This window comes from Melanostigma gelatinosum (genome assembly GCF_949748355.1).
Source record: "Melanostigma gelatinosum genome assembly, chromosome: 1".
Taxonomy (NCBI): domain Eukaryota; kingdom Metazoa; phylum Chordata; class Actinopteri; order Perciformes; family Zoarcidae; genus Melanostigma; species Melanostigma gelatinosum.
In genome coordinates, this window is record NC_136634.1 from 5292651 (window position 1) to 5436829 (window position 144179).

At 42.1% G+C, this 144179-nt stretch overlaps 1 protein-coding gene across 1 annotated transcript; it reads right to left on the reverse strand.

The window, feature by feature from the left end:
• Nucleotides 1–1871: 1871 nt before the first annotated feature.
• cspg4 (chondroitin sulfate proteoglycan 4) lies at nucleotides 1872–63044 on the reverse strand. The gene is made up of 11 exons (XM_079270584.1): nucleotides 62926–63044; nucleotides 29095–29258; nucleotides 24713–28264; nucleotides 23363–23551; nucleotides 22914–23189; nucleotides 18670–18846; nucleotides 11494–11692; nucleotides 11181–11312; nucleotides 10162–10322; nucleotides 8075–8258; nucleotides 1872–6862 (listed from the first exon to the last, which is right to left on the reverse strand). Exons 1-11 carry the CDS (start codon nucleotides 62999–63001, stop codon nucleotides 4995–4997), a joined length of 6978 nt encoding a protein of 2325 aa, XP_079126710.1. The 5' UTR covers nucleotides 63002–63044; the 3' UTR covers nucleotides 1872–4994.
• Between the last annotated feature and the right edge of the window lie 81135 nt (nucleotides 63045–144179).

Below are 144179 nucleotides of genomic sequence, written 5' to 3' on the forward strand. Positions count from 1 at the left end.
AGAACACAGTCCTTACAGTGAGAGGGGAGCGAGGACACTCTTCACTAAGACAGCTGCTGCAGATATTGGTGTCCCACCAGTTAGCTTGAGCGAGCGAGAGCACTCTGCTACTGTGGAACAGGTCAGGAAAACAGTTCTCCTAGTGAGAGGGGAGCGAGGACACTCTCTTCACTCGGATAGTTGCTGCAGATATTGGTGCCCCACCAGTTAGCTTGAGCGAGAGCACTCTGCTACTGTGAAAACGGACAAAAAAACCCACAGTCCTTACAGTGCGAGGACACTCTCCACTTGGACAGGTGCTGTAACTCTTGGTGTGCTACCAGTTAGCCTGAGCGAGGGCACTCTGCTAACTGATATCCGCTACCGATATGTCCATAATGTTTACAACAATCAATGGACACACAGAGTATTAGCTTAGTCTAGTTAGCCGGAGCGAACTCGACAGCCGTAATGCGTCAAAACCATCAATGGGCACAACCTCAATGTTGATTTAGTATAACTAGCATTCACCGAGTTAGCCTGAGCGAGCACATTCCGCTAACTGTGATCGTTGTAATGCTACAAAGTTGATGGCCACAGCCCCAGTACCAGCTTTGTTTATCTAGTTTCCCACTGAGTTAACCTGAGCGAGGACGCTCTGTTAACTGTGACAGCCGTAAGGATACAAAGTTGCTGGACGCAGTCCCAGTCTCAGCTTTTGTTTAGCTAGTTTCCCACTGAGTTAACCTGAGCGAGGACGCTCTGTTAACTGTGACAGCTGTAAGGATACAAAGTTGATGGCTACAGCCCCAGTATCAGCTTTGTTTAGCTAGTTTTCCACTGAGTTAACCTGAGCGAGGACGCTCTGTTAACTGTGACAGCCGTAAGGATACAAAGTTGATGGACGCAGTCCCAGTATCAGCTCTGTTTAGCTAGTTTCCCACTGAGTTAACCTGAGCGAGGACGCTCTGTTAACTGTGACAGCTGTAAGGATACAAAGTTGATGGCTACAGCCCCAGTATCAGCTTTGTTTAGCTAGCCAGCTAGCATCCAAGTTAGCCTGAGTGAAGACACTGCTAACTGCGAATTACGTCAGATGTAAAGATTAAATCTCCATGTACACAACGCCAATGCGGACTAGTGTCTCACAAAGTTTGCCTGAGCAGGAACACTCTGCTAACTGTGATAGCCGTAACACTGTGAAGGGCGGGCCGACAGCGTAATTCTACGCTCTCGTTAGCGCGCCACTCGATTACTAGAGCGGAAGCGCTCTGCCAACCGTGGAACAAACAACTGTTATAGAAAACAATGTTAATCGATCTTACCGATTGCTGTCATCACGACTTAGCTGACCCTTATCAGACTGGTGACGACCGATGATAGGGGCGGCCACCAGTCCGGGGCTCGATGTCCGAACGGCGAACACACCGTTCCCTCCGAAGAGGGACAGCTCGTCGCAGCCTTTGGAGGGCGAGAGAACCGCAACTCCGACCGGTAGTCACAAGGCTACAGCGACGAGCTCTAATATGTCTTGATCGTAGACACATCCTTGTTTAAGCTACCATGGTAGCTAACCTGCGACGCGAGAAGAAAAAAAGGACTGAGCTCAGGATGACACCGGAACTTATAGATGACGGTGGTCATCCGAGGTCACACGTGACTTTGTTGATATAAATATTCGACCTGCGCATGCGCGAGACGGGATACATCCAGTGTTAAGCACTGCCTCTGGCGGTCAGTAAGGATGAAATAGAACACGTTTGATCTTTGCAACTTTTCTTAATTGGACAAACATGCAAATTAAGAAATGTTTAAAGAACCAGAAGAGCGCTGAACAGTCGAACAACAAAGTCACCGACTGAAAACAATGAACGAAGGTTTTGTTGCAAGAACGTTTTTATTTCCATTAGTGCCGAGATCAAGCTCAGAGGCATTCTGCAGCAAAAGACATTCCTCTTGTTCCAGAATCTAAACATTGCTTTGTGTTATCATTACTTTTAAAGGCACCTGCAGTTTACATATTACAGTTTAATCTCTGACAAAGCACATAACTTGAGTGTGACTTTGATGTATGGGGAGTGACAGAAATAATAAATAAGGAAAAATGAGGGGTGGTGATGAAACTCTGCCACGAACACAGCCTTCGATAAGCAGACAGGAGAAGAGCGATGGGCACCTGCACAAACACTCACAAAGAGAGACGCACAAACACAGACACAGGCATACTTTGCAGTTGCTCAATCTAATTAAATGTGGTTACATGTACAAAACATGATATATATTTCGAGATGTTAATCAAGCCCAAAAGTCTTACTCAAAAAAACAAATATTTACACATAAAACTGGTAAGATGTGGATGTGATATCCTGAAGGAGAAACCAACAGCTTTATTTGATCTGTAAGAGGTGTCACTGGAAATACACAGTCTCCTGAAACACATCATTTCCTGAGCTCTGTGCTGTCCGTTAAAATCATTACCCACATTTCCTGCTCTCGAAACGCTACAAAAATACAAGTTCAATAGACGATGAACACTGCAAAGAAACTATTGTATATTCAGCATACGACTAACAGAGAATGAGGTGTCATGGGGTCTACAGTTTGAGAAAAGAAATGTACAGCAAATAGTCAAACACCTTTTAGAACACAAAATAGTCGAGTCCTTCTTTACTTTAGTGGGTCAAAAAACCACATCTGATTTTCTCATTGTACACTCTCTATGTCCTTCAGTACTTCATTCAACATTCATCCATTCGTCCTCACGGGTCAGCGCGACGATAAAGACGTCCAGAGAGGAACAAAAGGAGACTGATTTACAGGAAAACGCTTCTTAGTGCCAACATACAAAACAAGAAGTAAAAAAATCTCACAACTTCAATATATGACAGTTTGTATATTTAGCTTACATATGGAATGCTTCAAATCTAAAATAGCTGTGAAGATTTAGAAAGAATATCTGAATTTTCTTCATCAATGTAACCTAAACATTGTATTCATTATCGCCATCCCAGCACCAGCCAGCTTTTATGAATTCTTAATTGCAGACTTGGAAACTGGAAAGATCCCAGTTTGAGATGACCTCACTCCCGTGTTTCAGTGTCAGCCAATACGATGTGTTAAAGACCAGCACTACCAAAATGACCTCCTGCCTGTGTTATACGGTCAGTGCTGTGCCAGTCCAGTGAATATTTACAAGCACTCTGGAAGCATGCAGAAACAATAACACACGACAGATGATGAAATAACTCTGAGCTAAACTCAATCAAACCTGAGCAAGTTGTCGCAACAAGTTTTTCATTTGAAACAGTTTTTACTGTTAAGTTCTCCTCTTTCCACACAAAAGCAAAACGACTGAAATGTTATTGGGTGACGATGTCATTGCTCTATCACGGTGAGCTAGATGAGAAGAAAGATCCCACTGTTATATCAGTCTGTTACATATGAAGCCACAGCCAAGAGACAGTTGGCTTTGGAGAGCAGAAAGACAGACAGCCAGCTTGTTTCAGCTGGCCAGCTTCAGGAAGTCACCGCGTCCAGCCAAGAAATACTCTGGTACAAAACCACAACTTCTTGTTTTTGTGCGGATTATGCAAAATAGACATAACATGTTGTTGAGAAAGCTTCAGCAACACGTTCTCACTTCCAACTCAGCTCGTGGGACCCTTCTAGCGCAGGTTTTCAACGTGTCAATTTCCTTTCCTTACACGCATACACTGTCCTTTCAACACAAACTTCCATTTTCATAGGAAACAACTTTGTTAGGTTTAGGCAACAAAAGTACAATGGAAGCGGCTTACACTACAGTGATCAAACCCTTATATATAATAATAATAATACAATTATATATATAGTTCGGAACAAAATCATTCCGATATGAATGCTGTTTCAATAATTCATTCTTAGCCAGCTAACAGTTCATTTTGGGTATTTTCATGAACGACAACATTTAGAAAAAAATGTATTCTATAGTATTCCATTAAAAAATAACTTTACTGCCATAATACTTTGCCTTGTGGTATCACGTTAAAGTCAACACCAGTCTCCTGGGTGAAAGCCCTGTGTTTGTTTGACCCATCCATTTTTTCCCCCCAAGCAGAGTTTGTAGCTCTATATATTGCGTAACCTAACTGCCTCAGTTCCTCCCGCCATATCTAAGAGTCATACTTTGATGCACAGGGCGACTGACCAAGCCGCAGTGTCTGACGAGTTGGGAGAGAGAACGGGCTTTCGAGGCTCTTGAAAGTGGATATTCTTTACCTTTGGATGGAACCAGCCTCGATGTTTTCCCCCTTAGATTCAGCTAAGTTAATGTCTCCTTGCTGTAGCTTCGAGTGCAACAGACAAATATTGGAGTGGAATCATTCTTTTAATCTGCAGTAACTCTCTGAAAAGAAAGTGAATTCACGTATTTTCCAAAATGTTGTAGTATTCCTTTAAACTGAATTCAGCCCTGAGAAACATAATACAACAGTACCTTAAAAATATTGAGAAAATACAAAGAGGCATGTTTTTCAACTTCTCGATAATACAGCATATATTTACCTCATCTATGTACAAGGCTTATCAACTTTCCCGATGAATCAAAGACTAAATTACGGTAAAAACATCACAAAGACTTTATATCACCTATCCAATGAAATGAATAATATTGGCCGATGATATCACATGGAATACAATGACAGAGCACCCCCACGATACATTTTGCAAACACATGGCATGTTTATGTCTTTGTTTGTGCCCTTTGACAAGAGGAATGATAAAACTAAAATAAATAGACATGGCCTGACCCACCTCAGATAACCAAGTGCCTCTTTCTTTGCCAATGAGTATTCAGTGTTTCATTGCCTGAGAATTTGTCCACAGCTATGTTGAGATAAGTTAATAATAAATGGTGTCATACCATAATTTTCATTTGAACTGGTGTGGCAAGAGGTCTTTAATACTGAGAGGAATGATTTGAGGAGACTTCCAAACACTTGAGGATCACCTCCCTCTGTGTCTTATCTCAAAGTGTCTCAGACCCAGTACTGGTTCTTTTTCAAGGCCGGGTTCGTTGTCCGACAGTGCTGCAACAACTCCGGGTCTGCGTCTTTGGAGTCCATGTTGGACATGGGGATGTTATTGGCTGGGTCAGTTTTGCGGAAGGTTTCTGCGCTGGCCACCTCTCCGTTTTTAGGCTTGGATGCTGCGGTCTGGACGTCGTGCTTGCCCGTCTTGTTTTTACGGATCAGGTAGTAGGCCAAGATGGCTGCCAGCAGCAAGAGGAGAAGGATTACTAGGATTGGAATGAGAATAGACCAGAAGTTGCTGCGCCTGGAAACATATGGTTTCCCGTTGGAGCTCGAGCCAGAAGATGTTGTTGTGGGTACATCCCCGTGGGGCCAGTCCATGTTGCCCCTCCAGCGGGGGCTAGCGGAAGTGGAACGAGGGGACCCAGCGCCAGGGAGGTCATTACTGTCCTTCGGTGAGGCTTCTGAGGGAATCCTCAACAGAGTGGCAGGGTAGACCCCAGAAGCATTGTAGGGGCCGGTCTGGAAGGAAAGCACACATTCTGCTGGAGGAACCCCATGGGCTTTGAGCAGGAAGCGGGCCTCGTCCTGACTGACACTGCCTCGTGAGCCAGAAGCGCTATTCAGGATTTCCATAGCTACTCGCCCCTCATCCAGCTCCTTCTGGCTGAATGTGTCCACTGGTTGACCTGCATCAGGACCTCCAGACCTCACAAAGCGAGCCCCGCGGGGCTGTTGGATGACAGTGAACGTCGGGGAGGTTCTGGTCTTGTTTGCCAGGGGAGTTGCATCCAGAAGCTTCCTGTCCAATTGGACAAGAGCACCTTGGGGTAAGAGGGGATCCTGAGCGATGTTGGCCAGAGGCTGGACTGTGATGTTGAGGACAGAGGAGACATTAGCAGCCCTGCTACGGGCTACAAATGCAACACTGTCTCGAGGTGAAGTGGACTTAACGAAGCGGACACTGACTCTGCCTTCTTTGATCTGTGTCTGGGTGAAGGCGGATGTAGGCTGCCGATCTACCATGACAGCTGCATACTTAGGTACACTTGTGATCTTGTAGAGGATGTCCTCCTCAACAGGGCCCCCGGTAGTGGCTCTCAACATCTCCTCAGTCACCAGGGTCTCATCATCGCCTTGCTTCACCTTGATCTCAGGAGCTTTGTCAAGAAACAAGGTGTGAGCAAGGACGCCGATGTGGAGCGTGTGTGGCTCTGTTTGGTGTTCTCCATCAGACACAATGAATTCCACAAAGCCACCGGCAAGGCTGCCATCGCTGAAGAAGCCCACCTGCCCACGATTGACCATCTCCTGTGTGAACCCAGAGATGGGGTCCATTGTGAGGGAGTCGACCAGTCGGCCGTTGCTGGGGGCTTTGGTCACTTTGAAGTGCACCTCATCTGGCGGACTGTCCTCGTCTTGCGTGTTAAGATGCTTCTGAGACAAAAGGGTCATGGAGCCTTGAAGAACCTCCAAGAGCATGTCTATAGTGACTAGTTCAGGGGAGTCAGAGCCACGCCGTTTGATTGAGATGTTAAATATCTCCTCCAGGACCACGGCGTCGACAGGTGGGGCCAAACCCTGACCCTCAGACTTCAGACGGGCTCTGAAAGAGAAGCTGTCAAAGGGAGCCCCTGAGTCATCGTGGAGATACTCCAGCATTCCTCGTGTAACATCTTCTTGCGTGAAGGATGGGGCATTACGGGGCAGGTCCTGACCACCCAGGGTGATACGACCGTGGTCAGGGAAACGCTTGATCTCAAAAACCACATCCACATCGTCCCGCTCAACTTCAGGTAAGCTAGCCAGAAGGTTGGAGGCATCGATAATTGAATCATCAATGGCTTTCCTCTGGCCTTGCACAATTTCCAAACCTGAGCAGAAACAATACAAAAATAAATCATTCAGTTTTCAAATATACGTTTTGGCTGTATCCTGTCGATATTTAACAATGCAGCAGAGTACATTCATGCTGTTGGCACCATATGAAACACAGACAGAGCAGGGGCGTATTGTTCAGGCAGCAAAAGGAAGCAGAGGTAATAAGTCCCTGTATGACTGTCGACTATTCAGGCAATAAGAAATTATTGTACCAACAATAATCTTTACAGCCTTGTTGTGCTCTTGCAAACTACAACTTTCCAACTTGTAGATTTGGATTTTGAGACTGGCAATTGACACAGCCATGACCACAAGCTAGATCAGGTCACACTAAGAGAAAAGGCTTTTGTCGAAAAGGTAAACCTGTGGAATCCAAATACAAGTTGAAAGCTGCAGTTTGTTCATAGCCTAACGTTAGCTTTGTACTTGTGATGATTGCATTTACGCTTCCCAGAAAGTGGTGTTTTTTGTGACAATGATCTTGCTGAACTAAATGTGTAGCATAAGTATGAGAACCCTTTGTTTGCACAGAGGCTATTTTCTGCAATAATCCAAAATCCAATGGAAAAATCCTATTGGCTTTCTGTCGAGGGGACCAGGGCAATGCTAACGTCCAGGTTGGCCTCCAAAACAACAAAATCCCTGCACCACTCTATCAAGGTACCACTTACAGCCTGGCAAATGTACGTATCCTCAAAAACAACTTTTTGGGGTAAAAATAAACAAAACTATAGAAATTGAAAGTGATACTTCACCCAAACTGTACTGTAGCAGAGTAACAAAGCCTATCAACGCTGTATGAATAAATAAATAATCAAACACAGATCTGACGTGTTTAAAACATGGCCACAGCTGGTGAACACACCATTGTAACTCTACTGCAGAGCCCTCTAACGGGGCTTGGCTGAGCCACTCATCTCTGCCTCTCAACATCTGTGGAAGTCTTCATACAATAACAACAATTGTGTTCAAGCCATGCTGTGTTTCAAGTCATGTAACTGCTTTATTTGAGCCGTATTCAGTCTCCTCCTTGTGTGTTTCGTGATTTTTTTCCCCTTTCTGGTGTGTTTTATTTCTATTTAAACTGTGTGCTGTCTTGGCCAGGTCCCCTTTGTTAAGGAGATTTCTATCTCAAGGGATGTCCCGGTTAAATAAAGGTGAGAAACAGTTCATTTAGAAATGTATTTTTCGATATTAGTGTGTACCTTTGTTCTTCCACAGCTGCGAGGAGATGTTTCTGTGAGCAGCATAGTAAGAGATGGTGATGGGCAGGATGTGACGGACATCAGGGGCCGGTTGGGATGACAGGGTTAGGTCTACGGAGTCCCTCACCACCCAAAAAGGCTCCTCGGGTATCTGGTGCTCATAGTAGACCACTCCTGCCTCCAGCTGTGTGTCAGGGGAAACAAAATCAGAAGATGAGCCGTTCAAAACTCTTAATTTTCTACTATATCATCAACTAGGATTTTATCTTTCAATATCTGGTCAATATCAACTTGATTGTCGATGACTTTTTATTTGTTTTGACTTGAGTGATTTGGAAGACAAAGACATCTTAGTTCGCTTCAATACTTTCTTTCTCTTTTTTCCTCTGAAATTTGTAAGAAGCTCAGTAAGATGGGAACTCAAATGACTGCAGCGGTGGTTTGGCTGAGCTGTATACTGGGATCCGGGTTTGAGAACCGGAATGTGACGGCCTGTGTTTGCTCTCTGAGGTCACTCTGTGTCCTAAACTCAACTCTTCTCTTACACACACACACACACACACACACACACACACACACACAAACACACAAGCGTTCATGCTTGCACACACAAGCGCAGCGCTGAACAACTCAAATCATCGAATCATGTTTTTAGCTCGACTAAGTGTTCGATTTTCTGTCACAATGGAAACAGAGCAGTTTGCAGGGAAAGAATTTATGCTCATGCTCATCCAAGCACAGTCAGACATCAGCGATGGAAATCAGACAGAAACCAGAGTGAGAACACACTGCTGCCATGGCAGACACACACTTACACCATGAAGCAATGCGTAGTGCTGCTACAAGATCATGTTGTGTCGTTCTAAACCAAATCCAGTAAATGCTAAAAATACCATCAGTTCATCTTTTTTTTAAACATAATCTGGATATTTGGTTATGTAATCTGAGTAAACTGAAATAGAAGTATCTCTTTGTTTCACAGACAATAAGTAAAAAAAAATCCACTAAATAAACAAAAGTCTTTGTAAATAAAGGGGGCAAAACTATGATGGAGGATTTTGAAAAATAATTGGCGTAAACCATTAAAAACCTAAAGCCTTTAATTATATTTCAGGACTCTGAGTGCCTGGAATATTTTTATTTTATATTTTATTATATATATTTTTTTCTTGCATGTAATCTGACTATTTCTACTTACTTTAAGGCTACTTTGCCAAACGTGCTGTACAAATAAGAATGCATTTTCAATAAAGTGCCTGCGCCCCCTGTGTCTATCATCATCTCCAACCCTGTCCACCACCTTCAGCAGTTTAGACAGAGGTTTATTTGTTTAACATTAATAAAATAAAATGCATTAAAAGTCATCAAGGGTAAAAACTCAAAACATGTATCAGCATGACTGCTCATGCTAATGCTGACCCTAAACATCACAATGCCACAAAGGCAATGAGGCCCCCTGCTGGTGAAGAAGAGGAACATGTTGATGCCTCATATAAATGAACATTGAGACATTGAGACAAGTCAAGAGCTGTAAGCTCAGGAATTTAAATGACTTCATTTGCACCCCTGTGAGAGCGGTGAGATCTTCAGCACCAGTTTGTGTTGAAAGGAGGATTAGCTTCACTTTTATGCATAAAAGTGGAATTATGTCTTCTCATATGTCTGTTTGACGGTCTCTGCAGAGGACAACTGGAGGGCCTTGAACAGCTACGTCTGCTTAGTAAAAGAAACCTGCCATTAATAGGAATGCTAAACGTGAAAGAGGAGAGGATTCATTCAAAAAGAAGAAAATGAGTAATCGTTGCGTTTACAGTGCTCCCTCATGTAACTATTTAAAAACAAATCCATCAAAATATGCTTTTTCATTTGCTCTTCCTGGAATTTCTTTGTTCTTTTACATTATTTTTCTTCCTTTAATCTGTTCTACTGTTTGACTTTTACCGTACAACTAATTATTTATAATAATCATTAAAAGCGAATGTAGAACGTTCATTTTATGAAGGGTGGAGGGGGAAATTAGATAAACGTCTCCTCAAGGAAATGTATCCTGGAAATACACACATTTAGCGTCGCACAAAAGTAATTACCTGTGTTTGTGAGAAGCGGGTAATTTCCTCATACTGGTTCCTGTCATTGGCCAGGATCAGTCTTCCCAAACGAGGTGGGCGGATAAGAGAGTAGCTTATCTCATTGCCATCCTCATTGGTCACAGCGCCCAGATTGGCACTCGTGATAGACTGCCTTGTTCCTGTGAAAACACACACACACACACACACACACACACACACACACACACACACACACACACACACACACACACACACACACACACACACACACACACACACACACACACACACACACACACACACACACGCTGTCCTCTGAGTGCTGTGGAAAATGGCCTCTTGGAAGTGTTGTTGAGCTTGTAATATTGAACAGAGTCTAGAATTGCCAAAAGCTTTAGCGGTTACAGTAATTCATGCACATTACTGTGCAGAAGAGCTTCCTGATGGGGAGAGTTTCATTCCAAAATGATATTCGTGCTTTCAAAAATGGGACTCATCTTCTTTATCATGCGTGAAAGTAAAGTTTGTTGAGCATAGAGGTGAGGTTATTGTCTGCGCTGACACTCGTGAAGTAGTTTCACTTGTCAAATGTTTCATCTGGAGAAGTTACCCTCTAAAAGTACAGTATTTACTAACAACAAAACAACTTCTCTTTGGTGCATTGGAAGATTTTCCTAAAGACAAGGTGTTGACTGACTGGAAGTGTGTGGAGGTGTCTTTAGTGTCTTATTCGAGCAAAGATATTGTGTAGCTGACATTAATCAGAGTGTTTGCTGGCTTTATGACTTTCCTCTACTTGTGCTACTTCACCATTGTTTCAGATAAACATGATAAATGTCTTTAAAACAACTGACTAGAAAATCTTGAGAGAGCAAATTCGTTGATGTTTTTGTTATCTGCACAAAGCATTGGACAAAAATCATTTTTAGTTTCTTTTTTTTCTCTTTGACCATATTTTCTATCTGACAAAGACACAAAAAAAAGGAGCTGTAGCAGTGACTGGGTTGACATCTCAAAGGATTTTTTTGACATTTTACCTGGAAATACCATGAGCTCCTCCTGCGTTACCATGGTGATGGTGAGAGGCCTGGCTGTGACGACGAATCGGTAGAGAGGAGACGTGTGCTCGCCGTCTGTCACCGTGAAGCTGAAACCACCTGACTCCTCACCTGGAAGAGCAGAGGAGTTTGGATGTGACACAACATGCCTCTGGGGGGTTTCAGAGCCGTAGTTGATCACTGGCAGCGACTTCTTCTTGATGATGTTGTAATATCAACAGTCCAACACAGAGGCCGACTTACATTCAATATACTAATAAGAAAAAAACCAAAAACATTTCAGTGGCCTCACCCTCGTGAATGAAGATGACCTCCCCTTTGTTTATGTGAGCTTGTGTGAAATTTAGGATGCCCTCTTCGGACGCCTCTTTCAACGCCACAATACCACTGGTTGGCACCTCAACGTGGTAAACCAGTTCCTCTGCAACAGTATCGGCGTCCTCAGTCTTCAGCATGCTGGAGGTGATATCAGCTTCCTCGCCAGCAAGAACCTGTGGCGAGAGAGAGAGAGAGAGAGAGAGAGAGAGAGAGAGAGAGAGAGAAACCGAGATGAAAAGACACCACATATTACCCAGTCTGAGTTATGTTTGGAGGAAGGTAATTCAAGGTAATTCAAGGTTATACAAGGGGTCAGGAGTTTATTTGAAACCCATTAGAGACTGCATTGTGCATAAAAGACATTATGATGCTGTATATTAATGTTGGTCTGAAGCCATTGCAGAAGAAACGGAAACAGACAATAAGAAACCGACCAAAAGGAAGAAAACAAATGATTGAAATCAAAAGAAGATAAGTACAAAAGCCGCCGTACAAGCAGTCCCCCCCAAAGAAACAATTTAAAAGGTTAATTATTTCTCCGTGGCAGTCTACGGCGCTCCTGTTATCAGAAGATGGAGCACAGCGGCGCATGCTGAATGACTCTCCCTGGGTGGATGGGCTATAATGGACTTCTAATGGTCGGCTGGCTGAAAGGAGCATTCATTGAAAGAAATGGGCCAGATCCCCAGAAAGACATTCTTAAATAGCTGGAATCAGTTGGGAGACTGAGCCGAGGGTGCCCTACAGTAAGAGGCACATATCGAACCGGAAAGCCGTTCGACCTCTGATACCTCTCTCTTTCTCAAGACTCAGGGTGAAGAGCAAGAAGCCTTCTGGCAGGAGGAGGAGGAGCGGAAGATTCAGTTGTGGATATTAAACCTTCAGGTGTCAATCACTGAGAGTCAGTTCAATTTAGAAGTTCATTTATACCATGTATGCTACACATGAGCACACATCATCCATGTATCATTGACTTGTTTGGTGAGTCCAGTTTCTCTCACAGTTTCTCTGCTCCTCCGATTTAGTTTGACACTCCATCAAATATCTATCACGGTGACACAGCAGAGGTAATTTAAAGTGGCCTCGGAAAGTCTTGACGAAGAATTTCATGTGTGTGGACGCTGAGTTTGTATACAAAAGACACATAAGTAACATAGATATGCGAACCACTTACACTCTGTGGCCATCCTGGTTGGATGTAGCAGTACATCGGCTGCATGGCGTTCCAGCAAACAACAGGATGAAGATAATCAAATGTGACTATTGTGTACAAGCTTGTTCACAGGTTAAAGTATGTCGAGAGGTCTAAGTTAACCAGACTAAGTCTGTAATTAAGTGTGTATTTAGCCCTGTTTTACACTGACGATAGTCATTTACTGTAAATGCTTACTGGGCCTTGTGTGCCAGGGTGTGGAGAGCAGAGGCGCTGATGTTTTGGAGGTAAAGCAGCTACATTTGGGGTTATCCCTGGACCATCAGCTTGGAGGGGATTGAGGCCTGCTGTTCGTATTTCCAGACAGCTGGGACCCCAGCTGACCTCCGAGAGTGCATCACCTGTATCGAAAGGGTTTCGCTGGAATCTGTGAAAGATTGCTACCAGATGTCAGCAGCTCACGCCGTGATTCCACTGGAGCTGCTGCACACGAGATACCCGCAGAGACTTGTAACCTCTGGGAACAATAACCTTTGTGTCAGACGCTTCCATGACAGAATGGGGGTAACCTGCGTCGATGAGCTCGCTGTCGGTGGCGTTTTATCTTCAGAGGAAGAGAATCACATCATCCCACTGCATCACTTAAAGCCACTGATAGTTCACAAAGTTATTTTGTAGAACTGACAACAGCAACACACCAGCCTACATTAACAAACAGGGTAGCATTTTCTCCACTCTGTTGTGGAAGCCTGCGGAGAACCTGTGATATCAGGCCTTGGAGAATCCCTACTTCCTCGAGGCAGTTTACATCTCAGGGAGCAGAAACTGATCGTTTGTCTGGGAGCACACCCGGGAGACTGAACGCAAACAATTCAGCTCGTTCTCACTTCCAGCGAGTCAGATGTCGACCCTTTGTCACGCCGCTCGACATCTGAAACCAACACACAAGGCACCCTTCAGTGTCCGTGAGGGACGCGCCGGGCTTTCAAGCAACTACAATTTGAACCCGTCCACCTCATTATTAGACCATCAGAGAAAGTGCTCTGGGAGTGTGATGACGGAATATAAAGAATGAAAAAGCTCACACAGGGTTGATTGGAAAGAAGAGGATGTTTCAAAAAAAATGCAGGACTTTCTGTTTTTGTGTCCCACAGTTATGTAAGTGATCTTTGTGATGCGTTTTCTGTACTTATGTTACATTGTTTAGGTTTTAGTTTGCATACTTATTTTAAGCCCAACCATGATGTTTTTCTTGAACCTACCCAAGTGTCTTTTTTTAGCAAAACTTAATAAGCAAGTGTTTTTGTTGACTGTAACCACACACTGGGCTACCCAGTGCAATAGAATGTGATGCCAAGGGGTCTGACAAAGCGTCAATAAGTGACGAGTTGCAATGAGAATGTGTTGAACAATTGGAGCCAAATCTGGACTCATGAGACGGAAGTAGTTTTTTTTGTTTTTAAGACAGGACACCCACTATTGCACCATAAATAAGACCGATGCTTTCCCTTCCCTCTGTTTTATCCTTCCTCCTTATTGAGAGAGATGCGAGAAGGCGATATGATATGCAGAGATGACTTCGCCGATAACTGTGCCACCCACCTGGCCAATTTCTCAGCATTAAGAAGCATTATTCTCCCACCACTATACTAACACAGCAGAAGCTGGAGAAGACTGAGGGCGGGAACAATCCCCTTTCAAGAGGCAACAGAACATATGGTCTTCATTTCAAGAAACTTATAACACCACAGCGTCAAGACAAAAGCTTCTAATCACCTCTACCATGGTTACATTTGTTTGGAGTAAAAATATAATCACAAACTTAATCAGGTTCTCTGTCAGATTCCTGGAAGAGAGCAACTTAAATCAAGTCTGAAAAGCAGTTTGCCGCTGTCACCGCCAGTTGACTCCCGCTGGGAGTGGGTCGGTGTGGTCACAGGTGTGCTCTGGAGCACCTGCAACCACTTCCAGCCGTGATGTCAAGTGACCCTGAAGAGCACCTGTACATCACTGCAGGAGGCTGAAGAGTCAAACCACTGGGGGTTTGCTAGAACAAGACGTTGAGGTGTTACAGTAAGTTTCTCTTTTTGTAATAATCAGGGAATTCTGCAATTTGTTCCGGGTGTAAGGAATCAAAAAGCAGCATTTTCCAGGTCAGCACTTATAAGCCCCGATAAATTCTGGGTTTGTACTTACAGCACAGCACATGAGGAACTCAAACTCCATTCGGTGAGAAGTATGAGTTAGAAATAGCAGCTCGGGAGAAGCTCTCAATCTAATTGCAATGAACAAAATCCAACACTATTCTCTTCTTCTATCTAAATATCAAGGAACGGTCTGTCTACCACAGGCACTTGCAACTGCAGTTAATGACTTCATTTTCTGAAGAATGCACAACAGCCTAAACAAGAGAGACATCCGTTTAGAATGTTCTGTTTAGAGCATGTGGCAAATGACATCTATTTCTATCGAAGGAAGCCTAATGTTTTGATACAACTGATATTTTATCTCTGTAACCTGCGCAGCACTCCACCCAGGGGATACAGATGAAAACGAGCTTTCAGCCATATCTGGTTCAACACATGTTTTGCACATTGTTCACCAACATACAAACAAATAAACTAAATAGTTCCCAAACAGAAAAACCAAACACAGCCTTCTTAAATAATACAAATCTTTCAATATTTTACAGTACCCTTGTTTCAAGCATCTGTCTACAAGTTCTGATTATAATAGTTTTTTTAAAGTGCAAAACCCAATCCCCGGCACTAGATGGCCCCATCAGCCTACTCCACACTCCAGTAAGGCACCAAGCAATCTAGGCCAGCTAATCTGAAAATGGCCTTGCAAATTGATGGTTTATATAACAATCAATACATTTAGCACCAAGGAGGATGGGCTGCAAATTCAATTTCATTGGACACAATGGCTGATATTTCATTTTGGAGGCAGTAATGAAGGAGCTGCCATGGGCAAATGACTTAGTTGGCTGGTGACTCAACAGGATACCACCATGTTTTAAATGTTGGAGACTCTGAAGGGGCGCCAGATGTCTGACGCTGGATGCCTGGGCATCCGAAATATTGGCTGATTTTGGAAGTACAGGGGACACCAGAGTGTTTTCTAACTCTATACTGGGGAGTGGGGAAGTAAAGGCAACAACAAGACAGATGATAGTTTATCAATGGACATACAGTATATATATATAAAGACAGACAGATCCATAGACAGATCGACTGAGCCAGCTATTTTGCACAACTAGCGCAACTTTTTTGAGATACAGTAAAGTCAAGTAGAACCAGACATACAGACAGAGACGAGTGTAAACCCTAATCGAGACCAGATGCATCCTCCAGACCGGGCCAACTGGGATCAGCGGCGAGCTTCAACAGAGCCCGATCATGGCCATGTTCGTCATCGTGTCTGATCATCTGCTGCAGAGGTCACTGCAGACACACTCACACACAGACACACTTCCTGCTTTAAATCAAGCCAAGTGCCGCTTGCTGGGCCAGCCCCGGCTCTGTGCGGGGAGACGTCCACATATCATTATGTTACATTCTGCAGCCGCAGCCGGGGAGGCGCAGGGATTGGATGCCGCCCTCGCTCTGCCAGAAGGCCGTGGTCTCGTCGACCATCTTGGTTTTCCAAAAATATGGGTTGCCAGGGAGACGCGGAGCCGCAGGCAGAGCAGGGAGGGCTGAATGACACAGTCGGTTTCCAGTTCTGTGAGCTGATTACTGCTGGCTCTTTCCAACTGCCTGCCTACTCTTACAGCACAATCTACTTAACTGATCCTTCAAAACATTTCCATCTCTCACGGCTGAGTCAGTAAGAAAGCGTGTCCCAAACACACTCTCAAACTACTGTATGTGAGAATTACATGAAGGTGATTGAATGAACATCTGTCTATTTGCATCAAAGGTCAATAGTTGTGGGGAAATTATCTATGGATGGAGTGTTTATTAGTTCGAGAGGAAAAGTGAGATCTATCCACAATGAAGGAAATTATTTTCGATACATTTGAATTCTCTTTGGATCAACTTGATGTGTTGATGTATTATTGTCTCTGTAACTCCACTTTGGGGGATTGTTAGAGTGAGCATTTTGATAGAGCTTTCATTGTGGACTTGTTCTGAGACGTTCATCACCCCGCGTGTGTTGGATGGTTAACCACTCCTGTCACCAGCCGTCAACCCATTGATATAAAGTGTGGTTTCCACTTTTAAACTGACAGATCCACAAGGGATGAAACCTTGTCTATTTCAGTAAATATGCAGTTTGGAGTCAATCTATTAATTCCAACATACTTCTAAATCAAAGGTGCACCATCTTTTTCTCGCAAGCCAATCAGAGGAGACTGGGTTTTTTTGGGAGGTGGGCTTAAAGAGACAGGCGCTAAAACAAAGCGTTTCAGACCGGTGGTGAATACAGGTATATTAGGTGTATAGGTGTTTTTTGAATATTAAAGCATTTAAACATGCTCAATAAGAAACCAGAAACACCTGACAATGAGAATGAAATGTCCCTTTCAAAGCTGAGTTAACATAAACAGGTGTGTTTTACATGACTATGGTAATTAGGGATGGGCAATAATGCAAGTCAGATTGGGAAGTCCCGTTGTGATAAATAAAACTCCTCAGTTAGAGTGCTACAAAGTTATATTGTGTGAAAAGACAACAATAAATCAGAAGATATTAATTAAAGCCAAATACAGACTGATGTAGGTTTCCAAATGAGACATATTTCATTTTAAAACATCGTTATTTTTATGAAAGTTGAAAGAGTTTTGAATATTTGAGGTGCATGGATACTTTAGTTTGATAACAATACTAAGTTCCCTCCGTTCCAGTGCAAACTGGATATCAGCAGAGACTGCATTAAAATGCATACAGATGCTGTACAAGACAGCACTGAGTGCTTTCAGTGAATCACGGTCTTCTTGTACTTATGTGGCGTACATGATTCATTTGCAATATTTTGGAGCAGTCAAGCTAAGAATATGCTAATTCACTTCTACTTCATGGCTGTTTATAAAAAACACAAGACGCTGCGGAGGCCACTGCTGCAGCGTGCGTCATCGTCGGTGAGGTCAGTAGCCTTCAGCGTCTCAGTAAAATTCACTGCATTTAGTGAAGTGAATTTAACTCATACAGGATTCATGACAGCGGGCTGTAACCGCAGTTCAAGCTATAGATGTGAGAAAGTTCAGTCAGAGTTCAGAGTTCATTCAGATTTTAGATCAGTTTGACCCTTAAATGGAAAGAGCTCCTTCAAACAAAAGGCTTTTTGATTGTTTGCATATCTTGGGATTTCTAAATTGGCAGAAGAACAGTAAATTCATACATTTTGTCAGAGAATCAATGTAAATAACGATGAAGCGCAAAGCGTTAAAAAGCTTAAAGCACTATGAGGCAGTATTTTTTAAATAATCATCCTCTTTTCAACAAGACAGATTCTCATTACCATGATGAAGCTATTTATCTGCCATTTTCTCAAGCTTTGTGTGGGTTGGGCATCGGACCAATCATGCAAAATCTGGAACAGGTGGTAACACCTGCAGCCTGTCAATCACATGCACAAGTTGGACTAGTTCTTCTTTCCGGAATATTTCAGGAGAAAAAGAAAAAGATAAATTAAAAAGGCAAAATATAAGCTAATAAAAGCAAAAGGTAACGTGAAATAAACTTGAACTGACATAAACCTCTAAGGGAGCAAGATATTTTCCACAGTTTCTTCTTCTTAGTATAAAGTAGTCCCTTGTTTTGAAAGGTCGCAGTAAAAAGTTTGGTCTTTGCTTCCCCTACACAAAGTGACGCTTGTGGCCAGCTTGAATTCTCATCAGTTAAAATGTACTGAAGGAAAATAAAGAGCATCCAACAAACTGAAAGTTTACTTTTCATAAGATTTTCCGACAGCAGCAACGTTTACCGTGGAGTATGTTGGAGGACAGCCCAAAGTAACAGCAAAATGCACTTTCAAAAAGCAAAACATTACCTCCAGTCCTGTGTTACGTGTCAGTTTTGGCGGCTCATCGTTGACTGGTGTGACAGTCACCGAGATGGTGACGGGGAGGCTCCGGCGCTCAATCTCATAAGCCGACGCAGAGAGTGTAAAACTGTCCACCTTGCTCTCGGTGCTGTCATGCATGTAGTAGACGTGTCCAAGTTTCAGCTGGGGAAGATACAAAAAAAAGATCCAGTTGTCACTCCATTCTGAATCAGACCTGAATGGTAGGAAATAGGCAGAGGCTGGGTGGGCCTAACAGTTGGTATAACATTTTACAGTTTCTCCAAATCAACACTGCTTTAGAGAAACCATAAAGCCATCATATCCTGGTTTACCTGAAGAAACCCAAATTCCATCTGAAATTCTTAGAATTCTCAATTTGATTCAAATATTTTGGTGCATAATATCTTCTCAGATAGCTGTCCGTCCCCTGACACAGGGAACTCAAATCATTTTAATCATACTAGTAATTTTACGAATTGTCTGGTGTGCTACTCAGCCTGTGAAAACATAATGTTTAATGTATTTTGTGGCTCTGGGGGATCTTATTATTTCAGCTGAGGTTTGGAGACTACAAATTTGATTAACATTTTAAACAGAAAAACTGCGTTACAAAGTGGAGTTTGAGACATTGGCGTTTACTAGACAGGGAGAATCGAACAATAATATGCCGTTGGGACTAAAACCCTGAATATTTTATAAACCTGTCTCTTGTTAGTCCACTAACTTTACAGAAAGCAGAAGATTCACTTTCTATCCCTTATTATCTCCATATACAATACATATGGATTATTCTTTAAAGCAAAAGTTGATTTACTCAAATTGTTAACTGGCTTGATCTTTATCTTTTAGGTTATTCCAACTGTGAGAAACATCCATTTCATTTACAATAACAAAAACAGGAATACCCAATTCGCGGATAATGTGAGACGGTACGTAAATACGGTTTGTCATTTTCTTGCCGAGAGTTAGCCAAGAGACAATTAGCCTAGCTTAGCATGAAGGTTAGTCTTTTCTTGCCCAGTTTTTCATAGGGATTAAACAAACAGGATATGATGTGTCTTTGAACTTCAGGGGTGCTGGTAGGTGGATTTCTTTTCGGACCGGCCCGCTCTCACCAAATGGTCTATGAATGACACGACAATCTGTCAGTTAGCATGCAATGACAACGCCATTCTTGTCATTTTACGTCATGTAGTCTGCAACCTCTGCAATATAAATGCATGCGCTAAGAGCAAGTGACGTAGTATGGAAAGTGAGAAAGACTAATTATGATGGTGGGAGGAAATGACTATAATGCAATGCTATTTATACGCCTTCCCTTTGGACAGAGACAGGCGAGCTGTTTCAGCCTGCTTATAGTCTTTGTGCTAAGCTAAGCTAACTGTCTCCTGACTATCGCCAAGTATTTAACAGGCAGATCCCAAATTGTCAAACAATTCCTCTCTTTGTTTTTCGGAGATGAGAAAACATAGTACCGTTTATGTTCTAACATACCTGTATTTCTGTACAGTAAACACAATGTCCTTTGTTGCCCTAAACAGATAATATATGTTTTCAAAGTTTTGAGATAAAGGCTATAATCAGGTCTTAAAGTCTGGCAGCAGCACATGAACAAGGATAATCTCCCATGTGGGACAAAACCTTGAGGGGAACCAGATGCACAAAAGAATTAGTCATCCTGTGTCAAGTGAGCTAGACGGAAAACAGCACCTGCGGCCGAGCCGAGTCAACGCTGTTCACTTTCTGCACACAGAAGAGAAATCCCAGCACCCAGAGTTGTTGTTTCTCAATCCTGTAGTCCTATCCGGATCAAATAATCTGCATAACATGTAACATTTTAATCTGACAAATGTACAGAGATGCCGGATACATCTCTGCAAAGAGGACAGTTGGAACTTTGTCTTGACAAAAGCCAGTAAGCTGCTGTGAATTTGAGGGACCCGCTTCAGAGAGCAGGAAGTGCCAAATGGATCCCATATGACGGGCATCCTTCTAACAACCCCCATCATCATTACTGATCGGGGAAAGTCAGCGAGACAATCAGTCTGCTTGCTGGGACAATAAACAGTGGGTGGCTGTTAGACATGTGGCCTTCAGATTTACTTAGAGGCTGATGCACGGTGTCAATATATATTTTTTCCAGTTTTGATTGATGTAAAAGGTTCTGTGTGTCGACTGTATTTAAAAAAAAATAGTAATATAAACTGTAGAGGACCGAAAACATTTTGTACTTTGCGAAAATGAAAGTTGCCTGTGAGGACTTTAATAGGTTTCCACAGATGGAAGACCTAATTGAGACCCGATGGAGAGCTGAACCTGACTAAAGCGAAGGTGTATCGGAGCAAAGTGTTTCAGATTTTGCCATATTTCCACAAGTTGGATCCCACTCAACATTGCATATGTTACTGAATGTGTTCGTGACTTGGTTGTTCAAAGCTGGAGTAAATGACAGTGAGCGCTGTGGGATAGAAAAAAACATTTTCTGACACAGATTCTATGGTAATGTGACACATCTGGAACACATGGCACATACAATGAGTAGAGTGACGAACATCCATGTGGTTTGAGTTCATGTAGACACTCTCGAACACTCTCAGTTTTTCTCACTGAACAGCCACGATGTTACTGTACACTTACATTACCTCAGTGAACGACCCAAGCTACTGACTTTATCGCAAAATTACAACACACACTAGTTAGTCATTAAACATCATTAAACCTCGGGGAAAAAAACCCGTCAACACAAAAAAGTGCACACACACAACTTTAATTTAGAAACAATTAGGGTCTGGTTTAAATGCTCCACTGACTGAGGATTGGACGTTTATTCTTCAATGTGGTACTCATTTGTGAGAACGGACTGTGTTCTCTGAGTCTAACATTAAAAGAAAACAGAAAAACACAGCAAACAGTCTCTGTGACAGTTCCGTAGTGGCTTTTGATATCTATGTTCATTCTTGCCCCTCCGCTGCCAATGTAACCGTTGCTACGCAGTAGACCCATTTGAGTTGCACATTGGGTTCTTTGAGAGACACTGTGAGTGAGTCTGGCAGTAGCAAAGCGCGGGACGCTAGTGTGCACTCATATATTATTATAGGACTATACCGGGCCAGTTTATTTTGGCTCCAGGCGGTCCAAAGGCATCGTCAGTTTTTCCACCATGCTTCACAAAGTAGAGAGGAGTAGAGAGGAGGAGAGGGAGACCGGGGATAGATGCAGGAGCTATACGACATGTGTCCAACTAGCGCCATGTGGTCCATTCAGAATGCTTGAGGTTTTTTTCAATGGTCACTACACTAATGCATTTTTTATATTTTCCTAAAGCTGGGGCCTCCAAACCACACGGAGAGCGACCAGATAGCTGTGCTGCAGCAGCTTCACATGTCTCTCTCCCCTTTCTGTCTGTTACAGCACAACAAATCCAAAACGGCACTGAGAAGTAACCGGGGGGAGGTTTAATGGTGAAGCCTTGCTGTGGTAATCCTGCTGAACAGCCACCGCGATCTAGTTGAGAGAGGGAGATGCTGTACTCCCTGGAGTTATTAAGACAGGATGAAATGTGGATTATTATGTTTTTTGGGGGTGTTCTGGAAAGATTTTGGTCCCAGACTGACTAAAATACAAGAATCTCCACATTTCAAATCACTTAATCTCTAAAAATTGGAGCTAGAGGCATTGCTTGTTGTACACATATATTAACAATTTGGTGAAACCAACCATTTGGTAAATAAAAAGCTCTGTGTTATATTTTACAAGGTTCTGCCCACAAGCTGGGCAAACCACACTTCTAAAGGATTTAAGGTTATCATATTTCTGAAGATGCTGGTACGTCAAAAATATCCCGACAAATGTAATAGATTTATGTAAAATAATACATGCATGCACAAAAAATAGTGTGCTTCGAAAATATACATAAAAATGAGAAGAGCTGGATCAACGACCTTCCTCATTATAGCGATGAATCAAGCCAATAACATAGCATAGCATAGCATGCTACCATATTGGCGAGCAATGAAACTTAATTTGATTGTTGATTTATAAACTTTGAGAGTTAGTGAGGGAAATGATCATACAAAAGTTTGAACCAAAGGTGCAAGAGAAAAATACAGCGTTGTTTGAATGAGGAGCCAGGGAGATGCAATTGTTTAGAGACCGTTGGTGACATTTTTTGTTGGAATATGTATCTGAAGTCCTAATTTCCCGGCTTCTCTCATCATATCATTACGTACCTCTTCCCATGTAAAGTAAGTCACTTCGTCTCCATCAAGGTAACGGATCTCCCCGTGCTGTGGTGCCTCTTCCACAAGAAAGTCGATGTTTGCTGAGGTGTAAAAGGGGTGCGAGATGTTAACAATCTCGGCGTTAATTGCCCTGCTGAGGCCTTCCTTCACTGTAAAGTTGAAGGTCTGGATGGGGATGAGCTGGGGCACGATGTTCACAGAGATGTACAGGTCCTCCACTGAAGTAAAACCATTGCTGACGTCAACTGTGAAGGCGTCATTGCCCTGAAGGAGATGGATGTTCAAATAAGTTATTGATCTACTACAAATAGACTGTGCCTTAGATTTATCAGAGGCAGTTTTTTGTCCCATTTTACTATCAGCGTGAATATGAAAAAGAACGAGCTGCCACATCTGATTTACTATGCAACAGCAGAATAAATGATATGACAATAAACCTGGATGGATGCAGACACATAGAGAATGCGTCCCTGATCAATGTCCTCTTGAGTGAAGGAGTGAATGTAGTCGAGGACAGGCGAGGCTGTGCTGTCCGAGCTGTTTGTGAGTTTGACCACGTGGCCGAGACGAGGAAGCTTTTTAATGGTAAACACCATTTCTGTCGGAAGAATATCAGCTTGATCCACCTAAAAAGCAAAAGTTTGTACTGTTAATTTATGATCTAATCTCTAAATATTGCATGTCTTTTTTTTGTATAATGACCATCTAAAAGTGATTTGTGTGAAGTGCAGAGATTAAGCTGTACCCCAACACAATGCATCATGGAAATAGAGGAACTACTCACAGCTGACAAAAATGCCAGAAGGACGACTACACCAAGTATCACACATCAACTATGATAAAAGAAAAGTTTTCATTTGGACGTAGACATTCAAATAGACATCTGGAGTTGGATAGCTTTTATTACTTCCTTTTGGTACAGGAACAGTATTTTAAGTTAATATTAGTGCACTTCATTAATTTGTTGTATATTATTTATCAATATACTCTCAGCTTTAGTGCAGTTAATACCTGATGGTGAAAGTAGAGCATATAGTATCGAACTAGAACACTGTGACTGTATGGAACTTTAAAATAATACATTTTTTGACATTTGGTAACATTTAAAGTCATGCTGGAGATTTACACGCAGGCAGATTTATCGTCATCCCACTGAGTAGACTCTCTGGAGCCTGAAGCAGGGGAGTGTTTAGCAGGCTTTGTTCAATATATATTTCAGGAGTAGGTGTCTAGATTCTTCCCCAGATTGTGTGTACTTTGGTGAAATCAAAGTTTAAAAGAAAGAATTCAAGATATATATGGAGAATGTCTTATGAATGGGCCGCCAATTTAAACCTCATTAATTGCATTCAAGATGAAGTGCGGGCAGGCTCATCTTATAAATTACATTGGGCTTCAGGAAGCTCCTCAGGGGATACTTAGTGTTCTGTTTTCTACACTTAATAGACTGTAATTTAGTACATAAACTAGATGAAAAGCAGCAACTGCACAGTCATATTTAGCCCTGCTTTCATGTGGTTATGATGTAGATTAGAGACAGGGTTACAAAACAGGGCAGTGTGCTTGAATGACTCATGTGAAAGATCTATTTCACAAACAGAAAATAAACTTAAAAAAGACAAAGACAGATCTGTCACATAATCTGTGTGCTTTGTAGATGAAATGTCAGCCAAGCAAATTAATAGTATATTTGTGATCTGTAGCTCTCATGCACGTATGTAAATCTTCCAGTTAGTGTAAACAAATCACTATTGCTCAACATGCTGTAATGAGTCAGTTAACATTACCTTGAGATTATCCTGGTTGATTACGGTGTGCTCTCCCTCATAGGAGATGATGACCTCATTGGTTATCACCTCAGGCTCAGAGAGGTAACCTTGCTTGAATATTTTAATCCTGAATGTGCCTTCTTCAGAATGTCCTCTTGCTTGGACGGTGAAGCTGAAGGAGTCCTTGGATCTAAGGCTTTCATAACTATGCTCATAAGAGACAACGCCTTTTTTCAGGTCCTCCTGGGTGAACTCTGCAGCCTCAATCCCACTCACAATAATCCTGCCGTTGTTGGGTGGCGATGTGACCTGGAACTTGATCTCACTGTCGTCTCTGATGTCCATGTTAGAGTCAGCGCTCAACAGGATAGAGTTAAGGGTCTTGGTGCTTCCATGGTCGATGACAATGATTGTGTTGTTTACTACTCGGAGGTAGGGCTCACCTGCCTGGATCTCAAGCAGCGCGGTGGTCTTGTGGAAGCCATCTGACACCTGCAGGGAGAATCGCTCCCGGTCTGCTCCGTGGTGAATGAAGAGGATGTTCTTATCTCGCAGGTCGGCTTGTGTGAAACGGAACAGGGGCTGTGAGGGATTAGATGTTGAGACAATGTTGCCTGAGAGTATTCCCTCACGAGCGTAGACAATTTGGGTGTCATTGAAACCTGAGTCGTCATCTTTAAACTGAATGACATCAGTTGTTAGCAAACGCTGACCGTGGCGGACTATGTTGAAAACTTTGTCCACAACCCTCTCAGGAGCATGCTCATTCTTGAATTGGATGGATATTCTGAAAACTCCAGATGCTGCTTCCTCATTGTCATTTTCCGCTCCTTGATCAAATGCTGAAAAACGGAACTCATCACTGCTTGTCTTAGAGCCATCATGCTTGTAAATAAGCCTTTCAAACTGGAGGTCTTCGTTGCTGAATACTCTTATCGCCCCCTCAAATCTAGTTTGCCCGGATGGGGAGTCCCTAATCAGTCGCCCATACTTTGGCCCCTGTGTGACGCGGTACATAAAATCTGTAGAACCCGGAGAATGTATCCAAAGATAGTTTTTGTTCAGAGTATTCTCACCACCCTGCATGACAACCAGCTTCTCATTAGTCAAAACAGGAGCATCTGCATTGGCGAGGATGGTAATTGGAAAGGTGTATAGAGGGGAGTACTGATCATCAGCAAGGACTCTGAACTGGAACTGGTCTGTACTATCCACAGTTCTTTGCACACGCACACTGTAGCTAATAGTACTGTCCAAAATGTCCTTCTGTGTGAAGATGTCCCCCTCATTCAACTCTCTGTCTGACAACCGGAGACTACCGAGTGTTGGAGGCTTGACAAGGATGTATTTTACAGTTTGTGGATCTGGGTTTTTCCCTCTTACTTCTGCTTGAAGCTCTGTGAGTCCGATTGTTTGCTCTTCACCTGACTCCATCTCGAGTGGAACCAAGGTAGAAACTTTCACTTGTGCAGGGACAATCTTGACCAAGAATGTGTGGTTCCAGATGGAGAACTGCCCCAGGTGGACGTTGAATTGAATCCGCTCAGTTACAATATCTTCCTGGTCAGTCGAGTCTGTGCTGACATATCTAAGGCGGTCTTGATCCAGATCAAATTGATGGAAAGTTGTAACCTGCCTGTACATTCCATCACTTGTCCTGATCTGTAGTTCTCCAAATATTAAAGGTTGTGTAATGTTATACATAATATCTCCATTACGAGGATGAGCGATGACAGCCAGATTTTGAACGCCAATGGAGGCGTTGCTTCCTTGAGACAAGAGAAGGCCAGTGTTGGTGACAATAGTCATATGTGGCTGTGTCACAGATAACGTAAAAGTAGTTGAATGGCTTACTGACTGTCCATCAGACACCTCCAAGGTAATTCCAGTAGCTCTACCGCCTCTGTGTATGAAATAGATATTTCCATCTTTTAATTCCCTGCAAGTGAACTCTGAAATGCTCCTTCCTGGCTGCTGACCGTTTTCCAAGTAACCAACTTCCATGGAAGGCTCTGGGGTCACAGTTACTAATAATTCATCACAGCGGGTGTCAGAATCTGTGATTTTAATAAGGCCGGGACTGAAACGAGTTCTGCCGTTTTCTGTGATGGCGATTTCTCCTCCACCAAGTTGTGGTATATCATTGACGGGGAGAATTTCAATTTGGAGGACATACTTCTGAGGAGTCTTTAAACATTCTGGAAGGTAGCTGTTACTTTCAGCAACCACCTGCAGCTGGACTTGATCTGCATGCCTTTCATTTCCATCATGCAGATATTTAATTTTCTTATTGATGACATCGAGAAGAGTGAACTTTTGTGTGCGTCTTGTATTCGTGTTAATGTCAACCAAGCCATACCAGGGATCATTCTGGATAGTAAAGATTATCTGAGATTGACGCATTCCTGCACCACTGAGGTCAAATGTAGGACTTAGGTTGTTGATAAAAAGTAAAGCTTCCCCACCTTCGGGCACAAGCAATGGGGTGACATCAAGAAGTTTTGTGACATTTTTGAATATCTCTGGCGTGTCATCTGTTGGGTAGCAATGCTGGTCGTTGATGTCCATATCAACATATCGGATGCGAACAGGTGGAGAAGTTGTAGTTGCGTCTGTGTCATAGTAACTTGAGTAGTCATATTCCTCCCCTTCACATTTAACATGAACATCTTTGGTCACCAAAGCATCCTGCAGGCTTCGATCTTTCTGATTTACTTTGATTTCTCCCAAACAACCAATGAAGGATTCTGCTGTCATTTCCTCTTCTGCACGACTTAAGGACCCGCTCTCACGAAAGACGTCCTTCATTTTCCCCTGTATGCCTCCTAGATACAAGTTTCCAACCAATTCCAATTTTTGTGATGAGTCAAGAGGAAGGGAGGAAGACTGGCTATCTACATTCAGGACAAAAGAGTCCTGACTGACTTGAACCTTAATTCTATGCCACTGATCATCATCCAGCTGCACCTGCGTATTCTCCAGTACCTCCAAGCCACTGCCAAGGTCCAGCATGCCTTTGAGATAGCCTTTCACAACACCAACAGCAATAAAGTCTGACTCTCGGCCAGGGTGGAAAACGAGTAACGCATCCTCAATGGTGGTTTTCATTAGGATTTCTAAGACCCTTGGAGTACCACTAGCCCCACTCCAGGTAGGAAAGGACACAAAGGAATCAGGGGTACTGAAACTAGTTGCCTCCCCATCACCAGCCTCAAACTCACTGCTGCAAGATTCCTTTGTGTCATGGCATTGTTTAAACGCCGTGCTGAGAATATCGAACTGGTGGGACTCAAATTTGACTTGAGTCATGCAACCGCGGAAAGGAGGAATGGCATTGCTGAGGTAGGGAGCATCCAGGTCTCCGGTTCCTCCAAGCCAAATGCCCATGTCGATATTGAGCTGTTCACCGTCGTCATCTACAGGAATATATGTTGGGAAGAGCTCATCAATTGTCATGGTGAGTTTACCATCGAGCAGTGTGAGGGAGATTTTGTGGTCCAGAAGGTTGTTCAGCTGCACTCCTTGGGATGAGGACAGTGTCACCTCACCAGCCCCCATGTTCATCCGTGCCTGAGGAAAAACAACAACATTGAATGTATTATATTAAACTTACCGTACAATAGATTTCAGGTTTTGTGCATGCAAATTGCGGTACGTAATTGGCAGCACATGTATGCCTTCCCTAAAATGGAGGTACACTACAAGTTTGTTCAGTCCTGTCATTTATTCTTTGAGAAACTCCCTTTGAATGCACAAATAGCAACCCAAATGTCCTCATCAAAACACTTGAATTTAAGCTTTATTTTATTGCTATGTCAACATTTATGATGAAGGCAGTGTATCTACAATGCCCCCCAATTCCTCAGATATGCTCACAGTGTTGACTAAGCTACATTTAAAAAATGTACTATCTGTAAGAAGATTCACTGATAACATCAGAGATCTGCGTCTTGCTTAAATAAAGTTAAATGACATAATTCTTACACATGCAAGACAGATAAGGCTATTCAATTCTTATAAGACTATCTGCTCAGTGCATCTCATATCACTCTGAGTAACACAATGAAGAAAACTACGAAACATAATATTTCCTTTTATTACACATACCCTGAGATTTCACCTCATGAAATTGCAGAGCTACTGTGCTTTCTGGGGAAAATCAATATAAATCTCTGTGATAGCACACCTGATGCTAATTCTGCTGCTTTTCACTGCTGCCAAACAAGTAATTATAGATGTAAAATATCACGTTTGTTTTCAGAATGGCACCTTGTTGGCAATTTGGCAATGAATGTCAATTTGTTGTAATGTGTGTTATATTTTAGCTTCTATTTCATTGAAGTCCTTTACAAAGTGATGCAACCATGCTCATACAATCTCAAGTTTTGATAAGTATTCACCTGTACTTTCCCGTTTTGGAGCTCAAGAAACAGGTAATCCTCCATTCCTGCAGCCAGAAACAGCAGCCCACTTCGCCGACTCGTCTTGATCTGTAGTGACAGGTGGAAGGTGGAGACATCTTGGAAGGCTTGTAAACTGCAGTGGCTGTCCCCAAAGTAGGATTCTGCAAAGAGTGAAAATAGAATATAAAGACAAGAAAGAGGCATCTTGTCGGGTTAGAAGTCAAAAGTGCTACATATCTGCAACAATGTCGTGATTTTATCTGTTTGTCACCCCACACACATATTCTCTTTGACTGTGCACTTTTTAATAGAGACAATAATGACACTTTTGTCCATTTGCCATTTCAAAATAAAATAGTCTATTTCACAATTTGTATTCTCGACACTGTGGCAACATGTATCACTACATTGGGATAACATAAAGATAACATGCATAAGACGATAAATACCCATCATGTTGCCATCCGTCATGGATGGCAACTCTGTGAATTCTAATGTGGAAGTTTGGAGAAACTAATTGCTGTATATGAGTATTTTCCTGAGTGTCATGTTACAGTGCAACTTGCTCAGGACTGATTTCTATTTTATCAGGTGTCCTCCAGCTGCTCCTGGATGAAGAGGAGCTCCTCTGGCCTCAAAGGGATTCACTCACTGAGACATCAGTCATTACCCCTGCAGAGGTTTTCCGGGCATATAGAGACTTGGGGTGCAGGATTTCCCAGGCTTGAGCTGTCTCGTTTCCAATGATATGCTAATTAAGCCACCTGCCTCGGACTGTGCTCTCCGAGGCCCTTGACAAAATGTAAACCACGAAGGAAGTCAATTATTTCCCAGTGCACATGCTCTGTAATTAAACTGGACCACCTCCAAGACCCCATTTCATCAGCATTGGTTTTCCATGGCCCTAGCCAAGAGATATAGAAAAGGAGCTTTCCATTAGCCACCCACTCGCCCTCACAAGGGACAAGACACAGAAACTCATTGGAACACAGCGAAGAAGGCAGTCTTCGGATCACAAAATGCTAACGCTATGGAATAGTAAAGCACAGACATTGCTGTGTCAAAGTTACAACATTCTTATGAGATCATGTGGACCAAAATACTCCCTCAAAATCAACAGCAGCATCCAGTAGCCTAGGAGGGCGGTGGGCTTAATGCCATGCAGCAAAAAATCTCCCAGAATAACTTCTCAGACATGACTGAGTCAGAGAAAATAAGGCACCAAACATTCACATTCATAGCTATAAATGGAAAAGGTATTTCCTCAAGACTCTGTTCATGTGTGTGCCTTCAAAGGGCAGCTCGTGTCTGTGTTGCATCTACATTAATGCCACGCTGCCGACCTCAAAACACCGAAGGGTACATTTGTTCTTTGGGTTCTCTTCTTGTAAATTAACCCCTACAGATCTGCAACAAACACTGGAAACGTGAACAAAGACAATCATTTTGATGTCAGCGAGGACGAAAGCGAAGCTTTTATCATGGGGCCCATGCTTTCGCGATTTCACTAAGAGGCATTTGCTTTTGCTTCCAAGGCTGCTCTGTCATGAACAAAGACAGTGATGAATGGTCTCAGCGCCCGGCCAGATACACGGAGACATTTGATTACACTGCTGCACAGCACCGGTCTCCTGTGCCAAAGATACACCACGGTAGTGGCTCTTAGAAATAAATATCACGGGAAATTGTTTTTGACATTATCACATTTTGCATTTTGCAAACCATATAGCGTCCAACAAATGAACTTAAAAACTTTGGAAAACACTGTTAAAACTACAGCCATGAGATGTTTCCTGGTAATTCAAAACGAGAATTGAGACGAACATGCAAATATCATTTGTATTACTGAATCAAATGGAATTATCACAGTCGCACATCATTCATTTTCAAAATGTCACCTTTCGGAGGCTATTGTCGTCAGCTGCGACTGACTGTGCTCCAGGCTATTATGGTACTGTTCAGAGAGATTTTCGAGTAAGGCTAAAGTATTCCAAATGAAAGACTAGTGCTAATTGCACAGGAGCCTTCAGGCTGAAACTGAAAAATGGGGGAACAGAATCTTTTCTTACAGGCAATTGCATTAACAAAGAAAATCGCAATGAGCTCCATGGTTCTTAAACCCGAGCTTTTGTTGGATTGTTCACTGAGCATGGGGATAAAAAGCTGAAGGAGAGAGCGATGCCTAGCGATTTTCTGCTTCAAATTCAGCTCGCTGCTGTTGTTGGAAAGAGGAGCACGTTTTCTAATGATACACACAACAGCTTTACTCTCTGCAGTGTACCTGGACCTGGAATTCATTAGTTCCCCAGCTAAGCTGTATAGAGCTCTATATAGAACAGGCTTCTTCATGTGGGGAAAGCACATTTAAAATATCTGTACAAATGCACTTCCTTTGTCTCTGCGTTCTTGCTTAAACATTTTTCTGCCTTCACCCCTATGCAAAGAAGTTACTCATACCTACAGGATGAAGGGAAAACATTATCATGACGGGCTTTTGAGAATGTGCATCACACTGTTGTCTCTCCTGCAACATAACACTCAGCGATATTGTCCATCTTTCAGGGGCTGGGTGTAGATGGGATCTAGCCGAGGTGATTCCGCTGACAAGGCATCATTATCTGTAAAGGATCATCCCTGCTCCCGAAGAGTGTAAGCTGGAGCTGTGAAGCTGCTGCGACACTTTGGTGTCAGTCTCTGTGTGGAGGTTTAACCACCAAAGAGGACATTCTCTGATGCCCTTTAGCTACCACACCCCTCCTCACAACTACTTTATTGTGCGTCAAGCAGAATCCTGGTCTCAGGCCAATGCAGATGGCTGTAATTTGATGACTGACTGTGCTTGTATTTATAATGCTCGAGGAAACCGAGTCTTCCTCTCTTTCACGAGCTCCTGAATGAATTACTTGTCTGTCTTTTCCCTTTCCTCCTCCTCGTCTCCATCCTCTTTTGGTCTCAATCTAGCAACACATGTCCGGAAAAACGCTACAGGGAAGAGAGACACGCTGACCACAAGTGCAGGAAGATTGGAGCCTTTGGGTCGACTTTGGGACACAAATCCCAAGCACAATATCGTGTGTAATTGACTAACGTCAGTGTGAACTGAAACAGAGTAACACACAATTCTACTTCATTATCAACACGATGCTCCACATTTGTTTCAAATAATATGATTTCCTTGTTTAAAATGCAGAAGTAAAGGATACCCAGTGTGTTTTCTCCTACTTCAATATTGCCATGGTAGCACTGCCTAGAATCCAAACAACCCACCTCCTTGTGTAACCCAGGGTTAAACCATGGTTAGCTTTACTATAAATAGTGGTTATGTTGGTCATTTGTTTCCTTTGCTGGGCTGTGTCTGTTACAACAGGACATGCTGGCTTCTGGAGACAATTATGTGAAGGATAGGGTGTTGTTAACTGGAGACATAATTGAAGTGCTTTTAAGAGTGTAATGGCATTTACATCAACACGGTCACTACCAGCAATTACATCACTCACAAGGGTCAATAGCATTTGTGCTCGTGATAAACCTTAGATTTCAAGTTAAGTCCCCAGATATCAGAACATGGATCATAATACATACAGTTGTATATCAGAAATCTACTAATGCCCACCAGCGCTGATGGGTTGACCGAGCAGAGCAGTGCGCATCAAGGGGGCGACACGGAGATGCACAACTTTCAGCATTTAGTCTATTTTTTACAAAATTGGCGACTAGCTGTCGTATCAGAATGTTAAGTGCAGTTAGCATCTGTAATTTGTTTGCAGTTAGTTAGCTTGTTAGCTTCTAATTGGCAGTGGCTGGCAGCGTCAGTGGTTGTGAAACATGCAATAATATCTAGTGAGATTTTTTGGGAGTGGGAGGACGCTCCAGGCCATGGTTTACATCCCAAAACTGCACATCCTACCGTGTTTGCTGTCAAAACGTTCACTATGCTAACGCGAACTTTCGTTCTGACAGGTCCACGCTGTGCTAAAGGTTTTTTTTGCAGGTGTTGTATCAAAGACTGTTTCCTTTTCAAGATGTGTCGACATGTGGGTATTAGACAGCTATTGGCTTACACACTTGTGAGTTGTAGAATCTAGCATGCCCCGAGTAGGCTATGTTTAAATCTCAGATTTTAGGCAAGTGCACAGACATCTATCTCCCCCATTCAACAGAGGAAATTGAAAACATCTCAACTACCTCCCTCTGTGGAGGAAAAATCCAACAACCTGGAAAAAAAACCTACCACTGAACATACTCCCTACAGCAATTATGTAATTAGCAAAGCAAATGCGTGGTGTATATCGAGGTAACAGAGTTGCCAGAGCATTCCTGCAGACGTGAGCTTCCATAGGTCAGTGTGTCAAAATGTTCAGTTATAATTGGAAAAAACACTTAATGATCAACAATTGCCACTTTTTTGTTTGGTAATCAGCTGTGTTAATTCAGATGAATGCAACATCAAATGATATTCCCACACTGATCACAGCACACTAGCTGCTCTAACGGAAGTGACCGTGTTGGTGCAACATGTTTACAGACCTGACTCTGAATACAGCAGTCTGTATAAAAAAATACTGCTAACTCCAGCACTGTTAAACAGCAGAGAGCAGAGCCACAACTCTACATACCGTGACAGCGCTGCTTTATAAGGACCCCCTCCCCCCTCTGCCCCTTCCCCGCTGACTTTTTAGAAATCACTAGGGACACACTTTTACTAGCTTTTATAGAGCCATTTCTCAGGCCAGACTATGTCAGTGTGAAAGCAAACACAGCATCAAGTTAGTCCTCTTTCAAATCCCCACCTTCATCTGCATCCCTCTGAGACACTCCAACGCTAGCCAGAGCGAGGAGGTACAATACGTATAAAACACAGGCTTGTGGAGCCTCAGCGGGTGGCCTCCCTGGCAATGATTTTTCAGGCTCCTTCTTTGTAAAACTTACACTTACACAACAGACAAGTGGGTGGCGGCAGCAACGAAAAATTATGACCTTTCCCCGTGAAAGGAGAATGGCAGTGTAATGTAATTTCAGTTTCGGAAAATGGACCTGAGAGAAAAAAAGGGAGGGAAAGTGTGGAAAGGATGTGAAAGACTCAGTGTTGTCTGAGTTTGTGCTGTTAATTTGAGGGGGGGGGGGGTGGTCTGAAAGGCCGGGTTTCTATACACAATGAATAGGAAAAAGTCCACTTTCTTTGGAGAGAGACAGAAAAAGGGAAAGGGACATTTTTATCTCTGTAGCAAACTTGTTTTGTCAAGGATGACGGACTTTCACTGGATTGAGATGAGATTGAGAACAGGAAATCAGAGAAGTGGAAGGTTATATAGAGGAGTAGTAGCAGTAGAACACGCGGCATCCAAACAAATCCCTGCAAATCATTCTTTAAAACTTCAGAAACTCGCCATGAACTCTTCTCTTTGGCCTGCACACTCTCTTGCAATGCTGCCAATGAAAACATTTCAATCAAATGTTGGCTGCATTTCAGTTTCATGTTAACATTGCCATACCGTATTTCAAGGCAGCAGCGGACAAAGAAATAGTGTGCTGCTTCAAAACTACACAATGGGACATTCTCAAATTTTCGAGCCAGGCTTCAGCTACAAGGTAAACATCTTTCCTGAAACCCAATGTTCCAGCCGAATAAGGCGTGCGACCAATTCACAGTTTGTTGGCTCATCGCACTCAACTAAAGGACTCGGTCATAATGACTTCGGGCTCATGATCTCACTCACCTCACAACATTGTAACACAAACACAGCAGTGAACAGAAGCATTGTGGTGACTCAGGGCTCTGCTGTAGTTTATGGCTTTCTAATACAAAGCGCGCCTCTGTCGGCCCAGCCGAGCTACGGAAGCCATCAACTGCCAAGGTCCCAGTGGGTGGGTCCTGTTAAAATAACCCCCCTGTGACATCAGAGGATTGACCCCACCCCCCACCCTCTTCATACTATTTCAACCTATATTCCTCCTTACACCAACTGACCCCCTCCACAGCCCTTAAGACACACACACTTTCTTTTGCCAGGTTCTCATTTACTGCAAAGGGAACGTTCTAACAAGTGATTGTTTATACATTAACTGTGACTTTCTCTGTTTCCCCTCAGCTCGAACAAGGCTGTTTATATTTTGAGCTGAGGGACATTTTAACACACCGGTAATGAATTCCAGTGTGAAATCTCACCATGATAAAAGTGTGTCGAGGGAGAGGACAGGAAGGACGAAAGCAGTGCCAAATAGTGATGGAAATCACGTATCGACTATTAAACTTAAGACTTTTACAATGATACATTTCTCATCTTGCGGAATACAAAGGGTCCTGCACAGACGTTCTGTGTCCCGTTGCTACATCTACTGATTAGGACTGATAATTAAACAAAATTATGTTAATGTTGGTTGTTTTAGGCCTCGGGTCTGGAGCACTCATCTTTCTATATGCTGTATCTCGGTTTAGGTGCTTATACCGCAGGCATGGTTAAAAGGAATTGTATGACTTTTTGTAATGTTTTGACACTTTTTGCATGGCTTGGGGTTCCAATTGGAATCCATTCTAACTAAGTACAATAAGTTAACTATCCAAGCTGCAATATGTCAAAGATGAGTCCAATATGTCTTTGACTTGATCTATGTGTCTCCAGGGGGCACATAGAGCAAGTGCAGAAACCTTTCCTTTAGTCCCGCCTCCCAACTGCTCGGCCCTCTCACATGAACGGCAGTTCATTATGCCGAAGGAAATAACTCTGGATTTGGAGATTTTACAACTTTTATGATCTAAAGTGCTGTTTATGTGTTTGTACTGGGAAATTGATGTTCCTAAAAAAAAAATGTAAATATCCGTTGAGTTGCAGATGTCTCTTTTACCAATGTAAGTCTACGATAAAAAGTCATGTGCCGAAACATTGAGGTTGTAATTCCACGGTTTGGCCACTATAAAGAAATTGGGTTGAGTCCGGCGCTCTTCCTGGAGGCTTGGGCTGCACTTAGAGTGCGTCATATGTCTTATATTGAATTACTCTTTTGTTTCAAGTTTTATTGTTTATTTTCAGCCATTACAAAAAACAGGCCATCAAAAAAAGACACTTTTATACTAACTCGTGGCAAAAATCCCCCAAAAAGTGTATTTCATAAAAATACCATTTTCTTCCCATTAAGAGCATTGAAGATAGCGTAAATATTTGATAGTAAACAGACTTTCAGTGGAGTATTCCTTTACTCTTAAATGTGGGGTCTTCCAGCCTCAACATGAACAGTAACACATTCTTTATCTTGCCTGTGTCGTGACTCAAAGGCCCGTCTATATTTTCTGGTATGTCAGCATAATGCACTTTTGAGGTTTTGTGTGGGTTTAATAAATGTTTCCATCATACATACGACCGGTTCACTGTTGCATACTGTTGAGACGTCTGAGGCGTGATTTAAACTGTCAAAAGTATGAACGAGCAGAGCGCACTTGACAGCACTGTGGTTTGGTCTCGTAATTTTCCACCATCACTCTTTTTCAGGGATATTGAAAAGGTACGTCTGCATGTTTGCTCTCATCATGATTTTCTCGAGGTCTGCCTCGTTCACGGTTGGCAGTCATTTTGAGCATATCAATAGCTCCATTCAGCTGTTGAGTACAAGTGCAGGCTTCAGTCACTCCACCACTAATTATCAGCATGACATTGGCTTTTCAGTGGGCTGGAAAACACTTTGCCAAGTAGCATCTCAGTGTCATCAATCTTTCCCCTTAAACATCAACACTGGGGAAAAAATGTAGGAGCTGGACCCCGGGGAAACTTTGCTCAGCTGGGATCCGGTGCCGGGGAAGACTTGATAGTAATGGGGTTTACAGTGGGATCGGCTGCTGATGGAGGTCCCAAATACTTCCCAGACAGATTTCATAAATCAACTCTCTTTCATTTCAGAAGATTTGTAGATTTTATGTAGACCTTGATACTTGTGTTGGGTTGTAGTACAGCTACGACAACAACACTTTTGAGGTACTTTCTATTGAGAAATATAATTTTTTTTCTAGAAAGCTTCATTGGGCAGCTATGGCTCAGGGGAGGATTGTTGGTTTGATTTCTGGATTCCTTGATCCAAATGTCAAACTGTCCTTGACCCGAAACAAAAATTTCTCTCAATGGCCTAGTAGTGGCACCTTTGCTCGGACCACAGCCATCTTCAAACTTCTGTGGTAGTTCTCACTACAGTAAGTGTCTCCTGGACCACATTTTGCCATGATGACACACAAACATACTTACAAGGTGAAGACAATACCAGTGTTGCTGTCAAGGCTGGCGATTAGCGTGTTTGATCCATGTTTGGTCTAATAATAAGTAAAGTGTCTGAATAGAACAAAGCATTCAATTCAAAGTTGTAGGACTTGGCTGCTCTCCATACTCGTCGCTCTAGACCTAATTTTATGTTAAATTCATTTTTAAATTCTGCACAAAAAAAACAACAAAAACATGATAAAACATCATGAACGCTTCATATTTCTAACCTGATTTAAACCAAACGTCTAGAAACCATTTGTCACATCAGTTCCAAGCGTCACAGTTGCACACTTTTCCGTGACCAAATTTGAGGCCTTTCTGTAAATGAGGCCCTCAGTCCTCCCCGTGCATCAAGAAGGGAAACTGTGACACAGAAGCTGCAGTGAAGGGGCCTCCCAAAACCCATATCCGGCTTTAACCTGGGTCTGCAAAGTCAGTGTGTGTCTGAGATCAGAGTGTCACATTAGCCCCATAATGAGAACCAGCTGAAGGCACACACCCCGCCAGACTGACCCTCTCCGGCTCAGACTGACCCCCCCTACCTTCTCCCCAACCACCTCACGCCTTCCCCCCTGAACCCTGGAGACACCTCTCTCTCGCTTAACTCTGAACTGAATTCAGGCCCAGATTAATGCTTTATCCAGATGTCTGGTCTCAAAACCTTCCATCAGCCGGCGTTACTCTAAACTATTCCAAGGTACACACCCAAAGACAGAAGTACATCGTGCAAACATAAACACTCAGCCATGCACATATTAGTGGCCATGAACACACACTCTCTCCACTATGAGTTAGACGTCTCACAACCTGGCAGTCGCTTCTTCACAGGCCTGCTGGCTGAGTCAGCCCACCGTCTCCCGCCGTTCGCATAACTGTTTTCCACCGGGCTACCGTTGGAGAGGCCCACCCTGCTCCACCCAGGCACTTTTCTCTCAACAGCACCACGACTTTTTTTCGGCAGAAGTTAGGAGCGCTCTCCAACCCCGCCCCACCCCCCCCCCCCCTCCTCCTCCTCCTCCTTCCCTCTGTCCTGCTCTCCATCTTCCTCTACCCGAGGAAACTGAACAGCCTACAATGTGGAAAAGACTGGGAACACTGCGAAACAATTTAAACAGCACTCTAATGTTCTGGCTGCAACTTGTACATCCATTTAATTTTTCCACAATTTGCACAGTTTGGTTTCATTATCGAAGTGCTGACTTGAAGATGGATAGCTCTGATTTCAGTGGAAAATGGTGGTGGTCGGTACATGGAGGAACCCCTTTGGGGATTTGAATTTGAAACAGGCTCCTTTCTGTCTCCTCTGTACGATAAACAAATGTATATCTGAGCTGATAAAAGCAGCTGTGATTTGTAAAAATTCAAGAGACAAATCACAAGTGCGTTATTAACAATCTATGTGATTTTGAGCCTCATATGAGTTGTTTTGAGAGTGACATTATGATATACGAGTCTAAAGACCTCAAACCAAAGAAGTGGAAACAGTAATGGCTATTTGAAAAGGCTTTAAGTGGCACAAGTGGGGATTTGGTCCAGTGTGAAAGGTCTACTTTGATTGTTTAACCTTTCTGTAAACAGAGTAAATTCACTGACCGTGGATTACTTTTTCCAGGAATGCCCTGCTCCCCGCAGTTACATACACACACACCTGGAAGCCAACAATGCAACGGGAGGTAAGTCCCTTGCTCAAGAGGTCCTAAGCAGTGGTAATTCGACAAAGGAATAAGCACTGCTCTTTGCCGTCTCTCTGCCACATTTGTGCAGTTCGGGGATCAAACAACAAACTTCAAGTCAATTTTCTCAGTCCAAAAAAGAATTGTGCCATCTGAGGTCATCCCTGCCTACACATGGAATATGAGGCCTCAACATAGAATCCACATTTAATGTAAACACCGGTCTTGTTGGGCCTAAACACTCACGCCACATCTGTGGTGATGGTTTTAAAACATGTGGTGACAAAATTGCCCAAAAGGGGAAAGCAACTCAGCGTTCCTGCCAAATCATTCACCGACTGCAGCCACTCTGCACACCGCAGTGGGCCGGGAGGGACGTCGTGGCAACATGCATCCTCAAACACAGCCCACTGTTTACGGTATAGCTCACGCCCTTTGGCAGCTGTGCTGTGCACAGATGCAGCAACAGCGGAAGTCCAACGGTGTAATCTCTGAATGCTGCACCGACCTTCACCTTGCTGGTAAAAACTGTTTCTCTACAGCCATCTGTCATAGTTTTCAAAATGAAGGCTTTGCAGTTGCTGATGGCTGTTTTCACAATGTCGACTGAATTCTGGTGAGCTGGACAAGGCGGCCACTTTTACTCATGGTCTAAATACCTCCAATATGGCTCCCAGCTATTACTTCACCTGGAAGTACTTTATTCACTTATACTTTGCAAAATTTGAGACAGAATCATCCATCTTGGCCACTACAGTCCAGGATGAAAGCAGGGTGCGGACGTGCTACTTTGGCTGCAGCTGCTGCATCCTCCCTACAATCCAAAGGGATTGTAGGGATGAGGGCAGATACGAGGCTTTGTGGTTGTATACAAAGTGATTCTATGTCCACCTTTGCTACTGACAGGAGCACAACCGGCAAAATGTCACTCATCAGGAAAATATGAAAGGAGATCGTCAAATGCATTGGAACGAACAACCGATGCTGTCTTTATTTTTCCCGTGAAGACTCATTGGTGGATGTGTGTGAAAGTCCTCAGAGAAAGGATAACTTTTGACAAGGGTCATGAGTCAGAATTGAAGACACAGTGCCACGAGTTAATGCACATCATGGCTCGCCAAACCTCAGGGATGCCTCACAGACAGAAAGCACAAAAAAACCATTGGAAAGACAAAATGTTCAGAGAGGGAGAGAGATATGATTAAAAAGACCTTTGGAAGGATGCTTCTGGGGCTATAAACAAAGTACAAAGAGTGAGAGCTACATCAGACAGCCTTTTTTTCTTTTTTACTGTTCCTGTACGTTGGCAGAAAACTTCTGTAGATAGACAGACAACGTCCTTATTACATCCAATTTGCATTTAGATGATAACAAGAGCAGGGAGTTTGAATGGGCTGTTGTTCCAACAACTTCCCTGTGTCTCCAACAGATGTAATTACGAGTAATGCACCTCATTGCCTCTGACTGATTACAGTGTTATTCCTTCATTTTATCTGAAGAGAAGTTGTTCATCGTTTTTTGTAACCCCCAAATTTGCATGACTGATTCAATTAAATGCGCATCACTGCGTTTGAAGCGACCATATGTGTTGCAGAAGACTGTGCTGAAGTAAAACTCCCTCCCATGCTGCGCCACCCACCTCGAGGATGACAGCAGATCAGTGCAGCCATTGTTGGAGGTTGACTGCTTCTCGCCGACGGAACTGATCTATGGAGGTGTGAGCCTTGAAAGTGAAACTATTGTACCGCAGTCGAAGATCCGTCGAGATTGCCAGAAGACTGAATACAAGGATGAACCTGTGACAGCTGAATGTAGCCTTCAGGTATGATCAGACAGCCCAGTCGTCAGGAGAAAATGTTGCCATTGTGCGTTTCTGTGAACCACAACTGTGTTTAATGTGGTGGTTTTTGCATTCTGTCAGAGCAAGTGATGAGCGACAGCTACTGAAAGTTACGTGGTTGTAATGAAGAATATATGACCAAAAGTAAGCATTGACTTCACGCTTTTTACATAACGTTACGTAAGAAAGTCCGCTAAGGGCGTTGTTGTTTATTTACGGTAGTTACATCGCTCTGTTCCGTTTGGTACGTTATTTACTGAGCACAAACCATAATGTTTTATCTCTGTGAAGTGAATTATGTGACGACTTTGAGTCCATTGCCTGTATAATGTTACAGCGCCACTGGTTTTTAAATTTGAATGAAGTCAGTTTGACGACGCTTTACAGCACCTGCTGTAATCATTCAATCACACAATACAGCAGTGGTTGTCCCAGACGCACCTGGTAGAGATGCACCTTTTACTGACCAATTCAGTCTTAGATATCGATTTAGTTTGGAAACATGGCCAGAAAAACAGGAACATGTGGAGAGTCCCTGCACTTAGGGGATGGGATGGGATGGGAGTGGATGCCGACCATTAACAACTAGGTTAAAAAAGAAAAGGGGAAAAAAGACAGAAAACTCCGCCCAATCCATTTCTCAACTGTCTCAAAGCGTTTGTGTCTCAAGGCTGCTTCATCAATAAACTATCATGGCCTCCATTACCTGGTTTATGTTGTCGTGCACATGTTCTTTAAACGTGTGTTGGAATGTACCTGCCAATTCAAACTGCGTGCATCTTGCAAGCCTTTCATCCATCATCCGTTAAACTAATCTTTTATCTTGTCAAGGTGCAATTACGTGTACTGATGAAAGTGCCACACATGGGTGACTAATTTGATGGTATAAGACATGCCATAGGCACAGATGGCTTGCACAGATTTTGTGCATAATACCCGGATCGCTACACGTAGTTTTACATACAATGCTGACAGCTCCTCTGCTAGATTTGGATTTATGAACACATTTGTTCATCTCATTGAGACGCTAGATGGCTTTTGGGTTTTTGCTAGAAGGCTGTCAGACTCTGATGAATCCAGGGTTTGGAGGAGCGAGATGTTGAAACACAGTGTCAATGTGAGGGAGAGAGGGCGAGAGAGAGAGAGAGAGATCATCAACAGGGGTGAGTGAAATGAGTGGAAATGTGTTTTTTATTCAATGCTCGAGGCGAAAGCTCCACTGAGACAGTCACTGTCTTGACTGAAGACGAAAACAAAGCCCATGACTGAAATCAATGCTTGCCTTCACCAGACCCTGTAGCCCAGAACAGAACAGAGCCAGAGAGAGGAAACTTTGACGTGGTGGAGAAAGAAATAACCACAAACCCTGGGGGGTTGAAGAGTCTATTCGTAAATCCAGGTATTGATTGCATGAAAGGTTTTACTTGCTAAGTGTGAGTCAGGAATTCAAATCTGTCCACAACATTGCTTCTTAACTCTTATATATCTTACTTTTGAATAAAGCCTCGACGGCACTAACACTATCCAATACACCAAGAGTACTCTGCCAAACTCAGTAGTTTTTATGTTGCAGAGATATCTACTGAAATTAGCATCCTAACCAGTTAGCCCCGCCCCTTTGTGTATTGTGGTTGAGGCAATAGTGAGTCACTGTAGCATCCAGTCTGTCCTTAGTCCAACACGTAGAGCTTACGAAGGTAAGCTAACGTCTGTGTGTTTGTTCATTGGATTACATCCAAAGTGGTAGAAACGAGAAAACGACTCGTATTTTCGCTTTGTCCTCGCCACCATCTGGAGACTGGAGGATGACGGGCTTTTGGCATGTAGCTGTATTAACTAGCATTCAGTCAGCGGAAGCCCCAAAGCTGGGAGGCTGTGGCCACCGATGTGCTGCATCTAAGCCATGTAATGGCTGCCACAGAAAGTTTGCTGATCCAGCTGTGCAGTCCCCAGTGAAAATCAATGGTAAATGTTTAAGAAGAAGAAGAAACCATTTTTATTGTCATATACATTTTTACACATACACAAAATTAGACTCCTGCATTTGACCCATCCCTGTATATAGGTACACTTCGACACATGACACATCCCAGTCGGGGATCGAACCGTTGACCTTCCGGTTCCCAGACGACCCTCTTAACCCAGTGAGCCACGGTCGCCCAAAAGTAAACAAAGTGTCGTCCATTTCGGACAGAAATAGACAAAAGCAGACTCCTCATTTCTACCTGGCGACCATGTGTTGGTAGCAGATTTGAATCGCCGTCTCTCATTTGTTGGCTACATACATGACTTATGCGAAATGTCCGAGGAAACAAAGTCTTAACGGTTGATGTAGAAGCAAATACTGACTTGTTATTGTGTTGGAGAATTAGCCCCAGGATTATTGTACATTATGATAAGGAACATGAAATATGATACATAGCAGCATACTAAGAACAAATTGTGTAGCTTATGTTTAAAATATGCAAATGAATTCCATCAAAGAATCTACTTCTCTGCTCATTGTCAATGAGCATGTCATGAGTATGTCACGATGGGTGCCATTACAGATAATGGTCCCTTCTGGAGCAAATGTTCTGTCCTTCACCTTCTTTCTTCTCCATTTTGTGAAATAAAGTCTTCGATTTTTGCACAACCGGCAGCACAACAAATAGCTCTTTAATTAAAGTTTAAGGTCTAACTTGTATTTAGAAATGGGCCAGCTGCACCAAATACTGTGTGAGCGCTTCATATCAAAGGATGCCAAGGGCGACCAAAGATCTGTCTCTCTTTCTAGACAGACTCCTCACTGCTTTAGGAAGACTGTGTTGTGCTTTTAAGTTTCAATCACCATGGCTGAATCCTACGTGGTCTCGAGATGCAGGAAATGAAAGAGGGCTCTTGTTTTGAGAGTCGATTTATGTTTTTCACAAGATGTGATGGCCTCGCTATGTTAACGCCTTCTATTGTCCATCAATATGTCAATTTTGACAGCTGATGTTTCATTAAGATATCAGGATGTGCAGAGGGTGTGTTTTGAGGGTTGTGTTGACTTGATTGACAGGCCCTCCAGAATTCAACAAAGAACAATTATGACTTGTTGTGACAAAAGCTTAAACTCATGACTCTAAGAAACACACAAGAATGTTGTGAGTGGTAAAAAAGCGTGTGGTATCACATGAGAAAGACAATAGTCACATCACCATCACTCCATTTTACTTCTGCAATTACTGCTATTCCTCCCTGTTGCAGTCCCACTTTAGTCACATCGGTTCAATAAGAAATTGATATTTTAATGTGTACTAACTTGCCTAATGTAGCCTTAAACATTACAGAGATTTCACAGTGATTCACTTTAATCAATGTCTATTGATGGATGACATTTTCAACTTCTTCAGCTCATTCATAATCACTGTGTGTGTGTTAAAGACTATTACAGCATAAATGGTTGTTAAAAGGAACTTGAGTACAACAGACACAGAGGAGCACTTCAATCTGTGTAAAAAACAATCTTGAGCTCGATCATGGAGCCAAACATCCAAAAGTCAGGAAAATGGTGATAATCTCTTTTCAAAGTTCGATTTTTTTGAGGGGCTTAAAGTTTCAGGCAGGCTTTCTCTGCTGTGCTCGCTCTTCTTTTGACCCGCTGCAGAAATCCCCCTTGCACACCTGTATGTGGGACGTTCATTGTGATTCATTCGTTGTTACTTGAATGTTGGCTGTGTAAAACTCCTCGAACTTTTTCCAAAAAAAAGGAATTATCATGCTTTATGTTCCATCTGGCTGATTTGGGAAGAGGACGAGTTTGTGGAGATTCAACTTTTCCGTTCTCTATTTTCGCCCCATTAAAGTAAAGATGATATACTTCCACATGTAAAACACAGGGGGGGGGGGGAGGGGGGCTCCTACAGTACTAAGCATACATAAACCATCTGCAGATGTGTTCATCGGTGCTTACCCGCTCAGAAAGCAAATGTCGCAGAGTGTCAGTATGTGTGAGAGCCGATGCACCACATGGTCTGAGCATGCAAATATTACGTCTCATACCTCAGAGGGAGATCAAATTCCACTGCTACGGATATGATAATCACAAATCTGAGGATTAGCTTCTTGAGTATTTCACAGATCTGGATGATCTGTCAAGCTGGCAACACACTGCATCTAAAAAAAGTCTCTTTCAGCCTCACACATCAGACAAACCAATGAGAAAAAACGCAGTTCCTTCATCATATAAAAATGCATCCGCCACAACATTTCCAACCTTTGATGAATGGAGAAATGTGATGTTTTCTTAGTGAGTAGAATTCTCTCATTTTGAAAAGAGGCTTGAAAAACAGAAACATAGTGTTTAAATCATTCAACCAATCAGTCAATCAGCTGATCACCAGCAGTGGCAGACATTCAGCAACTGAACAATATAATATGATAAATATGTTTGAATGGTTTTTTTATGCTAAAAAGAAGTTCCGGACGTCACCTGTGATGAGGATGTGTGCTTGTTTACTACGCTTGGAGTTTGCGGATGCAATGAAAACCATTACAAAACCATTAATTAACCATTCAAACAACACTAGCTAACCCAGGTAAAAGCTATCCGAGTGTAATTAAAATTCCTCTGGATTTAAATACATTCTCGAGTGGATGCTAGCAGCCCTTTTGGGAGCTTCTTGGGCTAATCGGAGAGACTGAGAAGTGCGTTTCCTTTTGCTAATGGGGGAACACATGATTTCACAGCTCCCAATGCGATTATACTCTTATTAGGGTCAGACTTCAATAAAGACGCATTATCACGCAGTTTTTCCCGTCACGTGTGTGGGTGATGCCATTTCCATCTCTTTCAGTGTGTACGGATTTGCTGTGATTGCAGTAACTCAGTCCCTGTGAACCAATTTGCAAAGCCACCGAGCGCTTGCACCCAAACGTGACCCAGACTTAATAACAAGTCCAACCAAAGAGACAAAGAGGCCGAGAGCCTCTCATGGCTGGTTTGATGTTGCAAATTTTCAGATGGTTCAAGTTTAACAGACTTTGATGGATTTTTGAGATGGGTAGTTTTCTGACAAATTTAAAAACAAAACACAAATTTTGGCCACACAGCTTGTACACACTTCTGATTTCTGCTTAAGGAACATACAAGTTGATGTCAGGAGGGAGGAAAAGGTTGGAAAAGCCAGATCACTATCCTGGCTTTCCATATAGCACCCACTTTCAGAGGAGCTGCAGGTAATTCACTGCCGCTTTACGCTTTCCTTTAAGTGAAATAAAGAGCCACACTTGGCAGAATATTGGCAGCCCACCTGCAGAGGTGGTTAATATTCGAGTTAATTGAATAACGTTTAACAAGCCATCACTCTAAACAGTTGGCAGCGTATGTAGCTGTCTTTGTCAGACATATGAGACCAGGTACTTAGGGATCTACTGGACATGTTTTCCTTTTTTAGAGTCATATGATGGATGTGGTCCTGGTTCCACCCCTGTCAACAACGAAACTGCATTGTACATTACGTTTCGAGGGGAATTCATTTTGTTGTGGATTAAGTTTGCTTCGTATCACTAAGACGTTTGAAATCAGTCCACAGAAGTCGTGTTAGGGAGGAGGTTGTGGCGGTGGATGCATAAACAAATACAGGGTTCAATTCAATCCACTCAGGCATAAACACACAGCCGCCGATGCTGATAAAAGGACCTCCTGATTAAGCGAAAGCATATGCATGTGCTGGTGGCATGAAGGTTGTAGAGGAGGGTTTATGACTGCAGGGATGTCACATTGAACCCCCAAATGATCCGAGGGTTGAGTAATGCCGTTTCCTCCCACTGAAAAGGTCCAATGAGGTGCCTTTCAGCGAGACACGTAGGCCACAGTCAACGCTGGTGGCTCCCCAGTGTGAATTTGCCCACAACTTAATGTTATGAATATGAAGCCGGGTGTTGCCAAGTGTTGAAAATCCATATCTCTAAAGTGCTCATTGCCCTCCACACCTGCCATATGGAGAGTATATCAACAGTAATGGTCCTGCCACATGATACACAAACATACTGGTCAACATAAAGTGCCGGACTTGCAGTTAGTCGACACATCTTTTGGGAAGCTGAATTGCTCACAAACACACAGCCTTGCAAGCACAACGGACACAGTTTTGTGTAGCTGATGACATGGAATGTGTTCGCTTGGTTTTTTAACTGCGTTCGTCCTCTAACTCTGCCAAGCGTTGCGGTGGTTTAGGATGGACAAGACGAAGGCTCCTTTTTTAAACATTTATAAGCTGCGGGGTGACTCTGTTGCAAAGGGGAGGGCCCGTGGAGGAAACCGCCTCTCCCCCCACAAAAAAAAAGCAAACCAAACAAATGGCAACGAAAGTTATTTTTCAGATGGCTACTGTAAAAGGAGTCTTTGTGTCCTCAAGAATCTGCTCCAACCGACACTTGACTAAGTGCAGCAGAGGAACGTACAAATGGAAAGAAAGAGTCAAAGAGAAAGTACGCGGTGTACCCAGTGGGAGGAGGGGATTTTCTGGTGAGCAGCAAAAGATGTATTTTGGGCAAAAGAGCTTCTTCTGCAGGCTTCTGATCTGCTGTTTCACCAGAAGGCCTTGGCATACTGTCAGGGCGTTGGTCTTGTTTCCAATAGCGTCACTCTCTGTGCGACAGCAGCTTCACGAGACCTTAATAATGTGTTTTATTTTTAACTGCCTCAGTTATCTGATGTGGCAGCGCTAACTGCAACCGTCACGTTCAATGAGAAGCTGTACTTAAACTAAGGCACACACAAAACTACAAGGTGCATTTTGACGGACAGCTCGCTGGTGAATTGTGCTGTACTGTTTTGTCCATGAGGAATAAACCTCCCTGTTAGCTGCGGGGCTGAACAACTGTTTATGGACATTTTATGCTCTCTGTTGTTGCCATGCGACGACAGAACGTTTGAAGCGATTTAGCCATGTCAGGGACATGCAATAAGCCATCCTTCCAAGTGAAAATACCGAGTAAATCTGGAAAGCATACACAGACACAACCCTGTCTCCGATAATATGACGTTCCCATACAACTCAACTGCATTCTCAATCACCTTTCAAAGGGGTTGCTCTCGGATTCTGGTCGCAGTTTTAACGTTGTACATTGAAACAAAACAAGAACGCAATCAAAATTGTTGGTTATGTTTCGGCAAAAAAGAGACTTGGTTTGTTTTCGTAACAACAACATGGTTCTGCTTAAGATACATGTTTGTTTTAGGACATGAGGCTGACAGACCTGCTGAATCCCACAATACAAACATCCTTTTGAAAATGAATACTCATACTCACTCAAAGGTCTCACATATATTTTTTGCATGCTTAAGCCGTTAACTTCCTCTGTTGAATATCGTATCAGGATCTCAGACATTTTAATGGGTTTGAAACATACATGTAACACAGCATATGTGGAGGCTGTTCAAAGTTCATAGCACTGTCCCTGTGAATCCGATGTAAATGAGTTGTGGCCTTTAGTGATGAATATATTCACAGTTGTTTATTGTAATTTAAATGAGGTTGAGGAATTTAATTCCACAGGCTAAATGAAGCGGCCCGTATATATTCTGACTACGAAAGAATGCCATTCCGAATTGGACTGATTCTGGATAATCCTGCCAAAGGCCTCCAATGCCATCCAGCTGGCATACAGATGTTCTACAGATGCGTTTGATTCACAGAGAATGAGGCCCGTGGAATTAAAAGCATATACAGCGCTGCACTGCACGGTATGGATGCACTGCACGGTATGGAATGCATGAATGATGCATTTTCAAAATGTTCTTTGCTGTGTGGCTTCCAAGCCAACAGTTTGGGTACGAGTAACACCGGAGAGAGACAATAGTCCATTCGTTGAGTGTCTTAGTCCGGCAGGATGCTGTGGTTCATGCTCGGCTCCCATTAAGTCAAATGAGGCGACCAGAGTTTTGATCAGGCAGTTCTCATACAGCTTTCGTAGATAAATTGAATGCAATATAATTCATAGATCTCCGACGAAATCGAAATGTATGTAATTTAAGTAACCAGAAGTATAAAGACTGCAAAAAGTCAGGCAGGCCATTTTCTTCATTTCTCCCAAACCACGATCTAACCTAACTGTGTAGTGTTGTTGTGTTAACCTAACTAAGTTGTTTCCTGTGAAGACAGAAGTTTGTTTTGAAAATGGTAAATGGACTTGGACTTGTATAGCGCCTTTCTATTCTTCTGACCACTCAAAATTCACCCATTCACACAATGATGGCAGGGGCTACCATGCAAGGTACCACCTGCCCATCAGAAGCCCAAGGACACATCGACATGGACTGGAGGAGGCGGGGATCGAAACGCCGATCTTCTTATTGAGGGACGACCCGCTCTACCTTCTGAGCGGCAGTCGCCCAAAAAAACTTTTACTTTTGATAAATGTTCGTTATGCAGACACTTCAGTGACTTGGTTGACTGGAATATCATTGGATGAGGCCTCAAAATAAGATAATTTGAAGTATGTTGGAATAAAGTGTAGTGAAAAAGCAAAGGGAAAAATAAGGAGGTATAGCTGAATTGAAAAACTTTGTCAAAGCTGTCTTTGTTGTCTGGTTTAATATTTCATCATGTACGTCGTAGTTATTAATCGGACTATATATGGAATTAAGCCACTGCATTCATACTTTCACATATATTTAGACTTTCTTGGCGTGTGAGGAGGAGACGAGTGGAGCTGACGCAGAAGGGCGAGGCAGGGTGGAGCCAGGCAGCGCAGGGCTGCTCCTGTTGGATTTGGCAATAAAAGGTCCACCACAGCATCCTCCTCACACAATGTGTCCTCCAAACTTTCACAGTGATTCACTAAAATCCTCCCATTTGAGACTTTGGTACGTCTCAGTTTAGGTGGTTTAACATTATTTATCTACATTTCACTCAACAAAGCGATGGGGACCTTTTCTTTTTTTGAATATATTTTTGCAGCGCTCGACTCACAGGGAGGAGAGTATTATATCTGTAACACAACACACCTGCTCTCAGTACAACAGCCTGTTCCAGGATATATTATCCAACCACCCTAATTCTCTACACAGACTGTCTGATTTCGGGGCCAGTAAGTTCCAAATGACATCACCGTGAAGCGATTCAAGAGCGGTGAGTTCACATGGAGACCACCATCAATAGTTTACAACTAGGATTTAAAAGAGGTCAAGGAGGTTTGCTCTGGAATTCATCATACATTCGAGAGTTAAGGCTTTTATGCACCAGGGGCGGGACAAATAAACGGAAAATGCGCTGCCTTTGTCAAGATCGGAAGGACATCATACAGTCGTCTTGATTCGAACTACGGAGCCTCCATGTTGCTTTATAATCCTCGTATGTGTTGCAGCAACTCATAACCCTTGGCTACACTACCGTGTACGCTTTCAACGTACGTTTTGGGGATTTGTTCGTGCCTTTATCCGCTGTCCAAAATGTAAGGAAATTGCTGTGCAAATTCTTTTTTTCTTCAGTAATTAAATCATTTACAGCTTCATATTAGCTGATTCTGAAACCCCTAATTATGTTTTGTCCCGGAACAAAGGCTGTTGATTTCGTCCCACATCTCTTACAATGGGATCATCATTTTTTTTCCAGTATGACCAGGGGAAAAAAAAAAGAAATATATTTGCCTTTTCAGAAATAGCCGCTAAGTGTCTCTTCAGCCAGACCAAACATTAACTTCACTGACACTTCTATGCAGCTGTTTGCATTCAATTTCCACTGTGAGTAGTGGAGAGCTAATTCCCTGCATCAGCTCCCAAACTGTATCCAGTCAGCTCAACAGGCCTGCAGTCCCCAGGACAGATGTCAGGTAACGGCTGAACATTCTCTGGCAGTAATGTACTGTTTTCAGATTTCCAGAGACCAGCACATCATGTTTTTCTATTAGAATGAGCCCTGGATTTGACCTCACGGCACAGCACTATTGGTTCAATGCAGTGCTATCTGGAGGCGAGCGTTCCCGCTAAAATATTGTGACGACAGTTTTTGGCGAGGCGGAGTTGGCTGCTCAGCAGAAGTATGTTAAAAAACATCAGAGCTTGAGACAGAGACTGAAGGTTTCCAACTGTAATCTGTTTTAGGCTGCAAGCAGAAGTGGACGCCTGAAGTGGGCCTGTTTGTGTTTAGATTATGCAGCTCCTAATAAGGACGTCCATGATTAAACCGAATCAAAGATCTGTTATTCGGGCGTGTTCTTGATTGTGTGCAATTTCAATCATTGTTATCAAGCTGATTCATTTTACTGGCTTCAGATGTTGACTTTCAATTCCCAGGATAATTGCAACCCCTGTTTTTTTTTTACTTGTCATGGAAATGCTCCAGGGAAGCAGAAATACAGCACATACAACCTTTAAGATAACATGGCAGTCTTCTCTACCTTTCACAACCATGTTCTACTTACGCCTGGAAATGAAATCCACAGTTTGGCAAGGCAGTGAACCCAGTTTATTCCACTTTCAGTTGCCAGGAAAATATTTGCGCTCACAAGTAGCTGCCTGTTGGATGACAGTAGAATTTATCTGCAACAACAGCTGCTGTGAGGGTTTCTGTTCAGACTTCCACCAAGTGAAGTATTTACTTGTGCAGAGATAGGGAAACCTAATGGTGCTTTTATCACTATTTAAACTTTTCATATTTCTCTTCTGATTGTGTAAAACCCTATTTAACCCACACACCCCTCAACACACTGTTGTGCTATCTGGTTTGATGTCTGCTTGCATGTCTGTTGAGCGAAAGTTTGTTGAGGCTGTAAAACTATTTTAGATGACAATGAAATCTAATTTATGTGAAAGTTTGGACCACACTTATCAGATGAGTCTATTTCAAACTGCTGACCTCTCTTCCACTGTCCGCTACAGTAGAGCAGAAGCTGGTGTGTGTAAAGCTTCAGACCCACCGCCCTTAAAATGACTTCCCCATCCATAATGTCTCAAGTGAGTCATAATATAAACCTGATTTAAAAGTGTCTCCTCTTAACTTACATCTCCCATTTGAGACTGAACTCAGGCTTATTAGTCGATAAATTCAATAAAGGATTATAGCCTCTGGATTTACTGGCTGACTCCCGAGAACACAGAAGTTTATTCTGTAAAGAAACTGCATGTAATGAGGGGGAACTGACCCACTGTCCCAGACACGTCCCAAACTTGCACCAGAGGGGTACCCAGGCCACTGACCAAGCGGAGATATTTAACAAGTTGGGAGAGAGAATGTGTTGTTAGTTCAACACCAGAGGGATCGGAACCATTTTAAAGTATTTAGACTGAATGCCACGCACCAGACTTTCCCTGAAATAGACTTTAACTAAATGGCCTTCCGGATATATAACGCATTTTGTTTTTACTTTACCAGTTTTTCCTTCCCACACATCTATAAGAGTAATGTGAATAATGGAAAGAGGGCAAGGAAACACCAGGAGCATGCTAATTCTTCTAATAAATTAATGTGCATTTGAGAATCAGGCAGCCAGAAAAAAGCAAGTCCAATTATTTTTCCCTTAGGCTGGACCTATGCTAATTGCCACCCAAAGGTTATTGGTATTCTAATGTGTTGCAAAATGCTCTCTCACACTGCAAATTAGCTACACAGCCTCTGGTGGCTACTGTACTAAGCAAGGGTCGGACAACATTTCTGTTAGATTGGACCTGAACAGGCCACGTGTGTGTCACTGGTTTGCTTTAAAAGAAGAAACGGACGTTTTATTTTTGTGTCTCCGAGGTGTACCTCCCACCATCCACTTCAGAGGACCACAGAAAACGAGAGAAGGAGCATCTTGGGAATGCATTGATGGCTATGGAGTGACAGGATGCTCCGGGGTCACGCGTGGTCAGCTTCCCTACTTTGCATATCCCATGACCCAGTCTGGCACAATACGATTCATCAGATTGCATCGTTGGCCACAGAAATACTGGTTGTTCTCGGTGTGAACTCATCTCGCCTGTCATCTGCATTTCTTTTGGTTTGGCCGATCATTTGTTGACTTCAGCTGCTGTTGTGAGTTGCTTAAAGATCCCGGATCTTTTGTTCTCATTTCTCACAATATTTATTTTTCTCTTCTACGAGATAGCGTACGCCCTCCGTTTGTTCAATTGTGCACGTCATCATTTTTGAGCGGGGTCTCTACAAATTGCATGAAATATGAATTTTGTCTGGAAATGCTCATTTGTGCAAGGGGGTGGGGAAAGACAAACTTTACTTTTTTTCATCAGGGAAGAATTATTTTCTCCCTTTTTCTCTACAACAGTGGTTTTGGGAAACAGGTGCGGGTCGGATAATTGTGTTTCCTTTCGGGCAGTTCCCAGTGTTTGTGCTAAGCTAAGCTAACTGCCTGCTACATTAGCTTTAGCGTCATATTTATCATACAGACATGAGAGTGGTTATCAGTCTGCCAATCTAGATCAAGAAAGCTGATGCGCCCATTTCCCAAAATGTCTAATTATTCTTTTAATGTCTACTCGTACACCTCAATATAACTTTTTTTTAACTTTATGATTATAACTAACTATTCTACTTGCCTGAACATATTCACAACCTACATTTTTAATGTGAAGGAAGAACTTAATTATCATATAACTGACGCCCACAACACATAATCTGAATCTTTGCTCACTTCACAATAGTCCATAAAACTACGCAGAACTTTTTCGCATCTGTTTTGCCACAAGTGTGCGAAAGATTGAACACACGATTGCACAAGGAGCTTGGTTGTCTGGCCGGGCAGACCAGTGACGTGTGCTTCAGCTCCACTGTGCAGCTGTCCTCCGCCTCATGCTACAGTCAAACCAAACTTCATGTGACACATCATTTCCCCCAGTTATTTTAAGCCCGCATAACCAGCGGAGTGACGGCATTTGGTTCGGGCTCCCTAACACTAGGACTTGTGTGAACCACAGCACATACAGAATACACACCCTCGCACACAGACACACGCACACACACACACACACACACACACACACACACACACACACACACACACACACACACACACACACACACACACACACACACACACACACACACACACACACACACACACACACCCTGGATCCCCTTTCCTCCCCCTTTCCTCTTTCGTCAATCCCATGTGAAGCAACATGCTCTTTTGTTGGTTCTCCCGTCCAGATATATTTATCTGGTGCAAGCTACTCCAGACTGTCATCCCAGGCCTGGTGCTACCCCACAGCGCCCTTGATTCTGTCTGAACCCTGCCTGCAATGAGGCCGTCTGGCATCAAATTACTTCGAAAACTTCATGGTCCCTTGGCAGTGCCGATGAAGATCTTCAACCGGACGCAAGTTGGCACTGATCTGCCTTCACGTCGGCATGCTGTGAAAAGTGGCACTGCTACTGTAAATGCAGCCTCCCGCTGCCATGTTGTGGGAACGATAGAGCAGGAGACTAGCTGTTTGGGTAAAAACAAAATAACTTTTACGGAGCTGAAAATCATCTTATCCTCATACAATGCTTCGTATGATGTCTTACCAAAAGTTATCAATCATTTTTCCTGTGTTTTCCCACGAATGTCCAGCAACACAAGTCAACTTCTGCTTGTTACATGCATAAAGTAAAAAAAAAAATAAACTTCGGTCTCCAGAGGAAACATCTTTGTTCGGTTTCGGCAACAAAACTAAAATAACTAAGGAGCGACATTACGTAAGTATGGAAGTTACGGGACAAATACATCAACGTTGTGACTTCTGGTTACACACAGGACTGCAACAGTCTGGAAATCTGGTTTTACCCACCAATCCACCCCGACATCCTCCCAACACAGCGTCTGCTGCTCTTTATACTTCTTTGTTCACGACTACGTGGAATAAATACAAATTAGTTTTGTGGGATATATAGGCTACGAATGAGTTTTTGTCCGTATATGAATGTTTATGATAACAGCCTGAATAAAGACAATTAAGTCACATGCTTGATGAAGTTCACTATCAGGTTTCAGGTGCTAGAATATGTGAACTTTGTTCGTGTCAGAACTTTGTCCAAACGCACGATGTGAAAAAGATTTCATTTCTCTCAGGAGATCGCAGCCCTTGAGGACAAAGCTCAATCATCTGGTCTTGGAGCAAAGGCTAATAAACGTCTCAGAGTCGAGAACGAATTAGACGCACAAAAAAACTATTAGTTTGGAGTCAGATGTCTTATAATTAAGCACAGCGGCCTTGTGCTTATGAGTCATGCACCCTCAGGGCTGGGGGGAGTCCTTGCACTCTCAGTGGACTTCTCTCTATTTAAAATAGTGACTCATATTCATGTGAGAGCTCCTGTCCCTGCTGGACTTTTCTGAGCGATAGTGCTATGTAGAATGTAACTCAACACATGTGAAATGCAATATACATTGCATGAATATTAGAGACGCTTTGCAATTTAAAATCATTCAGTTCCATTTTTTATTTGATGTATTTGAGACACTACTGTGTGTGTTGCTTACTGTTTATAGAACTCACGAAAAAAGAAGTTCCCAGAGATTTTAGAGTTGCTGTGAGCAACACATCTGATAACAAACCGGTCTCTCTGTGCCTGTTTCAAGAGCTACTTCAGATCTAACACTCGGCATTCTGCAGAACTTGGTTCATTGCGGTGCACTCGCATTCTTTCACCGCAGTTGTTTTGTCTATATTAGGAAAAGAGAAGCGGAGGGACACTTTGATTAAAGCCTCCAGATTTGGCTCGTCACAAACTGACCAAGCCGACTCCAGATGTTGGAGTGGAAAGCTCGGGCTTGTCCTAACGCGTCTCAGATGAGCCCAACACTGGAAACATTTCCCATGATTCACGCTGCTTTTCCAGTGCCTGAGCAGCCTTCCTTTACCGCATTGACCACATCGGTCTGATTCCACTGATCAGGCCATGTGAGTTACATGCGATGCAGAGTGTTCAACAAAGCAAGCATTGTTATAATCGGATTTAGGCATTCATGTATATCATGTGATGATGTACGATAACAAAATCTGTTGATATTGTGAGTTGATAACATTCACAATAGACAGGAAGGGAAGATCCTGAGGGTTGATTTTGAGGAGTAAACTGAGTAATTCCATAGCAGCCCATTGGGGTAAGAAGGATTCCTTCATATTTTAAATTTATTTTCCAATGGATAAGAGAAACAATGGCAGCCAGAATAGAAGTGATTCCCTTCTATTCAACCAAACATGATAAAACTGACTGTTCACAAAAAAAAAAGAAAAAAGGCCACTCGTATCAAGACATCTGGTCATGCATAATTCCTTCTTATTGAAAAGTTGGCAGCTCTGCAGTGATGATAATTTTCTGTGGAGTTTTCATTTTGGGCACAAAACTCCCCAACAGCTCAAAAATAAACACTCAGAGTTCAGTTGCGGCAGTGGGGGAAGAATATAAAACCGTCTTTCTTAGCATCACAACACACTTTGATTTAAATTGTTCCACTTCAGGTCGTGGCCCTATTGTTGTCCTACAGATATCCTAATCTGCATGATGGTGCATCTGGTTTGTTTGTTTCTTTCATCTTTTGCAGTACTGTTATTACCCTGTTTACTGTTTGTTATGTTCAGTAATTTACATTAATCTCATTCCTCCATTCATCCATATCTTTTTGTCTGCGGCTGCAAAGACCCAATGTTGTCAAAGACATCATGAACCAAATCGAATCTACTTTCCAGATCTCCGAGTATGTCAAGCTTTTGGCCACGGACACACATTTAATAGGACTTTGTCCCAAGCACGTTTGCTGTGTCCACTGTGTCCAACCGTACTTTGTATGTGGTGCCAATTCATAATAACGTTAGCATGCTAGCCCACTAAACTAAGGTGGAAAAGATAACAAACGTCACACCTGCTAAGCATATGCATGTTAGTAACCTCTTGCCACTGCAAGCATGTGAGCATATTAAAGTTAACCTTTAGCTAAAAAGCACTGCTGTGCTTAAGTACAGCCTAACACAGCAGCTAGTATGCCTGTAGACTCTTAATCATATTAATGTTGTAGATGGTGTGCGATTGCAAAGTTATTTGGGTATTTTAGTTAGGAGTATGATGAGCATAGATCTTTATGTAACATCTCCACACTCTGGTAAAGAAAAATACAGCTGTTAAATGTATCACTATTATCCTGTGAAGTGGGCCAACACTATATATATATATATACATACGGCATATGAAAAATCCTGGCTGGCCCCAAGAGCTATAACTGTAAAACTCCAAGTATTAAGATATGTGAAACTTGGGTTACTGTCACTATTTCCCTCCTTCGCTCCAGGCCCAGTCTGCTGCTGCTGCAGTTCAGAGAATTCCCTTGAAATTGCATGACGACAAGGCGATCACAGTTTAACAGCAATTTTGAACCCCAAATTGCCACTTACAGGCCTGAAATCTGGGGGTAGAACAACATCAGTAAATTGCAGCAAAACCCCCTTCCACCGACTGATGTGATTGACGTGGTCGGGGTTAAAACAACACGGGAGCACCCCACGAGACGGCTTTTGACCTTCCACCCAAGGAGAGAATCTGGGCCTGTGTTTGTGTACAGAAACTCTTTTGTGTACACACCCAGGGCTAAATGAGGTCTGTGTGTGGGCTGTCTGTCCGCTCTAAGCAGATCATGGCCCTAAAATACAATCCGAGCAGCTTGCCTTGGACAGCCAGCAACCTCAAAGAGAGCAATGTGGGAAAGATCGTCTGCCAGGGGACTGTAGAGTCTTCAAGTCAAGGGACATGTCCTTCACTGTTCTTGCCTCACAATGAGAATAAACTGACTTATGATATGTGCATTTGAAGTGACGGCGGTCTCTGCCTTAAATGTGACAACAGTGGCAGTGATACATCTGGAAAGGAAGGTAGATCTTTCGCTCCTATTTTGGAAGGGTTGTGCATCAGGCACATCTGCAGCCTTGTGAAGTACATCTTGGCAGCTTCATCACATGTTTTTGCTGCTATAAAGGTTTGTTCTGATTTACAACTTAATTTAGTAGTTTTGGCCATTATTCCTGTCAGTAATTATACCATAAGAGGCTTAAAAAGGGTGAAAACATGAGTAAACTGGCTTTAAAAAAAACCTAAGATGGGCCACATCAATCAACTATGGGGCCGTGGGGTAAAAATGTCCTAGTGGGCTCCTATTGACCCAACCCCCCCCCCCCCCCCCTTTCTCTACATCTAGTATTTTAATCCTCTAATCTATGTGATAAAACATTTGCTATAGTGTGTTTTAGAGCCAAAGATATTGAGAAGCACCGGAAATACCGGATCAGGATTAAAGTTATCATCCAAACAGTTGTAAACATCCATCGCACTTACAACTTATACTCATGTGCATTTTGGGTTAGTTCACTTTCAGTTTTACCTCAAAATAAAGTGATCTGATAATGTGGCTAAAACATTGTCCCTGTCTGATTGTTGGACTATTGACTCTTTGCGCCCTGCTTTGGATGTAACTGTGTTTTAAGATATGAACAGTTACTTTGGTGAGTCATAACTAGTACAAGTGACGGCAAGAACTATAAAAATAAGAAGTTGTAATGAACTGAAATGATCCTGTAGTTCCGCTATTTAATGAAATAAAAGATGAAATTGTCATCAACTCTGGCTTTTCTGAGACAATCTTATGCATTTCCCATTACTGGCTTTCAGCTGCAATGCTTATCTGACCGCAGCAGCCCACTGTGAAAGAGCAGCAATGGTTCAGTGTCTTGACAGGAGTTATTGATGTTACAGGAGTCAACCCTGTCTCATATCTATTATGGGGCCGACACTGTAATCCCCGCGCAGACATGCTGCCCACCCTGTTCTTGCAGGTCATATATAAAATCCTACCTGTAGTTACAAGAGGAAGTTATTGAGGGGAAAGGAGCGGGGTGAAGCAGGTCGCCCATCCATCTAACTTTGGATTCTCGCAATGACGTTCGCCTTGGGCCAGAATACCCCCGACTTGGTATGGCACTCACGTGTCACTGGTACTCGCTTCGGTTTCACTTCTCAGCAGTGGAGATCGCAGCTTGTGGTCGACCGAGAGTGTCAGAAAGTGACGCCAAGGGGTCTGACCAAGTGTCAGTATGTGACAAGTTTGGATGAGAACGTGTTGGCAGAGAATAAAGTCGTTCTCCCTCCGTGTGTGTTGTAATCCGAGCTTTTCTGTGCTTTTTTTACGTCGCCAGTTCTGCAGTGTGTGCATGTTTGTGTGCCCCACTGGCTAGCTGATGGCCGCTGCTCTGCACTGCACTCATACGGTGGTTACAGCTGATAACACCGTTCAGACGACAGCAATGTTATGGCAGCAAACATGTTCACAAAAAAACTTGAATTGATGAAGGCTCTTGCAAATGACAAGGTAAAACAAAATACAAAATGTAAACCACACTTAAATGTTTTATTTTACTTTTTTCTTTTTACAAAATGAACCACTACTCAGACAATGAGGAAGTGAAAATCTCTCATGAGACATTTTTCAGAAAGCTGCTTCTTTTTCGGACATTCAGTCACATTTTGATGGATTCCCGAAGACAGAAAACAGGCAAGAGACTGCACGTTCTGCTCTGCATTTATAAACACAGGTTTTCTTGTTTGGATTGACTGCAAACGCCCCATTTTCATTCTGTCCTAACATTGCGTTGTGTTTAAACTAAGAGGTGAGGGGAGGGTCACAAAGTGTGTCTGTGGGACCAGCACCACCAGCAAAACACTAATCTCATCAATTTCCCAATGCAAATATTGGACTTATTAATCCTCTGTGCAGACACTTGTGGTCACACCATTTCCCTGCCAGCTCTTGAGGAACACATGGAGGCCTTGTACACAGACATTTCACAAAGCCCAGGGAAATTTTCACATTTATTTTTTCTTGTTACCATAGTGACATTATACCCCAGGGGAGATAGCAGGCTCATGTGCAGTCTTGGGATGCAAATCCCCTCGTTAAGCTTAGCAATTGAAAATGCAAACACATTCGGGACAAGACGTCCCAAAAGCACTCACAAACATGCATACACCATTACACAGTGTTTGTAGTAGATTTTGTTGTTGTTATATTATTATTATATGTTATTTGAGCAATTTAAGACAAGCATCCGCAATTAGGTCCGTGAAGATTCAATCGATGCTCTTACAGTGTTATCTAGAAGCATTTTCACATCGGTACGTCTGCCAACAGAGTTGGACAAGAGTTTTGTTTTCTCTCCTTCTGTCTCTTCAGCTGTCTGGTCATATTTGTACTTCAGAAAACGTCAATATGTTATAAATGGGTTTTCATAAAGTAACACAAGACATAACAAAGGAAGAAACGGAAATCTTTTTGGAAAGGCTGGTAATGGGGTAGGAAAGAAGTCATTCGCTTTTCACACTGTTTGACCAACGGAGGGGAGTGGTGGTGGATGTGGCTTTCATAGAAGCGCACAACTTTCTTACAAATAAAACATCTTCAAACTTTGTAAGCCTATCAACAAAAAAACCCCTCTATTACCAGGCCAACCAAACAACATGTAAGCACTAGAGAGCAATTCATGGTCTGAAAATAACTGCCCTGCCAATTCTTTCCAAACCTTGGTAAAGTGGCGGTTAAAGTGCAGCGTCACCGGCCACTGAAGAGATACAGAGCTGCAGGCTGTTTTAAAGACTCTGCACAGGCACATGTCATGTCCAATCTCAGATAGAGCCATGACAAAGTGAGCATCTCTTGATCCCCCATGGCCACTGAATACAGAACCACACTAGTCGTTTACTTTCAATACCAAAAAGATCTGTCTTTCAAATTCTATATTCACTGTAGGCAGGTATGCTGTAAGCTTGGGTAGGTGAAAGATGGTCTGACCAAACACAGGTGCAATGTTAAAGTGAGGGTCATGGCATCACCAAAGGGTCAAACATGCAGGTATTCCAGCATACCAAACACGTCACCTCACATTTTAGTCTTCTCACGGCTTCTTCATATATTCTACATGCAGAGTGAATTATAGAAGTGATTTGGTGAGCTCCTGCATCACACTGCATCAGAATTCTTCACGAGGCTGTCGTGTGGGCGGAAGAAACACGATGGCATACGACTGTTGGAGAGTGGTAGGAATCGTCGCTGAAAAAAACTCATGGAAAGTGTTATGAAGGGGGAAGGCTCGCCGTGTTCATGATTTGACTCAAACCTACTCTGCTCCTAGAATTATAGTAAGAGTGGGTGCACGCAGACCGTTTTAACATTAAGAACTACTGTACAGTGCCTCTGTAAAGAAAGGTGCCAATGACGCAAAGAATGCCCCGGCGTCATGTGGGGCGTGGCCCGGGACATCTGAAGATGTAAACGCAGGGAGGAAATGTAAGCCTTCTACGTCGTGGGTGGAAGAGTCCCCCAGCAGCTTGTGGCAGGAATTTTGATGAGCGCCAGGGGGCAAAAATAACTAATCAGTGACTCTGTACATCTGGTCAACATTAGTTCTCCAGGGTCAGTGGATGAGTTCTGTTCACACTGAGGCAGATTGTGCCAGCTGATTATTAGATGAGGAGAAATTGTTCCCTTGTACAGTTTTCCTGTTTTATTCAGCCATCGTTTTGATGAGTAGAGCATTTGGTTTTTGATATGTGGAAAATGACACGACTGCACGATGTCAGCTCTAACTGTAATGCTAACTACTGTGTGTATAGAGCCTTTTACAGTTTGGAGTGTTATATGCCAATCTATGCAAGGGCATTAACCGATTGCAACCTAAACAAACTGACTTTCCAGATGTGTGTGCTGTTTGTGAGTTGGTAGTATACATGAGCAAGTGGCCCAATATTTAGTGGCCAGATATATACATGTGTTTAATTGACAAACATGTCGCTACATGCTTACAATTACCAACAACTACCATGATATAAACAGTGAGTGTTTAAATGCGTACGACACACACATATATATGAAATATCTATGAATGAGCAAACAGAAGAGTAGGAGACTCGTTTCCTGTTTGTGGTGAACAGATCACAGTGCAGACGATTTGAATCCAGTTCCCCAGCTGAGCTTTGCTTCTGTGCCACTGAGACAAAGCAGTACTCCCCCGTTCAAATCATCAAGAGACACTTTTTCACTTCAGCTGCCAATAAGACACTCATGGAGAGGTTTGCCCGGACTTAATTGAGGTGGAATTTGCAGTGAGAGTTTGAAGATCTGACAGCCATCAGAAGACAATGGGCTCAACAGCTGCTCTAAGTCCAAGGCTGATCCTGCCAACTCGCCATATGTACAATTATGCACAGAGGTGAGTTGGTTAAGGATACACTGTTTCAACTTCCCATTCTCTTACTGGTTTTGCCTCGCCCAAACACTGTAAGACCCACTCGAACTTCACTCAGGTTGAATAAGAAGAACTGCTGCATCATATCTGAGAAAAGTACATCTGTAGCTGACTTTACTAATGCACAATGGGGCCATTGTACGGGCCTTGGCCTCCATGCATCCCCCTTCCCAAAGCGCACACTACCTCTCTCACTCCCTTACTAGCCCCCCCCCCCCCGCCACACTTTCATCCTGGGTGGATAAGGAGCAGCTCTGCCTGCCACTGTGCACTTCTCTGAAAGAGCCATTCATTGCTCCCGGCTCACCTCCAACTGTATCCACAGAGGGCTTCATCTTCACTACCTCCGGCCTTTTGGCAACACACTTTCAATGCAAACATTCAAAAGGTAAATGCTCTCACACACTCAGCCGGGCACAGACTGAAAGTCAAAGAAAAAAATAAATCGACAGATGTTGTCTCAGACCTTGGACCAGGGTCAGACCCTTGGCACATCTTTCCCCTCATGTATTGAGTTTCATCCAAGAAAAGGAAGGTTTCACTGCTGAGCAATAGATGGCAAGAGGACCGTGAGAGTGGACAACAATAAAGAAAAGAAAAGAAATGTACCGGTAGACTAGAGTTTACTCAAACGTTTTGCTTAATGCAATATTGGTGCAGGTTAAGATTGACGTTTCTTGTACTTTAAGTTTGAGGCATTAACTCATCAGCTTGTCATGCTTTGATTTATGCATTGGAGAAGCGCCATACAGGGACAGCGGTCTGATCTCCCCCCCGTGCATTTCTGACAGAGGGGAGAAAGTGAGAAGGGGGGTAACAGGACACTAACAGAGCACTTACCTCCATGACCTGGACTGGGAAGGCAGAGCAGCAGGGCCAGGAAGGCACCAACCAGGACCGAATGCGTGGCTCTCATATTTTCGTGCTGAAAAGTTTTTAAGTCCTCCACTCTCACGTTAAAGACACTCCATTCAGAAGGGACTGAATGAGTTTCCAGTTTTGGGACCTTCTACAGGATACTCCTCCATGTGAAGGGGCAGGGCTGGGGAGGGACCATGAGAGGGACGCCCTCTTTCAACCCACCCCTCTCTCCAGCACACTTATACACTCACATCTTCAAGGACTGAAAAATCATATCCTGCCTCTCCCTCCTGTCCCTGCAGTTACACATTCACATTCACAAGACCCGTTAGGACACACACACACGCACACACACACATACACACACACCTACACACACAGACACACACACAGACACACAGACACGTACACAGACACACTGATCCTGAGTCAAGCCTGATTTTGCCTTAGACATAAAATAATGATCATAGGAACTTCCACAGTGAGGCATACAGTTAATTTGGAAGATGAATGTGCCCGATGACCTTACCTTTGTGCGGAGTTACTGCAGACATTCAGATCGAAATGATACCCCCTGAACAGTGACATTGACATTAATGCACCTACAAATGGTGCGACATATTAGTTTGAGGCTAAGTCCTCAGCAATTGTAAGTAAACTTGCATTTAAAGAACTGAAAAATGATAAAACCAAAAAAGTGTTTATGTTACAATTGGTTATAATCACTTTATGGCAACTGCAAAATTGTTGATTTTCATATCAGTTCAGAATCTAGTGCTGTAAGATAATTAGGTTCTGTCCAGATTGACTAGTCTAGCAATGTTTCATCTGTTATGTATAGTTATAATCTCCATAAAGAATCTCAACTACTTTCCAACGGTGCGGATATATCCCAGCAACTAGTCTTATAATGTTGTACATGTGAATTTAGCTGCTTTGATTTCGTGTTTAGAATAATATTGTCGATCTTATATGAAAATGTAGCATATTTTACAATGTTTAAAATGTGAAGTACAGTTGTTTCATTTATTGAATGAGTTACAACTTTTGTACCGTCCATGCTGACTAGACTAGTCTGGGAATGTGCTATAAGTTACACATTTATCTTTAATATCAAATGTATTATTGTTAGATGAATTAAGTGTCCAGTGCCATACAGTTTGTTTTGTCCAGTTTGACATCATATTCGTGTAATGTTCAATTTGAACATAGTTGAAGGAAATGATTTTAATAAAAGAGTTGAATTATTAATTGACACATATATTCGTTAATTTTTCCACTAAATGTCCAATGACATCAGCACATTCATTATTCCAGTGTTCTAGTTGTGGGTAATTATTAAAGCATATTTTATTACCTACAAATAGACACCAAGATCATTCAAATCAGGGAAATACAAAGTTTTATTAAGAAAACAAATTTTCGGGAGGCCCAATTAGCGGCCATCTTGGATTTTTTGATGGCCAATCAGGCAGGTTTAACCAGATACCTCTGCAGAACAACTCCACCAAATTTCATGCTTGTATCATAAATTGCACGATTAATCTACTATCTGCCCCACGACATAAAACATGACACGATCATTTATATCAGTATTTTAAGAGGATTTATATTTTTTATTTTTTATATCTATATTTGATTACATATAGTTTAATTTCTTTGCCATATTTTAAGGATCATGAGAAATCATTACATTGCAAATTTCCCCACAGCAACACTACCTCCCTAGCTCCCTCCTTTTGTCTCACTCAGTAATTGTAGTGGCCTTTGGAGACCAGGGACGGCCTTCTGCAAAGATAAACCTTTTACTTTTAATTAAAGACAAATCAGGTTGCCCGACTCTCTTGGCGCTTCATCCTTTCAGAGTTTCCCTTGATCAATGTCTCGTTCTTTATGTTTTTGTTCAGCAAACCTGCTCCCGAAGCTAATTTGCTCACACTTTAGCGCGGAGTGGAAGTGAGCTTTGTTGTATTTGGAGTCTGATCTATCGATAGGTCAGGGACAACAGGAAAGGTTTTGCTGCTCAAGTAGAGAGACTTTAATCGTGATGTGTGCTGTCGCAGATTGTTCTCCACTTGGCTTTTATTTTTCTCTTTTTTTGTAATGAACATGCAGACGCTCCTCGCACACAAGGATTAGTATTTTCTGGTTGGATGCTAAGATTAAACCTTAAGTACACTCTGGAAGCCTGCACGTTCAATTTCACCTGTCTCACAGTCAGCTGGTTGGCAAATTATTGCTCGTTCTCTCTGACAGCTGAAATGGGAATACAATTATAATTTTCTAATCACTTCCTCTCGAGTGTGGAATAACTTCACAACAGTAATTCACTGTTGAGCGCAGCCCATGCAGTTCAATAACAGTTCCACCCCCCCACCCCCCCTCTTTTCAACTGAACAAACAAATCCTCAGAAATTATCTTCAAATTAGCTGCATATAAACTGTGATAATGTGAGAATGAGAGGGGGATTTTACAAAGAAAAAGTGGAGGGTTTTTGTCTCAGAAAGTTGCACATTGTAACCGATACAGATCCAAAAACAAGTTTCAAGTTTCATTGCCTTTTTCTCATTCATGACTGAATAAAGATTCCACACAGGAATATAGGCTTTCATCTGACTCCTCTGATCTATGCAGCAGCACCTCTGGTGGCAACCAGCATAACAGCTCCACACTGAGGTTGCATTCATTTGTTGGGAGAACAACAAACAGAATGAAGATGAAGTGGAGAGCTCATCTCTTTAATTCGCTAAAGGTTGTGAGTGTTTGTAGCCGGAAGGACAACCGGTGAAATAACACGTGGTGCCTGTAACACGACACCATTTATTACAGGCAACCTTTTCTGACACCCCAGCATCCCTGATTATTTCAGCATGACACAAGCTACAATTAAAATGCTCCCTGTGACCCTAAGCCAACCGCTTGCACCGATGACATACTCTCGCCTCCCTGGGGATGCATAAATTGTCCTAAAGGGTTGTCACCCACTGATACGAGTGGGCTCCTGCAGTATGTGAGCGCACAGGCTGCCTTATGTAATCCACAAAACACCATGTAGTCCCGTTAGCATAAGCACTTCAACTAATGCAAGTAGATGTGTGTGAACCCGCTTTCATCAAAGCAAAATGATGCAATTCATGATACTTTTTGGGGGCTCAATTTAAAGGTGTCCTGTGGAGTATTTATTGTGAACAAACAGGGATTTGTTTACATTCAACTATTCAATTATAAACACCAAAACATGTTATAAGTGTCCTTAAGGCTTCAAAACACGTTGAATGCATTTCCTGCCTCATAAAACATCTGTGAATCCTTTTTTGAATCCTTTGAAACCCGTGTTGTTTACTTCTTCTCATCCTCTTTCATAGCTTCATCCCAAAGTTTTACTGTGAACTTTGCATCAACTTACCGTTGCGTCGTGCATTTGCATCCTTATTGTGGTAGAACACATACAATATATGAATACCCACTTATGGAAAACATTACACCACAAAAACAGTACACAACAAAAAAATCTGGATCAATAGATTTTTTTTTGGGGGGGGGGGGCAGCACAACAAGCTGCAAACATCGGACAATTGAAGTTTTTGTTCGCAAACATTTTCCACGTGGAGATGGAGCCACATCAGTAATCGTTTGGAGAGACGTTTCTGTCCACCTGTAGAATCTCAGGCTACATCCACACTAATGCGTATTTGTCATAACGTTTGCCATGTTTATACTTGTAGACTTTTGAATACAATGACGCAGGTGCCCACGGTTGCTTCCTGATTGGGTCTTATCAGTAATGACAGGTCCTTGCCTGATTGGTCATGCCCCCATCACGTGACTGTTTTCCAGAAGTAAACAAACAGCATCAGCCTTGACTGCCAGTGGTTAGGCCGAGATGCCACAAGGCCTGAGCCGTCTGACTTCAAATCAAGGTGGTATCTTCCAAAGCTCTTCACCATGAAATGACCTCTTTGTGTTACTATCCCTTCCTTGCACAACAAGAAACATTGAAACACAAAGCAGAAATGTTGTACGATGAAGACAAAACAAATAGTTTATTAAGATCTCCACTTATATGGACTAACTCAGACTCACCCCGATACTTTACTTTTCCACGTTTCTTCAAAAAAGTAAATCTATCCTTGTTGAAGTGGAAATATCTGCACTTCTGCAACAATATACACTGCGGGTTTGTCATCTCACCATTTTACCTCACCGTTGTATAGCTCACTAACTTTCCTGAGCTTGGAGGAATTCTTATCAGATCTCATTTCCCTCCCAGTTGATGCAATCTTCACACGGAGCAGTAACTTGGGACATTTTGGCGAAATATCACCTCTCAAGTCATCCTGGGTAGAGCGGAGAAGCTCAGCTTTCACCACACGGTCTCAAATATCACCTTTGTGTTTTTCTGCAGCCGTCTGGCCAGACCACCGCTATGCTGTCAAAGCTCCAGACTTGATTAAACTGCAGCAAGTCAATGTTATTCTAAACATTTTTTTCCCAGAAGAACTTGAGCCAAATGGCAGATAATCACAGCGGCCTGTTTTGATCACCATGTCTTACTGGTTTAAAAAAACCACGATAATAATCAAGGGGTCTCTGAATGAAGAGCTTTAGTGGCATTGGCAGGATCCTGCTGTGGGAAACTAGAACAGTTTCATGATGATAAATTATTAATTTTTTCCAGCAGATGTCACTTTTCTCTACTCGTGTGAGCCCACTCCCTTTTTGTCTCTTTAGTAGAGTGTAGTACATGGTTTATTTTTTCCCAAATACAATTGTTTGACTACATTCATAATATACTTCCATGACTCCTGAGTAGTTTTTCTTTCCCGTCCACGACAACCTTAATTGAGAATAAACTGAAACCACGTGCATGACAGCAACGCTCCCCGTGCGGTCAATATGCCTCAAGCATGGTTACTGGAAAGCAATTTTATGAGTGGAAAGGTTTTTTTGAAGAGGCTTCAGGTTGCAGCCCCTGTCATTTAACAGAAAAGGTAAACACTCTGATGGGTAGCTGTGAGAAAAAGCAACACACTGAGAGGCGAAGTTCATGGTCATATTAATTCTATACAGGGCAAAGAAGTTACTTTCAAAGTGTCATCTGTTTTAGATCAACGACTATTGTAGAACAGCCTTAACAGATGAAACGGTAAAATGGTAAACAAGCATATCATTACAATTTGAGGTTTTTATTAGGAGTTTGTTACAAACAAATTGATTAACAGATCATTCATTGCTGATAATTGTTTATTAACCATTTAAGTAATTAATCAAGGATAATTCCCAAAAATGTAATGGCTCCAGCTTCCCCATACTGACAATTTGACACTTTTCTCTTTGGGTTTTGGACTCTTAGTTGGACAAAGCTTTTTGAAGACGCTCCCACAGACATTGTACACTAACAATCAATTGATTAATCAAGAAAACATTCTGCAGGATAATCAACAATAAAAGCAATTGTTCGTTGCTGCCACAGAAATAAAATGAGTCCAAGGGACATTCCCATTCAAATCAACATAGGTGGGTGGTAATTTGTATGTGTCCTGTTGCCATTGCGTCCATTGTAGTGGGCTAACTTCCGTATAATCGAAACAGATTTACAGCAGTGAAGTGAGATTTTGCAGTAGAATGAGCAGTGGAGTAATATTACGAAAGGTAAAGAGCCAGAGTGAATGATTACAAAGCTTCATCCACACACTCTTTGCTCACAACATATAGCACGTTGCTAACACCAGATAAGTGACAACTTTCGGGTCATTTTCTGCAACCAGTGTAGCATTTTAGCATCGTGGAATTCGCAAGCTAGCTAGCGAATCTTGCCAACACTACACTGGCTACAGACAATGAGCCGAACAGTGGGCTGGGTCCGACGGTCCCTCTGCCTCATTGCCCGTCGCTCTGGAGAAGGACAAGCAAACTAACTACCTAGCCGGCAATTTGTCTCCAAATTTGCATCCGCTCACTTCCCGGCAACCTGCGACAACCTGTTACGGCCCCAGTTACGTGGTTGTCAATATAATCATGAACAACAACGTCCATTTTATTTTCTAATCAAATGACCACCAACAGTTCAATGTCCGTTCTTCGATGGTCGCGGCCCAATTAAATAAATAGTACCATTATAGTTATTTTGTCAATTATTAATCTCAATAAATAACTTGGATTTTAACAATGACAGTACACCCACTCTCTACTCTAGCTGCTTGTAACCTGATGCATGGCAGAGATTTCATGAATTTTAAGTGTTCCTATCCAGGATTGAGCTGTGGAGTCCAGAGAGGAATTTACACATACAGTATTAAGATAAGATTAGCATTCTAGCATCTGTATATAACTATGTACGTGGGCTTTCTGCTGACTAGCTAAATATGTCCTGCACTGAAGATGGTAACAGGCTTATATGGATACATCTTGGTGGGATATTACCTCAAATAAATCTATTTTAAGCTGTGAGACTCTAATCTGTGAGCCTAGCACTGTCACAAAGGTGTTTCTGTTTATATCAAGCAGGCAAAACTAAGCTCTAAGAATTATTGGGATTCATTATTGAGGAATTCTCATCAATAGATGAACCAGGCTGCATGTTCACAGTGATTTTCTACCCTGACTGACAGTCACTGATAACGTCAGTTCACACACACAGGACACATTTTCAACTTTCAAAGGACTCCCAATGACCAACAGCCAACATTTGCAGATAATTAAAAAGCATGGCGAATATCATTTTACAAGCTTCTATTTTGTGCTGCAACATTAGCAGAAGCTACTTGTCAGAGTTACTTTCTTCCCGCTGTAAGCCTATTACAGTCCTTCTTTGACAACCCATCGGGAGTGTCAACTTCATTTGCTTTTCCCACCTCAGCTAATGCATGACACCACTGGCAAAATGGTTGACTCATCTGCGGAGTGTACACATGTAATGCTGTGTCTCATGCTAATTCCTATAACAATATTTGTGTCACCTTCATTTTTCTTGTGTATAATAATCACTTACCGGTATTTAGATATGTTTGCTCAAGGAGAGGCGAGGATTAAACTTGCCAATCAAACCCTTCCAGAGTAAATTAAAGCAATGTAACTTGATAATAAGTGGTTTCAGCTTAAACTGGCATTTGCTGTAAACATCATTTCAGGGTCTTAATTTCTATTAGCATGGAGTGTTCTGGCTCCCTGGCTCAGTCATCACCACATCCAGTTTGTTTATCTCTTCCCTGACAGCTTTGTGACTTTGGATCTCCGTCCCTAATGCAAAGCTCTGCCCACAGATATAGGGAGCCTCAGGTGTTCAATGACGTAGAAAAAATAAATAAAACATACAAATATATTATACACAAAGATGCATGGAAAAAGGAGTAAAACTAAGCAGAAGTGTTAACGAAAACAAGACTTAAATCTGTCAAAGATAGCACATGCAAAAAAACATCCCACATTTAATCCTAACTTACTAGCCATCTATTTACTGAGCAGGTTTGAATTGGTCGTGAATTTGTCCGCATTTCAAGGTTATTTTCTAACATATGCTTGCTTTGTAACAGAAAACAGAAAAATCCAATCTTATTGACACTTGAGGCATAACATCACAGCTGATAGTCCAAAACTGGATTTCCCCACCATCAAAGCCAACAGATCATCACTGTGACAGAGTGGCACAGAAATCTTTCGAACAATCAATTGTGTGCCAGTCAGCATGTACAGAAAACCAAATTCTGAATTTCACGCGCCGTTTCACGTGATAAAGAGCGGAATGTCAGGGCGTTCAAGCTGCTCGCATATGAACTTGCTAAATGGAAGGAAGGATGGTAGGGTGTCGTTGGTACTGTAACATCGAACCCCCCCCCCCCCTGCTCCCCTGCTGTGCACTGAACATCACAGCGCTTTAAAGCAGCAAACAGGCAGCAATGAAGTGGTAGTTGTCTTTGGAGACAGAGGCAGGAGCTGATTGAACTGCCAAGGCGCATGATACTGTAAAGCCTTTTTCATTTGGAGTAAAAGAAAATCTCCTTTGGTTTCTCACCTGAAATCAATAAGTACCGGTAATATATTGCAGCATCATTCTGAAACAGCACAAACAGGAGAGGACTGCAAGCTGTCCACGAAACCCTTGTTCCTGATGTATGAAACTGAATTCACAATTCATGAATAATTTACTTATTTGTTGGTTTTTGTCTTAAAGCTACAGCCCACAGCAGGTTAGCTTAGCACACAGACTGAAAACAGGGGGAAACAGCTAGCCTTCATAAAGATAAAGGATCTAAAAAAAATGCAATCCAAGATATCTATGTTTTTTACTGATATGATTCTTGATGGTAGAAAAAACTACATCTCGTCTTGATATGGACTTACAGTTCTACAGATGTTTTCCCTTTCATAGATTTATATATTTACTGTCTAGTGGATTCCATGATCATGAACTCTGTTGATTCATAAAACTCTTTGCTCTCCGGCAGTTTCATCCATGCAAAACATGTCTCTGATTTTGCATTCAAACAGTAATCGAACAAGACGCCACGTCACAGAGCTGCATTGTATTAGTTCCTGAATTGGAAAACCTATATTTATATCATATACTGTGAAGTGATGGCATATGGAATGCCAAGACGTGGGTGGAGAGACAGTAAAATTCAGTGCACGAGCATACTGGTGAGTTCACAGGCAGACAAAAACTAGTTTTGCAGTGATCATTTTCAAAAAGAAACTGTTGACAAATGTTTTTTGAAATAATACAAGGGCTTCAGTACAAATGTGTCATATGAAAGAGACTGGAGGTCAAGGGGATGTGTTTTCATCTATTTTATTTTAAATCTTCAGCTTGTCATTGGTCAAGACTTTCCTCTCAAAAGCAGAAATTAGCTTCATGGGGCTTAAACGGCTTAATTACCTTCCATTCTGTAACCTTGATTGAGTGTGCCATGTGGACACCCATTATCATTCACTTTTTTAAAACATTAAAAGAAACCTGCTGGGAGCCTTAAAAAATGTTTGACTGCCTTTTGTGTTTGCGCCTGGCTTGTTCAGACACAAAAGGCTCTCAGATACAAAGCTTAGCGCAGTGCGACAAGGCGGTTATTAAAAGAAAAAGAAGAAATCTCAGTTTCAACGCGCTCAATGATACTGTGCATCCTCTGTTCTTGTATTCTTTTTTTGAGAGGTGCTGGCACCGTTCCAAAGCACCCCCCCATCTATGCTTTGTTGAAAATGAGGGTTTATAGAGTCAAGGAAAGAAAAGTTTCATCCCACACTGTCTGAAAGTTAAAGCTGCACAAACTACACAGTACTGTACGTTGAAGAAATACAGTCAACATATGAACATCTGCGGCAATTGATGGCTGCTCTTGTTTTCTTTATTATCCTATTATACAAAATGTTCAGCGTGTGCTGAGTGCAAATAACCACAGCTCTGAGGTACAGCAGTAGGTGGGATGAGATGCAGCCGCTGCACCACCGGAGAGTCGAGCAGAGCTCTGAGGTCAAGAGAGCACTTAGCACTGCCCTCTGGTGGAGGACAAATCAGCTTTGATGACCAACCATCAGGCCTTTCTGCCTGCACACACTTCAATGTGTAATTACAATTATTGCAGTGAACAGGTTGTTGCAAGAGGCACATGTATAAAAAGGGTCGGATGGATGACTCACCAGAATTTGCTCTGTAAGAAGAAATTTCACATTAAATGCTTTCGGTTCACAGAGTAGATATTTCAGTGATGTCAAAACCGCTCATGAAATGAATCAGCCAAGAAAACATTGGATAAACATTTCCGGTGCTTCACATGCAGGTCAAACTGAGACGGTCAGAAGTTGAAGGTCAATGGAAACAAAACAATGCAGGGTGCTGGTAAAACAAATTCACATGAATGTCATTTCATTAATTAGACACGTTCAAAGGTTGTCATCACTAAATGGCATTTGAATGAATCAGGGAAAATGTTCTTGTCACACATGAGCAGCTGCTGTGTATGAAGATGCGTGTACCCGTGCTGATTTAAATACTTCCAGCTGATGTTGATTTCTACTTACAAAGAACAGCATGGTTCCATCTTTAAAGCCCTGTTCTCATCACAGCTCATAACTTCGGTGACATTTAACAGTGGATTGTACTTTCATGACAGCAATCACTCTGCAAAAGGTTTCCCCTTGTTTTTTTTATCTCAAAAGCTGCCTTTCTTATTTTATGAGCTGTGTAAAACCATGTGGAAGTCTGTCCACAGCTCAACAATACAACGTCCCAGGGTGATAGAGGGGGTTCCTGGTAGGTACCACAGCAAGGTAATGCAATGTGCAGCATGAATGGTCTCTAAATCACTGTTTTAAAATGGACAAGATGGCCTCCTGTGGGCTTCTGTTGGGCTCTGGCCTTGAATGATATTGGCGGTGATAAAGTTTGAAAAGCGGTTTTGTTCACAAAAATGGTCCCCTGTGCAAAGACTTCTATCCTGATAGAAATGCATCGGCGTGACACAGACACACTTAGAAATGTTTTAGGGACATAATAGTTTCCTTTCTTTCATGTCTCTCACACTCTGTCAGGATATTTGTACGGAAGATCCAAAAGGCCTAAAATGTGGCCTCTCCTCACTTGAACCCATCAAAAGCAGGGGACATCTTGGAAGGCAGTGCTGTCATGAACGAAGTGAAGAAGCCACCTCAGTCTGGCCCAATTTATGAGCTGCACCTGGAGTATCCAAAGTAGATGAAAAAATGATTCAACAAGTACTGCTGAATATCTGTGTAGAGGTGAGCTGACACCCAAAATCCAACTTCGAAAAAAAGAGCTTCGCTGGCTTACCATGACAAGTGTATGACTTGTATGAAGGGTTGTAAATGGTACACGGACTGTTTTGTTTGCATCTGTAACAATGCTGTTGCTGTATGCCATTTTTAGTAACATTCTAATAAATGTACATGTGCATTTTGGGTTTAATAATACAATTCAAATTGAGTTTTCTCATCTTAAAAGTGCAGTGTGTAGGACTTAGTGGCATCTATCAGTGAGTTTGCAAATTGCAATTAACTGAATAACCCTCCCCTCGGCCCTCCCTTTCCAAGCGTGTTGGAGAACTGGTGGCCTTCAGGTGGCGTACGAATGCAAAACGCCCTCTCGAAAGCCAGTGTTTGGTTTGTCCATTCAGGGCTACTGTACAAACTTGGTGGTGTAACATGGCTACAAGTCTAAAATAAACTCTTCATGTTTCGTTTTTTAAAAATCTGGAGGCTTTACTGGGGCGTGAGAGGCAGTCTAGTCCGCACACCTCCAGCCCTCCCTCTGGTTCTCCAACATGCTCTGCAGGCCTTTGCTTGACTCTTAGCTGCTTGACTCCATCTCACAGCGGAAGCCCCACTGTGCTCTGCTCCGCCGCAAATGAACCAGGAGGAGATCGGCAGGGTCCGCTTGTGGTCTTGTGGAGCGTCTCTTGAGAGAGCTACTTTGAGCTAGCAGGGGATCTGTGAGCCTGACTGGCCGGCTGGCTGGCCTTCGACAGCTAAAAAAGAAAGTCCATTGCTCAGACCGGGCAGCCTACCTTCGGAACGTGAGATGCCACAGCTGTGTCGCTCCTACCGAGACAATGTGGTTCGAAGCGCCAGCAGCTAGGCTAACATTAGAGCTCCAATGTAGATATGGAGTAAAGTCGATCTTCAGTTTATTGAAATTAAATAGTTTCCGGTAAGCTATTGGCATTTAAGTCACTTTCAGTCAAACAGGTTTGTTTCACCATTGTCTCATCCTTACATTTTTTTTGAAGGCAATTTATTTTGGAAAGTCAACTAGTGCAGGTGAACATTGTATGTGGAAACGTGTACATGTGTGGAGGAGTCTTACGAAATAAACACCCACTCCTGTGTCCCGCCAGCCTCGTAACTTAACTCAGCTCTATGAATACACCAATGTTGAGCCAGTTTTTGTTATGTGTTTGTGAGTTATGATGTTTTTTTTCCTAGCAGACCTTGGCTCTCTCTCTCTCTCTCTCTCTCTCTCTCTCTCTCTCTACATCTCTGTCTCTTTTCGTTCTCTCCCTCTGTCTCTCCCTCTCACTCCTTCTCCCTGTCTCTTCCCCCCCTTTCTCCTCAGTGCACCAGGGCCATTGTAAAACACTGGCCTGAGTCCCAAGCCCTCAAGAGGCTCAGGGGCTCAGGGTTGACTGATCGCTGGATTTCACCACAGGCTCCAAGAATGGGGATTGTTCAAGAAGCTTCTCCTTCCCACTGAGACCCCTGTGGATTAAGGATTCCTGGCTTCTGTTGCAATAATAAGGCCTCACACAGTGCCAAAAGTGAATGCTGCATAAAGCTCTGCACTGCTTCATTTGTACATGCTGTGCATTGACACAGTTTGCCGCTTACAGTAAATTTCCTTTTTTTTCTAACCTTCAGCAGTGTTTTGGTCCCTCAGACTAAACGTGTTTGCAACTCTCAACAAGTTCAATGACATGGGGAATATTACATTTACATTACATTTTTAACAGCTATAGTTTGTTTTTAATGGCAGCTAAAAACGGTATAGAAGTGCAAAACAATTTCTCTTTTATTAGTATGACAAGTGAAATGCAATGTATTTTTTCATTTTACAGTTTGCAGCTGTATGGGCAACAAAAAGCATAAACATAGGAAAAAAATAGCTTGTAGTGGCATCATTTGTATTTAGTGAATTCTAATTAAATGTGAGACACCTCAAGTAAGTAGTTGCAAACTGTAAAGGTGGTAGCTAAGCCTTCTCACATTCTGACAGCAGTGCACGTGTATGTCAGCACATCGATGGCCGTATACATCACATACGTAGACGCCAGAAAAGATCCATATGTTCCCTGGAACGGTCTTCACGAGCACTTTATTACTCACTCAGCGCTATCATCTGACTGCCAATAGGTTGAATTAGAAAGCAAGAGTGAGCCAAATGCAATAAAATGGAATTAATACTTGAAGCCAATAAAGCGAGTAAGATGGGGGGTGGAATGGAGGAAGGAAGAACAACTCCAGTCCGGTCTGCTGGTAGCTAGCTTACTAGTTAAGGACATTGGTTGCAAAGAATAAGAACCAGCTGTGTCTCGATGGCACCGCCTTGATTTGCAAAACTCTTGCAAGAAGGTTAATGTTATCGGCAATGACCTAGAGCAATTAATCCCTTTAAATGGAAAAGTTAAATTTGAAATATTCTTTGAGAGTAATATATACACGATTGAAAAGCTTACAACTTTTAAAATACTGAGTGGAAATATATTCCCAGTGATCCCAGTAGTGTCACATCAACTATGTTACTCATGAGTTGGTAACTTGACACCTAACATAGTTGACAATTTCCATATTTTTCCCCCTACAGTTAAAAGGCAAAACGTATTGATGATGCTAACTTCAATGGTTTCAAATCATTATTATGAGGTTAGGATCCACTCAATTGTACAATGGACATTGCAAAAACTGTCCATCTAGCAACATCATGACAACGTAGGGCGAGTCTTACATATCTAGGGAAACCCTCTAGACATTTTAGTAACTAAACAAAGCTATGTTCACATTTTTAAGTACGTTTAAGCTGTTCACATGTGTACATAACTAGCTATCAGCTTTTTTATAAGCTACCTTTCTTGCAAATTGACATTGTTTTTTTCCTCAATAGAGGCTTGTTGGCGTGTTGGCGCAGGAGCCTTGGAAGTGTGCTGTCCTTTAACAATGGAGTTGCAGTCTTGTAGAAATTGAGAAAAACAAGATATGTCACAGAGGGAGATATGGAGCAACCAAGACTGAGATTGGCATTGCAGCCCAATGGCAGACGCCTCCGCACGGTCGGCTCCTTATGTGATGCTGATTGGCTCAGGTACAGTAGCAGTACTTATTGCTAATGGCATATGCAGGCGGCTGCCATTGGGCTGCAGCTCCAGATGGCTCTCTGCAGTGTTTTTGACGCCACGGCTTTCTCCGTGCAAATTAGTGTCAAAGGATGACCAACATTAGCTTTTTATGGAAGTCAGATTCCATTAACACCATTGATTACATTGTAGAGTGCCTGAAACAGCCATTTCCCCCTCATCATCATGCTGTCCTTCTAGTCCCATAATAAAACCGAAAAAAAGGATCTGCGTCATGCACAGTTGTGAATGTGCAAATCGAGCCTTCTGGAGCCAGCATGTCAAGCCCGAAATAACCACAAAGAAGTGTCATAGAGGAGGAATAATAAAAGAACACCGAATAATAAAAGAACACCGTCTACTTGCATGACCAGATTCTCAACCCTTCAAACTCCCGGGAACTGACAGTTAATTAAATGCAGCCCTGGATGGCTAAATAACGCCAAACGGCAGAAATTCTCCACGCTGAGCCTTTCAGAATGGATTGATTTACTGGCCTCCACAAACATGAGCAGTGAATTCAAACGTAAGCGTGTGTGAATATAACGAGGCGCCACTTCAATCGCACAAAAGTAAGGATTACAGAAGCCTACTTTCCTGATCTCCCTAAGGTCAGAGGAAAAGTAGTTGCTGGACTTTTGCACTTGATAAAACCAAATCACGAGACAAATGGACGGCTGAGTTCTCTAAAGAAGGGCTTGAAAGACAATTAAGAGGAGGTGGAGAGGGAAAGAGGTGGATCATTATTTATCTCCCGAGAATGGACAGAAAGAAACTGCTCTTTATTGTTCCTTTTTATTTGGACTGTGACATGTCAAACATCAAACAGCCCCAGGTCTTCTATTTCAAGACCTATCCAGAGGCTATGACTGTGGAGAACGTGTTTTACTTCATGACTGCAAAGTAGCTTAGTTTCTCCTTCTTTAAGTACCGGCATGTTGACTAGTTAACCATCCCTCAAAAGCAGATCTTGTTTGCAGATGGTGATAAAATAGCTGCAGGTTGGAATATTTGGTATGTCAGTGCAGTTGTACGTACACACGCATACACCCAGGCAGCCATTCAAAGAGCCAGTGGCTGCACTTTAAGGCTAAAATGAAAAGAAAAACCACTGTTTTTAATGTTTCGCACCATTCTTCCCCTAGATTACTGCATAGCGTGTCCTGACACATTCAATTCAAAGTCACATCAGCTCAGCGGATTCTTTTCAGCTTTGAAGGTATTCACAGCTCCATGCTTGTCAGCCTGCTTGCACAATCCTTTGACATGCAGCAGGTGATAAAAGTCTAGAGAGGAGGTAGGATACTTTCAATTTAGATATGAAGGCTACGGCTACAAGAGCTTTCTAAGAAAATACATTTGCTCACTTTGTGAGTACAGATAGAAGGAAGCTACCACAACACATACTGGCAGAATATTCATGGAAGAATAGATCTCAAATTGTAGCCTTGGTTTTGATTATCAGAAAGGCATTTGAGTGACAAAACAATACAATGTCTCAGGCAAATTCTAGTACATAGCATTTTGTGTTGACATTCTTAGATTTGCCTTGAGTAGTTCATGGGGATTAAATGCTTGGCCTGTGGTGTTGCTGCTTGCAGCTTTCTCGGGAACTGCTCATACAAACAACTTCCCACTCAACACTGCACTTCTTTGGGTTCTCATCAATACACACAAGACATAGTTGCGTCACACTCCCAAGTAGCAGCTACTCACGGTCAGAAACATTGGTGAAATAAACTCTGGTTCAGAGGCGAGGAAAACACTCGGGCAGATTTTACCGTTGGGCTGGGTAGGCAACCCGGGCCCCAACTAAAAAGGGCTCCAAACAGCTGTACATTCATAACAATAATTGGATATGAAAAACATTGAATCATGTTTCTATTCTAACTCACTGTAGGCCCCCAGAGCAATTTAAAAATATGCAACTCGGCTGTATACTACTAACTGTGTACTTCTACACACTTCTTTTCTTTTATTCTTTTATTTCAGAGTTAAACATTGTAATACAACATTTACCTGACATCACAAAATCTACCCCTGAAAAATGACCCTTCCTTAGGTCCGCAGCAATACACCTGCCAAGTGAGAAGTAGATCAGATAAACAGTTGTGGAGATATGCGAAGGACATACATGCATACCTGCAGACCGAGATTCCTTGCTTTATAATAAATGACTTCTGTCCAACACCTGTACAGTAGCATTGGTTAGGATTTGTTAGCTCGATGTTTTTATCCAGCATTCACTTTTAATCAGCAGAAAACAAAACTGCTGAAACACCTGTTAGCAGCTGAGCACACTGATTTTATCTTGTTGCAAAACAACATGGGGCGATTGAACTGAGCTGATACCAGTATGGTGTCTTACAAACTGAGAACCTCAAACCGATCGGCGCAGCTTCTCACTTTCCCCAAACCAAACACACCTCCTCCATATCAAACACACGAACAACGAAAAAAAACCCAAAGCCAAACAAAAGATAAAGTTAGGTGGAAGTCAACTCATCAAAATATCTACGAGTGTAACTGGGTAAATAGAAGGCCCCCGTTTCAACTGGCTCTTCTCAACGAAGGTTGCTCACTCAGGTGACAGGTTACCGACTGCTCACAAATACAAATATAAGGTGGACAAGTCTGCCGCCGGCAACTGGTTGCATCATCAAAACACAGCGAAGGAAAACAATCAATAAGGAGACAGATACCATGGCACTGACCACTGGGCTTTGAGGAGAGTGATCAGTCCTTTAAAGTTTGTGGGCAAAGACGGGTTAGAGTGTCTGTTTTCCAGAGGTGCAAAAGCTGTATTTACGGAAGTTGTGTACATAAGTACAGTTTGTTTCAAATATTTTTTATTGAGCCAAAGATTATGATGTTCAGCGCTCAGTTGTGTCGATGCTCATTTCCCTCCACAAACAAACAAACAAACACACACACACACACACACACACACACACAAACATACAAGGTGAAAACAATACCAGTGTCAATGTTGCAGCTTGTAAAAAGTTCGGCTACATCTTTCATAAGTATCATAAATATAGAATGGGCAAGTAGGACAGATAAATCAATTTGCGTAACGCTGGACCAGGAATGGATAAATACCAATCCCCCATGAGGACGTTCTGACACTTTGAATGATGTTCTGATATTCAGGGTCAAGGCGTTTCAATCTCGTATTAAAAAAAACTAAACACCAAACTCACAGAGATGTTTGGGAGAATTATGTGAGAGAAGTGTTCGGAGAGACACAGAACATTCTCAGCGTTAGGCTGGAGGGAGAGAGAGAGAGAGAAAGGGGAAAAGAGACACAAAGAGACAGAGGGAACAAGAGGACGTATGAGGGCAGGCAGTGCTGGCAGACTAAGCATAACAAGTATCTCAGGAGGAGCAGCTCATGTCTCTGTGCTGCTCTGATATTCGGAACTGAAACGGTGGTTTGATATTTACAGCTAGTGGGATATAAAATCCATTTGGGTCTTCCCTGGCTCATTAAGGATGAAAACAGTGAGGGTGTTAGTGAGTACTGTGTTGTTATGCAATGCATGCAATGCATTACACTGAGAAGCTTTGCTAATCAATTGTTTTACATATATTGATGTATTTTACTACAATGTTGAGATTATTCTATTTTTGGATCAAATACTCTAAAGACACTGGTATGAAACTAGAAACATATAAATACACATGACAAATGATCAAATATATATTTGACCTGTCAAAGGGAAAGGTTTATCTCTTGGAACAAAGGTTACGGAATTGTAACCTTAGTTCTATGAGGACAAGTGGAGCCCTCTACTGGACTCTATGGATAACACTCTCCTCCAATCACGAGCATGCGTTCACCCACTGAAAATTTGCACCAGGGAAGTTGGCCAATCCAATACCCTCTTGAGCAAGCAGCAAAGGAGTGGCAGAAGGCTCCACCTGTGCTTATAAACTAAGGTTACAATATCGCAACCTTTGTTTGTATTATCAGCAGGAAAAAATACAACTTCAACACCACATGGAAGTTGGTATTATAAAGACATTGATTTCTTCACAAGTTTTTTGTAAATGAAATGCAACTTTCTTCTTAGAATATTTCATTCTGCACTTGATAGCGTATTCCAGAGGTGATGGCATCTGGTTGGTGTGTGTTAAGAGGATCGAAACACACATTACTTCTACAATTCACAAGAATCTAAACACAAACACAGTAAACAAAAAACACAAAAAAACAGGCCCACAATCAGCAAAAGACTGTCGACTCAGAGTCTGCTCCCAGACTCAGCCTCCTATGTGTCTAACCCAGAGGGTTCAGTATGAAGACGTGTGCGTTCAGATCTCCACGGCTGTCTGCTCTGTTTCAGGAGGGAGAGCAGGAAGGGCAGACAGTCCAAATCCCAATGAGGGTATCTGGACGATGGAGTTCAAGACACATAACACTAATTGGCCTTACTTCCTCCTACATTCTTTGTGACACAAAATTTGGAGCTGACCATGCTCTGAGGGGGGAGCTGTTGCTTGAAGCTCAACATACCTGTACCTCGTGACCAGCAGATCACCAGGCAGCAGTGTAGGCCAGTGCTAGTCTGCTGAGAGACAGCTCGTCACACCCCAGCTCACGGCAGCTCACAGACCCCATTTGCCATCAGACTCAGGAGTTTCAACACTTAACCTGATGGAGATAGCTCAACAGCTCGACTTTGGCCTCCTTTTTCCCTGCTTCTTTCCTAACCTCTTTTGTCCGTCACCTCTTCAAAGCTGCAGGCTTGCCAATTTCATTCTTAGCTGTCTCTCACAATAATAGCAATTGTTTTAATCTCCAGGGGTTACTGTTTCCACTAGTTATCATCATTTGCATGATAATAAAACAGACAGGCATTCAGCCAAATCATTCCAATTTTTCAGAAATTAGTTTTTAGTATTATGAAACGGTTGGGCAGTGACATTATAACAGAGTCTATATTCAGCACAAGATCCACGCCCTCTGTAAGACATTATGGTATCTCATAATCTTGTCGCTTTAAGGAATGCTAAACTAGAAAATGTCACACTTGTCAAATAACTAAACTTTCAGAGAAATATCATTGCACAAAGAACATCTATCTGTTGATGTCGGACAAGCCCCCAAGAAGAGCATTCTGGCATAGTGGCCACTACGGTGGCCAACAAGGGCAAACTACAACGGCCCAACACATTTCCATTTGGAGAAACATGCTGCAGCTTGCCAATTAAAAAACAACAACCGAAAATCTCAAACTATTACAACGGAAACATGGTGCAAATGAAAAAAAAACATCTCGGCCTTGAGATTTATGGATGTTTGACTTTCTTCGTGAGCCATTTGCTTTGTTCTTCTGTCATTGGGTGCTGAGCAGGCAGCCCACAGTGGGTTTATCTGAGCTTGTCTGCTGAAAACATTTGCCCGCTGCTGAAAGTGACAAAGTGACATTCACATTTAAGACACCACTGCAGCCCGAACAAAATCACACTGAAACAGATCTACAGTGACATGCAAATTAATATGTAAATGACACATTTTCAAACCTCACATCCACTCAGCTGAATTAAATAGCTGGTCCCAATACGACTCGTGACTTTTCCAACACAAACCTGGGACTTTCTCTGCAGAAATGCGACAGTTGGAACAGCTGTTTCCCTGAATTCTAATATCTGTTGTTTTCTTAAGGTGGAATACATCAAACCTGGCCATTGTTCTGGGCTTTTTCAGCACGATGTTTGAACAGAAGGCTGTCAACATTTGTTGATTTTACATGTAAATTCATACTAAGGTTTCTTATGCGCATGGAAATGAAGCCACAGATATGCAATTTCAACGACATGACAGGTTTGTTTCTCAAGAATTTAACCGTCCATAAGACATCTCATTCCTGCAGCTCATGTAAACATTCTTAAGCTGTTTCATGGAGAGGAGATTAGTTGAGTATAACATGTCCTTCTTTATGTACCTCGGCTTAATAGACAGACAGTTCCATCATAAAAACGACCTGGGGTGACTCAAACATGTTTCTTTGTCTTCGTTTAAAGGTGCCACGAGGCATTTTGGAGAAAAGGCTCAGGTGAAACGGAGGTAAGACACCACCAGCACTTCAGTGTTGGCGGTTTGTTGCGAGTCACTCGGTAATCACTGAAACAGATTGCACTTTTCTTTCACGGCTCAAAGAGCTGAAAAGCAACTAAAAAACCAGAGCTGCAGTCTTTTAGTCTCGAGGAGATTGTCCTTCTGAGTCAGAGCCTGATTCCAGTCAGAAAACAACAACAATAACATGCTGCATCTCCATATTGAGCTCTGCGGAAAACAGAGGTAAAAAACTTGAGATATATTTCCATCACATCACATCTCCGTGATAGAAAGTAAATGTGATTTTGAGCAACAATGTAATGACAATATTTCTGGTTCGATGGGTTTCTGACTTTCTAAAACCGCTTCATTAAAGACATATTAACACAGTACTTGTTGTTGTGACGTGGTATAACCCCCAATACATGATTATGTTTAAGATGGCTTCATTTTTGTCATATAATTGTCACATTATAATTAATGTCAATTGCTTGCCACAAGGTTTGAGATGGTCTTACCAATAGAGGCTGCATGACTTAAACCTGCAATAGCTGAATATTGTTGGCCACTTGGGGCAGCAGAAACAAATTGTAAATGCTAAATTGACATATCCTCACCTTTCAAGACCCTTTTTCAAATGTTTTTGTGTCCAAGTGTCTAATGGGAACAACAATTTTTGAAATCGGTCGAGTATTGAGGGAGAACGCTGCAGACGGGCTAAATGGGCTACAGGGTAATCGCTCGGGGCAACTCCTCACCGTCAATCTACGTCCACTAAAAGTGCTTGTTTTTGCCACTGACAGGCTCACGACATTATGGAAAAGACCCGTCAGAGATTTCAAACCTTTTTTCTTTACCTTTTGCTTTCTGCTGTGTTATGTGATTTGTTGCCAAAAGACAGCGGTGGAAAGTTGAGCGAGAGTTGGCGAGAGCAGTGCCGGTATTGTCAGAGTTTTTGATGTGTTGGACAGAAAGTGTAGCGTCATCGAAAACATTTTCTGCATCATGGCTGAAAATTTGCTGATTTTGACAATGTGGATGTGACCCAAGATTTCAGAACGAGACACAATAACAATCAGACCAGATCAAGTGAAAGTTAAAGGAAAAGGTTTTATTTCTCTTCTCCATAATGTTGTGAAATTCATCCCTTTCACATTGTTCTTTTTAACGTCATTTTGGTTATTAAAGATATTGATTAAAGCTGCTTAAAAGGGACAATTACAGTTGACTACAAGTTTGCTCAAAGTTTCATAGTTTTTGGCAATCATTTCTTCCAGTTATGATAACACTGTTCACACTAAAATGTTTTGTCCAAAGAAGCACGAGCAGTCACACAGTGTGATTGCTGTAAGGTTGTTAATACTCCAGCTTTAGCCTGATGAGTGATTTTATTTGGATGCATAACCTTTAAGTGAGCAAATCCAAAATGTCAATACTAATTATTAATTGCAGAGGAAAACTCTTTGCATGCACAATTATGGCAAGTGCAGTAGGTCAAAGCTGAACCACAAAAGCCTGTTTGGATGCTAATTTTACCGTTCCACAAAATAAACTAGATTCATCATTTCATGCTGCGTTTTACTTAAAATATGTAACAAAGCTCAGATGCCTTTTTCACTGAATGTGCCTTAATGCGATATAAAACACCAACAAAAAAATCCCAAAGAGATTAGTGTACAATATACAGTGTTTTGCCAATATTTATGAGGTCTGACATGAAGGCACACAATTAGATTAAGAATAGACGTTGACTTTAAAGCCAGCAGGAAATTCTCACACACAGAGTTGGGCAGCATGTGGCTTAATTGCCTATAACGTGAACGCGATCATGGGTAATCCCATTTTATATGCAACATTTCAATATGAAGATGGTGTATTGGCTGCTACAGTCATATTCATGGCTGACAGCACTGCTGGAAACCTCGCCATCATTATATGCAGGCTGTCATTTAAGTGTCATTACACAAGGGGGCAACTTGGTCGGATAATCCAGCTGTATGAATTATTTCGCTCAGTTTGCATTTGTTTACGTACTGTATTCAGCAGCAGCATTGATTCCTGCCGTCACTTTGTATTGATGCACTTTACCCTGGCTCACCTGGAAAGTTGTAAACATCTCACGTAGTTTGTCTCCGCGCTATTGTTTTAACTGTTAGCCATAAGTCAGCATTTCATCCTGCCTAACTATGCATCCTTGGTTGCATATTCCACACAAATATATTATAAAATCTGTTTCTAAAATATACAAAATACATAACCTAAAATAACCTTAAGGATAATTCTAAGTAGGTACAGTAGGAACTTTATACTCTCAATGTTAGAACAACACATCTTAGAGAGAGCAATTCTCTACCAGGATGGACGGAGTGCAATAGATGTCACATGTGTACAGAATGAACAACATAACAGACACATTGCATGCAAAAACAAAGGTTTAGGTCACTACAATGTTCTTACTAATATGAATACCCACACCACATTTTATGGGAATCCAGCCATTGGTTTTTGATCTGATCAAATGTTTGTTAAAACCATATGTAAAGGTACAAACCCAAAATGCAGCAAACCTGGGCCAGAGAAAGATATTGGGAAAGCCATTGGCAAACTTGTTGGATGGACTCGTGGTTTGACCGACCAACCAACAGGACCAGCATTGAGCATCCTGAAGACCAGATGCATGTCAAGCCCACCGACGTGAAGCCACAGCCGGGTGAAGTGGATATTTCTTGATTCGTGTCTTCATGCCGCAGTGTGAAATGGTCAACACTCTGGGGAAAATAAATCGTCAGGGGAGCCACTGTAGCTTAACAATAATGAAAGTATAGACAATTAGCCATGTTAAAATAACAACGAGATTAGTTAGCAAAGTTTTCCAGTCTTGCTAATGAAATCATGAGCTACCAAGTTTTTGTGAAACCTTTCTTTTCTAGCGAGTGGCTACGGAAGGTGCAGTCGTGGACTTGTACAGCTGCTTTAAATGAACAGACTGGGAATTGAAACTGAGAAACTGGACTTGAGCCCTGATAGAAAAAGAGGCTGGAGTTGGGACAACTGTGCAAAGGAGAAAATTGGACACTTAAATCTTAAATAAGTTGTCTGTGGTGGAAATATCCAGAGGGAAATAAGGCGACTGTGGACTTAAAATAGATGCTAGGTGAGACAAAAACATCTCTCTCTCGCTCTCTCTCTCTCGCTCTCTCTCTCTCTCTCTCTACTGTGGTTGTATTGCTTGTAGTGGGTAAAATAGAATGTGCCTTCTTTGCCTGAATGTGGGTCATAGTGTTGTATTATAATTACAGCTAATGTTCTTAGGTTTGTCATTGTGTGCTGTCCACATAACGACATGGACAAGGCCTGCTGAGTCCTGCTAATGTCACATGTTATTGAGTGATTTGTAGTTGTATGTAACCTGTGATGAGGTCTGGTGCTTAGTTGTTGGATTTATATATATATATATATAGATATATATATATATATTTGCCGTCTCTAAGAATACTATGTGTTTGTTCTCACCAACATCAACTCAATAAAATATGTAAAGACGGGGCACTTAAAAGATCAGCAATTATTAGAAAGCCCGTCAACCTTTGGGATGTAGTTAATGCTTGAGCTTTCAATGGGAAATGTACAAATGTGTTGACACAAAAAAGACAGTGGCAAGAGTTTGCCACTACCCATTGACATATTCCCTTTTTTTTCTTATTGATCATGTATTTACGATAGTTAGTATGATTGGTAGTTTGTGAGATGCTGCTCCTTATATCCGTGTTGTCGTCTGCATGTATTCATCTGGATGTGGTAGAGCTTGTTTTTCTCTATATGCTACCATTCATTCACGTACAGTATGAACAGTTCAATGAACACCAACCTACACCAGAGTGAAATAATCCACCACAATAAACACTGAGCCTAAATTTGGATTTCTGGCTATTTGGGTGTGTTATTTTATTGTACTAGATTGTTTTAACATCATTGCACACATTATGTTATGCTCTACTTCCTGTCAATCACCTGCCACCCACAGGAAGCACAGGATGTCTCTGTGAGCATTTGGACTCAACATCTTTTACTAACACATTCATGCCTTCCTATCTGGGGCAGCAGTTGTTTTTAAACTAGGTTTAACAACATACATTTTTCGGTCAAAAGTGTACACAAATAAGGAGATGTTAAGATATTATATATTTTATTAAATTTGGCATGGATTGCTAAGTAGGGCAAGGTAAATGGGTTCTTTGCTATAAGTTTAAGTAGCAACTATAGAGCAACTCCATTGATTTTGTGAAGCAAGAGTGTGAACAAGTCCTTATTCTGACTTCTGAAATTTGAATATAAATAAAAACTTTCCTCAATAATTTGTGCATTCAACATCTTTGGGGTTTGGACTGTTGGACAGACAAGACAAAACATTGGAAGACAGGACAGACACATTTGTGATGGGCATTTTCTTTTATAGTTGGAACTCTTTGAACTCAGTATTAATTGATACATATTTCAAACACATCTGGAGCAGTCATGCACAGGCAGACGGTAAACAGTCGCATTACATTGGGTTGTGAATATACACAAGTGAGGAAGAAGCAATTCCATAGCCCGCAGGGTGCCAGCCACATGAATGCATAAGCACTGTCGAGAAAGATAAAAGTTAAAGCTAAGAAATGGTAACATTTACAATGTACCTTCAGGTTATGACTTAGCCTGCTGCTGTTATTTCTGCAAAGCCTGCAGCTGCTCTACTGGTGATGAAGGGCAAACTGGCTTTTGGGACACACAAGGTTTATTTGAGGGCTCTTTGTACACTTGAGTGAGCTTTATTTCCTTGTTCCACACTGTATGTCATGCTGCCTCAGTACACAGCGGTGGCATATTGGTGTCTACTGTCCATTGTAAGTTGGATGTTGTCCTCTTGAACTGCAGGCGAGACCCTGGTGGCCCTGCACCAAGTCTGCTGGTGTGCACATATATCTTACACACACCATACTATAAATACTATTCATTAAATATTGTCATATTTATATGTAAAATATGACAATGTTTCTCATTGGGAAAATATATTTGTTCAGTATGTGGCCAGGGAAATCAATTCAGTTTGATTACCAGTACTTTCCTTTAAATAAAATGTATCCATGTGCGCAGAAAATTATACTAAGTGACGTGACAGTCACCATTTCTGCTCACACAGAAGTAACACAAGGGAGTTACTGTGCATGTCAACATTGATTACAGAAAAACATTGTTGAAACAGGTTGCAATTCCCTCTTTACTATATTTTTGTATATTGCTGTAAAAACATCTCCTTAAAACGACCATTTATTGAATTTTCTTACATATGAACAGATCACAGTGTTATAATTTACCTTCAATACAAATCTTTACTGAATAGAGTTTGAACGCATCATCATGTAACTCAATGGAAGCTCGGTTAGCTAAAAGCTAACAGCAAGTAGTCCTCCTTGAACAGAGATATGTTGTTCCAAGTGTAGCATTGTGAGGGGAAACAAATGCACGAGGGTTTAACGCATAGAATGCATTTAAGAAGTGGACATCATCATTGCGACGTCACCCATTGGTTTTCGGACTGCCGTTTTGATTGAGTAGCATGTGACACTGTTTGTTGTTATTCCTGTGTAGCACAAGTAAGCTAATAAATAATATGACAACGTGATATTGGTTCGGTGTATAGACGTGCGTACTCACCGATTGTCGATCCAGCATTTTAGGGCTATATCAGAGGCAATTTGTATCGGTATCTGAACAACTCTTAATCAGGATACCAATTGAGGTGATTTAGGCAGATGTCAAAATAAAAGATGTAAGTGAAACGGTTGGTAAATGCTGAATGAGGACTGATCAGTGAGTGGTATCTGGCTCCCCTTTAACCAAAGTCTGTCTGGGAGGAGGGCAAGCCAGCAAGATACAAGACCAACGGGAAAGTACTGTAAGGGAGAACAGAGCAGGCGCGATGTGTCCGATGCTCAGCGAGAGAGACATAGAGAGATGGTCAGAACCTTAGAAAGAGATTGAGAAAGCAGAGTGGACATGGAGCCAGAGGAAACCAATTACGTAGGACGGTGATGGGCACTTAAATCAGGCGGTTATTCAATACTGCACAGTCTGTGTGGGAGTATTACAATACCCTGAAGCTTGATGGAGTATTGCTTGTCTCTCGTTGACAAGGACTTAAAAGGGGGATAATACTGATGTTTAGCTTTGTGTGTTGCTCTTACACCCCAAGAAAACTGTATTGGTGAACATTTGCTGCTGCTTCTTACACCCAGAAATAAGAACAAAGCTTATCCTGCCTTCTCAGCTGTGGTGTGACATCTCCTGTATATATATCTGTTCTGTACAACACATTTTTTGGAAGATAAGCTCTTGTAAAAAACCTTATTGTAAACTGCTTATTTTTAGCACGACATTATTTCGTCATAAAATACAACAGTGGTGGTCATATCTGAGCACAACATGTGATGGTGCCGTATTTATTGCAATAAGTAGTTCCAGCAAACCCTCCAGTATTTAATCCATTGATCCATTTTTTGGCCACATTGAGGGAGCGGAAGAAGGCACAAAGACATCATCATAATTATTATGTGATAATAATAATAATATAATTACTATGTTAGCGAACAACTGCCTACTCACACATCCAGCAAACACAAATCACTGGAGTTTGTGAGCCTTCAAAATAACAAAGCAAAATCGGCTAAAACGTTTTGTTCAGATGATGGAAACTGCAGAGTTTGGTAATGATTTTCTGTGAGCTCGTCACTACAAGCAAAATTTATGAAAAATATTTCATTTGTTTGACCTTTGAAATGATTAGCTTCAGTTAGCGTAAATGTAGATTCCATTCCTTTTCACCAACTCATCCGAACTTGGATGAACAATGGATACAAACTTTGTTTTGACATTAGTTGGGACCTTAAAGCAGAAATGTTAATGTTTTTCTTTTAGTCTTTTTGGGTTACAGAAGAACAAGCAGTAAACACGACATTATCACTTCATAAAGTGATGGAAAACAATAAAACCCAATTCTTAAAGTTATGGCAAACAATCCAGCAGTGGATGGGCTGCTAAACTAAAACAACAAAGTAAACTAAACAGGTGATACGTTCCTGTGGGTTTGACACGATAAGAAGACCCTTTCACATTACACGCAGTAATGAGACCGATTGATAATATCAAAACACTGAATAGTGCAGCTTCAAATTGATCTATCCTTAGAGTTGATGGGTAACGGTTGCTGAAAAAAGACACTCATTTATTTGAAATCCAGCCTCAATTTGAATCTGCAGCCTAAAAGAGAAAAATACAGGAGTAACCAATCCAAGAGGTGGCTTTAATAGCAGTAAGATACTTCTCTGGGTTAGAGGACATAATGATAGAAAACTCTCTTTTCATTTGGACTCCAACACAATATTGCATGAATTGCACTCAGATTTGATAATGAGATGAGATAACATTTACTTCATTGCGCCCTGTGGGCAAATTTCCTTGTCGTACATTCGCCTGAAATATAAGCACCCACACATACCAAGAGCGAAACACCACAACAAATATGATCTGCTAAAGTGCTAACTAAATTAACTGACTGTACTTGCTATGCATTTGGTATACAAAGGATGTCAGAGGAGGCGTTTTGGCCTGTAAACTGATGCAATGTGATATGTTTGTTCACGCTCACAAAAACTGATGAGACGGTCCAATCCCAAAAAAACAACTGAATTAATTTAAGAATAGACCTGTTCCCTTCCCTCCTTTTAACGGGCGTACTTGGAATACTAATTGAACAATATTTACGGCAGCTGAGACAATGAAATGGTGCAAATGAACTGCCAGCTCTGCAGCTCTCACAGCTCACAGCGTAAACTCTGTGATCTGTTGCAGTCGTAATTACCGCCAACGCTGATTTTCCCATTGATTACCGCGCTGCACCCTCTCGTGATAATACGGCTAATCCAAATTCAAACTGATATAAGCTTTAATATTTACCATTAAAGCTGATGCGTCTAATTAAACGTGCAGGATACAGTTTTTGTTTGTTCTACTGGCACTTAAATCCCTTCACACACAAACACATCTTCACACGCACACACTCCCTTCTTTCCTCTGGAGCCCGAGTGGAATTATTGAGTGTAAATAACAAGGTATAAAGAGGGAAGGTTTTATGTCCAATCTCCTAAGATCTGTGAGGGGGGGGGGGGGGGGGGCTATGAAATTTGTATGCTTAAGTGACTTGTGTTTGTGGACCTGCCGCACACCACCTCGTGAAATTGATCAGTTAACGGAGCCAAAACAGGAAGAAGCAGGGGCCCTTTGCCCTTGTTCAAAAAGACATCTCCATTTGTATTGATCTGACTGTAGAGTCTGCCAAGAGCGCTCTGTATAGCCGCTGTCATGCATTCGTTGTCTTGTCCTCAACAGACCTATATTTGGGCGCGTCGTTGCAACAGCAGAAACGAATGAAGGAATTTCATCCGTCTTGCCACCCAGATGTGCCATAGTTGCTTTGTTAGCAGATGGCTCTTAATACACACACACACACACACACACACACGCACATAAATCATCAGGTTCAGTTTCTATAATCCAGTCAGTAGCTGAAGAAGTAGCAGGAGTCAAAACCAAGAATCCACTGATAGACATGAAGCCGTGAGGGAGTTTAGCTAGATGCAAATAGTATTAATTGGTGTTCCCTTTATTCACACTGCAGCCATTTTAATTTGTCATTGCTGGCTTGCTCTGGATGATTGTACAAAATTATTATGATGAGCAGACCTTGAGGCCAAATTGGCTTGTTCAAGGCTTCGGCATTTGAAGGCACCGGCCTGCTAATGGGTTTAACATCAGTGTAATTAGCAATATTTTACTCATTGAGCTAAATTTTAATTAAATTCTAAAGCCATGTTAATTTGCAGCAAAATCAGCAAAGTACACCTTTTAGCATTGTTTGTTTTAATAAAATGTTTTTGGTAAAACTGTCACTACAACAAAACAAAAGATACAATGTTAACCACAAGAGGTAAGAGTAGCTGAACAACTCGGCCGACAAAATGATGTTCCCATAAACTGCACTCTCATTTACGTCTCAAGGGAAACATATTTTCTCCCGAATAACAGTTGTAGTTGTAACTTGCAACAAAACTAAAATGTACCAAATCTACTTGGTTACATTCAGGCAACTAAATTACTCGTTTTACTCTGGACACAAACAGCCGTGTCCTTGATGACCCCTTGTGTCCTCTTTGACCTATCCACCAGCCTGACCTCCTCCCTCCTTACACACACTTCCGCAGACTGATTTTAAACTGATTTGTGATACGTCAAGAGCAAACATAATCAACGACAAAATATGTTTCCCCAGAAACGTAATTCACAAAACAGGGAAAGTAATTACAAAGCGACAGGGACGCCATTGAATCCACTTCGTTCATTTATTGTTGAGTCCCACATTTATCTTCTGTCAGACGTATACTACAACAGTGAGTTTAAATAGTTTAAATGTCTTATTATTGTTATATATTATCGATATAGTGCAGCTAATGATCAGGTGGCATCATAGATATAAACATGGCTTCCACATGGTTACTACAACAAGTAACCCTGCTATATAGGGCTTTAAAGTGGGTTCAGATCTCCCTCTGACCCTCACGTTAGCATGATTAGCCTTTGTTGGAACCGAATATCACACTCTGTAAACTGTGTTTACGAGGTAATCAATCTCCAGCTGCGGTGGCGTTGGAATCACATTGTAACACGGTTTATGAATCCAGCCACTGACGACTCCAACGGTGTTGCACAAACAGATCAGACATGGTAATCCCTCAGGGTAAAGCTGTCATTATTTTCATTTTAACAGCCATTATTGTCATTGTCAAGGTCACAGCTGCAGCTATGCTTGCTGACATTTTGTGTTTGCGAGGTGTAGATGATGCATATTATACCTTCACTGCACATTATTGGATTCCCCGACCATATTTATGTTTTTAATCCCCTGCGACAAAAGTCACCAGAGGGAACCCGCTATTACAACCAGCCATATCTGCTGCTAGCAACCGAGTGAGAATCCGCATCAATTTACACTCAGATATATAGAGCATTACGGCTGAGATGAATAGCTGTCTGAGTTTGTTTCGACTTCATGAAACGTAGATATAATCGGTTAATTCTAGAGTGCCCTGAGTATGGCTGTTTCGCATCACAGGAAATATATCTGTCACTATCTGTCACTGTAAACTGCATCATTTTCCTCCTCAAGGCTTCACTTGCTCCTTACCTGTGAAGATTTGTCTCCCATGATTTGTTTAATGGCAATATGTTGAAGAATAAATGGAAATATTCAAAGAACACCTTTGTCCTTCAGATTCTAAATCGGACAATTGAGCTGACGAGGTGTTCATAATGTAGTCTTCACAGTATATGGCTGGTATACATGGTATATCATTTTAACAAGGTGAAGAAACATGTCAACAGCATACTAAAGTACATTGCTAGTGAAGACCCACTTTCCCTTTCTGCTTTCAAGTTTTACCACTTCCTGTTCATGGGATTGATTTCCTGCCAGCATCCATGGAATTAAATTAGGAAAAATAGAATCAGTCTGAATCAATCGGGATAAGACACCATTCACTGTTGCTGTGTTTCTTTATGATTCGTGCTGATGAGATGGCTCCATTTCTTCATGCAGAACTCCTCCCTAGCACAGCCATGACCTTGTGTGCATTGTTGTGAACACACGCAACTACTTTCCCAGTAAGTCTGTTCAATTCATTTATCTGCGATGTTGTCAGCTTTGTGTATGCCTGACATACTCAGAGCTTCCAATATTTAGAAAGTTCATTTGAACTGGTCTACTGATAGCATTGATTGTCATGGTTAATTATTGACATCCAAAACCAAACAAAATACTTTTCAAATTTAGATTTCTGGACCTTTGTTGATTTGTGCCCTTTCAGCATTTAAGTCTTGGACTGTGGGTCCCTCAAGTGACACCAACATTGGCTTGTCCATCCTGAATTCCCCTGTCTTCTACAAGACGAGGCTTCCAAATTCATACCATGTTAGGTTTACTTTATGTCGTATGAACATATAAAAGTCTGTACAATGGAACTTGTCTGCACACAGTTGGAAGGTCATGAGTTATTGATGGACTGGTAGATTAATCATGATGCAGTCTGGCCCTGTAACAGCCTGTTATTAATGGAGTCTATGGAGATATTTTATGGATAATCATCAATTTCACGAATCATCAAGTTCATTGAAGCGTTACAGTTACGAGCAACAACACCTCTGAGTGACACCACGCTGACGCCTTCATATCGTTGCTCCTATATGGCCATATTGTGCTGAAAGAAAGGCTCCTGGTGTTCAGGTGAAGAGTCTCTTTGATACTATACAGTGTAACGTATGTTGGGCTTATCGTAGTGCATCTGTGGCTCTTAGCCAATGGGCAGCTGGCAGCCAAAGCAGTTGATGCGGGTACAAAGCAGATGGTAAACCAAAGTCATTATCCGTACCTGCAAAATGTTAAAAGTATGTGATGAAGATTGTTATTAGAGTGAGCATATGTCATTTCCCACTGGGAATGCAAATTATGAGAAAAATAAGAAATTGTCAAAGAATTATATAAGATGCAGACTAAGCAAAGACCTCTTGAGCCATATAACTGTGACAAGATCTTCCCTCATTTAAGACTGAAACAGATGTTTTTCTTTTTTTCATGTTTACCATCCAGGTCATGGTTGATTTCACTCGCCTCTGGTGCCTGATTAAATATGCACTGCAGTGCATCTGCGATCCATAAGACAACTTTGTGCCTTGATATACTGACAAAATTGGTGATTTCGATGTTTTTCTCCAATTCCCTTTTGTAAATTTGAACTCCACTAAGCAAGAAAGCATAACCCTTCCACACTGCTGCATCCTGCTCCCGCCGCTGCCAGCACAATTAAAGTTAAGCTACTTTCTTTGATGCAGATGTGGCCTGTGATCTTACTTAGACTAATTAATGAATGACATTGAAAGCCTTTCAGTCGTCACCCTGGAAAGTTTATTTACAGCCAACCCACGTTTGGTGTGTTATGTTCAGCAGCTCTGGTTTTCACTTGACATCGCATGCATGACGTTTTCCGACTCCTATTTTTGTCTCTCCTTCAGTTCCAGCATTTAAACCACAATTCATATAGTTAGATGCCTGCTTCTCCCTACAGTGTGGTGGCATGTCTGGATGTTCAGAAGTTCATTTCATTCAGAATATATTCACATCCTGCCCTCACGGCGAGAGTTTTAAAAGGGGAGAAAGGGCACCTGCTGTTGACTGGGTCGGGAAAACCTCGTGTTCGACGTGGCTCTACTCTGTCAAACCTGCCAGGAGAGGAAGATGGACTCTTACCAAGGCAGAAGTTGCATCCGGCGGGGGTGACGAGGTGGAGCGGATAGCAGACTGACATCTGCCATCAATCACTCGCCCCACCAGCCAGATGCAGGTTGACAGGAAGGGGCACGTTGGCTTGAATGGCGATTCGTACACAGTTTACCGGAGATGTCTTTTTGCCAGCCAGTCCCTGGTGGAATGCTGTCTGTCATTAATCCATCCGACCATCTATCAATCAATTACTTTTCCAGGGTCAAGCCTGTATGTGACATGCTCCGTTTCACAGCGATGTTACGGAGCTGTGCCACTGCTGCATTGATATGTTCTGAGCCAACGGGCTGCATTTGCCTGAGGAAGGAAAACTCATCACATCAGAGTTTTCAACCAAAACCAAAGCATAATCAAGACTTACCAAAAACCAAAAAATGGTTTTGTTCCGAGTTGTCACAAAACCATTTCTTTATGCTTAAGATAGAGAACTTCAGGAAACTTTGAAACTTTTTCTATTATCAACCCTCATGAATGTGGAGACAAGGCAGCATAAATGTGAAAGAATGGATTACAAAAGGCATGTGAAGAGTCGAGAAAGGATAGACTGAGACGACCGGAGGCTAAATAATGCCAGTCCAGGTCCGGGGCAGTTGGATAGACAGGAGAGAGCTCCTGCTTTGTCTCTGAGGAGTTCCCATTGGTTGGAGCTCACTGATGCTGAACACTCCAGACAGCTTGAGCTAACTCTCAGCAAATCTCATTTTCTCAGACTCCACTATATTGGTAATTCTTTCATTTCCCCAGACAACATATATTTATGTTTACAGTCTGGCAAACAAGGCAGTGACCACGTTTACATGCACTAAATATTTAAGGTTTTTTATTCCAAAAAAGACAATATTCCTTCTCTGACTGATGAAAAGCAATCTGATTAACGTAAAACGCCCCCATGATGTACGTCCTACGGCTACACACTTTATATAACCTCAATATGATGTTGCTCCTAAACAGAAATGTGGGCTTTTATACATTTTCAAAGTGTTGATGAATCTTTTGTTTACAACGCACAGAAATGACCGCAAAAAGGCAAGAGGCGGTGTGTCGCAAACTGCGGAAATAAATAAATTGAGACACATATTCTAAAGCGGCGTATACATGCCCGAAGAATGCTTCTAACAGCTGAATAATAGAAGCATATCCCATATGATTGAATTGGAAAATGCTGCATCAGAATAATTCAGAATATCCAAATTTATATGATGCTTGCATGTCCCATATCAAATTAAGAATATTGTCATATCAGAATAATAGTGGAATATTAGTGTGCATGCAAACACACTTAATGAAAGAAATGCATCCAGGGCATGAGAAAATAACATGCGAATGCCTCCAGCTCGCAGTATAATGCAAATCTGCACAGTGTCAGTTCATAATTGAACATTTTGATTCGATAGAACATCCAGATAACATTCTTTAATAATTAATCACAGAGTTTAGATCGACTTAACTTCACTGCGTAGGCCATCAAAGCCTCTCGGCACACTTGTTTATTTTAACCCACACTATAAACAACTTATTTTTCTTATGATGCTCGTACTAACCAGGGCGAGGGGAAGAAGATCTTTAGAGGATGGTGGGGGTTGAAGTAGAGCTGTTGCATGATTTCATGATCTCAATGCAGGTGCTGAACTGGGACTCTGTTCGGCATTCCTGCAAATATGCGTTTGACTACTTTGCCTTTCTAGCTTGTGTGAAAACACATGTGAAGTCAGTAAAACTGCGGTATAACTTACTTATCCACAAGCCCTTACTGAACTTAAATTCACTACACCAGCTTTGTTCCATGCAAACATCTCATTCAGAGCGATCACTGGAGCCTGCAATTCACCTGAGCAGGAGAAGAAGAAGGTCAACTCCCCTTTTAGAAGTTTGGGGTGCATATACTGGGTTTAAGTGTCACAAAACACTCAGGTGACAAGCTCTTTGGGATGTGATCAAGCGCAAATATGATTGGAGTGCATTGGGGCAGTGACTGCGCTGCCTCTGTGATGGGCTTTGATGATGCGTGGAGCTGGCTGCTAAATCAATAGACCTTGACGCTATCGCTGTCTGCACAACAAACACCCGAGCTTTCATGTACCTGTCTTGTCTGGAAGCAGCAGAGAATCTGTCCAAACTGACTCACAGTTCTCTCAAATAAATCGTCGATATTTGTACCATTACATTTTCTCTTTTTCACAAGTTTGGATTCATTTTGCAACAAGCAGCTAGCCGCCAGCTTGTTTTCATCCTTAATGTTGCGTCTACTGAGGTGGAGGACTGCGCAAATGAAGGAAACAGACTTGAAATGTGTTGCAATTCTGCACAGGCGTTCAGCCATGACCAGGATTATCGGCTGCCCCGGTGTGTTTGGGCAAAACTTTAATTACGCTGTCTGTTCACAGCTGAATGACAACTTTGAGGGCCCTTGGGGACAACGGTGCAGAACACAGAATGACAGCATGGCACAGATCTTTATTACTTTGTCCTGAGGGCAATTAAGAATATTTACAGTCTTTTTCATTTACTCAGTTCAAATTGTGCTTTTGACAGCGAAAGACAAAGGAAAACCTGATGTTGTCTAGAAGAAAACAAAATGTAAGGGTATTGCAGAAAACTCTTAACTGCACCCATGTGTGGTGTCTTGAATAAAATGGTATACTGTTAAGGATGTACCAGTACATTTAGCTTTGGACCAGATCCCGATCCTATAATAATATCTGGAGCTTCCTCGTCTGATCTGATACTTGATCTAAATAGTCAACACTATTCTACGAATCAACACTTGCAGGCCGAGATGGAGAAAACAGTCCAGAAAGGATTGTAATTCACAGATCGGATCTGAAGAAATGCCCCGATTGGGACCATTCTAGTTACTGTGTTTCACTTAATTCGTGTGTATAAACAGGACATTCAATTGACAAAGAAAACAGCCAAATACATGTACAATGAGATGCATTTTACACATGACAAAAAAGTTTAAATTACGTATGTCGACATCAATAGTTTTGCTCTGCAACAGACATTTTCCAGAGATACGGCTTTCAGAATAGTGCAGAAGTAGAAGTGACTGTTATCTGCCAGATGGAGAAATAAAAGGAAGGAGAAAGCAATTAAAAGCAAGACAAGGAGAAGAATAATGTCAGCGTCTCTCTGACTGGTGCTGCACTTCTTTTCTACTTCCTCCTGCTCTGTTCTTTCTTCGCTGACGAGGTTTAGCAATTCAATTTTCTCTTCAATCTCTTCCATTTCAGCTGTGCTTCCTCTTCATTGTGGGTATTGTGCATATTTGTGAGAGAGAGTTTTCTCTGCAATAAACCTGGTGCTTCCAGAGATCCTTTTTACAGAGTCCACCGAGATAAAAGATAAACCCTACACAGCAAACATTTTAACTTGATACAATTGCATTCCCAAGGTGCCTTCAGACTGGCGAGGAGCTTTATTAGGAAGCTATGCTGTCTTGTTTACACACATGAATCCTTTAGGGGCACCACAAGGTGTTGTCGGCTGAGCTAAAAGTTACTTATCTACCTGCATGGATTTATCAACTGTGTGTCATAGCAGATGTTGCCAGGAGAGTTTCTATAAATTATGAAATAGTGACCAGCAGTGCCATCCTCATGTCCATTTTGTCTTGATGATGAATTTTCTGCCAGCCACAGCCGTTGATTTGAGTCTACGTCTGAGAGATTTATGGGCAGATTCATCATTGTGCCCAGTTGCGGAGCTCATAGTCATAAAACAACTGGCACATTGTCGGATAACTATGAATAACAACTTGTCATTTCTGCCTTTTTTCTTTTACCGGGCAGTATCTCCACTCCTTCATGATGCTGTTTCATAGAATGAGTGGCTCCACCGTGTTTAACGCATCATTTCCCTCCTCATTGTGAGTGGGGCGGGAAGATAGGGATGATGGGTGAACGGGGGTGGGGAGGGGGCCCAATGTCCTTGCATTTTATTGCCCAGCCCTCGTCCTTCCAGCATGGCTGGTCAGAGCGGTGCCCTGGGTATTACAAATAAGCAAATGCCCTTTTCCTCAACTGAGTCTTGCATTTCCTGTATGACCAAAAGGCAGACGGGGGTCCTCTCAGTTTACAGCGTTTTTTAATATTTCATCATGAAGGAATGGCTCAGAGGGATAAGCAGTCAGTGATTCATGAGAAACAAGAATTTGTGCAATTAAGAAGTGCAGGATTAGATGTAGTTACTCGAGAGCATTAAGGGAATTAAACAGTTTCACGCTGTCTCGGGGAAAGAACATCATGAAGCCGCTTTGCCAGGTCTGCATCAAGATCACAGAAAATCATCTTCCCTTAGCCTGATCAAAAAGTGGGATTTGAAAACGTGGCCATGCCCTCTCCAGTTCCTACATTCAGCATTTAGACACTAGCCTCTGCGCTGAACTTCCGAACCCTCCTCGAACTGGAGTTTCGAGCTGATTTCTTGCCTTTAATGAGCCATGACTAACTGGTTTTACATTTCACTTCAATTACTGATTGCTAATACGCAACTGCCTCAAATTGTTCACAGCTGGATAATTTTAATTTTGCCTTCGTAAATTGATTTATTTAAGCTTAATGAAATTGTTATCTTTTAAATGCACCATCATCACTATGGCATCTCGTTATGGCCACGCATCAGTGCAGACCAGCAGCCTTCTCTGGGAGGGAAATGCAGTAAGTCAAGAAGAGAACGAAGATGTGGTATAACATGTCGGTCTGTATTCATTTCCAGTACATTCTCTCTGCATGTTTACGGTCATGATGTGCTGGAGAATATTGAAAAGCATAGTTATTACATGTTTAGAAGTATGTAAACCTACTTTTGATCTCAAATAAATGGCTAACTATGCCATTTAATACAGGACTTAACAACCGCAAGATTAAGTGTGGTTTAATAAGATTGAGCTTAAAATGTCAGTTTAATTACTGTCAATTCTATTGCCTACAATAAAAGTTAGCTTTTCCTTTGCATTTTATTTATTTGTACACTTTATTTATATAGCCTAAAACTATAACAAATTTTCGTTGACGACCAGAAGTCCTGAGTTTGGGGCCAGTTGGGCTGTAAATGTTATGGCGAAAACAGGCGCTGTCAAGTAAGTCTTTGGGAAATAACCCCATCAGAAATCCAACGGCTTGTGTTAGGCACTCAACTGACACCTTTGATACAGTACAGCTCAGCCTTGCTGCCGTCATGGTGGAATTGCTTTTAGTGGGGCTGAGATTTTGAAGGCTACTTTGTATTGAGATGTTTTGCCTCCCCCTCTGTTCCCTCCCTCTCTGACAGCGGACACATTGATAAGGACGGACAGATGGAGAGACAGAGGGGCAGAGCAAAGACGGGAGAGGGAGGGGGTTGGCCCGCACCTCGTCGGCGGGAGGAGACATCAAATGACTTAAATTAATCCTGACAGACTCTGGGTGCAGCCAATCAATATCCTCTGCCGGCCATTAAATCAACATTCAAAAACCGAGCTGGATAAAGCAGGGGTCTCAAACTCATTTTCACTCGGGCCACATCAGCATCACGGTCGCCTCAAAGGGCCGGTTGTAACTGTAAGACTGTGTAAATGTAACTACTCCTAACATATTGGTAAATAACTGTCTCTGCATTTGATTATTGTTCATTCAAGTGTAAAAATATTGTACATGCAGTTATATAAATGTAAACATATATTTAAGCACATTTCTGTTATTATAACTTAAATCCTTTTAATTTAGGGTTAAGAAACCCACATTACTCTATCAAAGATCAAACTATTAAAGAAAATAGCAAACACAAATATCAAACAAGTTATTACAATAACTTTGTTCAAAGCTTAAAATCCTTTCAAGGGTGCGTTTGCACAATCCCACATGAAGTATTTCATGTGTTTTCAAAGCCACGTTTAAAGTAGTCTTCAATGTACTCACAATACATTTACATTTCAAATACAGTAACCAGCCAAAGAGCTGCTTCTGTGTTTAAGTATCTCATCATTATGTCTTTCTATCATAGTTTTGACTTTCTATCTCGGAATTATGACTTTCTATCATAGTTATGACTTTCTATCTCATAACTTCGACTTTCTATCTCATAATTTCGACTATGGGGATATTTTTATTATCAAGTCTAACTTAAAAAGAAAAAAAAAAGTGTTTTTTTTTTGTTTGTTTTTCTTTTTTTGTTCTGGCGGATTCGCGGGCCACATAAAATGACGTTTTATGGGAGTTTGAGACCCCTGTCATAAAGCCATGGTCCAGTGACAAAGGATTTGGACCCTAACGAGAAAAGCAGGTGACGGATGCACAAGTCGGGTAGCTAAGTTACAGGCGGAATCGCGAATGAAATGGAAGCCTTTTAAATCCTGTACTGCTGCTTGCCAGGGCAGCATTCAAACAGAGCTGTACTGATTAGAAGATTACACGGGAAACATCTGAAAGATCAGTGCTGCTTGGCTGTGCTGAAGGACATCGCTGTTCTTTTCCTTGAACCCCTGAGATGATACATCAGCAAAGGCATGTATCAAATCAATTCATTGATCACTGTTGTAGGGAGTTTAAAAAGATGCCGTCACCGAGATTATCTTCTTAATTGATGAAGTTCCACAGTCCAATAAAAGGGTCTCCATAACAATGAAAAAGTTGTGAGTTACTGCTTCACTGTAACACGTTACTGCACCCCCACCCTCCAAAAAAGTTTACAAGAACTCAGAGTTCTGCCCTTGTGAATGAAGAGAGCAGCAGGAGGAGGAGGAGGAGGAGGAGGAGGAGGAGGAGAGGCACACGGCAGAATCAGTCATACAGACTTGCAGGACCAAGTCTGTAATGTAGATCTATGATGCTGGACAGGGTCAGTGGAGGCAGTGGAGTGTGTTTTAGTGCACCATAACCTCAGACGAATGGGGAAGGTGTGCTAGTGCAATGAAAGAAAAGAAAAAAACCCACTTTGCTCCGCGTGCCTCAGTGTACTTAAAAACTCTAGTGTGTGTTTTTGGTCCGAGTTGTTATCTTTAATTTGCTAAATCTTTTACTACCCCGTAGTTTAATCTGTATTTAACTTAAACAGAAAGCGATCGACAGTGATATTCAGATGATTAGCCGCAGAGCAGAATGGGTTCTAATTACTTGGATGTCGACAGTCAATATCAATTTTTTTTTGTTCCCATCTCATTCAGTGTTATTTCGGTTGCGGTTCATCGTGTAGACTTCCTGCAGCGAAAATTGGAGAATTCAAACTACTCCAATAGATCCAGCTCTCAAATAAAGGCCTTGCTCCTGCCAGCGTATCATTTAGATTGACAACAGAGGCAGAAGCAATTGAAGTGAACTTAAGTCTACCCCCTGCTCTATGAATAATATTTAATCCCTCTTTAGAAGGGAGAATTGGTAATGAGTCCCAGAGCTTTTTTGATGCATCACATTGCCTTCAGCTACAGCTGACACCAATAGGATATCAACCAGACAGATTTCTGTGCCCTACAATGGTGAGATACGACAGCATTTCCAAGATCAGATCAATCAAGTAGTTGAAGTCTGGTTAAATCAGGATATTGAGACTCACTGAGTCTTTTGTCTGAAATGTGAAAGAACGAGGAGAAGAAAGTGAGAGTGTGGGAAACACTATGAAGCATCGTAGTCCCTTGAGGTATTATTAAAAACCTAAGAGGTATTAGTTCAGATATTTGAACTTCCAGCTAGAAGAAAGGGTAGCTAAATATGAAAAAAGGCTTACTGTGCAGAAATCCAATAAAGCGAAGGCGAAGTATGTAAGCTTAAATTGTTGCATGCTAATACCATTCAAGGCTCTATTGAACCTTGTTTCCTCAGGGTGCTCGCTGTTTGTTGACATATTTTTATATTTTTTTAGAGCGTATGTTCATACAAACGACCAGCATGCTGAGCTCAATGCTTTACAAAATGTCGAGAAGAGTTGAGCTCACAGAGCTGCCTCGAAAACATGCATACACGATCAGGGGAAGGTCAGGATATAAAAAGCATAAAGCATATACTCAGAAATCAATAGTTAAAGTGTAATCGAAAGAAAGTGTATGATCATTATATAACAAAATGTTTAATCAATATGTAACGAATGTTTAATACATAGAGTGATTTAACAAATGTAAACCTGATAATAATAATAAGTGTATAAGTATAGTGCAGTCTGAGTGTAGAAAGTACGGAGAAAGAGGAAGTAAGCAGGGTGTTGGCTTCAAGGGATGGGGAAATAATGAGGGTTGAGAAGAAAAGACACAAAGCACAATATTGATGAAGGATGAGATCAATAATCATTTTATAAGCAAATGTGTACTAAGTAAACTGATTTAACAAATGTAAAAACTGTGATTATGATAACTAATCTGTGTTAGAAATGTGTGAGTGTAGGAAAAGGGGAAGTGCAACAGATGTTGAACACCCAGACAGGGAAGTTGGGGTGATTTCGTCATGCACACACACACAAAATGTAGGTACTTTTCGAAGCACATGCACCAAATCAATGTCATGTTAATCATGGGCTGAGGGAGGCCGTGTTGAGGAAGAGGGGGGAGAGACGGGAGAGGCAGCCCAAAAGTGTTATAAAAGAAGTAACTTGCAAACAGCAAGGGGGAATTCACGATGGGACGCCGACCGAGCCGTCCATGGAGAAACACTGGACCTCGTTCGACAGCCGCGTCGGAGGACTTCGTCTCTGTTCACGGAAAGAAGACCGCCGTTCGTGGACAAAAATTGAAAGACGGAGAATCACCTCTCCCCCCTGCTTTACTTTAACAACTGGACAACGGATGGACACAGACTTTGTACTGAGCCTTGAGGATCGCTGAACGGACTTCGTTTGCCTCGCAGGAGGAGCCTGGGGGGTCTGGCCGAACCTTCGCTCCTAAAAACCCCAAAAGGATTTCGACAATCGACATCGACAATCCGGCTCCACCGAACCGTCTCGGCATCTAAAACTAATGAGTATAACCCGAGAAGACAATTAAAGTAACGAATCAAGTGTAGTGACATTTTATGTGAGCTGTAGCTTAACCCTTGCAAACTAACTAAATATAACCTGCAATAAATATCTAATCTGCATTTAAAGTAAATTTCTCAAGTGCATTTATTTGCTCAAGTAGTAAAAAGTTCCTCGTGGCAGTAAAAAGTTAAATCCATTGTATGTCTAACAACTGAGTTCTGTAAGGTTATCCTAGAGACCGAATCCACTTAACAACCCCTTACGGTTTTAGAAAGAAGTAATCCTAGCCGTTAAAACCTAACCTGGCATTTACCAAGAGCACGGATCCATAAGAGGGAAGCTGCCATAACCGACGCGACTGGTAGGAGCGCCCGGGGTCAGGGTGGCCCCTCGACCGAGTGCACTCAGACCGGAGGAAGCAGGGTAGACGTCGGGAGTAACGGCAGTTAGAAGAGCCAGGCGAGTTCCCTCGCAAGAACACCAGCTCGACAATCTTTTAATAGAGAACTGAGTCAGTAAGCAGCCCCGTATCGGGCCAGAAGTACCCCAGGATCTAACAAAAATAATGCCCCAACAAAACATGGCAGCTGTCTGCTTCACCTGATCTGAGTCCAGACCTTAGAAATCCAGTGTATTAATAATAATATTTGTGTTTCATCGCTCACTTTTTACTGGATAATTCCTCATCTAGCCTCTAGTAACGTAGCAGCCCATCTATGTAGACCAGTAACATGCGTATCTGTTCTCCAGCTATTAAAACATGTTGCCAAGCTTAATGTACCTATCCTTCTGCTTCACACTGATACAAAGTGAGTGTAATATTGCCTAAATGATGAGTAAATAGATTCCATGGGAAATAATAGCCGTCAGCAGTCTGATCCAATCAAGAAGTAAGTGGAGAGAGCATGAATGGAAGATGAATGAATGTTATGAAAGAGTACTGATGCCTGGTCAGCAGGAAAATGAAGAAACAGCCAGACCGGCCGGACTGCACCTGCAAACTCATTGGGCACAGCCGTCTCGCTCCCGTGTGCATTTCATCTGGTTATCAGCAGAGATTTTACTGATTAGAACTCTGATTAATTCAACTTCAAAATAAATACGAATTGGTTTATCAACAGAATATGCTAACCTTTTCTTCAGAAGCCAGAACTTTTATTAAAGAAAGATGCCGCCTGAAACGGTTAGCAATGTACCTTCACTTCTGGTTGCTTTTGTGGGGGAGGAGTTTTCCTGAAAGGAATAGTCTGATATTTTGGGAAATAGATTTTCTCACTTTCTTGCGAGAGAGTTAAATGAGTTAATCGATACCACTCTCATAAATGTCAATGTTCACCCCAAAAAATGTAATGCGATATAACAATCTCGATTAGGAACTATTTCCTTTCTACCAAACACCAAAGGCATCATCGCGCATGAGGAAACGATACTGCTAGCTCACCTAGCACGACTGAGTCATAGCATGAGTCTGACAGGATAGTCAGCCAAGTTAACGTTGACCATGCCAGTTTCCTAAACCTGACTTCCTGTGACGATGGAAGTTTACTTTGAAAAGACCCTATGCATTGGAAACTGATATGCTGGCCCTGCCACGTCCACAACGGATGCTAGAGAAGTACTTAGAGCGTCATAGTTTGAAGTGTAGGGCTACTGACCAAGCGTCGGTATTTTGACGAGTTGGGAGTGAGTTGATAAGCATCCCTTACACTCACTGATTGACATGTTAAATCTCATTTGTTTAATCGACACAAATAGTGTAAAAACTACAGTTTAATGTTATGTGCCAGACTATTTCTTGGCTGGGCAAGCTGCTGTTAAAACCCAAAGAAGAAGAAGAAGAAGAAGATTTCTGAGCTGGATATTGTAACTTTCTGCAGAGGCGGCTGTTTCCCCTTGGTTCCAGTGTTTGAGCGAAACTAAGCTAGCTACCCAGCCACGGTAAGAAAGCTAATGAGTGCATTTTCTAAATTGTAGAATTGGGTGCATTTCTCTTTTTAATATTTTCTTCAGATGTCTATTTCCAGACTTTCTACAAAGGGAAACAATTGTCTAAGACATGAACATTAACCTGAATGTCAGATTCCGTTGGAGTACCGCAGAGCCTTTCTTCATAAACTCGCCATTGTGCACTCATGTTCATCGTTTAAGCGGAAATCCATCTTAGAAGATGTACATCTCTACCCCGACAGAATCCTCAGAAGAGCAGAATGCAATTCAGCCACAAGACATGTTACATTTTGTGTGAGAGTCGGGGCTTTCACCAGAGTGCAAAAGCTCATGCTCTCTTGCTTTTCTTAATGATATTCCTATAAGTCCTGCTCTCTCAACCTACATGCACAACCCTTCAGCTGAAGGCAATAGATTCCCTCCTGTTCTCTGGGGATCCTCAAGTCATTCTGGGCAATGCGGGAAATTGCTTACCGATGTAGAAGTGGACAGGTTTGAGGCAAAATTCACGCAACAAAAATGTAAATGACACCATTTCCTCAGGAAAGAACACCTGGAATGCAGATGGTGAGGTGTGATCATATGAAAGTACCTAAGGGTGGACGTTTCCTGTGAGTGCCTTGCCCAAAAGAAACTCAGTGTTTGTTGAGGGAGACGGGAGTTTATCTTGTTCCTTATATTGTACAGTCAGTCGCTCTGGAGATTTGTACTGGCCAATGTCTAATCACTGAACTACTTCTGTCTCCAATTGAAGGGTTGAGTTCCATATTAAAGAGTAGGTCTCCACTCTGGTGTTTTGCTTTGTTTCTCATTAGATTAGTGTCCTGTGAAGATCAAAAGTCACAAATGGAAATGACACAATACTCACATTGCTCTCAAAAGCTGTTTCAAATCCCGGGCATACAGAGCCAACAATCCTTTCAAATGCACTCCGCCATTGACATGATATTGCTGAAACTCTGTAAATGCATCTTCACACCCAGCTGATTGTGACCCACCCCAGGTTCACCATGTTCTTGTAAAACGGTGTGGCTCCTTTTGTGGAGCGCTGTGGTGTTTGATAATGTTGGCAACTGCCACTGAATTTAATTCAACATTACATCTCTATGTGCAAATTACCAAGAGGAAAAAAGCGGCAGTTCATTCAAAATGCCTCTCTCGTCTAAACATGATGTAGTGGGTGGCAGGAAGTGGTTGTGGTTCTTTGAGTTTCGTTGGCGGGATCTTTTTAATGTCTGCCAGCAGACATGCAGGGTGTCCAGGTGCACAGTCTGCAGACACCCCTCTGAGAAACCAAACCTTCATTGTTTATTAAGCTACAAAATGAAGCTGCGAGAGGGGGTCAGTCAGCCGTGAAGCTGGCAGGAGGGGATGTTGCTTGGTTGCCAGGGACGCAGGTTGGAGAACTGGGCATGTGCTAGTTGCACGAGCGGAAGATGTGGGATTCAATTCCACCTACTGCGTGTGACAGGCCAAATATCAGATGGAATTGTTAATTTCAAGATGGCACGCCATCTTTAACACCCCCCAATCGACAATTTCAGGCCCCACATAACCTTTAATCGTGCCCACCCATTTTTCTCGCCCTACATTCTTTCTCTTCTTTCTGCCTCCATACTATCGTAATGGCTTGGAGCCGGATCCAGCCTTGATTTTTTTTTCCATTCAAAGCATTTTCTTTGCTTTCATGACAAATTTTCCATTATCCTTGGCCTCACATTATAGGCTCAATAAATGCCATTTGACTTCCTTTCCTGGATAGTGAAAAATGGGAAAAAGAAAGCTGTTTTCAATAATCCTGCCAATACGATGATTCAGTCGATTTTCATCCTGTTATACTTGCAGTGAAATTGCATTGTTCCCAGCTCAAAATCTTTCCATTGAATAATGCATACCAATATATGCCCACTATGCAGTTCTCACTTGGGGCTTTTGATATTAACACTGAATCAGTACTTAATCTCAGTCCCCTCCATATACAGCAGTGACTAGAATGTACCTCACCATGGCATTAGTGTGTTCTTTGTAAAATAACTTACAGAACTTGAATGTTGTGTCCCCTGAAATTCTAAAACCCACTAAGCAGTGTAGCTGCACCAACCCTTTAGCTTGTCCACACTTTAAGAGCAAACCATCATGCAAACACAGAGAGGTTATCAACGAAGGACCTGAATAATTTGAACGGCAAACACTGCCTCGGAAAACTGCTTTTGTTGTGTTTGAAGCTCCTCCACTGTAAAGAACTGCAACTTTTGCATATTATGACTCGACCTTGTTGAGCGCGAGTATCTTTTTATCAACTTTAGTCAAGTAGTGCGAAGAAGAAAATGATTCAAAATGAGTTTGACAAAATGCGTGTTTTCTCTTGTTTCTGCTGGAGTTGTTATGATTCATGCTGCTTATTCTTCACCCTGTTATCCACAACCTTGACGCCGTGAAAGAATGCTGTCAGTTTATGTTGAACGTGTGTGGCACTGCTCTGCTCAAATATCCACTGGTATCATGATAGCTAACCCTCTATATGACCAAACGAAGCGGAATAATTAAAATCAAATCCCTTGGATCAGTAAAATAAACACACAGAATATGAGCTATTTTACAAGGAAATATACACTTTTAGATTAATTTGACAGTGGTATATTATGGCAAATAAGTCAGGCTTCATGAAACACACTCTCCTCGCTGATGCCCCCCCCCCCCCACTGTATCCCTACCTCTGTCGTCCCTCACAACTTCTGACTTCACTTCCCACTCTCACCTCCCTCACACGCTCTCGTCCTCTTTCTATCTCATTGCGTCTCGCTCTCTCTCCCTTTGCAGCCGTCAGTGTGGGAGTAAAAAGAATTCGTCGAACCAAGAGAGGGAGCAAAGCACCAAATGATGGTATTGAATTCTGGCAAAATACATTTGGGCTTCTCACGCCAAGTGAGAAGTTAAGTCTCAGGCAGTGCGGTTTCTAGCACATCTAACATGATAACAGTGCACAATGACCTCATGCACGTTCAACACTGAAGCTTTGTACATGAGAAAAACTACTCAAAAGACAAATTGCACATACAAGTTTTCAAAAGTCTGTAGTCCAGCAGTAGAAGACGAGGGCGAGAGGCCAGCTCTATATAAATCTCAGATAAACAAAGCATGGACAGCCCTTTATTGAGTTGACCTCAAGATCCTTCAGACTGTAGTTAGTTTGAATTTGCCAAGAGAGGCCAGCTCTGTCAGTGATATCAGACTGATGATGCGAATGACAGTCAACAGTCTGAACTGAGCCAGTGCTCTCTCTCTGTGTAAGGTTATGTGCCCAGGTATGACAGGCGTGTAATGAAATTCCTCTCCTCTTTACACTTGGCATCAGTGTCTCTGTGCAGGTCCTGACAGCATCAGCACCGCAGACACACTGTCCTGTGAGATAGACTGTGGACAGTAACTGCAAAGTCACTGTTCGATGCCCAGTCACAATAGTCGCTCATATTCCTGCCTGGCTCACACTGACAGTGCACGGCACACAAGGAGAGGGAGGCCCCGTGCAGAAGAGCCGGTCACTACTATCACGATATAATATATTAAGTGTCTGATTCATTTAGCTGTTGTAAATGGTTTTTAAAGTTGTTCCCTCATGACTTGGTTTGGACTTGAAGGTGTTACGAGCTTTAGGTCTTCTTCACTCACGCTGAAGAACTTCCACACCAACAACATTCCGTGGTGGTGTCACATGATAGGTAACAATACAAATGTTAAGTTTATGCAATAAAACCACCGAGTCAGGTCTAGGAAAAACATCATGGTTGGGCATTTCACATACATACAATGCAAATATATCGGTGGTTATTGTATAAGATTGCTTTAAAGAGTATTTCAAACGTTCTCAAACAGTCCATAAGCTTAGGCAGCCATGTGTAGAATATTTTGCGTCATCATGTATGATTTCCCACAGACTGCAGTGAAAAAAAAACGAAAGTGAAGGGAAGTGCCTCATTGTGAATGAACAGTGTGAAACTGCTCAAAATGGCAGATGGTGGACCCATTGAAGGAACGCTCTCCGAACAGCTGGACCCTCCTCGACAGAATGCAAAAAGAGGTTTTTAATGAAGGAGGCAAAATGACTGAAGTGGCAGACCCCAGGGGAAGAGCCATTACTGAACAGCAGGCTTTCTACTGGACAAGCCAGTCACATTACAATTTGTGTCTCACATTATGTCTCCAAAACTTTTTTTTTCCACACCACATTTGTACTTCTTACAGAGTTAGCCGATACCAGTGGGATGAGTCAGCCAGTCTGCAGGATGTCTATTGCGGGTCTTACTGCGGTTGAGTAAACTGATGAAATGCTGAGAATATTGGCTAGCGAGACAGAGGAGTAAGTTTCTGCCTCTTGCTCAGATCACGTCATGGGTTGGCCTCTGACCACTCAGCAGTTTGACAACAGAGGCCAACATTTTATATTTAAATACATTCATTCCGATGCAAGGTGTTTGAAAGTATCTTGAAAGAATGTATCAATTAGGCCTATGCTCAATGAAATTCAAATCTCTCTTCCCTCAATGCTTCAACTCTCCCATCTGTGGTGCGCCCACGGCAACATCAGAGGAAGTACTCAATATTATGCATGTCAAATTCATGCATAATGAGTTTTGGCCTGATGTCAGGCCCCGATTTGAAGTCTGTGGTGGCGGGCGTGGGTGACTCAGCTGTGGAGGGGGCTGAGTGTGGGAGTGGTTCGGGGAACGGTGCCGGGAAGGGACGTAATTAGGCGCAGCTGAAACGCAGCCTGATTGTCTCACTCTCGGCTGGATGTAATCCCACAGTAGAGACGGAGGCGAGAGGGGCAGCTCGGGACGAGCGCAGAGTTATGCTGAGACGGACAGCACGGAAAGCTCCCGCGGCGCGTGCTCGGAGGCGAGGCAGGAGAGCACACGGCCAGGCCCGTTAGGGTATAGGCCAATAAAGAACATTTGAACCGTCATTCCCCCGTGTGCTGGCGTCATTGTGCTCCCCAGACCCACCGGGTAGCAGAGAACCTGCTACAAAGTCATTCAGTACTTTCTTCTTAAATGCATAATGTACAAACAATTAATAGAAAACATCCCGGAGCAGGGAGCAGATGGGTTATGTAACCAAGTGTTTGCAAGGGTGAGCTTTTTAAGTTTAGTCCCACCATTAACCATTAAGGTGGATATTTCTAAATGCTAGGCCTTGTTAATTGCACTCCGTAGCTCCAGGGGCAGATATGTTCCACTCCATAGCCTCAGCATACAAGAACGAAACCCAAAGCATTCTGGGAGTGACCCATTAAGTTTGCACTGCTTGCCTAAGTGTCCACCGCACACCATTCAGAGTATGAGCTGATTCTTGTCACTACTGTTTTACTTTTTTCTTACCATCTGAGTATTGGCTTCGAAGGTTTCCAGCCCACATAGACCATAATGTTCTTGCATGTGTGTGCACGGTGGTGCGTTTGAGTGCTGGCAGGTTGAACGGGCTCCTCACTGGGCTTTCATACTGCCAGGAATTTGTGACCCACGAAAAGCAAAGTGACAGCCGACTGAGCTTTTTCATAATTTATTGATCGTCGACAAAAAGATGAACAGAAAAAAACCAACAACTGGCTGCTTTCTTTATCAACCTGTCTGTACTCCTTTCCTTCCATGACTGCTCTGCGTACAGTATTCCCTGAATGAATCATGTCTTGTGCGAAGCTGCTGCACTCACTGGCTGTGTGATATTATTGAAGATGGAAACATCTGCCATATACAACAGTGGTGTAGACATACTTTGATTGTAATTGAGTTAAGAGGTAAGGGGTGTTGTGATCAAGGAAATAGTCTTTTTTAACTTCTTATTATGCCATGCCAAATACATTCCTGCTGTTTCTTTTGCAGTGTGCACGTGCCCATTCTCTTGTGTGCATAAAATTACCTCTTGCTGGTTAATGCGGTGTGATATCCGTATAATGACGTGCAGTACACTCGTGCCTCTCTCACACTGTCACCACCCTCAGATGAGATCTCCTCATGTAGACAGAAAACCTGCTATCCAGCCTCGGCATTCAAGGAAGGGGGGGAACAACAAAACACAGACTGGAAATGGCGCAGGCAGTGTCAACATGTCTGCCTGGCTGTCTCTTTTGGATGTATCGTTTTTATTATGTCACTGTGACTTCACAAAGCAATCTGGGATTTATTAGGCCGGTTAAGGTGTAGCTGTAATCAAATATGACTGGATGAATCATAGGCTTGTGAGGTTTTTATTCAAAACCATAATGTGACGGCGGCATAAAGCATCAATACATGTCATATCAGACCTGTGTAGATGCTTTCTGCTTGTGCTACTCAAGAATTCCGACTGCACAAAGGATTTCAATCAAACAAACCATGTCAACCCAACCTTTAAACTCAGCTATTCTCTTCAAACGAGCAGAGATTTATCACATTTGGGCAACCGTACCCTGACTGCTACTTCTATCGGTTGCTTATCCAATGTGTACTCAGGGAGTCTGTTGATTCATGTCAATTTAGGAAGCTCGGTGGTGTGTCTCGCATGATTTCTTTCCACGAAAACATAATTCCATCAACCCAAAACAATCGGATTGGCTAAATACCACTAGAGATGAAGAATAAACATGTATTTATTTTGTCATTTGGGTGCAGTCACCCTTTCAGATTGGATAATCACAGTGGGAATCTGTCTCCTGACCTTGCTGACTTTGGCACCATGCTGTCACCACTGGGATACACTCAGAACCACAAGGTCACAATTTGTTAGGCTTTCACTCACTGAGACATTAGCCTCACAAACATGATAAACAATCTGCCGACCCAAACAGAACTCGGCAGCTGTTGGATGCATCTTCGGTGTGCAGTATCTTTCTTGAATCCACTACAGACTTGACAGTGAGAGCACAGCAAAGCAGCATGGGCTGAGGGAGGAAAACCTCTGCAGAGCTTCTGCGTTACCCCTGCCTGCCACCAGGGGGCCACATAGTGCTTCAATAAATGCAGTTTTTTGTTTTTCCTTTCCATAAGTCAGATAAACACACCATGAAAACAGAACTCACCTCCCATCAACTCCACTGTAAATGTATAGCTGTGTGGGGCCAAGGAGATTTGGATGTATACGATTCAAAGAATAGTCTCAGATTTAGCTGACCTCCTTGCAGATGGAGAGACGCACGCCTCTGCTGCCTCAAAACACTCATTCTCTCACATGGCATCTCTGGTAATGGGAGATTAGCGTGGAGAAAAGGAGGCAGCAAGAGAGAGGAGGAGAATGACAGGAGGAGTGAGTAGAAAAGTGGAAGTTGGAAATAGGCGGGGGTGGAAGGGTACCGCAATGAGGGAGAAAAGGGAAGTAGAAGAGATCAAGAGACAGGAAAGAGAGGTATTTAGATTAAAGTGATCCATTTAAGACTTTTTATTGTAGCGCTATTACACTTTGTGCTACACCGAATGGCCAGAAAAAACGGTTCTCACTCCCAACTCGTCAAAGACCTCCACTTGGTCAGTGCCCCTCGTGTTTGTTTGAGACGCACCAGGATTTCAACTAACTCCAATGTAAACCCATCAGCGCCATTATTATACAGTCAGAGCAACTGGCTTATAAGGAGCGAGAAAGTCCGAATATTGGGTGGGACAGGAAGTTGGTTTGGCTTTTACCCCAAAGAATGCTGTTCAACCCCAAAAGTCAACCCCGTAATTTCAGTAAGCCAACTATCTTTCCCAACCCTAAACAGCCAGCTGTGTTCCCAAAGCCTTACCATGTAGTTTTGTTTTGAAAGTAAACCTCGAAACTAAGTAAACCTACATTGGACGTTTATTTTGAAAAGACAAAATAAACACCCACACAAATCTATTACCTATGACAGCGCTGCGGGGGTCTGATTCAATTCAAATGACAGACGACACATATTTCACTCTCCGACCAAAGTGCATGTAACAAGCAGAAACTGTGCATTTCCTGTGAACACGGAAGCGTATTTGAGGTAATGAGGAGACTGATCCACAGTCCCTGATAGGCTACATCAAAAACGGAGGCTAGAGGGGTCCATAGAGCGCCGTGGTAAGGCTGCTGAACCAAGCGTCGGTATTTGACGAGTTAGGAGTGAGAATGTGTTGGGCCAAAAGTATCTCTCACGTACTTCTGGAGCTGTGAAGGCTAGGTACCTTACAGTCGTCCGATCAATTCTGCACAGATACTAATAGTAACACAGTAATCTTCTTGTCTTTCGGCCATCATGCTGAGCAGTGCAATCCTGCGTCACCTTTGATTTCGCTTGGTTTGTCTCGCTTCCAAAGCAGCAATATACGACATTCAGAGCAATAATACAGCAGCGAACAACTAGCTTAGCTCAGACTGGAGAAGAGAACACTGCTAACTGGATAGCCACAAGGTGCTACAATCTAAATTATTTTTCATACCATTCGTGTACAACCCTTCATCGTCAAATGAGTTGAAATTTAAATTTGATTTATAGGAAGTCGGTGGCTGAGAAAGGGGTGGAGAGGTGGGTGATGTTTTCTGGTACACTGAAGATTCCTGCACTGCAGTGCACTGGAGAGAACGCACAGTGTATCTGATTCTACTTAGCTGGGTTTCTCTGCGCCAGTCAGATGCCAACATCATTGCCAGCTTTCGCTCTCCTCCCGCTAACACCATCCCCCCTTCCTCCTCCTCCTCCTCCTCCTCCTCCTGATGCTGCAGGCATGCAAAAGCTCTGGCAACTCCTGCCTGTGATAGACAGTAAGGAGAGTGCTCGGAGAGAAAGGTGAGAAGGAGATAAAGCAAGGGGGAGAAACTGCAGAAAGTAAGAGGAAGAGAGGGAGGGAAGTGGGAGTTACCTGAGGGGGGCAGGCAAGAAAGAGGAGAAGAAACGGAAGGAAAACATTCTTCGTTTACCCTCTCTGGTAATGAGACATTGCGAAAGGCGGTGTGAGAGAGCAAAGGAGGATGACGAAGGCTGTAGGAAGAGCAAGGGAAAAGGGAATATCTACAAGAGCGAGACAGCTGTTGTTTAAGACGACAGAAAAAAAAACAGGAGGCAAAGACACCGAAAAGCAGGTCGTCTGCACAGCTCCAGCAGAACCTCTGTTTATACAAATAAAGCCTGGAGGGCTGTTAGAGCGTCTGTTTTTGTGCATCTGCATTCGATTGCGGATTGCGTTTTTGCTTGTGTTTGCATGTGTGTGTATGTGCGAGCATTGGCGGACGTTAATACAATTGTCATGAGCAATGCAGCCAATTGTGGGTGGGCCGTCTGAGGGGGAGCAGCTGTGAGTCTGAAGGCTGACCCCGCATGTTGTAATCGTGCAAGCCAGACGACTGAACTCCAGCGCTCCTTTCCGAGGCCTAAGGCGAAGAAACATGGAGCTCAGTGCGAACTTGTGTGTCTGCCAATGGATGTTTTCTGCATCGAGGGCAAGCAAAAAAAAATTGTGCAAGCGAATGAGAGTGTGATTTCGGGGGAATAATGTTGCTCTTTTCTGGACGCAACAGGGCTGTTTCAGCATCACTTCCTCGTGTTTATGCCACGGGCGACGTGTTGTCCATGATAGAGAGCCCCGGACAACTTTGCTGACGCAAGGTCAAACACACGGGCATGGGCCCCGGGTTGCTTTGAAACAGATGTTACCCCCCGCGCCCCCTTCTCCCTCACGCCCAAACACCCACACAAATCTATTACCTATGACAGCGCTGCGGGTTGGGGTCTGATCAAATTCAAATGACAGACGACACAGATTTCACTCTCCGACCAAAGTGCCTCTGGGTGTAAAAACATCCTCTGCATGTCAAAACATGACATGCCTTAGACCCTTTCATGCCCTCCTCCAATTCATCGAACTGGGTTTATTAAACAAGAACGGTAAAAACTGTTTTTGTAACCCGTTTGGTTGGATCTTTTCATGGTTGGCGAACATCAGATTCTCTGGGTGCAACGCAAAATGAGTTTAAAGTAAAGCTTTGGCTGTGATTTTTTTTAAACACAAGAGAGACTCGTACGTTAGACTGCGATGATGATGGCAAACATAAAAGCGAGATTTCTTTCAAGGTTCTCAGCCTCTTGCTGCTCATCAGAATAAAAACAAATCTGAACAAAGACGCAAGGACACATGTAGTAGCTATTGTCATGAATTATGATACTTTCAACACTGCTAAATTCCATCTCTCTGGGAAAATAGTGTCCATTTAGCAGGTTTTCTGCTGAAGACAAACTAAACCTTGTGCCTAGAAACAGCTAAAACCTCAGGCAATGTTAGAGCTGCAAGAAAACTACAAATGCAGGCAGTTAATACAAGTATAATAAGTATAACCTCCAAATGTTTTGAAATTAAGTACGCCTGCATCTGTCACTTCCTTAAATGTAATTGTTCCAACTTAACTCATAGCGTCATCAAAATTCAGGCAGTAATCAGGATGTTATAATGACACTATGCAAATATTTGGGAGCGAGAAAATGAATACTTGCACATCCAGGTTTCATTTATTTATTTATTTATTTATTTATTTATTTATTTTTCAGGGACAATGCACACTAATCAACAGTTACACAGAGTTAGCCAGAGAGGCTAATTTCCATCTGCTGTCCACGGCCAGATGTTTCAAGGCAGCCTAACATAACAAAATCTCAAATTGAAACGGAGTTAAAATTCATAGAGAAACAGACAGCAACGTACAGACAAAACCGAAACGCAGCAAAAGAAAAGTGTACGACATTAAAGCAGAGCAGACATAACAGGTTTCAGCATGCGTCACGCAGAACACACCCACCTACAGGACAAGCACATGTAACACTGAAGCACTTCACATACACATGAACAAAATGGAAAAATAGCAACACTGATCAAGACATATCGGCAAAACAAGCAGGACAGACTGCTGGCACACCTGATTGGCAACAAGCCATTTCTTTAAGTGATGCTTGAATGTTTGGTACGTGTTTTGTGTGTGTGTGTGTGGTGGCACAGCATTCCACGAGTGAGCTGCCTTCACAGAGAATGTAGATTCACTGAACGAGCTTGACCTATGAATGACACAATCACCTCTTGAAGCAGATCCAGTGAGTCTGCTGCTCTGAGCGCTTTGTTTAATAAAATCACGAAGTGGATGGGGCCATACCATGTCAACTTTTAAAAACCAGACTTTAATGATGTTCCAACTCAGGATATGGTGTTTGGTGAGAATATTGCAGTGATGGTGACTTTTGGGTTTTTTGTCAAGTGTTTTTAGGGCTTGTTTATGGAGAATATGAATGGATTTTAAAGTGGTGCTGCTGGCTTGTGCCCAGCTATAAGCTGGTTATAAATGCAACTAACTGGTTTAAGGACAAATTTCGCAAGGGCAGCTGATTATTGCATACCCTTGATAGTTATTAACTCCCCTCATGTTAGTGAACATGTGTCCGATTTTAATAAGATACAAATTCAGCTCACTCACCGCCTCCGTGCTACAAATTTTGATAAAATGGCGCCTTGCCATCCACTTACATTTCAACCTCTGCAGCCAGCAAGAAATAGATCCAATGGAAGAAGTTGAAATTCTAGGCCATCCTCTCAACTTACCAAATCTTCATTTCACCACTCCCATGAAATCAATACATCAAGATCAATACGATGAAATGACGAAGGGTTGATGAGATATGGGCTTTGGAGGGACAGAAGTGAAATGAGGTTCTGCTTCGACCCCACAGCAGAAACAATAGTTAATGAATAAAGTCCCTGCCAAATGCTCACCATTCCCACCAATCTCGAATCCAATCACCTGTTACGGCATCTGCCATTTGGCGATTATGAATGAAGCCGCTATAGACACATAGACACAAACCCGAGACAAAATGATAAAATCTACGAGTCACATCCCCATGTCGACAGTGCCAGCTGTCTCCTTGAGACAGTTACACTTAAAGCATGCTAATGGTGATGTTTGTTTGCTAAATGTTAGAATGTGGAATGCCAGAACAGGCGTGTTATCTCAGTGACTTTGAGGGTAATTTGTTCCTTGGAGCCAGACACCGTTTGCCGCCGTCGCAGATATCGGCTAACCTCCCGGGGCTTGCGTGCACTGCAGTGTTTACTGTCAATGGAGGGAACAAAAAACATGTGATTTTATTGAGTCAGCAAGGACCGAGATCACCAACCATTGTCAGCACCTTGTTGAGTGCATGCTTCAATGGACTGAGATAGGTTGTAGAAGCATAAACGGGCCCATCGAAGTGGAAAACACTTCTTGGTCCAATAGTTTCCTCATACTTAGTGGAACCGCCAGAAGGGAAGTGGTGTGCAGCTGTGAATAGATTCTCAGAGAGGACTGTGTAATTTGATACTAATTATACGGTAAACGGCGACAGTTTTCAATTGTTACACTGATAATTAATTCCAATTAATATTTGGCGTAGCCTAGAGTCTCATTCTGTTCACAGAAGGGATTTTTGCATGCTCAGCTACATGTAGAAAAATCCTGTGTGGTTGAGTGTTACAGGCAACTTACAATTCGACAAAGAATTACCTCTCCTATAACAAATCAAAGCTTATGTTTGTGGATTTTTTGTATGTGTATGTATCAATTATAAAATTATAAGTTAAATTTGCTAAAGAAAAATCAAAATTCTGCTTAAAATCTGTATAATCTTTGTTAAATATAGTCTCTGGGAATAATGGGAGCTGCAACACCTTAATATTTTGGGTTTTAATCGATTTTTGCCCGTTTTTATTAATTAGGATTACAGCACTTTTGTTCTGGAATATTCTCTGCCCTTTTGTTTCTCCCGCATCATCCCTTGGCTCTCTCTTATAAACTCAAATACTAACCAGGTGTGCTGTCACACAACCCTGTCTCCATTTCCCCTTTGTTTAGTACCAAATGACACAGTCCTTTCCAGGAAACATTCAAGGAAATGAATCTGAAATGACAGGACAGGTAAAAGAAAGTCCACAAGCGATTCACATTTATAACCCCGGATGCTATTCTGATTGTGAAAAGACTTTCATATCTGACAAAATGACAGATTAAGGCCGGATTCAGAACATTATGTCTTTGCTGTGTCGTGTTATCAGTTATCCAACAAAATGTTTTTGTCAAAGTTTGTATGTTGTTTACTATCATAGTTTCAACATTATTTTCCATGCAGCGCAGTTTCAAGTATGCTTGGTATCGTGGTATACCAAGTGCGCTCTGAAAAATAAGGTTTTGTATTCACTGAGCTGCATTCTGCTGTCTCATCAATGAATAGCCAAAATTAATTGAAATTCCTTTCTAAGGATTCTCGAGCCAAGCATTGTGCTTTTATAATTACAACTTGGAAAAGGCCGGCTGTAGCTCAGTGGTTGTCCTTTAATGTCAAGGTTGGCAGTTTGATCCCCGACAAAAAACAAGTTGCACCCCAGGCGCATAACAATATCTGCGGTTATTCAAGTTTCTCGCCAAAACGACATTTTACATCATGATAACACAATCATTTATCTTTGCATAATACTCGTTTTTTACTGAATAGGGCTTAAACGCATCACAATTTTACTAAATATAACCATGTTAGCTGTCAGCTCCATTATTTAGCCAAGCAGGACTGTGCTGTTCACCGCTACTGTCAACGACCTCTCCTCCTGAAGATTTAAACACTGATTTGTTGTTCACTTTGTAGCGTTATCAGGGATTTGGGACAAGAAAGCATTTATGCATGATTTCACCACGAGTAGTGACTCCACCACTGGAGTCATGTTTTCATGGGTGGATCCCTGTTTCTGTTGCATGCGAGTCTAGTTCTGCCATCTCTTTCACAGCATTACGCTGATTGAACGTTGGAAGTAGCGAGGTAACGGAAATGCAGCAATACATAGCAATGCATAGCAACGACGACTGAAAGCTAGAAAACCTGGATTTAGAATCCTTCCTTTGTGAGGAAGGAAAGGCCTTTAACATACCCTATTTATTCAACTTTAAGGACACACACAATGGACTTTGGATGAAAACATTTGAACTGAAATTTTGTTTGTTGACAAGAAAATTCCCATAACTACATGAAGACATGGAAGTCAAAACATGTAGTATTAACATGATGTCGAAAGGAAGAAACCCAGAGGCACGTAGCTCTCATGAATAAAAAACAACACAACTTCTCATTCACGTATGGGAACACAGGGCTGTCTTGTCCTCAATAAATCTATCAATAACTTATGTCTTTCAACACGTTCATACCTTCATGTGTGCTAGAATTCACTGCATTCACTGCATCGTCATTGGAACAAGTTGCTCTTTTTTTCACCAAACCCCACACTAGTTAAAGAGGAGACACACTATGATTCATAAAGGGAATAACTCATCTCCCAAGCGCGCGCTTGTGTGTGTGTGTGGGTTGGCCTGCCGTCAGATGTGGCTGCACATGAAGCATAAACAAACGCACCAAATAACTCTGCATATGGGAGTGAAACCGTAATCCTATTTCCAGTCTGGCGGATGTTGAAGACACAGAGGGAACGGCCATGGCTGTCTCTTTGCTTCTCGCTACCACCAACCTGAGCGTCGGTTAGCGAGGGACACTAAAGCAGGCAAAATACACTGTGGCCCCATTATGTCACTGCTCTTCTCAGTATAACGTATTCATTTTACACAATGTTGTTTCTTTCCAAAGCTCCTGTCTGATATTGTCTACAACACCAACTTATATCTCAAACACGATGCCAAAGCTTCTTGAGCTGTGGCGCCAAATAAAAGCAGGAGTTAAACAGGGACGTGTCTGAACCCAGAGTGAGTCCAGTTACCAATTGTTACTGTCACAGAGGTCACTCTTTCAGTAGTGTTGCAGAGCGTTGTGCCTCCATCATGTTACTTTGTGCAAAAGCAACATTGAAAAACTACCAAGAATAAGATAACATCGAACTCTATTTATTGTGAGAGGGAAATGTAGTAGCAGGAAGAATAGGGGCGTAGTCAACATGGTCTTAATCTCTTTCTATTGCTTGCTCAAAAAACGGTTTACTCTGCAGTGGATTTGCAGGAGACTCACGTCCATATTTTCATCCCGCCAGATTTATTATCTCAGCATGTAATTGAAAATGCTGCCTCCGTATATGCTTTTCCCTTCCATATTTCTCATTGTGAAATGCTGTTTTGATGCTGTCAATGTTACCTTCACCGTCATGTGTTTGGAATTGTTCTTCACAACTGAACACTTTTACGCCGATCTGCCAGCTATTGTGTCACTGCCCATGCCCATGCACATTTATGTTGATTAACACTCCCGGGGATCGAGGATAAGTGCCATTCAGAAGGACATTCTCATTGAAAACCTTCATGTAATAAAAACCTGAATAAAATGATACTTGAAAAACAAAAGTGACCTTCATTTCTTTAGAAATCGCATACAATGGGCATCATTTGAAAACTACTGTATTCCGAAGCTCGATTCAGCTCAGAGCATGCAGTCTGTGCGCACAATAACACACTGCCTGAGTATCGGTCCTACTTTGTGGTTTCATCCTTCGCCATCATCAGGTCCGAATATGACTTTGTCCAATACAACGACCTCAATCATTGCCTAACCTAACTAAGTTCATTTATTTGGAAAATACTGTTAAATGTAATAAGCAGAAATTGTGTTGCTGGAGTTTCTTTGGAAAAAGCACAAAAAGGGGGTGAATTTTTGTAAGATATAATACGAAGCGTTGTGCGAGCATACGTTGTCACAGGAGTTCACAGGTAGGACCCAAACGCAAGACCACAGGAGACAGAAGTTAATATGAACAGGTTTTATTTAGACTGTGCGTGCAGGTGTGGAGCCCGTGGTCCGACACCCGAGTGGCAGATCGACGGTGTGAGTCCCGTGGCTCGACACCGGAGGGCTGGCAGCTTGACGGCGAGTGTAGTCCGTTTAACACCAGGCGGGTAGAGCGGCGGAGTGTAATCCGTAGACCACAAGGAGGGCAGAGCGGCGGCGTGAAATCCACAAACACAAGGAGGGCAGAGGATGCCACGGGGTTTCAGCAGGTGAAAGACGGTACGACCTGACAACCCCAGACTGCAGGACCAGAGCTTATGTAGTGACAGGAGACTCATTAGTGGGCCCTGAGTCTGGTGCGTCAGGCTGCAGGAGGTGATCGGCTGGAGTGTCCTCAGCTGTGCACAATCAAGGGTGCGGCCATGGGAGGTGTCTGGAGGCAGAGGACAAACAGAGCACATGGCACACAATAACAAACAGGGGAATGACAGGACACATGAGGAGAGGAGATCAGGGGAAACACACACCGGGTCAGAGAGGGATCCTGGATCCTGACATACGTTGGTTTGTTAAAAAGTTTGTGTCCTTGTAAGACCTACAATTATTTTTGGTAACTCTGCGGCAGAACGTGGTCCACCAGCAAGTACCACAGGACTTTGCTGACGTGTTTCTCATCGTCAAATTGCCAAACAGCTTTGTAACCAAACTGATTCAGCTTGGCGCCTGAGAGTATCCTGCCTGTCATTGAGAGGTTTAAAAGTGGCACATTTTCACTCTTGATTGACGAGTCCATTGACGAGAGAGATGACAAGCAGCTTGTGCTCTCATTCGACGTTTAGAGGAGCAGAGAGCAGCACCTTGTTTATGCTGATCCAAAACACGGTGACAAGGTGCCAGTGCGTCACTGCAGTGAGCTGTCTGCCTATGTGTGCCATGCAAATAGCTGGGGAGCGTGTACATGTACAACACTATTGATGACAGTAAGTTGTTGTGGGGAAGTAATGAAGCAGCCAGGCCTGTTTCGATTTCCACTCAGTGAAGCAGACTTTAAGTCGGAATTTTCACTGGTCAGGAAAACACACAGCAATTAGAGTGAGAGCATGAGGACTGACAGACACTTACAGCACTGCTGGAAATCAATTTGAATACTAACAGCCAATGCCACAGTACCATTCAATGGACACAGTAGAAAAGCTGAAGAGTGGACAGAAGGCGTCATGTTCCTGCAGCACGGCACTGAGGGTTAATTGAGACAAAGATACGGGAGGTGAATTCACACTCCAATGAATTCTGAGCGTCACGTGTAAACAGGATTTATGAAACTAAAGTCTTAACCAGGCGGAAACCTCCGGGTCTGAAAAGCCAACGCGGAAGAGCCTTAAACTTGCATTCTTTCTAATGGCCATCAGGGGGCGACTCCTCTGGTTGCAAATAAGAACTCTGATCGCATAGGAGTTTATCAGAGAACTACTAACTACTACCTACTTACTTCTCACTTGATTTATTACCTCAGTAAACACTGCAAATGTTGAGTTCGAGAGCCTCTTAAACTGTGGGAGACCAGCCTTTCCAAAGAGTCAGTCGGTTTCAATTATAAACAAAAGTATTTAATACTTCTGAAGCTAAAACAGTCGCATTGTGAAGTACATTATTACAGTTACATCGAATATGACCCGCTCACCCCGAAAACGTTAAACACACACAGTGGAACCGGAGCAAGAGACCGGTAGTTCTTTCTCCCCGCCTTAAATAGTTGAAAAACATCCCACAAAGTTCCTATTGGCTAAATCCAGCTGGCTCCTCCTTCTCGCAGGACCCTCGCACGGGCATGACCTGTCTAGAAATCTATCTGTCCCTTACTTATTCTAAATACACTCAATGACTGTCTTTTATGGCTTAACCCTTCTATGATAAACATGAGTTTATGGTCGCAATCGCTAGATTCAGGTCTTCTTCAATACAACACGATGTTCATTTAGTACATTGTGGTGTCATTTAGAGTAAAATGGACAATAAAGCAGGACATGCTTTAGGGCGTGGTTACCTTTAGATTGACAGGTTGCTACCATGGCCTTGTCCGGTCTGAGTGTTTTCCGTATTTACTTCTTAGAAGTTAAACCCTTTTCCAGTGTGTTTTCAGTTTAATAATTGTAACATTTATAGGCTAAACATGTCTCATTCAGCATTCAGTTACTTAGCGCCACCCTATCGTGTCACTTCTGGTTGCAAATAACAAGATGGTGACAGCCAAAATGCCAATCTTGAGGCTTCCAAACGGGTGATGTCACAGTGACTACGTCCACATCGTATATACCGTCTATGTTCTATAGAGTTTTCTTCAAACTGTATATCTAACACATGCAACTTGTCATGGATAAAACTATTTAAAAAGATGTATCATCTTGTCCACTTACAATAGTAGCACCAGATTTGGAGCAATCTTAAGTAGTGTTTCCGTAGAGAGGTACAACTTAGCAACAGCCATTGTACTGAAAACATGGAAGCCATTTGGGCAGCAGTGTAGGGCTTGTGAGGGCTTGATCAGCAAAACATTATTTATTGAATTCATTTAATTTCAGGGTCCTTAGTGTGTCATTAGCGTAGCGGAATATATCACCGAAAACAAGATTAATATCAAAAGTGAAAAAATGTCCTCAGGAAATGCCATTCATTGAATTTATCTTTAGTTTACCAGATTAACCATGCCCACTACATAGTGTGAGTATAAGGCAGTGACCTGCAACAACACATCTCCAGGTCTCTGGTCTGGTTAGTTTATGATGGCTTGTAATGAACAGAAATATTGCATTTACACAACAAATGAGTAAGATGGCCAAGTGATTAGGAATATAGAACAACAAAAAAAGAGTGCAGATACATCAGTCTCTTGGTTTTTAATTCAAGAAAACAGGGTATATGGATGACAGACAACGTGTCTTATGAATGCATGAGAATGTGTTGTTCACTGCAGCTTGGATGGAGGCGTTGGTGAAGACAGTTTTGTTGTTGGAGAGTGTGTAGGCTGTTCTTGGCGGAGCAGGAGGTGGAGCACTGTGTTCAAAACACCCTTTTTACAACTCAGTAACAGCTTGCAGTGCACATGCAGACTTTTATATTATGTCTTTTATTCCATCAGTCATCCACCAGAAAGTGTTGTTGTTGTAGAGTTCATGTATTTCCAGCCAGAACCACTGCAAGCTGCATTTAAACTTACACAGTGGGAAGCAGGAGCTTACTTGTAGACTTGAATGGCTGTAAAAGAGTTAAATATGTTTCCTATCCTTTAAACTCTGTCACAACCTTAATGCACATTGACTTTCCATTCTGGACTTTGAAGACGAGTGTCCTGAATTGAATGGCATTTGTTAACTAGGTGTTGTTGTCTGTTGTATTACCACACCACGAGAAGATTAGAAGGTTCAATTCCCCACCCACTGCCAGCCTTTTTCTTTGCTGTGGCATAAGCATGGGAAGAGGGAGGGGGGTGCACCTGCATCGCTCACTCAGCAACAGCCTTAAACTTAAAAGATTGAAAAGAAGAATACAACAATTTAAAAAACAGTTTTAGAATCCTGGTATAATGTGTCAAACAGAGGAATATGCTTGCACACCAAGGATAGTGCTGACGTTATTCTTACTGTTACCTTGGTGCTTTTTAAAAGGCTGTTAACAGAGCATCAAATACACACAAATGTGCAGTTGTAGGGCCTTAATAGTTGGAAGCTCCTATTATTACGTTGACATTCACATTCTAAATCAACATTTGAATTCTGTACCGCTCTTTTTTAGCATTTTCTATTTATTCTGTAGCCAGTATTTGTGCAGCGTTGCAAATAAAGAACAGCCTACACTAATGGTATTACTATGATACTGTTTAGATTCCAGTGGCGGCTGCATTGTTTCTGACTCAAAGGATCCAAACATTTCCGAAAACTAGAACCAGGCCGATAGAATAGATATCCACACACTTGGGTAGTGTATGGAGAGTTCACTTTGAACTTTTTGATACTTCAAGAACCTTCGATAAGATCAAGCGAGGTGGATCAGTTGTTACCCTGCATTCAGAAACTAAAACAAGAAAAAAATATAGATTTCCAAAATGGTTTTATCAAACAAAATATTCTGCTTCAATCTATATTTGCTGGCTTTAAGCCTTTCACAGAAAATATATTTCACTCCTATTTGCCTCACATAAAGAGAGGCACGCACTGTGAATTGTGTCCATTTTGTGAATATGAGGACAGACAGGTTTTTTGTTTTTAAGCAGACATTTGACACAGCCGTAGTTAGTACTGCTTTGTGCTTTGTGTATGGAAAAATGTCGATCTTAGAAATTTGAAGCGTAGGCATTACTTCATTTGTTTTATTTTTAACTGTTCTTTGAATGACAAGGACAATGCTAAGTGTCACCAATAGTATGATTACAAACCATTCCATTGGTGACAGTTGGCTTTGGCTGTTAATAGAGCTTCCAATGTGCATCACCAGTTATCCAGCAATGAGTTTGTGTGAATAAAACATGGTGATAAAGTTTGCATTTGTTAGTACTGCTTCGTACTTGCTGCTAGTGATCGTTTGATGCAATGATGCTGACCGGCATTGCATTAGAGCCACTGTCCTGCACTGCCACAGGTCTGTATTTTTTCCACGCAATTTTCAGATGAAACTGTAGAAAAAGTACGAAATAACATGTCAGTGTTCATCGTAAAAATGATGACGTGCATGCGTGTAACATGAGAGAACGTTCCTGCACGTCTTTGCTGTGGTTCCTTTATGGTTTGCTTATTGTTAGCCCTGTGTGAGCTTTAGTTCCCCTCCGTGGACTACCTGGCTGATTGACATTGACTTCCTCTAGCCTTAATTTGCTTTGATGGCTGGGGCGGCTGCAGCTAATCCATGCATGAGTATAAGCCGTGGCTTTTAGAGGCCCATGACAACTTGAGAAATGACTCATTCATGTTATCAACAGTTTAACTTAAACTTGACTTGCTCTCAGCTTTTTTGGATCTAGGATCTATGGTAAGACTCATTTGTCAGCAGTGCCCCAAAGAACAGACAGGAGTAATTAAGAGTAGTTGTTTGGTGTCTACCCAAAATTGACCGACATGTTATCAGGATCCGTGACCAGGTCAGTGCTCCGGCCCAAGGCAAGTGTAGAAATAAAAGTCTGACGAGAAAGAACATTTTGCTTTCGGCTTGTTTTTGGTGGGCTTCTCTTTTTGGTGTAAAAATGGATGCTTTAAATTAGATTGTCAAATACAGACACATTCTTATCCAATGTATCATAGTTAGGAGGTGGTGCATTAGTTGAACAGAGTTTGCTATTAATGTTGTTTCCCAATTTGCACCTCTTTTGGAAGAAGTCGCTCATAATCAAATCAAAGCCAAAAGAGTCATTCATTATAATAGCATCAGAGTCATTTTGATGGCAATGTGTGTCTCCTGAGTGGGCACAGAACGTTTTTTTTAATGATTACACCTGTTTTCATCCATGCAAGGGAAATATTGAATCTCAAAAAGATGAGTCACTGCTTGAGTCACGGCTTGGAAAGAGCAATGATCCTGGGTTATGATTTTGATAGCTCTATATGGTCAGCAAGAAAGGCATGCTGTACTTGACATTGAACAGCTGATGTACAACTGATGTAATAAATCAAGGAAGAGGTAGAGTCGTTTTCTTGCAGACTATATAATTGGACTTCTTTTTGGAACCAGAGGAGGTTCCCCCTGGTGGCCATTAGAACTAATGCAAGTTTAATTAAGGCAGATACGTATTGGCTTCATTTTTCAGACCCGGACTTAGACCTCTCAGTAATAGTTTGAAAATGTGAAAGTTCAAGGGGTTTCTGAAAGCCAGAGTGATTCAAACGGACATTATTCCTCCCATTTGTCGTGGGTATGTCACAATCAGCTGCTGGTGAATCTTCGGCACTCGGTTTTGCATAACCTGACATGACTTCTGAAGAGTTTACTGTCAACTCAGATCAGGACCTGACATTTTAAAGCATTACATCCACTTACAGATTGGACATGCCTTCTGCTCTCGGCTCTGGCCGTCTTGTTTGCCAGCATCTTTTTGACAATGTCACTGAATCCATCGTTTCGATCCACGCGGTCCAATTGTTGTTCCGCTTCAGGTTGATGAAGAACTCGACTCGACTTGACCATAACCCCCCCCCAATAGGATGGACAGCAACAGTAATGGTCTCAACATGCATGGAAGCAGGGCAAGCTACACACACTGGCCTTTTCATAGGGTAGCACTGCTGACTTATTCTTGCAGTGTCAGCCCAAATTACTTATTTGTCTTTGTCATGCACAACTGCTCATCTCTGTATGCGGAAGATTCTTTTTTTTTTTCTTACAGGGTCAGACTAAAATGCAGATGCCACCGGTGCCTGTCGACAACATGTATCACACTGAGCAAGAAACAAGTTGAGTTGCTGACACGACGCCACATGGTTAGCAATCTGTGCCGTCCTCTTCCTGTCCTGGCCTGCAATCAGTGTCTCCACCACACTGCTTATTGTTTCAAAGCTCCGTGCAGTGAAATGGCTGGAGATCTGCTATCTTGACTCTTTCTATAAATTGCAGAGAGGTCTGCATGGAAAAGGTGAAAATGCAGTTAAAAATGGATTATGGGTTAATGGAATATAAATATACTGTACTAGGTATACGGTACTAGACTGTAATAGTACGACAAATTATTATTATTTTCATTGGGCATTAATCCAATTTTGTTTCCCGATTAGTACATAAAATGTAAGAAAATAGGAAAGAATGTTCTTCACTATGCCCTAAAGTCCAAGTTGACATATCTACCAATAATACAAATCCCAAAGATATTTAGTTCAGTCAGTTGCCAAGAGATGAAGAACTGCAAGAAGTCACGCGATAAAAGTATTCATTTATATCCTTTATGCTTAAATTATTTTTATTTGATCATAACAATTATTCTTTGTTGTTGATCGATTAATTGACAAATCATTACAACTCTATATTGTACTATTACAATATGATAAAAGTACAACAAATAACATCAAATGAAATCCACTGTCTGTGACTCTTATGTGATCTACTACATGATCACAAACGCTTCATGTGTGTGAATCAAAAACTAATTTCATTTTAATTTAAAGTAATTTAGTTAAATCTTAATTAACTTGTTTTGAATCATTTAATTTGCAGAATTATAACATGATATAACAATCTCATCATATCAAGCTATATTTAATTTAAATACCTATGAAATAAATGTATAGATTTGGGTTTCAAGTGTTAAAGAATGTCCGTTTAAAATGCATTTCAATACATAATAGAGCTGTATTCTGTCATTTGTAAGCTGCCAATTTCACTGGCGGAATGTACTAAACGTATGAGGAAGTCACATGTTGTTTGAGCGACTGTGCAACAACATCTATGCATGTTGTGAGAAAAAGCAGGCATGCTGGGATCAACATAGCTGGAGCTCTTAGATGTGAGCACAGTTCGAACATTAATTGACACCATTTGGGAAAAAGAAATGAGCTGAGCACTGTAGCTGGTATCGAACACAACACATGAGGCCAAAGGAGGTTACCGCCTGAGAGGCTACATGTGTGACTGGCATGCATTGCACACATCCTAGATGCTCCCCCAAGAGATGCGGTTCAAGTGGCCTCAGTGGGCAAGTTCTGCACGACTGCCCAGCAGAACACATGAAAGTGGTGTGAGACTGGGAACTTAATATCTTTCGCTCCGGCGAGCCTCTTTAATAGAAGCCATCTGTCCCAAAGAGAGAGAGAGAGAGAGAAGAGAAGAAAACAACAAAACATGCGCTACGGTCTAATTTCACCATTGCCACATTTTGTCTGTTTAGATTTTCAAATACATGTAAACTGAAGAGTCTCTTGAACGCTTTGCTGGGGGCAAACAAAGGTCAGCAAACCGAGACCGTGTCATCGCACAAGAGTAAATCGACTGTCTCGTCTCAGAATCACATTTCCATATGAGCAGAAATTGCTCGGGTAATGGATGGGGTTGTAACATAAATGTCCAATGAAATCCCCTGTTGGGTTTGTTCTAAAATATGAATGATCTTTCAAATGTGCAACACAATGTCAAAGGCAGCCCAGCACGGAATAAATGATTATTGTTATAAGCTAAAGCAGTTCTTCTGACCTGCACAGCAATAAATCATACATCATGGCCGGGTAAGAGACAAACAGATGTGACATAACAACACATCACGCAGGCACGCGCCGTCATTCCAGTTTAGACTGTGTCACTCGAGCATATCAAAGACATGGCACGCATTCAGTGTTTTGTCTTGTAAACCATGAAATGGGGCATTATTAAGGTGTTATATGGCATTCATACAAAGTACTACAATTTGTCAGGGCAGCACAGATTATGTGGCTTCAAGTAAAGGAAGAACATGAACATACCTGCTGGTAAAAAGTCACTCTCTGATCGTCCATCTCTCGCTCCATACAGACACACAATAGCAATTACTGACCACCTCAGGTGTTGTGCAGCGGCTCTTTGCATGAGCCGTCACGTTTCAGTTCTGTCTCCATGATCCATGTTGCACTGCATAGACCATTTACACTGCTGTGATGGGGTTGATATGAATGAAAAACTGTGTTTAAATTCAAGAAGCACTTGTCCTCTGCTGCCTGCATGGCCCTCTTCATAAGGGGCATAATTAGATGTTACCAGGCCATATTTACTGTGTTTAATGTCAGCGGTTAAATAGGGCCGGTGTTGGCACATACAGGCCAACCCTCTAATATGCTGGTGCCACCAGGTCAATTTAGCTGGGGCTTGAACAATGAATGTTTTGAGAGTAGCCCCGAGGATACATTTAAATGCTGTGCAGGCAGACACACACATTGTGTTTGAATGTGCAAAGTTTTGTGTGCGGTGAGTGTCTTACTGCAGGAAGAGTATGGAGGTGAAATGGCAGAGGGCAGAGAGATGGAAAAAAAACAACAAAAAGAATAGGAAGGGTAAGAACATTAACATTAACATGCAGTGGTGACCTTACGGAAAAGTAGCCAATACTCAGAGTAAAATAGAACTACTCTGTTAGAAGTAAAAGTCCTGCATTAAAAATGTTAAAGTGCCAAATGTAAAAGTGCTGTGGACCATTAGAGAAACTAGTTCATTTTAATATTGGATCATAATTATTGATGCATTAACGTGTGCATCATTTTAACGTTGCAGCTAGCAAAGGTGAAGGTAATGTTCATCACTTTAAATACTGCTGTAGTTTAATACATCATTATTTATGATTAAGACGTGCACTTTGAATGTAAATAATGTGCCAGAGTGCATAAAAAGCATCAAAAAAAGATGCCCCCTTACGAAAACCACAGAGCCCCCCCCCCCCCCCCCCCCCCACACACAACATATCTTTACCCCCTGATTAACATGTATTTCTCTGTATTATCTACAGTAGATGTATGCAAAATCATGGAAGAGTTGGGATACAAACTACGAAGAGGGAACATTTTTGTTCATGCGCAGGTGCCAGTGCATCATCCCATCATACCTTAACAATTATGCCAGCCGCTCAGAAAATGCTCATGTCATCTTGGAGCTCTTGTAGTTTTTTTTTGGAATACACATTGACAGATGACCTTTTTGTCATCTAGGTTAAGGGCCTGTTGGTCGTGCTGTGCAAGAATTTTCTAATCCTCTCTGTGAGGGGATTTAATGTTGCTTTCCATTATCTTGCTCTGGGGTTAAGAGCCTCTCTGATTTACCTGTATATTGATCCAATCTCTTGTCCTGTTGGTTGCCAGTGTTCCTACGGATTGTCACGCTGGCTTTTCTTTTTTTTTAAAGTGCCTCTTCAGGACAGTTAAGGTGAGTCTACTGCATTGTGGAGACTGTGCCATTTAAGATCGTATCTCGTAAGTCTTAGAGCATATTATCCTGTTTGTCTCTGCTTGAGAACAAAAGAAAGTGCTCAGTCATTGGGAGGGAATGCACATTGCAAAAATGCTGAGGGGTCGTGTCCTTTATTTGCTTTGATTCAGCTTGAGTTTTCCGAAGTGGCAGATGTCGGTCTTTCACATACAGACAGCGCTCAGACTGGACTGGACGCAGAGAGACAGGCTGCAGTGTCAAACGGGCTTCACAGAAAGTCAGCCAGACACGGCCTATCGTTTTATGACTGCACTTTGAAATGGCCTGATGAGAGGCCTTAAAACAAAGACAATGCTATATGTCAATGTTGTTTGCATTTCAAAGTCAAAAGGAATTTAAAGTGATACTTCTCTTTGGTTGGCTGTTTTATATTTTACAGAGTGCACGCATAGAAGTTCAGGTTAAGTCAACCTCAAACATAAGCTTCCTTCCCTCTTCATTACCTCTGACATTCAGCTGGTCTTCCTTAGCTCTTAAAATTGGTGGGTGTCAAAGAGTGACATTACTTATTGAACAGGTGCAATTCAGACGACTGAATTGAATTATATGGACTGGGTGTAGGCTACTTTTTGTACTGACTGAGTCCTCAGAATGGATTTGGTTTTGAAAGAACATTTCTGAATATGGAGAGACATTTGTCCAAATAACAAAAAAGACAAGCAATACAGCCACACGGAAACTGTGATTTTACCACTGTTTCTGAGAAATTACATTTCTATGTTCCTAATTTCTTCTTTATTAATTAGGTTTTAAGGGGGTACACAATTCCTGCCTGGATTATGGATTAAATTCCCTGGATCATGTATTTTCTACGTTAAAAAGTGCAACATTTAGTGGCACACTTGTCTTTGGGAGGTGTTTGGGGTGGATGGTGAAAATACAATGAGAGGGACTACAAAGTGGAAGATTTTGCATCCTGAGTTTCCATTAAATGTAAATAAAGTAGACATGGAGTGTCTTATGTTGTCAGACTTTTCCAACATCCAACATCTCTAACATTAACCAGGTGGCTTCACCAGCTTAACCAAGCAGTGTTGATGTCTAAACCATAACTGGAGGTTGGATGTTTCAAGGTTTGATTTTTTAATGCAGCTCAAATTTGTTTGCATTTGATTTCCTACATTTCCATATGTGGCCAAAATGATCTCCTGAACCCTAAAAGCGTCATACAAAAGTGCCATATTTCTATCATTACTTTTCGGTGAACCTGATAGCTCTTCTGTAAGACCCCTGGACGGGAACGCTGCTGGAGTGCCCTGAGAAAATACATTGACACCAAGTCACTGCGTGGCACAAAACAGGATGATGGATGGGCTGTGGGATAGCAGCCTGTAAATGAGCAGATAGGGCCCTGGCAAATGGAAAGAGAGAGCATGAGACCAAAGTGAATAAAGATGGTAACGCAGAATATGTGGGTCATCCAGCCTGCAGTGAGCTGTCCCTCAGGCATGCACCCTGATAGAAGACTTTGAAGAACTTTAAAGATAGATGTCGCAATGAATGCAGCAGACTTGGCTCACACAGAATATTGAGGGATCTATTTCTGTTAGTTCAGAAGGAATTAAGATAGAAGCAGGGAGGTCCAGCCCAGACTTATCATCTCTTTAAAGAGTGCTGATCCAAGATTATTGGCTGGATCTCCCCAACACCCAATTTAATGTTATCCAAAAGGCAAAAGCTGATTTTCAATCCTATCACTTGTTGTGTCTTTGATTCAGAGAAAACCTTTTTCTGTTTGTAGACTGAACTAGAGAGGTTAAGTAGCTGACCAATTACAATTTGTTTCCTGGTTCTCTTACTTTTCTGTGTGAAGTAAAACATGATATGCAAGGAATCAGTCAAAGCAACATCTTCCGGGAATTTTGCAATCAAATGTTGTGATTGCAAAAGTTCTTTTTTGATAGTACGATGTATAATAAACATGCGTTTTGGATCTTATTTTTACAGTTCTGTAATCATTCCAATCATCTATGATTCCGGACAATTAGCTTATAAGGATTGTGCTTGACACAGTTTTATGTTCATGTGACAGCACATGAACTCTGGTCTCCTACATGCAAGTTTGATGTACTACTCCCCACCCAACTTGCACTGCGACCTGCATTTCTACCTCTGCAAATCAATAAATCCTCCAAATGAAATGATAAAATATGTAGTTGGTCAGTACACTCCATAATGACAGGAAATACATCTGGTTATGGAAAGGTCATAGTTTGGGTTAAAATTGATACTTTGCAAAAATGGTTAACAAAAAGACATTAGAGGGAAGGAAAATGGATGGACGGATTTTGTTGACCAATATCCTACCCAAACTCCTTCCTCTACCACTTTGCGGCTCTGTTACAACAGCACACTACTTCCACCTTTGCTCCTGACGGACGAGAGTCAACACTATTCAGTGCTCTATGTTATACATCATGTTGTTTTTTTGGGCCATTTGGGCAGTCATTTGGCATCTTCTCCCCATTTGATTTGTGGTGGTCTTTAACAAATTCCCTGGAGTCACATTTTCCCATCAAACAGAGCTACCATACCATCAAACAGAGCTACCAAATCAGATACATAATATAACATAAAGGAAGTTTGGATATAAGATAAATCCCCGTCCTGAGTGTCGAGAATGTTTTCGAACAAAAGCTGCTTCTGTAGTGATAGCTGCTTTTGGATTCAGCATGTGTCAACATCTCCAGAGCTGCGGCAGCTTGTGACACAGCTGAATAAAAAGCCAAATTCAGAGTTCAGGGCTTGTTCAGAGAAACCGATAAGGTTTTTTTTCTCCATGACAAAACCCGAATAGAAAGTCATGCTTGTCAACTTTCAGCTGGTGAATGTGTTAGACCTATTGGGAACATTGCGGGCTTCAGTGTAGAGGAGTTCCCTCTGCAGCGAAGATTGGGGTCAATTCACTTTCTAATGTCCTGGAAACAGAACAGAGTTTCTGACACAGAGCTTGTTGTATAATTGCTAGAAACCATTTATCTCATAAATGAAATAAAGATATGCCAATTAAGTGATACAATTTTAAAATAGACTAGAACATTTTTTGGAAAAGCGAGACCAGCAATTAACTAACCGCATTGGATACCCATTTGGTGGAAAGCAGTGTTCTTCCCCAATTTATGATGGGGCTGAGATTCTAATGGATATGAACAGACAATCACATGACAAATTCCCATTTATATTAATCTTAAGGTAATCACAGAACATTAAGTAGGCGTCTAATTACAGACCCCCCCCCAAGGCCTTTTTAAAATGACCTCTCTAGGGGTTGCGCTAACCTGCATTCAACTATCCCCGTCAAGATCTCAATGTATTACTTGGGCGCCCCATGATAATACAACCATTAATTAAGGTGTTTGTGCTCCTAGGGGAACCCTGAGGGCATTTCATAATTATGACTTCATATGTGCAAAGTATAGAATTGAGGCCACATTTTCTGTGAGAATGGTGTCTGCAGTTAATGGTGCATTGTGTTGTAACCATCACATTCCCATGAACTGTCTTCATGTTGTAGGTTTAATATCATTGAAACACACATTGTGCATTTTGAAAATGACGTACCGTATAAGACTTGTTCTGAGACCAAGGACAGGTGAACAATGAGCAACACACAGTGTGGACCTTCACCACCTGACCCTATAATCTTCCTTGTTATTAACAAATCCCAGAGTCTATTCACTGGCTGGAAATATTTCTCTGGATTTTTGTTTTCAATTTTCGTGTAAGGACAGTTGCAGATGAACTTTTTAGCTGATAACAAATCAAACTTCAATTTACAGGAAATGTCTTCAACTGGAGGCGCATGCACTTCTTTTTCTAATTTCTTATAGAGGCTAACCTATGAAATACAGTATATGTAATAATAATTGCTTGAATAAGAGCAAATTCCAGCCAAGGCTGCATTTAGATCAACATAATTGAATTAAAGCTCTCTTTGGGTCACTGGGCACTAAATGGTTGCCATAGTTCAGATGGTTAGATATGAAGGACTGAATAGAACTGTGTGGTTGTTGCTGACACTCTGATAAGGCACGATGTGCAACGAGCACTCACGGAGAACAGAGAACAGAGGCGACTGGCGATGTAGCATTCCATGCTCGTCTCTGCGGAACTTTTGAACCCGTTTCAAACGAGGGTCCACTTCTTGCAGCCCTTGCTCTCTTGTCGTCTTTATTTATTCGCTGCTTCCCTGGAGGCCAGTTTAAATGTCATGGATGGTACTGCAAGATGAGGTCTGTGTCGGGGTCACTGTCATCGCGTGAAGAATGTGCTGTGATAACTTTGGCTGGAGAGATTTGAGAGATGATAGCGAGTGAGCGCTATGACTGCAGCCAGAGACAGTCAACTAGATGAAGAGTTTGAAGGCTGCAAGCATATCAAAACGTTTGTGACACAGGACATGGGATAACCTATTAGAGGAGACAAGATAATGGGGCAAAAATAACATTTGTGCGCCTTTCTTTCAGTGCATATGCTGTGAAATCAAAGAGGTTTCAAATCTAAATGAGTAAAAGCATTAATAAACGGATGGCTTCGAGTGCTTTTTACAAACCAAAACCTTTTATTTCATTTGACAAAATGTAAATGTCAGCCTCTTTCTTGTACTTATGTTTTTTTATTTTTTTATTCCAGAACATCAAAACAGAGAGCAGTAATAAAATGCACTGTTGGTGAAAATGGTGAACATTATGAGCAATGTCAAGGCGGGCAGAATAAAAAGGCCTCTGGTCCAAACCTTGAAAATACGGTCAGACAAGTCTTGAGTGCTACATATATCAGCTTTGCACATACAGTGCCAATGTCAATGGCAATTTTGAAATCAATGTAATGCAGTGTGACTAAAGGGAGAAGTTTAACCAACAAAACATAAAGTTCTGAGTATCATTAAAGGCTTGCCTCCTTCACCTCAAAAGACTTGCAGGAAAGCAAATTCATGAAACACACAACATGTTAAAACATCTTAAGTCTTAGTTCAAGCTGTTTAATACAGTTATTCTTTGCAAGCGTACTCATTTACCTTACAAGTTAAACGACAAAGAAGAAGTAGGTTTAAATGGAAAAACAAACAAAGTCATCAAAGCTGCAGGGTTTGACCTTTAAGGAGTCTCCGGATGAGGAGCCATGATTTCTCCTCACACAGCAGCCGTCTGCTGCAATGCCTGCCAGTGACTGTGAGGTGACAGATAGCTGCCGGTTTCCACCGGAGATGAGAAGAGAAACGGCCGGAGAGGATAGCTCCGTCCAATCTGCCTCGCCCTTAAGACCTCGCCGGTTCCTGCTGATGAATTTTGCCATTATCAAAGGTGAGAGGTCTGCCGAGAGAGGTCTTAAATAAGGGACGGGGAGGAGAGATTAGGGGTTGGGTGGCCAACATTTGGAGCTGGAGGGAGATTGAACGCTGGCGGAGCAGCCATGCCCAGATAATCTTATTCCAGTAATTGGATTTCCTGGAGAGTTGTTTGGGGCTGGATAAAACAAGGAGGGAGTTGACAAACATCTCTAAGCCCTGATGCTCAGTCTGTGTAAGCTAATTATTATCACTCAATAAGACATCACTTTTGACATTTCCGACTTCTTGAAAGGTGGGAAATTTTTTCCTTTGCAATCACCGTCCTCATGGAGTTTGAGTTTGTCATCAGCATGCTTTTATTTAAAGCCGCCATGTTGGGTCATGGTCACCAAAAGTTGGTGCCTCTCTTTATTGGTCACCACCTTCCTCCTCTTTTACTACGTCCTGTTCCAATATGTCTCCGTCTCCCCTGGAGGTACTGGAGAGTCAGTTCCATGCAGCTTGTTTCAGTGCTCAAAAGAAAAGTTAGCCGAAAGAAAACAACGGTAAAGGCTGGAACACGCTGATCTCCGACCCCCTTTACACTTTGCATTAAAATGCATCTCGTATCCAGATCATATCAAGAAGTGCTGTAACCTGATTACATTTACACCTGGTATTATGTGAGATCCGATTGCTCTGAAAGGGAAGAGCGGAAGCCTCCGGAGGCTGCATTATGCACAGGCCCAATAATGGACTCTGGAGCCCTAAAATTACGTATTTCCACGTTCCACGTAGTTGTTGTATGTGGGTTGAAAAAGCATCACAAAACATCCTCAACATGTTTTGGGTGCATTTAGGCTTCACCTGTACTTTCATGTGGTCAAACACTGTCTGATTGAAATATGGTCACTCGAAACACATTTTACTGCAATGTGTAAGGGGGGTATCGAACTCCTTCATACCCTCTGCTATTTCACTGCTCAACTCCAATAGAAAACTGTAATACCGGCTTGATCATCCAATGACATTTGGTAAATATTACCTTTATTTATTTTTTACTCATCCACTCTACTTTTCAGTATATTGTATTAAATTACCTTGTGTGTGTTTTTGATCTGTGTTGTCAAAGTTTTCACTGCTGCAAAACCAATTGCCCCTTTTGCAACAAATAAAGTTCGACTTGATTTAACTTGTTATACCATCAGCAAATTTCTCCTTGGCACGGTGAAGTTCATTTCGGAAGGACTTTTTAAATTTTGGCTAAATGCTTACATTTCAAGGACTCCTTTTTTGTGATAAATGAAATTATGGTTTCTGCTGGATGCTCTAATGCAGTACACATTTGCACATATAACCACTTACACTTACCTTCTTGAATAAAAAGGATATTGCAGTGTGTGATGAAAAGAAGAAAATGCTATTTTGCACTTTCATTACTTTCAATTCATTTCTTTGTTAACTTCCTTTATGTGGGTATCTTTAGAGATCCTTTGTGGGTTTGGCAATGGGTCAACTTAACATGTCAAAGGAGAGACATAACTGGCGCCACTATACCATTAAAAATAGCCGATTTAAAACTGTCAAACCATCACTGTGTGTAAGATTCTAAAACCTGTGACTTTGGTCCCCATCTGTGGTCGCATCACAAACACACTTTCTAAGACAGCAATGCACACCGTTGCTCCAATATTCTATTGTAATCAAGCAGACTACACTGGGAAGAATGGGCTGAAAGCAACCTCTGGCTGAAGGTTGCACCTCTTCTCTTCTAGGTTGGTAAATGTTCCATGAATTAACGTATTTGAAAGATGCCAAAATCACATCACATCCTACATGCGATCCAATAATTACATAATATGACATTTCCCCAAATCAAATGTTTTAATCTAGTAAATAAAAAAAAGTGTTCAGTTTCAACCAAAACGTATTATTAGAAGAGTCAAATAATGATTAAAGCCCCAAAAAAAATCTCAAATGTTCCCACACCCTGACACTTACTCATCCGTACACAAAAACACCCTCACACAACTTAAACATAATTCCAAGCTGAATCTAAAACCAGGTCTGAGACCGTTATAAAAATAAAATATAAAGAAATGTCCCCTTGCGGGTTTAATAAAGTATCTATCTATCTATCTTTCAACAGGCCTTTGACATTCCATCCAAAAAGACCGCCCAAAATATCTTGTTTCAAATTGATGCTCACAAAGATAGCTGTACAACGACACACACACACACACACACACACACACACACCTACACACACACACACACACACACACACACACACACACACACACACACACACACACACACACACACACACACACACACACACACATGGATCTGAGTAGATCAGTCCCCCACCTACACAGGTGATGGCAGAGCTCTGCTCACTTAATCCTACTAAAGATACGGGCTGCTAATCAGTGTGTGTGTGTTTCATCAAATCGGCAGTTACTGCTGTCTCTGGTGGGTGGCTGCTCCGGCTGTGCTGTCGTAATTCACACCAGCAGGATGCATGCAGGCGTCGGCTACTCTACTGCTGCAGGTTGGCCCATAAAGATCTGGAGGGACGAGCGGGAGAGGGTGGGGGTTGATCTATGATCCAGTCCTCGGCACTCCGTTTTAGGAAACTTCTCTAATGTACCTTTCCAACCCCTCCTCCGGTTGTTGTTGTTGTTGTTGAATAATTCACCACAGAGAGAGAGAGAGGGGAGACCGAGCTGGGGGAATAGTGGGAGAGAGAGCATGATTCACGGGTCTTTCCTGTCATGTTTGCAGGTGAACTAGACACTGCACGACACGCACAGGCTAGATAGAGAGTTAAAGGTTCACACAAGGTTTTTCTTTCGACGGACAAACTCCTCAGGTGGTGCTCATTAATCCTGATTACTTACCCTGTCCTCATCAGTAATATGGCAGCATTACCGTTCATGAAAAAAATAATAATTTGTTTTTAAATATCGACCGGATGATTCAGAGGTTTAGGCCTTTAATGACACTTATTGGCAATACTAAACTACAAAATAGCCCCAGTCTGGTTCTTTTAATTGCTTTCGCACACTACGTGTGATTATTTGCTGATCCATTTGAAGTGGCAACATACAGTGTGCTGTGTAGAGCTTTGCGGTTCGATGCGTGTTTTGATGTATGTTGGCATTTTGAGGCACGTTGTATGAGGCCGTTACGGGCTGCTCTTATGACAGTTGGAAGTGACATTTGAAGTGGACATGTCATGCTCATTTTCAGGTTCATCCATTTGGGGTTTCAACTAGAACACGTTTACGAGCTTTAATGTTCAAAAGATACATTTTTCTTCTCATACTGTCAAGACTCTACGGGTGATGAGTGATAACGATCAGTTGGCAGGCTTGAGTTTCACCTGTAGCCACTAATAGCTTTATAATGTTGCGACCATTTTCCCGTGAATGGCCATGTAATTCAAGTGTGATAACAGCAATTGAAGGTTTTGTTACCACGCCGGTGAGTGAGATGGTGGCAGAATCTAAAGCCCCTTGCTTGGCTTTCCTTTCAATCCCTCTCCATCAGTCTGCCCCTCCTTTCCAATCGGACTCTCGGTTGATAGAGAGCTGCCTCCTCCTCAGCAGCCTCAATGGCTGCCGCCTGCCTGTTTCTGATTCTGCTCAGGCTGGGGGTAAAGCCGTGGTTCAGTGCGCATCTCCAGGACAGATGTCGGCTTCCCACGTAGGTATTCCCTGAGGTGCAATTCCAAATCACATTCCTAAAATCTGGAGTTACCAAACCCACAAGTTTTATTTGAGAATGTATTCACAATAAAGACTCATCAGCCCCATAGCTGTATGATGGAAGCTAGGTGGGCTGGGCGGCGTGCTTGGGTCCAGAGGGGCTGATTTTTCTGGGCTGCCAGATGGATAGTAGCAAGGACAAGCATCAGCGGGAATCTGTTCATCGTTCAGTACTGAAGGCATCCATGAATGTGTTGTGTAAACACCAGCACCTTGCTTTGATGCTGTGGCACACTGTCAGGACCCAACGGCCTTCTCCACTTGGTCCACAGCCTTAAAGGGCATTCCGATTTGTTTGGCTTGAATAGTGTCTTCAAGAGATGAATCCAAACACAGCTCTTATTTTCTGTAAAAGTACAAGATGTACACGTTTATCAAAACAAGAAACGATCGAGTGGCATGCACTTTCCTCTCGCGCAGAGTTACTTAGAAAGTCGCCCTACAGTACTAAATGGTAGCCACACTTCAGCCAGATGGCGGTCCAAAGGAAGAGTGCAAATAGAGTGCAAACCAAAATAAGTAAATAAACTGGGAATTCCCAAAACATGACTTGTGCGTGGGTGCCGCTGAAGCAGCCATCCATATGCACACTGAATATAACCTCCATGAAACTGAATATATTTCGGTTAATGGGTAAGAGAGGTCTATGAATTAGAAAAAACCCTGATTTGAAATGTTTTTAATTCTAATTTGTTCATAGCATTGAATTCCGTGCATTCTTTTTTGTTCAACAAAACATATCATTTTACTTTATTGTCCTCGAAAAATGTTTTTTTGTAAAAGCAGTTGTTTGCAACAGTTTGTCAATTTTTTAAGTGAACTGAAGCTTCACTTTTTCATGCTTGAACTCATGTTATGGGATCAATAAAGGTCTAATTCTGTCCAAACAACAATACATACTGTATGTACTCAGCTGCAGGAAGTGCAAAGACCGGCAAAATACCTGATGATGCTCGTACAAGTCATTATCTTATTTCATTTGTGAATTTATTCAAAGTCAAAGGAGAAATAAACAACAATTTAACATTACACAACAATTTAGGCATGGCAATCTGTGTGCTATGATCACTAACCGGTGTTTCTTTATTTACCTAAGTAAACACAATAGCTGTGTTCAGCAGTTAGAACACCCCTGTGCTCAATTAATGAAGCAATTTGCATTTTAATGAGCAATTGAAATGTACTTAGTTAAGCAAAGAGCTCAAGGAAAATAGCTATTGCCCATTCAACCTCGGCCTCTGAATCTACAAATTATAACAAGAGAAAAGATGCATCGGACAGGTGTATAACCATCTGGCCTTATTGACTCCACCTCTACATGGGAGTCTATTCATTGTGTGTGCAATTGCAAGAAATGCAACATACTATTTCTTGTCCTTCACATTAACTTTGCTGAAGAGCCCGTTTGTGCTTTTTCTTGATAATTTAGAATCGGGCACAATATGTCCAGATTTGTGTAAAACAGATGTTCGGAGAACAGAACGTGGTATTGAGTGAGGCAGGACCAACAATGAAGTGACTTCACACAGTGGATGTAATTAACTTATTGACTGAGGTCTAGAGGAGAATGAGGCAGATGGACAAAATTACTGACAAAATCAAGGTAAAGCCTTTTGACAACCTGTTTATGAGGTGTCAGCTTGGATTTGGATCAAAAGGGCTCCGCAAGAGCACGTGCCGGCTGATTTTTAGCGGTTCATGATAGCCTGCTGGAGAGGCCCGGGGTTCTGCTGCTTTTCCTGCAGAGCCATCCGGATGCTTAGGCAACCAAACAAGCTGAACAAGAAACGATGTGGGTTCTGCAAGAGAAGAGATGGTGGTATAGTGTAGGTTCAGCATTGGATATTGATTGCGCCATTGCAATACCAGATGGTTTATTTTCTTCAATTTCACACGGTAAGTAGAAACACATACAGACACGAACAACAGAGGCACAACAGGCCAATGGGAATAGAACCTTCAAATAACAACCTGCCACCGACAATTCAAGACTCAAAAGCCCCCCAGTGGAGCGACCTGAAGAGGGCAGCTCGGAAATGACCTATCCCACGTGTTTCACGTCTCTCAAGAAACGAAAGCACAGATGTTTTATTCTTTATTCTGTAAAACCACCACTAACATATGGATGAAACTGTAGCTTCCCCATTCCATATACCATTAACAAGCTACTGAGTATCAGTAATGTGTGAAACGGGGTCGTACTGTGTTAACATTCCTCCACGTATTTTTTGGGACAGATCAATGTTGCAGCAACGTTGTTCATGTTAACAGCTATACTTACTAGGCTCCTTACATGCTTGCGAATAACGTATTCATAGAGTTTGGTCTCTGAAATTGCCAGCACTGTTTTGAAAACACAGATAGACTCATTTATCAGAGTTCAACTTGAATGCATCAGTTTTGGACAAATGTGTACAGAGGCATTCATGATCCAAACCATTCACTGAAGATTGATTCTATTCAGGAATTTAGGCCAGCCGTCTGCTCTGCAGGGAAACAAATCAAAAACAAATCTTCCTCCAGCGCATGATCATGTTTTAAGTCAGCGTGCACGGAGAGGACGGGGTATTCACAAACGGGTCTGTTGGCAATGTGTTTTTCATAAATGAATGTATGGGAAACGGTGGGGAATTGCCTGCTAGTTAATTGAGGGACGGATGTGAAGATAAACATCAGAAAATATTAAAATAGGTCGGTAAACATAGAAATGTGTGGGAGATACTGTCCGTGCAGTGCTGCTTAAAAGAAGCGGATTACTGAGCCTTTTGTTGACTTTCTTAAATTATCAAATTGTCAACAATCTCCGCTGGCGTCACAAAGTTGTCGGATGAGACAAAAGCAAGCAAACCTAACAAACCACCGTTCTTGCAGTCGTCATTGTAACGAGCCTCGATGTGTCGTTACATTTTTAGTAACACATGAACCTCTTACTGCTCAGCTGTCAATCCCCTTTTTACGGCACACATACAGTTTTAACTAGCACCACTACAGCTTCCTCTTTACGGCACTTTACTGTACTCCCCAGAAGTTACCAATAAAGCAAGTACTGTGCAATGTAGATTTTCTAAAGTGGGCACTGAAGCTATAAAATCATGAGCAACCATACAGTCGTATTTCTGTCAGAACAGTTTAATCCCCAAAAAATAAAATCCCACAACCATAATTCCCTGAAAGGAAACGTACTCTCGTCGGTCATTTTCCTCATCGTTTGGGTCGAGTCCTAACGGCGAAGTCAGGCCTCTGGTGTGACTCACATTCCAAGGGGACAATGCCTGCATGCATTGATATTCCAGCATTCTGCCTCTGCCATTCTTCTTTTTGTGTTTGCCTCTGTGGCACACTGTTGCCCCCCCCCCCTCCCCATCTCTCATTCTCCCCTTTTTAGA

Excerpts from the sequence above, each read along its gene's own strand:
- cspg4 (XM_079270584.1), bottom strand. The coding sequence starts at position 63,001 with ATGAGAGCCACGCATTCGGTCCTGGTTGGTGCCTTCCTGGCCCTGCTG. Across the intron at positions 29,259-62,925 it reads TCCCAGTCCAGGTCATGGAG|AATCCTACTTTGGGGACAGC; the intron begins GTAAGTGCTCTG and ends CACTCTTTGCAG. Across the intron at positions 23,552-24,712 it reads TCAACCAGGATAATCTCAAG|GTGGATCAAGCTGATATTCT; the intron begins GTAATGTTAACT and ends TTTGCTTTTTAG.